At 40.6% G+C, this 108,516-nt stretch overlaps 1 pseudogene; it reads left to right on the plus strand.

The window, feature by feature from the left end:
* Positions 1-7,825: 7,825 nt before the first annotated feature.
* Positions 7,826-92,369, plus strand: LOC136175736 (protein kintoun pseudogene; annotated as a pseudogene).
* The last annotated feature ends 16,147 nt before the right edge of the window (positions 92,370-108,516 follow it).

Raw genomic sequence — 108,516 nt, forward strand, 5'->3', positions numbered from 1 at the left:
TGATAAAAATGGGTCATTTTATCAATTGGGTCCCTCTACTCTAAAGTGGTGGTATTCAAACTTTCTGAGTGGCATAACCCTATCAGTGTAACACACAGTCTGGGGACACAGAATCCCTTAAGCACGAGTGTATGTGTGTCTGTGTGAAACTCACATGCCCTGCTGTATGATCAGATTCCTATAGTGGGTACTGGGGTGATCTGCCCAGAGCCCCTCTTTAGAGCTCATTCCTCCAGCTTCTAAAAGTTCCGAGAAGAAGGCAGATCAGTTGCTGAAGGCTCACAGCTGCATTCCTCTCTGGAAACCACCCTTGGCTGAAGGAAACTTCTCACCCAAGGTCATGCCCTTCCAGGGTGCAGCCGGCAGCCAGTGACTGAGGGGGGTGCAAAAACCCAACTCCTTTGCCTTAATTCAGAACCCCTCTAAGGGTCGCCCAGCTCTGTCCCAGGGCTGCAGCCTCTGTCACATGTGCATTCAAGTCAGCTCCCCCGGGTGTATCACCTGAGAGCACTCCCTAACAAACTTGCACACAGTTTTGTATTTTCATAGTCTGTTTCAGAGACTCAATCAAAGACAATTAAGTGCATCATCAGACAGACTTCCAAGTTAAAACTCAATCAAGCGTGAAGTGAAAGTAAATACAAAAAGCTGTAACATCTATTTACCCACATCAGTTGTCTTGTGCTATGTCTACACACTTTAGAGATAATTTTCAAAGTTTATAATTTAACATATTATTCACATTAATCCCAGCCCAGGGATAGGAATAGAGGTCTGATAGGAAGACTGGAGGAAGATGGAGGAAGAAAAGGGAATCCTTCCCTGATTCTTCCCACCCAGTTCAGATTCTCCTGGCACGGACACTCAAAGCCCCATTTTCTGCTCCTTTGGGACATTCAGCACACTTGTGGAAACTTGTTTAATGACTGTCTTCTCAGAAGACAATGATCCACGAGGTCACATCCTGTGTATGTCTTGTTCATCACTGTATACGTAATACCTAATAGTTTCTGATATTCAGTAGATGCTCAATAAATATTTGTCTATTGGGAGGGAAAAGGTGAGAGAAATAGGGAGAGGTAGAAGAAGAGAAGGGGTGAGGGATGGGGAGAGATTTAATCAGGATCTGTTCGCCCCTCATTCCCAGCGATCTGGATACACACATGATTTCCCAGCTGTTTCAGTCCATAGGTCCTAAGGACTGCCTTGAACTTGGAGGGCCCTTCACTGGGAATATGGAAGGAGTATGTATCTATTAATTCATCCAACAGATCTCATTAGAACCTACTGTGTATCAAGCCACCTGCTCTGCTTTGGGGATCTAAAGGCGAGTGAGCCTAGACAAAGGTGTCTGAGTTTGCGCAGCTTGGAGCCTGGGAGCAGACATTAATCAAACAAAAGCACAGAAATTCACTGACAAATTAGGGTAAGTACCCTAGAAGAAAGAAAAGATATGCCCTAAATATGGCACAATCTGGTGTGCATTTTGGGGGCTGGGGGTGGGGGTGGGGTGAAGATGGCTGGGAAATTTGGTCAGACATGGCTTTGGTCGGAGGAGGCGATGCTTGACCTACAGCTGATCAGTCTGGTTAGCTGGGCCAATGTTTCTCAACCTCGGGAGTATTGACATAGGGGCCAGCTAATTCCTTCTTTCTGGGGGTGGGGGCCGGCTGTCCTGTGCACCTCACAACCTTTAGCAGTAATGACCTCTACTCACTAGATGTTAATAGCACCAGCCCCAACATGTTGGTTGTGATAATCTCCATATTGCCAAATGTCCCCAGGAGGACAAGATCACCTCCAGCTGAGAACCACTGAACAACGGGAATAGTCCAGGTGTTTGGGGAAGGGAGAGGGCAGAAAGGGGAAAGGCAAGTCAGATGGAAGGAGCCACACCTCCAAAGACCCCAGGGTGAGAAAGCATTGTGGCTGGAGGGACTGGTGGATGGGGCCAGACCCTGAAACCTGAGAAAGAAGAAAATGAGTTGTCTACCCCTTGGTAAAGAAAACAGAAAATTGCAGAGAAAGCGAAGGTGGGCGCCTACCAGGCTACTGACAGGATCTCATGACTCTGATCACTGGGATCCAAATATTAAGAAATAAGCCTCTGTAAATCCAGAGCCCTGAGACAACGGTAATTGAGCTAGGTTAGCACATGTAGCCCATGAGCCCAGCTCGCAGAGTTGACGAGGGGATGACTGATGAACCGAGTGGGGCAAGACGACCGTGCCAAGGGCTCCATTTAATAAATCAGCTGACACTCCCCGGCATTTGCATTGCTAATGGAGGTTCCTAAACCCCAGGTGTTGCTGCAGAAACTTGTCCGATGTTGCCTCCCCACCTGTAACTCCCAAGGGAGTTGGCAAGGGGGACAGGGTTCTGGGTGGTGCGATCTGAAACACATTTTAAAATCAGCCTGGAGCTGGTGGACATGTCCAAAAGATCTGGCCGCACATGTGTAGGCATGGTGTCCAACTGAGCACCCCAAAGCTGGGGTCACAGGGTCCCTGAGGCAGAACCGCCCTGGAATGAGGCATCAGATGCCCCTTCTCAGGCTACTGAGCTCCCAGGCATTCCACCATGAATTCATTTGCTAACCAGCAAGGACCTCCAATAAGTGAAAGTTAACCACTTTGGATCTCCGTTTCTTCTAGTCAATGCTGAAAGTTTTCTTTTCTCTGTTTTATTGGGAGTGGAGGGTGAGACATGGGATGCTGAATATCAGGGTCATGTAAGTTATTTTCGCTGTGTATCCCATGCTCCATTAGCCCTAAGACTCCCGTATGCACTCAGAGAGGTGTGTCCAAGATCAGTGTAGCCAGTTTTCCTCTTGCCTCAAACTCAATATAATTTGATATGACATTGTCCGTGATCCTGTTTTCTTTTTAAATTTCAGAATTTTTTTCCTTGTGGATTTTTTTGCATTAATTTTTTTTTTTTAATACTGCATTACGAGATTTCCCTGAATGTCCAGCGGTTAGGGCTTTGTACTTCCAATGCAGGTGTCATGGGTTTGATCCCTGGTCAGGGAACTAAGAGCCCACATGCCCCACACATGCCCTCTTCCCAAATTAAATTAAATTAAATTAAAAATTTAAAAAGAAAAGAGACTAGAAAAGAAAAAGTATTGCATTAGAATATCACTTCTTGATGACTGAAAATTTTAGGGCCCCTTAAATTTTTAAATTTTATTTTATATTTAATTATAGTAAAACACATCTAACATAAAATTAATGATCCTAACTATGTTTTAGTGTGCAGTACAGTGGTATTAAGTACTTTCACTTTGTTGTGGAACCATCACCACCATTCATCTTCCCAAACTGAAACACTATATCCACTAAACAATAACTCCCCATTCCCTCCTCCCCCAGCCCCTGACCACCACCAATATATTTTCCTTCTCTATAAATTTGCAACTCTAGATGCTTCATATAAGTAGAATCTTACAACATTTGCCTTTTGGTGACTAGCTTATTTCACTTAGCATGATGTCCTCAACCTTCATCTATATTGTGGCATGTATAAGAATTTCCATCCTTTTTAAGATTGAATAATATTTCATTGTACGTATATACCACATTTTGCTTATCCATTCATCCATCCATGGATACTTGAGTTTCTTCCATCTTTTGGTTATTGGTAATGTTGCTGTTCAGTCACTAAGCTGTGTCTGCCTCTTTGCAACCCCATGGACTGTAGCACGCCAGGCTTTCCTTGCTTTTCATTCTTTTCAACACCTAGAAGTGGAATTGCTGAATCCTTGATAATTTTATTTTTAGTTTCTTGAGAAAATGTCATATTGTTTTCCATAGTGCCTACACCATTTTACATTTGTATCAACAGCGCACAAAGGTTCCAATTTCTCATCCTTGCCAACAATTTTTTTTTCTTTTCTCTTCTTTTTATTTTGTTTCATTCTGTTCCTTCCCTTTCCCTATCCTTTCTCCTTTCCTTTCCTTTCCTTTTTGTAGTAGCTATCCTAATGATTTGAGGTGGGTGTGAGGTGGTGCATGCAGGCATGCTAAGTCGCTTCAGTCATGTCCAACTCTTTGCGACCCCATGGACTGTAGACCGCCAGGCTTCCCTGTCCATCACCAACCCCAGGAGCTTGCTCAAACTCATGTCCATCTAGTCAGTGATGCCATCGAACCATCTCATTCTTTGTTGTCTCCTTCTCCTCCTGCCTTCAATCTTTCCCAGCATCAGGGTCTTTTCTAAAAAGTCAGTTCTTCTCATCAGGTAGCCAAAGTCCTGGAGCTTCAGCTTCAACATCAGTCCTTCCAATGAATATTCAGGACTGATTTCCTTTAGGATTGACTGCTTTGATCTCCTTGAAGTCCAAGGAACTCTCAAGAGTCTTCTCCAACACCACAGTTCAAAATCATCAATTCTTTGGCTCTCAGCTTTCTTTATAGTCCAATTCTCACATCCATACATGACTACTGGAAAAACCATAGCTTTGACTCTATGGACCAAGGATACCATGTTGCATTTAACGTGTAGCTGTTTTTCTTTGTTTGTATTTCTGCTGCTTTGCCTGAAGAATGTTTTTAAGAGGAAAATTTGGAAGCCTTTAGATAGGATCACTTCTACATTCTGCCACTATCTTTCACCACTCCCTACTGTCTAGGGCCAGCTTCAGACATCTGTAATTACTGCCTGCTCCTCGAGACATGTGAATCTGTGAACCTTTGCTTAGGTGTCAGGTTAATCCTTCCCCCTCCAAGAAGCCTTAATTCAGTGATTAAGTCTTTGGGGTCTGCAGAAATCCTCTGTTAAAACTCAAATACTGTCAGCTATGAAACCTATTCACAGTTAGATATCTTAGAAGAAGTTAACTGATAGGGAGGAAAGCCTTACTGGTTTGTTGTTAGTAAAAACGTGCCAGGAGGTGAGAAGGTGGTGGGGAGATAGGCAGGCACCTCTCTGGGAAGGCCGGCCAGACTTTGACACTGGATTCATACGTCTTACGTCATGGGCTGGACGCTTCCTGAGATAGGCCCAGATTCTTACTGCTCAGTTACTTTACAGCTCCTGTCCGCCACCTCTGGGCTTTGGGAGTCTGTGAGCCTCCTGGAACCCATTATGCTCCTGACTTGGGCCATTCTGCTGGCTCTACCTCGTTCCTTTCCAGAATGTGAGTAACTCAGGTCCTTGGTGGGAACCTGATGGGAAACTGAGGCTGGAAGAAACTCTGCCACTCGTTTACTGAGGAGCTTCTCTGCCCAGAGCAATGCAAAGTGCTACATTGGTGTTTGAAAGTGAAGAACTGACATTTAAACACAGCAGAGGCAGTATTTTCAACCTATTTTTTCACTCAAAAATAGACCACAAGCTGTGAGCAATCAACCTGCTTATTTCCTTCTCCACATTTTTACATGTCTGAATGTGCATATTCAACATTTCATATAGGGATTTCCCTGGTGGTCCAGTGGTTAAGAATATGCCAGTCAATGCAGGGGACACAGGTTCAATCCCTTCTCCAGGAAGATTCCACATGCTGCAGAACAACTAAGCCCATGCGTCACAACTACTGAGCCCCAGCAGCCAGAGTCTGTACCCTGCCACAAGAGGAGCCACCACAGTGAGAGGCCATGCATCACACCTAGAAAGTAGCCCCTTCTCACTGCAACTGGAGAAAATCCGTGTGCAGCAATGAAGATCCAGTGCAGCCAAAAATATTTGAATAAATAAACAAATAATAAATAAAAACCTTCAAAGACCACTCTTATGGACTGCTGACACCGTGGGCACTTTAGTCAACTTTAACAACCACCTGCTTGTTATTTCAGACAAGAATCATAATTTTCTCCCCTTGCCAAATGAGAAGAGTGGAAAGTTTAGCTCAGAGAGTCCAAAAGATGCACAAGCTATGACACAGCAAAAAAAAACAACAAACAAACAAACAAAAAAACCACATGCAAAACTGGCCTTGAAATCGTGGAATGGAATGGTTAAGAGCATGAACCCTGAAAGTGTGCACATTTTGACCACCTTTGCCCATTTTCTCACCCCTGCAAATCCCACCTCTGCAACAACCAATTTGTTCTCTGTTTTCTATGAGTTCATTTATTTGAGATTCCACATATAAGTGAGATTATACAGTATTTGTCTTTCTCTGCCTGACTTGTTTCATTTAGCATAATGCACTCACGAATCATCCCTGTTGACCCATATGTCAAGAGTTCCTTCTTTTTATGGCTGAATAATATTCCATTGTGTATACATACCTCATTTTCTTATCCATTCATTCATCAGTGGACATTTAGGTCGCTTCCATATCTTGACTCTTGTGAATAATGCTTCGATAAACATGAGGAGTGCAGACAACTCTTCAGTGTACAGCATGGTGGCTCCAGCTAACAATGCTATATTGTATATTTGAACTATTAAACTTTTAGTTACACACAAAAGTGTAACTATGTGAAGTGATGGATGTGTTAACCAACCCTATTGTGGCGATCATTTCACAATATATACATATACCAAATGATCACCTTGTATATCTTAAACCAAGTATGTTGTTAAATATCGATTATGTCTCAACAAAGCTGAAAAAAAAGTGTTACCCGGTGTTCAAACCCTGCCTGCCTCCACCTTGGAGTACTTATGTGATGTGGGAGTCTGTTAAATTCTGCATCTCAGTTATCTCCTACATGAGGATAATAATGGTACCTTATTCTGATATTAAAAAGACTAAAGGGGAGGGAGCACATAGTCCCTTGTAGTCTTTATAAATATGTGGGAGATAAAACCTTGGAAACACAGACTCTCTGAGTCTGAATCTCTGGCTCTTTGGACCCAGAGGTGACTGAAAGAAGCACCGTTCCTCTAGCCCCATTTTACAGATAAGAAAACTAAGGCCATGGAGATGGAAGGCTTTTTGGTTCCAGTTTAGGAAATTAAATAAGGAAAAATAAAATTTAAGAGGTCACAGGAAAGCATCTGAAATAAAAACACAGGGACAACACAGCAGAGCCAGACTAAATACAAGCTAGACAGAGCATCCATGAAAATGGGGAGGTTGAGAAGGTTAACAAAACAGTGAACTCAGTTCTGACAGGTAACTGGGAAGAACAAGCCGTGTTGTCACACCCTTCAGAGGCTGGCCGGGCAGCTGCCAACATGCCAACAGCAGTCCCCGTGTTGTGCCCTTCTGAGCACTGCTGTGAGGCTCCACACTCCCAACCCTGCTCAGCCACGTTCGGGGGCTGTTCCCATCAAGCCCCTCGAGAAGATTCACTCTGCGCTCCCTTTATTCCAGCTGGCTCCCTGTTGGCTGCAGATGGCCTCGGCCACACCCTCCTCTGCAGAGCGATGAAGTGTTCAGAAGGCACCGTCTACAAAGCGAGCCTCTTTCCTGAAAGCTGAGGGCTGGGCAATCAGCATATGCTGTAGCACACCCTGGATCCTTCCAGAAACATGGCTCCTCTTCTCTAATCATCCTTGTACAACTTGACTTAGGTTACACACACGCATGTGCATGCTCACACACACACATACACACACGCTTGCACACAGCAAAAGAGGAAGGAACAAGACTTCCTGCCTCCACTACTCATCAAGCGATTCCATCTGAACTGACCAAGTTCACTCAGGGACCTGCAGGATGGCTTAGAGTCAGATGGTGGCAGAATAAGACAGATAAGAAAGCAGAGGGGTGGACTGGGGGGGGGAGGGCTCCAAGGCTTGTTATCTCTGGCCCCTTTGAACATTTTTCCTCTGCTATGAAGCAACGTCTGTCTTATCTAACCCCCACCCCGACTCCAGCTCAAATGAAGTGGGTGGAGCAGGTCCATCCACCCATTCTCCTCCTGCGGAGATGAAGTCACCTCCTGAGTTCTTTCCTCTGTGTCTGAGTATAGCTGGCAGGCGGTTTGATCGCCTGTCTCCCTCTCCTGCAGGTGTCCTCTGCGTGGCCCCAGGTGAGATGCCACAGGCTTATGGGTAAAATGTTCAGCTCCTACCTGTTGGGAGGGGAGCCCAGCTCCAGCTAACCTCGGCAGGTCCCGAACCAGATCGTCCCAGCTGGCCCTCCCTTTGTATTTCTTCATCCTACTCAAGACAGGCAGTTTATTAAATGTGCCATTTGATGAGGTGCAACCTTCATGCTTTGGAGGTGTGTTGCTTTAGATATACTCACATGGCAGAAAAACAGCTTTTTCTGTGAAAGTGTGAGCTACTTGGGGTTCTGGGAAATAATCCTTCACCTTTACAGATGGCTGGAACACACAGTATAGTCAGGACAGCACGGTAGATTGGAAAGAGTGATAATCATTTGAAGGAAAATTGAGGAGATATACCTTGTTTTTCGAGTTTAAAATTTATCTCACATGGGATAAAATGCACCCTTTTTAGGGTATAGTTTTATGAGTTTTGACAAATGTATACATACATGGACCCACCACCTCAATTAAGATCTAGAACAGAGACTTCCCACGTGGTCCAGTGGTTAAGACTTTATCGCCCAATGCAGACGGTGTGAGTTCGATCCCTGGTTGGGAAGCTAAGATCCCACGTCTTGCAGCCAAAAATGCAAAATATAAAATAGGAGCAATATTGTAACAACTACAACAAAAGCTTTAAAAATAGTCCACATTTATATATATATATATATATATATAGAGAGAGAGAGAGAGAGAGAGAGAGAGAGAGAACAGTTCTATAGACCCAGGAAGTTTCCTTGTGCCCTTTTTTGGGGTTGAATTGTGTTCCTGCAAAATTCATATGGTGAACTCCTAACTCTCAGTACCTCAGAATACGGCTTTATTTAGAGACAGAGTCTTCACAGAGGAAATCAAGTCAAAATGAGATCCATTAGAGTGGGCCCTAATCCAACATGACTGGTGTAAAAAGGAGATATTCGGACACACGTGCATGCACACACAGGATACCATGTGAACGCGGAGGTGTCCACCTACAAATCAAGGAGACAGGCCTGGAACAGGTCCTTTCCCCAGAGCCCTCAGCAGGAACCCACGTTGCCAGCAGTATGATTTTGGACTTTGAGAACCATCAGATGATTTTTATCATGTAACCCATCCAGTTTGAAGCACTTTGTCATGGCAACCCTTTGTATGAGTTTGTTATCAGCTAACTAACACAGCCCCCTTACAGTCCACCACCTGCCCCACCTCGGCACCCGGCAGGTACGGATCTGATTTTTGTGTCTATAGATTTGCTTTTTTCAGAAAGCTGTGTAAGTGGCATTATGTATGTAGCCTTTTGAATCTATTTTCATTCACTACAGTGCTTTTAAGATTCATCCACATTACTTTTTTTTTTTAATTCTTTTTATTTGCTGAAGAGGATTCCATTTTATGGATGTACCACAGTTTTATCCATTCACCAGTTGAAGAATATTTAGGTTATTTCAAGGTTTTAGGTATTGTGACTAAATTATCCATTAATATTCACATATAACACTTTTTTTGCATGTGGACCATTTCTCTTGGATAAATACCTAATGGTGGGATTCCTGAGTCACATGATAAGCATAGGTTTACATTTGCATGAAGCTACCAAATTTGTTTTCAAAGTGGCTGTTCTATCTTTGTATTCTTGCCAGCAATATATGAATATTTTAAGTGGTGTTTCATAGCTTCCCCACTGCACTTGGTCTGTTTTTGTTTTTGCCAATTGTATCTATGTATAGATATTTCATTGTGGTTTTACTTCCACTTTCCTAATGACTAAAGATGTTCAACATCTTTTTTGTGGTCATTTGCCATCTATATAATTTTTTTCTGTGAAGTATCTAGTCAAATATTTTCCCCATTTTTAATTGTTTTTTTAAAATATTTGAATTTGAGAGGATAAAAGTCCTTTATCAAATAAATACATGCTTTACAAATATTTCCTTCCAGACTATGACCTGTCTTTTTATTTTCTTAACAGTATTTTTTATAGAGCAGTGATTTTAAGTTTGAATGTAGTCCAATTTATTAAAAAAAATTTAATGGATAATGCTTTTGATATCATATTTAAGAAATCTTTACCCAAGGTCACAAAGTTCAGAATACCAGCTTTTCATGTTGACCGCACAGCTGATTCTCATCTTAGATGGGTCACTCATCCTTTCTCAGCCTTAGTTTATCTCTCTGTGAAATGTGGAGACTGAAATAATATTTTTCAAACTAATAGACAGCAAGGGGAATCCACTTTTAACTGAGATCATACATGGTACCCCAGCATATAAAATAGAAGTATCCTTGGGGTCTTGTCTTCCTGGGGTCTTGTAAGCCATGTTTCCTACCTTTCATTTGTACACAAACTACTCGATGCCCTTATGCAAATGAAGAAGCTGATTTGTAGGTCTGGAATAAAGATGAGGCTCCGCAGTTCTAACAAGCTCCGGGGAATGGCTGATGCTGGTCCAGGGACCTCACTTTGAGTGGCAAAACTCCAGAGTTCTCTCAAGGACAAAATGTGAAGTCTACTTTTCTCAACATAGGACTTTGAATTTCTGCAGTATATTTCTTCCAAGGAGAGAATAATTTTTCCACCTCAATAATTCTCCTTCCCTCCTATGTGCCCCATTATTACCCCCAGTTAGCTGATGGGTACACCAAGGCCAAGGTTTGAGCCAAGTTCTCTGGAATGTGGCAGGATCAGTAGAGAGGAATGCTGCCAGCAGCTGGCGACATGCACCATCATGAACTGTATAGCAGAGTGAGTGTAATACTGAGAACTTGTTCTGTTTTATCAGAAACTCAAGCTGGCTTAAGGAAGAGAGGGACGTTTTTTGACCCATGTAACTAAAATATCTGAGGTTATGCTGGCCGCAGATATAGTTGGAGCTAGAAGTTTCAATGCTATCATACAAATAATGGCTCTGAAAATTTTAGTTCTGTGCACCTCTGAATTGATTTCACTCCCAAGCAGGCTCTTCACATGCCATGATAAGAAGACCACTGGGTGATCTAGGCCCACATTTGGTCAGCTGAGAACCACGAACAGAAAGGCAAGTCCCTGTTCCCAATAGTTTTATCAAAAATTTTACATTTGAACTTCACTGGCTTAGCTCAGGCCTATCTATGTAATAATGACTGTGGCCAATGAGCCTGTGGGATGCTGTGATCTGATGGACCAGGCCTAAACGATGCTTATAGCCTGAGGATGAAGTCAGCCTCACCTGAACCACATAGAGTCCAGAAAGAAATTTCCAAAATAAAGGGTAATATTGCTTGCTTAATGGGCAAACAACAGTGTCTGCTACACTCATTATAAATTCATATATGTGAAAACCTATGTTGTTGGTTTTGATTTTGAAGGGGGAAGAGGAAACAAGAATCTGTAACTCTGGCCACTCAGGAGACCTTCTCATGTGTCTTAGATCCCTCAACTCTTCCTTGGCACTCAATCTGTTTTAAGCTCCTTGGACTCCCTTTCTCCAATTTCACTGCAGCCCCCAACCTCTAACACCCAAGATTTTCTTGCTGTCTTTTCCAGTCTGACAAATGTATTTCAAGGCTAAACATTTGTATTCCTATTATCTCAGAGTTCCTTGGGACTTGAAGTGAGAATTGCAAGAGAGGACAATACTTGATACAAAATAATTGTAATCCAAAGGTGGAATTTCAGGCAGTGGGGGATTCCACCACCACCCCCCCCCCCGCCCCCCAGGACCGAAGGATCTCCTTTTTACTGCCAAATCATCCATCTGATTTTACTGACTTACAAAATTGGCCAAGGTCACAGCCTTCTAGCCCTAAAGCAATCCCCTCTTTCTGGAGGTGGCAGTAGAAACAGGTAGAGTCAGGGCTGGGCTGATTCAAGGCAATGTCAGGGCTCTCTTGGGAGGAACCCTTAAACAGGAGTGCAGGTGGCAACCCCTGCCTATTGACAGTGTGAAAAGCCTGTAAGTTGAGACCTCAGGAGGGGAACATTCTTGATTTCTGTCTGGCAGACAGAAGAGGCTGGTTGGGGCCTGACAGTCTTCAACTTCAGTCACTCAGGTGGTGAGAAACACCCCTTAACTGTCAGTCTGCAGGCAGGTCCACACGGCTCCGCAGCAGCAGGATGATGGCTCTGGCTACAAAAGAGCCAGTTCTGGCCAAAGATGGAACTTTTTGTTTGTGTGTGTGTGTGTGTGTAGGATCGAGTTGATGTCCTGTAATGTCGGGTTAGTCTGATCGGGCATTTTATTGAATGACACAAATTCCAGTTTCAGTAACAGTACCCCAGTGTCAACAGTGGATGTAAATAGATTGTCTTATAAAATGAGAACATACGTGCACAGTGTCCCAACCTCCCCTCCCGCGTATGTGAGCTATGAGACCACACTTGGCACTCGCAGGCACCCCTCCCTCCCTCACCCAGCACACAATGACCCCCTTTATGCACTGCCTGCCGGCTTCCATGGGAAGGGCGCTCAGCGTGTGCAGAGTCTGACTACAGTACCACTGTACCTGGTAATCATTAACCCGAAATGGCATTTATGATGGTGAGAGGTGGTGTGTGCTGCGCTCTCTTCATCCCTCCAGCAAACAGAATGTACTGACTCTAAACAGGTAGGACCAGTTGCTGCTAGGCCCTTGGAGACACTGTGTTCTGCGGTGGAATTAGCCGTGCATAATGGGCCCATTCAAGCTGGCAGCAGGAGCTTTCCTCTCTGGGCTGCATAAATCCAGGAGCTGGGCCTGGACCCCAGGGGCTGGAGGGCAGGTTTAGGTTTCTAAATGGGCTTTGTTCACTCACTGGAAGAGAAAGCTCCAAAGCCAAGCTCGATACCCTGGGAACAGGGCTTTAAGCTTCAAACAGATTCCCTCAGGAGTCAGGGGCTGAATAATCCCTTTGAGCTGCTTCAGATCTGATACAAGGTTCGATCACCTTAGGGCCTTTTCATGTAATGATTGGTCAGGGGAGGGAAAGCTATGCTTGAAGAGCAGCTATGCTTGAAGAGCAGCTGGGGTTGAGGTGAGGAAAAAGACCCAGAGGAGTTTTATCCTGCCAAATCATCCATCCGGTTTTACTGGACCTACAAAATTGTCAGGTTAGTCAACTACCTAACCAGAGGAGTTAGGTAGTTGACTCAAAACACACAGCCAACTTGGCCCAGAACTGGAGGCAACACAGGCACAGACCTCCCAATTCTTGCTTTGACTTCTTTGAGGGAGATTCTGTTCCTACCAAGGCTCCTCAGACAAGAAGCCAGGCGTTACTCGTTCCGTGGGCCCCTGCTACTTATTTTATTTGGGTGGAAGAGAAACAGGGGTATGGCAAACTTAGAGCAGGAAGGTTCCAGTCTGGGTTCTGGGCCCAGTAGTTGTATGATGGTAGGTCCATCCCTTCAAGTCTTTGGACCTTGGTTTCCTCACCTGCAAAGAGAAAGCCATGACAGATGACCTCCAGAGTCACCCTTAGCACTAATGTTCAGTAGAGAACATTCAGCCACGGACAGGGGCACCTGGGGAAGCTCGAGTGATGGGAATGGTCCTGTGGGATGAAATGGCTGAAAGGGAAAAAGAAAACTTAAAGATGACATCAATTTGAAACTTTTATCTTCCTACCACTGATTCACTGGAGTCCTCTTAGAAAATGATAAAGTGCTAATTAGAATCTTAGAGTCCTGGGACTCCACTGGTGGTCCAGTGGATAATACTCCAAGCTCCCAATGCAGGGGGCCCGTGTTCAATCCCTGGTCAGGGAATTAGATCCCAAATTTACCTGCAATGCAGGAGGCGAAAGAGACATGGGTTCGATCCCTAGGTGGGGAAGATCCCCTGGAGTAGGAAATGGCACCCCCCCCACTCTAGTATTCTTGCCTGGAAAATTCCATGCATAGAGGAGCCTGGTGCGCAACAGTCCATGGGGTCGCAAAGAGTCCATCACAACAGAGCACACATGAACACTTCAGCAACTAGAGCTTGCAGGCCGCAACTACAGGTCCCACGTGCTGCAATCCAGATGGAAGATTCCACTTACTGCAACTAAGATCCAGTGCAACCTTATAAATTAAAATAAAAAATTGTGAGTTCTTTTTCTTTCATTCTTTTCCTTGTCAAATGTAGTGTCTTGGCCAAGGTTACAGGGAGAATTGGTAACAGGTCTCCCAGTTCCGGTCGGGAAAGCTTTCGAGTGGCCATGTGACTACTGGGTTCAGTAGCTAGTGACTAGACCATCCCTCAGCAACTGTGGGAACAGCAGGAAACATGATGTCAGTGATGGAGCTCAGACCCTGTGCTATACACATTATCTTCAGTTCAGTTCAGTTCACTCGCTCAGTCGTGTCCAACTCTTTGCGACCCCATGAACTGCAGCACGCCAGGCCTCCCTGTCCATCACCAACTCCCGGAGTTTACTCAAACTCATGTCCATCGAGTCAGTGATGCCATCCAGCCATCTCATCCTCTGTCGTCCCCTTCTCCACCTGCCCCCAGTCTCTCCCAGCATCAGGGTATTTTCCAGTGAGTCAACTCTTCGCATGAGGTGGCCAAAGTACTGGAGTTTCATCTTCAGCATCAGTCCTTCCAATGAACACCCAGGACTGATCTCCTTTAGGATGGACTGGCTGGATCTCCTTGCAGTCCTTTACCTACATCAGTTCATTTCTTTCTTTAAATTAAAAACCTAAAACAAACAAACCTATGTCTCATTTAAATGTTTTCTGTTTTACAATTATTCTCTGTGCTTTTTCAGTCTTTTAACCTTCTTGAGGCTAAGTCCAAGATTTCTCCGGGTAAATGTCATATTGCACTTGAAAATATGTGGGTTATTTTCAAGTATCCTTTGATATTGATTTCTAACATTGTTTCACAGTTATAAGAGAACAGACTTTTTTGTATGATTTCAATCCCTTTAGACCATGAAATTTTTGCACCTTGTTTTACATCCCTGGGTATGTTCCAATATCTCTTGGTTTATAGGCTATGGGGACTTGACTAGAATTTGTACCCTGCTGGTGGGTGAAAATTGTATAAATCTTAATTATGTGGAATTGGTTCATAGTGTTTTTCAGGTCTACTGTATCTTTCTACCTTTCTATTTATTCTATTAATTTTCAAGATTTTGATACTGAAAATCCAACTACAAATCTTAATTTACTGATTTAAAAAATAATTGTCATATATAGTGGAACTATATGTAACTTTGTTCTGTGTTTTCCAAGTCTCCTGTAAATGTGTTATCATACTTTCATAATTTAAAACCTAAAAACTTAAAAAAAAAAAACCTACAATAGGTATACTTGAACCTAATATAACAGTATATGTCAACTATATCTCAATTAAAAAATCCACAACCTATGACAGGTGTGCTCTTACCAGTTTCATATAAAGATATGGAAAGTAAAGCTTAGAGGATGATTTGTCTAAAGTCAGAAGGTTTAAAATTCGAACCCAAGCATTCTGGCTGCTGAATCTGCTTACCTAGTCATGGCACCATGTTGCCTAGATATGGGCTTTTATTCAGAGTTATGGAAATATTCCATAAAGATGGATTTTAAAGTGCTCTCAGCATTCCTGATTGGGAAACCCATTGGTGAATCGGGCACTCTCTTGACGGGCTGCATGCCTTCCTTGGTACACTGGGACAAGGGCCTGGGACAGAGCCCCAATTATTCTCCCCTTAGGCTCTCCAGCTCCTGAAAAAGGGTTTCTTCTCCAGGTACAGTGTTGCCAGGCTTTCTAACACCCTGGACCTGGCCAGTGGGTGATCTCACACAGAGTCAGCTTGCCTAGAAATCTCCATAAAGGAAGAAAACATTGTAATCCTTCTCTTTCACCTGCTACTAAACCCGTCAGTCCCAAGGCCCTGGAAACTCTAGCCCCATAAAGATCCTCTTCCAGTGTCTTCATGTGATGCTTGGGTGGGGAGAAGGGGTTTGACGGAGCAATGGGAGTAATCGGTCGCTTTCAAAATGAACAGAGCCTCTTGACATATTTTTCTCTTATCTTGTCCTGGAGAAATTCATTTCTGATATAATCCTCAAAATGGAAAATGAGCAGTGTGACTTTTTCCCAAATGGACAGGCCAAATCTGGCCCGAAGAGGCTCAACAACTGGCATCCTGTCCCAGACCCCTGAGTGGAGGCAGAGAGAGACCGAGGTACCCAGTGTGTTGCCAGAGGCCTCCTTTGCTCTGGGGTATCATGACATCAGGTCACAGAATATGCCTCCTGATGACATTCAGTTCTAGGAAAAATGCTTTGCTTTATCAAACTAGAGCTGGCTGACCTCAGGAGAGCATGTCCCTGGGACCCCTTGGCCCTTGCAGCAGGCCTGAGCTGGACTCACTTCAGTCTCACAAGCAGCTAAAGATGACTGGGCTTGTGGGGTCAAAGTTCACAAAACACAGCCCACGAGGGTTCTGATTTGTCTTAGACTGTGGGATTCCCCAGTGGCGCAGTGGTAAAGTATCCGCCTGTCAATGCGGGAGACACCAGAGATCTGGGTTCAATCCCTGGGTCCTAGAGTAGGAATGGCAACCTGTTCCAGTATTCTTGCCTGGAAAATCCCATGGACAGAGAAGCTTACTGGGCTACAGTTCACAGGATGGAGTGCATGTGTGATAAGTTGCTTCACTAGAGTGGGTTGCCATGCCCACCTCCAGGGGATCTTCCCAATCCAGTAATTAAACCCGAGTCTCTTATGTCTCTTGCATTGGTGAGCAGGTTTTTTTTTTTTTTTTTTTTTTAATCACTAGTGCCACCTGGGAAAGCCCATAGGGTAAAGTAGGAAATCCGCTCCAGTGTTCTTGCCTATAAAATTCCATGGACAGAGGAGCCTAGCAGGCAGATTCTGTCCTCACCAGGCACCAGAGTCAAATGCCCCTTCTTATTTTTTTCTTGGCCACATCATACAGCATGTGGGCTCCTAGTTCCCCACCCAGGGATTGAACCCACACCCCTTGTGTTGGAAGCACAGAGTTTTAATCTCAGTTCAGGGAAGTCCCTGGACTGCCCCTTCTCCAGGGAAATTCTTCCATTACCCTCAGTCTGGGTTACATCCCCTGTGATTCTCCATTGTAGCTCTTATGATTCCCGGTGCAATTATACATTTACTACAAGTCCCTTCTCCAAAGCTGTCAGCTCCACAGAGGAGAAGAGTGTCTGATGGATCCGTCAGTACTCAGAGATAGTGCCTGTTCAGGTCCAGACCACCGCAATAAAGCAGGTATCACAACAAAGCTAGCCACATGAAAGTTTTGGTTTCCCAGTGCAAATACAAGTTCTGTTCCTACTATATTGCAGTCTATTAACTGTGCAATATAGCCTTATTTCTAAGAAAAGCACTGTACCTACCTTAATTTAAAAATAACTTATTGCCCCAAAAGGCTAACCATTGTCTGAGCTTTCAGTGAATTTTAGTAGTAACATTAAAGATCACTGTTCACAGATCACCATAATAAATATGCTAATAATGAAAAAGTTTTAAATCCTGAGAGAATCACCAAAATGTGACCCAGGGACATGAAGTGAGCAAATGGTGTTGGAAAAATGGTACCGATAGAATGGTTCAGTTCATAGTTGCCATAAACCTTCAATTTGTAATAAAACAGACTATCTGTGAAGTACAGTAAAACAAGGTATGCCTGTTCAGTGCTGGCACTTAGAACACATTCATTAAATATTTGTCGAATGAAGGAGGTAGAGGATATTACATCAAAAATCGATAAGAAAATATTGGAAGTAGAAATGATCTTACATGTTTATTTCAACCCTGGAAAGGGAGGCTAGGGCTGATAAAGTGACTTGTTCAAGGTCACAGGGCTGGGTGATGAGAGCACTAAAACAGAATCCAAGACTCTCTGCTTCAGTTCACTCCTTGAGGGGGTTAATTTTCATGTCTGCTCCTAACGAAAGCTCTTCTGTGGAGTGTTCCTATCCCTCTGCTCCAAATACAACTGTCATCTATTCTCTTCTCTGCATCCCTATGGCCATACTCTAGGCCAACCCACCATCATCTCTTGCCTGGAATTTCAGAAGCTTCCTAAGAAGTCTCTCAATTTCTCCCCTCCCCTCTTCATTCCCTCGACACACAGGAACTTCAGTGATTTTTCTGTTTTTAACGTACGCATCACAACATGTCATTCCTCTGCTTCAATCTCCTCAGTGATGTCCCAAATGTAACCACAGTCACTCCTTATCTAGGTCTCTGAGCCCTGCATCCTCTGGTCCTTGCCTCCCTCTCTTCTCCTCATCACTCTTCCTTTCACCAGCCACATTCTAACCCTGCTGGCCTCTTCTGTTGCTCAAACACTTCAGGTTTGCAGTTTCTTCTGCCTGGAATACTTTCTGCACATCTATTCATCCATCATTTCACAGTCTCACTTCTGACCATCCTGTGTGAAGTAACTTATCCTGCACTTCCACAGCACACTCATCACATTTGCTACGTTTGCAACATAAATCACTCTCTGAAATCATCTTTAAAAAAACGAAACAAAACTGATTTGTTTGCTTGTGTACTATCTGCCAAATCATACCCAACTGTAACCCCCATGAGAGTAAGAACTGTCTTATATCTCTGTATGTCTGGTACATCAATCAACATCCATATATGTTCAGTGAATTTGTTGAATGAATTAGTACTTGGAACCACTTCTATTTAATTGGAGTTACTTTCATGGATTTGTTCCTGAAGGTGGTGACAAAGAATTAGCTCATCCAACACCCTAGAGTGTTTATGGAGTAAAGGAAGACACTCAGATAAGCCAAACATTTCCAAAACAACATCAGACTCGCCAGAAGGGCTGGTAAAAATAGAACTTGTTGGGAGCCATTCAGCACCCAGGACTGAGTCAGGAAGTCGCGGGGCTTCCCAGGTGGCGCTAGTGGTAAAGAACTCACCAGCCAATGCAGAAGTTCGATCCCTGGTTAGAAAGATCCCCTGGAAGAGGGAGGGCATGGCAATCCACTCCAGTATTCGTGCCTGGAGAATCCCATGGACAGAGGAGCCTGGCAGGCTACAGCCCACAGGGTTGCAAAGAATCAGACACAATTGAAGCGACTTAGCACACAAGCACACAGGAAATTTTTGGCTACTGAGAGAAAGTGGGCCAGTTTGGAAAACCACTGGGTAATGGGATCCAGCGCCAAGTACATGTTTTTATCTTTGACCTTGTATCTACGCTTCTGGGAAATAATCCTAACCACAGAAAAACTTTGTGTACAGAGATATTTATCACACCTTGCTTATAAACATGCAAATTTAAAAACAAGAGAAATGTTCCAAAGTAGGATAAATGATTAAGGAAACTATGATACGGTCACTTGATGGACATTAAACTTACAAATATGTTTCTACATGAAAAGTATTTTGACTTTGTCATAATCTGAGTACTCGTGATTGTTGGTTCACAACCTCAGAAGTTTCCTGAATGATATTTGAAACCGGCCCCCATACATGAAGCACAAGGAGAGAAAGAAGAGGGAGGCAGACCACTTTAGATGGGCAGGTGGCAGGTTTAATAAGCAAGGAGACTTAAGTACATGGCTTGGTTTGAGGGGCTGCAATACGAGTAGATCTTCATACCCACCTGCCAGAATCTTAAAAGGTTATACAGAGGACTTGATGGGGTGGAGGGAAGACTGGAAGGAATTATATTAAAAAGCTCAGAGCAATTATGCTAAGCTTGTTAGGTATGAGTGGTTTTCTTTTCTCCATTCTCCATGAAGCGGTCCTATAGTCTCTATAACTTACCAAGCACGCACGCTCAGTTGCGTTTTAGAACGAAGGGCAAAATTGGAGGACTCACGTTTCAACACTTAACTACTAAACTATAATAATTAGAGCAATTTCTTCTACGTGTAAAGATAAACATATGGATAAAAACACAGAAATAGACTTATGTATTTAAGGAAAATTAATTTTTGACAAAGATGCCAAGGTAATTTGTGGGGAAAGAATAGCCTTTTCAGTCAATGGTGCAGAAACTATTGGACATCCATATGCAAAAATGTTGAAATTTTTTTGATCATATACACAAAATTAATTTTGAGTGAATCAGAGACATACATTTCAGTTGAAACAATAAAAGTTTTAGGATAAAATGTAAAAGATCTTGGAGATACTGAGTTACACAAAGATTTCTTAGATGTGATATAAAAAACAAAAACTAATTTTCTATAATCAAATTTAATTTAAAGGTTTTTTCTCTTTGAAAGAGAATGCTAATAAAAATGCAGTCCATAGACTAGAGGAAATATTTGCAAAGAACTGCAAGTGTAAATGTTTGTATAGTCTTTCTTCATAATCACCAAAAATAAGAAACAATTCAAATATCTATTTACTGGCTAATGGATAAACAAATTTTGGTACATGCACACACTTAAATACTACTCAGCAATGTAAATAAACACACTAAAGACAAGTGTGATAAGTCTCAAAAACATTGTGCTAGGAGAAACGTCCTAGATAGGGGGCTTCCCAGGTGGTGCTGGTGGTAAAGAACCCACCTACCAATTCAGGAGACATAGGAGACAGGGCTTTGATCCCTGGATTGGGAAGATCCCCTGCAGGAGGACATTGCAACCCACTCCAGTATTCTTGCCTGGAGAATCCCATGGAGAGAGAAGCCTGGCGGGCTAGAGTCCATAGGGTCACAAACAACTGGACACGACTGAAGCAACTTAGCACGCAAGAGAAACATACCACATACATAAAATTGTAGGACTGTAGGAATCCTTTTATTTGACATGCGGGAAAAGGTGAAAATATAGGGACAAATATCAGAACAGTGGCCACTAAGGATGAGGATGGGGAGATGGTGTTGAATGTGAAGGGGAACAAGGGAACTTTTTGAAGTAATGGCTATTTTATGTATTTTAGATTGTAATGGTGGCTACGTGACTATTTATTACATTTGTTGAAACTCATGGAAATGTGTACTTCAAAAGGGTGAATTTTACAGTGTGTAAATTATATTTCAATACACCTGAGCAAAGGAAAAATAAAGAGAATGGTAAGAGAGGAATTGTAGACACCAAAAAAGAGGTAAGCCTCTCAAGGAGTTTCACTAAAAATGAGAGATGAAATGGCATGTTTGCTGGCAGGTGAAGTCAAGTCAATGTGAAGTGAAGCTTTAAGATTTTATTTTACAGTCATTTTTTGACAATGGAGCGAGAGCACTGAGTTTGTTCATTGACAAGAATAGTCCAACAGTGAGAGAAGAGGATTAAAGGGACAGAGTCCCTGAAGTGTTGAGCCCAGGTGGACGTACTGCTTTCAGAAAGGAGCATGGGCAATATTCTTTACAACGGGAAAGTAAAAGTGAAAGTGTTAGTCACTCGTCGTGTCCGACCCTTTGTGACCCCCATGGACTGTAGCCGGCCAGGCTCCCCTGACCGTGGAATTCTCCAGGCAAGAATACAGGAGTGGGTAGCCATTCCCTTCTCCAGGGGAATCTTCCCTACCCAGGGGTTGAACCTGGGTCTCCTGCACTGCAGGGAGATTCTTTACCCTCTGTGCCACCAGGGAAGCCCTTATAACAGGAGGGAGGGCCCAATATGTGGGTCTCAATGCCAGCAGTTGGTAGATGCTGTGGTGGACATCTGGACATTTTCTGCTGATTGCTTTTGTTTTCTATGTGAGTAGAAACCAAGGTCAACAGCTGAGAGAGCTTTCACTATTAATGACTACCAGCTCACCTAAATCTGGCTATTTCTTGTTATCTTCACTAAACTACAAGCTGCAATGCACCGTGCCTTGTATTTGGCTATCACCAAGTGATACTCCAAGTGCAGCCAACAGATCAGCTAATTGGACCACATAGTGTTAAGCAATTCCATTTTGTGGTTGTTGTTGTTGTTGTTGTTGATTTGTTTTTTATTTGAACTGACCAGAAACTTTGGGGCAAGATATTCCCGGCTGGAGTTCAACTTCAGCTTCAGTTTTATAGCTCTTGTCTGTCTGTCTTTCTTCCCTGCCCTTTATCTGGGCATCATCTGCTCAACTAAATGAAGTACAAACTGTCAACAGAAGTCCAACCCAGAGATCTCTGGCTCTTGAATCCATCCAGCATCCTGTCTCTTTAGATGCCATTTATTACACTAATGCCTTTCTCAGTATCTCAGTATCTAAATTTAACTTGATTTCCCTCTCCTCTAAAAACCTTTTTTCCTCTTTATCCAGTATTCCCACCTCAGTAAGTGCCACAACTGTTGGGATTCTCTTTCTTTCTTCCCTTTATCTCCATCCTCTGTTGCTTCCATCTTTGGGCTATCAGCAAGATCTCTTTGTCCTTTCATCTCTATTTCCTCAATCTCGACCATGACTAACACCTTTTATTTGGACTACTGAAATGACTTCCTTAATTTTCTCTGTTTAAGCCCCTGCATGCATGGAATCTATTATTCATCATGGCATACAAAACTTTATCTGACCTGAATCTTGCCTATCTCTCAAACCTCATTTCACGCACTCTCCACTTGCTTACTCTTGTCTGGTTGCACTGATCTTTCATTTCTCTGAATATCACATGCTCTTCCTGGCTCAGACTATTTTCTCTGCCCCTTTGCCTGGAAGTTCCTCCATCTGCTCCTCAAACGTCTGGCTGTCTCTCACCTTTAAGATCTCTGCATAGTTGCCACCACCTCAGTAATGCCTTCCCTGACTCCTTTATTTCAAAGTCATTCCCTAATTCCTTATAAAAGTCATTGATTTTGTAAGTCTAACCTCTTTTATTTTGCTTCTGTTCCTAAAATCTTTTTTAGTTTATTTCTCCACTAGACTGAATGTACAAATGGACAATAGCCACACTACATATAAAAATAGAACTTTGACTTACAACCTACAGCAAACAGCCCAGTAAACCAACCCCTTTATCTATAATAAACAACCCAGGAAGCCAGCCTGCTTTAAGTCAGACTTGCAGGAAGTCAGATTTCCATCTCCAGTGACAATCTAGAGTTAAAAAATATTTCTGTGACAGTTGGCCCCAAATGCCAAGAGTTGGTTAATAACTATAATTTGTAGGTTCCTTCCAACTTAGGACTAAATCAAAGGAAGTCAAATATGTATCCCTAATCAATTGTATAGGATGATGCCCTGCTTCTAGTTTGGGTGCCTGTAGCTTCCCTATGCTAATAGCCTCCAATCAGGCCATACATGAACTCTTCCTTTCTTTCCACTCTAAAGCTTTCCCACTTCCCTATCAGCCTTTGAGCTTTTTGCCAAAATGCATCTGCCTGCCTGCCTACCTGCCTGCTAAGCTGCTTCAGTCGTGTCCAACTCTGTGTGACACTATGGACCGTAGTCCGCCAGGCTCCTCTATCCATGGGATTCTCCAGGTTAGAATACTGGAGTGGGTTGCCCTGCCCTCCTCCAGGGGATCTTCCCAACCCAGGGATTGAACCTGTGTCTCTTGTATCTCCTGAATTGACAGGCAGGTTTTTACCACTGACACCACCTGAAGTGAAGTGAAAGTCGTTCATTCGTGTCCGACTCTTTGCAACTCCAAGGACTGTAAAATTCATGGAACTCTCCAGGCCAGAATTCTCCTCATTTAGCTGAACTGAAGTGGAGAACCTTTCTCCGGGGGATCTTCCCAACCCAGGATTCGAACCCAGGTCTCCCACATTGCAGGCAGATTCTTTACCAGCTGAGCCACCAGGGCCATCTGCGAAGCCCAAAATGCAGCTGACTCCTTTGCTATGGCAAGCTCAGAATAAATAGCCTTTGGTTTTTTCATTTGATCTATAAAAACAAACGGACTGTGCCTTGCTTATGATTGTATCATCAAAGCAACAATGTCTACTCAATAAATAATTGGTGAATAGGTGAATGAATTAGTAAATGGAAATCTAAAATCATTAGTTGGATAGACAATCTTTCCCCATTCTGGCTTCGAACTTATTCCTTGCCATATCCACTCATCCATTCTCCAAGCTTAATTTCTCAACCAAATCACATATATTCTTCTCTATAACACAATTGAAGTTTTTTCTTCTCCATGAAATCTTTCTTTCTTTTTTTTTTTTATTACTCAAGCCTTTGCTTACTCTCCCTTCCCTGAATTAAAGCAGCACAAACTACCCCATTTGGTTTTTAATTTCTTTTAGTTCAGAAGATGTCTATTCTGAGATTGACGGTTGAATTCTCTGGTACCATTCATGGTGTCTAGCACAAGCCATAATACAAAAAATAATGATAATAGCAGTTTGATCTGTTATTTATTTAATCTGTTAATAATGCTGAGGGTTATATATTGCTACTATCCTCATTTTACATATGAGGAAATTGAGGCACAGAAATTTTTTTGCCTAATCTAATAAATTAGTAAAAGGTAGAGCTGAGGTTTGAATTCAGTTCTGCCTAAATTATGCTGAATATATGTCAGAGTTACATACTATATGAACTACTTTCCATATACTGTACACATACTAGGTCCTCAATAAATGTTTCTGAAATTGATGAAATAACCAAATTGAAAAGTTCCATAAACAAAGTAGAAAAGAGAACAGGACTCTTTAGGATGTCCAAAAGGTTAAATGCAGCAAAGGTCATGGTGACTGGATAAGATGAAGTAGTGACCCGACGTCCTGCATTCTAACCCTAGCCTCCTGCTGTGATTCTAAGACAAGTTCTTTCTTCTCCAGGGTTTTTCTTCACCCATCTCATACTACATTGGCACTTCCACCTCCCTTGAAACTGTTTCCCAAGATGGAACCAAACAGTGACTGTAAGATATTTGGTGATAACACTAACCATTCTTTCCTTGGTGAGCACGTTAAGATCAATTCGACCATCCTTTCTGAGGAATGGTGCTGGATCCTAAGGAGAATGCTGTCAGCAAGCAGGCAAATTGCTCATGCCTTGTAGCAGTTTGTGATAAGGAAACATGGAATTCAATTCAATGAGTTCATAGACCTTCCCCCACCTGCTACATCAAAGTTGGAATGAATCGCTATTTCATATGATACAGATTTATGTGTAATTTTGAATGTAAATTGAGTAGAATAATTGGAAAGATCTTTTTGACTGGCTAGACATGAGGTGTTATAATACTACTATACCTGCAAAATTGTCAAGAATCTCTTTGAGAAGAGATTTGAAAACATTTGCATTTCACAGGTGACTCAGTGGGTAAAAACCCACCTGCAATGTAGGAGATGCAGGAGATGTGGGTTTGATCCCTGAGTCAGGAAGATCTTCCTGGAGGAAGACATGGCAACTCACTCCAATATTCTTGCCTGGAGAATCCCATGACAGAGGAGACTGGCAGCCTATGGTCCACAGGTCACAAAGAGTTGGACATGACTGAAGTCACTGAGCATACATGCATGCAGAAGTAATGCTGGATTTAGCAGATATAAATGTCGTCTTTGTTTAGGGAAGTTTCTTTGAAGGAGTCTGGGTTACATCATACCTCTCCTGGAAGCATGGAAAATTATGATGTGTGATAAGTACAATCAATGGAATGCAAAGCACCTGGTACAAGAAAATTCCCCAGGGACAGCTAACTCTGGACAATGGTCCTCACACTCTTAGCCTTAATGCATCTGCAGCAAGCCTTGCTTTATATGATGTTTTGAAGAAATGGGTGGATGTGTCATCATTGAATCACTGAGAACTATAGCCTCAGCGTGATCTCAACTATGAAAATACAGGTAAATACATTGCATTGTAAATACAGGTAAATACATTGCATTGTAAATACAGGTATCTGCATCAGTTCAGTTCAGTTCAGTTCAATCGCTCAGTTGTGTCTGACTCTTTGCAACCCCATGAACCGCAGCACGTCAGGCCTCCTTGTCCATCACAAACTCCCGGAGTCTACTCAAACTCATGCCCATTGAGTGGGTGATGCCATCCAGCCATCTCATCCTCTGTCATCTCCTTCTCCTCCTGCCCCCAATCCCTCCCAGCATCAGAGTCTTTTCCAATGAGTCAACTCTTCGCATGAGGTGGCCAAAGTATTGGAGTTTCAGCTTCAGCATCAGGTATCTGCATACACATATTAAATTAAGGAAAAAAAATCCCAGAATTCTAGCATACGTAATACATACATATTCTTTTCAGATTCTTTTCCTTTATAGGTTATTACAAGACATTAATATAGCTCCCTGTTCTATACAGTAAATCCTTATTGTTTATCTATTTTATATATAACGGTATGTACCTATTAATCCCATACTGGGTACGTGTAATTTTAGTTTTCCTTCTTCACACGGTTCTGTATTTTATGACTTTTCTATAACGAGTACAAATTACTTTTAACAGTAAAAAATGTGTTTAGTGTATTTAAATGTATTGCAACAGAAGGGGCAATTTCCTTTTAAGAGTAGCCCCTAAGAAATATTCTCTTATTCATAAGGTTTTTAAATTGGTAGATTAAAAGCATATTCTATGAGACACCCAATATATTCATTTCATTTAACATCTGACCAACAACTCCCAGTTTAAGACATATTGAAATACTGATAGTAGGTATTTATAAAAAGGAGTAGAAGTTACCACTTATGATTAGAAATGTCACAGAGTTTTGCAGTGCAGAACAATCTCTCCTGTGTGTCTATCGATTTTTCCTCTTTCTCTGTCTCTCTCTGTCTCTCCTACAGCCCTGAAGGTGGGCGTAAGGAGGAGCCAGCAAGGACCTGAAACTCCTCTGCACACATTTCATAACAGTCCACAAGTGAGAGCAGAAAAAGGAATGATTGCTTACACAAAAGGACCTTACCCAGAAATTGTTAGAAACTGTCAGACCTGGAGGGGGAGTCATGGGGAAGGATTTTTGCTATTAAGCTGACCTGAAGTCCCAAAATTTTATCCCATTGTTATTACATAATAAAAAAACGTGTTATCAATAAAGAATTTTAATCAATGTCTGGTATAATTTCAGGATTAGTCTAAGTGACAGTTACTAATGGTAAAAGGCAGCAAGACTATTAAAATAGTCACTGAAACCTAGATTTTTAAAATAAACTTAGAAACCTTCCATCCCAAATCTTTTATTTACAGATGAATAAGATCAGATTCCCTTGGAATGCAAGGAGATCAAGTCAGTCAATCGTAAAGGAAATCAGTCCTGAATATTCATTGGAAGGACTGATGCTGAAGCTGAAGCTCCAATACTTTGGTCACCTGATGTGAAGAACTGACTCATTGGAAAATATCCTGACTCTGGGAAAGATTAAAGGCAGGAGGAGAAAGGGATGATAGAGGATGAGATGGTTGGATGGCATCACCGACCCAATGGACATGAGTTCGAGCAAGCTCCGGGAGCTGGTGATGGACAGGGAAGCCTAATGTGCTGCAGTCCTTGGGGTCACAAAGAGTCAGACACGACTGAGCGACTGAACTGAACTGACTGAAAGGTCGAAGAAAATGCAGCCAAGTTATATTTGAGGTGAAGTCACGCAACTGATTTTTGCAGAGATGGCTCTGGTACTGAGATTTTGAATATTCCAGTCTTTTAGACATTTAGCACTGCCTTCTATCCTAAAGTTAATATTTCTTATAAAAAGATTGGCATCACAAGTATAATTTTTAATTATTTTTCTGTTGACATTTATTTATAGCCAATAATTGCTGTTTTACTTTAAAAAACATATAGTCTGTGGGGGGGAAGTGATGGAAAACAAATGGCTGTAATATGAATTTCACTTAATATATTCAATTCCCTATGCTTAGATCATAACATCCCCATGGATCAAGGTACTCAATGACATCTAGAAGCAGAACAATCAGTTTATCAAGTTTTGTTTCCACTGATTCATGAATTCAAATTGCACTTGAAATTCAAATTTACAAACTGTTAACCTCATCATCACAAACAGGTTTGTGTTTAGAGTTTGGGAAAAATAGTGACTGTTTTATTTGGCATGAGATTAAGAGAGTTGGGGAGAAGAGATTTGTTGTTTTCTTTGGCAGAATTTAAGAGTGTCCTTTTCCAGAGTTCAGTGGTAATGAATGGAATTATTTGCTATGCTTTAGAGCTTCATCTGAGGGAAATTCTAAGAGTTCTCAATTTTTCTTTTCTGAGCTTAGTACTGATATAACTGTCCATTGGCCAAACTTAGGAAAGAAGTGGAGCAGCAGAGAGAGAGAGAATGTGTGTGTGTTGTAGGAGTAAGGGTAGTGGTTTCAGTTTTGTTGCCTTCTCCTTTCAGCCATGCACCTTTTCTTTGGCATTACCAGGTTTGGAAATTTTTCTTTTCTTTCTTTCTTTTGTTCTTTTTTTGGTGGAGTGGAAACAGAAAAAGTCATTTCCTCTTGGTTTGGCTCTGAAAACAGTGCTGGTAGAGGCTTGGTACAGTTCTTGGAATCCTAGGCTCTAAAATGCCTATTTAACACCTTTGCCATGCTCTTGTGGTTACCGATTAGGTTTAGAAGAGCGAAGCAGGTAAGGAAGTAGAACCTGATGGGAAAAGCCTTGGCTACCTAACTAGTCTCACATGTCTTGGTCAAAGTGCCCATGTTCTCTGGCACCAAGTGGTATGTTGGGTTGCCAATGTTAAGAAAATGCTTTCACCTTTCTGCTTGTTTGGACTCATGGGTATTCCTAGAACATGTTATGATGAGGCAAATAAAAATAGCCACCATTATAACCCATTATAGAAAAAAAACAAAACTTCTTTCTTACCACCCAATGAGGAGTTTATGTGCAGTTTTCCTAGCTCTAGAGTACTTTCCATATTTTTCTTCCTAGCTACTAGGGCACAGAAGTCTAGTCTGTCAGTAATATGCAAAGTTAATCCCCACGGGTGGGGGTTTCCAGGGGGCTAGACCATACTTAAAAATCAAATCCGAGAATTATATTGATAGAGGTCTTGAGAGAGACCCAACAGTTGACTGACTCTAATGGGAAAAAACCAAACTGAGGCTGCTAGAGATAAATGGCCCACTTAAGGTCACATGATTTTTCAAGGCAAAGCAAGACTTCAGCTCGACTTTCCATGCTTCTTGTTTCATGCTATAATCACAATGTATAGATCTGGAGAGAATACTAGTACCATTTCTGTAAAAACTCAGATATTTTGCTGACACTTCAGGGTTGACCATAACCCTATATTGCTCTCCCGACTTGTTTGTTAGTCAATAACCTGGAAGCACTGATGCAGATCAGAGCAACTCAGGTGAACCAGTTTAATCTGAAGACCTTAAAAAAAATCATTCTGTAGAAGTAGAGACAAATCAAATGATTGAGCTTCCACCACAAGTTCTAACACGTCAGGCTTATCTGTGTTTTCTCTGGTTGAAGTGTCCCATCACCAAAGACTGCTTTCTCTTGGTTGGAGAGCTAATCAAAGCCTGTTGAGCAGTGAGCAGTCAGGAAGAGATCACGTGGTCAATATCTCGGGGGCTGGGTTATGCATACCCCGGAAGCCTCTCCCATCAGGCATCTCAAGAGATTATGTGTGGATAACTGCTTTATGGGAAATTGTTAATCTCTTTCAGTTTCCTAATGTGCTGGTGCAAGCGTAGACAGGGAACAGATCTTTCATTGCAGTGTCCCCAGTAGTTGGCACAGCAGGCTTGCAGTAAACTTGTTGAGAGAATGAATAAGCCACTGATTTCACCACACTCTACACATAGAGCAGTCAGGCAAAGAATGATAGAGGTGAGGGGACAGAACACTTTTAAAAAGAAAATAACCTCTTCTGATTCAGAATGTAGGGACACTGAGAAGGGCTACTTACAGAATAAGCAGAGATTCTAGCCCCTTGCTCAGAAATTCAGGTGGGCTATCCTCTAAGTCCCTCCTTAGGTTTCACTGATGATCCCTCTGAGTCTTGGTGTCTTCATCTGAAAAGTGGGACTGACACAGCACCTACCTCCTGGGGTTGCTGTAAGAATTCAGTAGGGGAATCTAATATAAAGCACTCTGACTATCTTGGGTTTATAGTAAATACTACCTAACCATTATTACAATGGACATGGATTTGGGTGGACTCCAGGAGTTGGTGATGGACAGGGAGGCCTGGAGTGCTGCAGTTCATGGGGTTGCAAAGAGTCGGACACAACTGAGCGACTGAACTGAACTGAAACATTATTATATAAACTTTCTGTCCTAACAATCTTGTGTATAAACTAGGAATAGTTCCTACCTCATAGTTTTAATGTACAAAGTCCTGAAAACAGAAGCTAATATTTGAGTGCCTTCTATAGACATTATTTAAGGTACTTTCATTAATTACTAATTCATTATAACAACCCGATGAATCATATGCTGTTATTATCCCCATTCTGCAGATTAGAAAATTGAAGTTCAGGTGAGATAGGCATCTGTTCAAACACAGCCAGAAAATAGTGGAGCTAGGATTGGATCCCAAGTAATTAATTCAAAAATATCAATCATAGAGCTTTGCTGCTTCTCACAAACACAGGTAAAGCATTTAGCAGTGTCTAGCATGTATTACGATACATGCTGACTTATTACATCTCAATAAATACTGCTCAATAAATGCTGATGGATATAGTTGTTTTCTTGTAGTTAGCCGAATGACTTAATGTGCTTATTTACATTTTAATTGTAAAATGGTATGACTATGGCAGCATTGAACTTCCCAGGTGGCGCTACTGGTAAAAGAATCTGCCTGCTAATGCAGGAGACACGAATTCAATCCCTTTCGATCCTTGGGTCAGGAAGATCCCCCGGGGGAAGGAAATGGCACCTCACTCCAGGAGAATCCCACTGACAGAGGAGCCTGGCGGCCTACAGTCCATGGGGTTGCAAAGGGTCAGACATGACTAAGCATCTGAGACACAGGAAATACTATAGCTATTGTCTCTGGGGCTCAGTGGTAAAGAACCCACCTGCAATGCAGGAGACGCAGGGGATGTGGTTCGATCCTTGGGTTGGGATGATCTCCTGAAGGAGGGCGTGACAACCCACTCATGGAAAATCCCATGGACAGAGGAGCCTCTTGGGCTACAGTCCATAGAGTCACAGAGTCGGACACTACTGGCGCGACTGAGCATACATCGTCTCTAGCTTTGGAGAGAAAAGTGCTAGTTTTGCAAAACAAAACAAAACACCCTCGCTCTTGATGATTATGGTAGAATCACATTATGTGTGATATAACCCATAAGAATTCAACTATTCATACTGGCAAAAATATTAAAATACAATGTGTGACGTTGCAGAAGGAAATTTTGCATATAAATTTTTTATTATGTACTGTAAGATGCTGAATGCATTATACATTTATAGGTAAATATTAATTTACAGAATCATAAGTACAAAACCAAGTACATGGAACTTTGGGGGAATTGGAGCATATTCTCAAGGGGAATTTTGAATACTTGTGACTTTCAACTTGCATATTACCTTTGGAAAATGACTTCTGTGCAGGGTGAGGATTCTCTTAATCCACACAAGCCTAGTATCAATCATGAGTAGAAGTGAATGGAGAGTTAGGAGACCAGCAGCAGCTTTTTGCACTAGTAAGAGTGGTCGTTGCTAACATTTAGTTTCCTCTGTGTGCCAGGACCTGTGTTAAGCACTGAACATGGATAAACTCATTCAATGCTCACAAAGATCCTATAAGGTAGATACAAGCGAGATCATCCTTCTTTGACAGATGAGGTACAGAGGTAATGAAAGGTACCATTATGGAAAGCCTATTACAGAGCACACCTTATCTCTAATTTTCATCATAACCTTGCAACGTAGGTAATTATCCTCCTTTTATAGGCAAGAAAATAGAGGCTCATGGGGTTAGGTAAATTGCCCAAGGTCACACAGCTGGTAAGTGACTGAGGGCGGATTGGAGCCCAAAGCTTGTGCTCACTGCACCACGCAGTGCTCCCTGGGGAGGAAGCAGCTCTCTGCAAGATGATGCATCCCCATCTGCTATCAGTTATCCGGGGAGCATAGCGCAGCACTGGCTCTACCAGCAATAGTGATGATAACTTGATCTCCTTCAGTTTGTCTCCTTGCCTGTCTCTCCACTGGTGCCACATGGGATTTTAAGATCATCGTAAAAGTTTGTAGACTGCTTTGACCTCTTTGAAAACAAGACACCAAGTGTACTCCTCATTGACCATGGCTTTGACCCTAGTGCAAGACACTGTTTATTTGCCTGAAGTTTTGGAAGTTAGTACACAATGAGGAGGTGGTTTGTATCTTGCTATTCTTCTAGGTTAGTTTGCTTTCTGCTCAAAAAGCCCTGAGAAAGGGCTTCCCAGGTAGATGAGCTGGTAAAGAATCCACCAGAGATGCAGGAGAGCCTGGTTCAATTCCTGGGAATGGGAAGTTCTCCTAACAAAGGGATAGGCTACCCACTCCAGTATTCTTGGGCTTCCCTGGTGGTTCAGATGGTGAAGAATTGGCCTGCAATGTGGGAGACCTGGGTTCGATCCCTGGGTTGGGAAGATCCCCTGTAGAAGGAAATGGCAGCCGAATCCAGTATCATTGCCTGGAGAATCCCCATGGGCAGAGGAGCCTGACAGTTCCTTTTTTCTTTCTCAATAGCAGTTTCTACCAACTGGTTAAAAAGGCCAGAATGTGTCTATTACCCCCCCCCCCCCACCCAACCCCTCAGTCCTGTTCCTCAACAAAAGTCTTCTGTCTCTAGACCATTCATGTCCTTCCACTTAGTGTCATCCTATGATTCAGGACATCATCATGTCTTACTTGGAGGGTGACTAATTTTTCCTGGTTTGCCTGAGACTTTTCAGGTTTTAGTGGTGCAAGTTCCACCCCCATGGAATCCCTCTGCTACAGGCAAACCAGGACGGTTGATCTCTCCACTAACCCAGTCTTCTCTAGGAGTCTCCTAACAAGTCTCCCATGTCCCTAATTTGCTGGTCTTTAATTCTTCCTCCACCCAGTAACCAGCAGCAATCCCTTGATATCACGTGTTATTGTGTCATCCTCTCTACTTAAAGATCTACCTTCTGAAGAAAATTCAAACTCCTTACCTTGACTTACAAAACACTGCATGATTTGGTCCTTCGCTATTTCTCCAACCTCTCCCTCCTTCACTGTGATGTTGCTGTCATTTCCTCAATTATGCCAAACTCTTCTGCTCCCCAGCTGTTTCCTTTGCCTGGAATGTCCTTTCTCCAACTCTCTGTGTCCACAATTTGTCATTATGTAGATGTGTGATGATTTGATTAATGTCTTCCTCTGAGAATGAAAGATCCTTGACTCCCCAGTTCCTAACTTAATCCTCAGTGCCTAGCACTGAGGCTGACACATAATAAAGTCAAATGGAATATTCACAGAATGAATTAGTGAATGAACCAAAGAACAGATGAATGAACATAGGTTTGTTAACGGGCTGTGGTACTGAGATTCCATGATCAGAAAGGCCAGGATTGCCAGCACAAGATAAGGTTGGAAACAGAGGCCAGAGCATTAAGAGGTTCACAGGTTGTGCCAAGGCGTTGGGACATTGTCCCAAGTACAGTGGAGGAACTTCTGAGGGGTTTTGAGCCAGGAAATGACATAATCCCATACACATTTAGAAAAACTCAGGGTTGGACAGGTGAGTAGGGGACTACTCAACACAAAGCCCTTTAATCCTGGATCAGTTCAGTTCAGTTGCTCAATCGTATCTGACTCTTTGCAACCCTGTGGACTGCAGCACACCAGGCTTCCCTGTCCTTCACCAACTCCCAAAGCTTACTCAAACTCATGTTCATTGAATCAGTGATGCCATCCAACCTTCTCATCCTCTGTCATCCCCTTCTTATCCTGCCTTCAGTCTTTCCAAGCATCAGGGTCTCTTCCATTGAGTCAGTTCTTTTGCATCAGGTGGCCAAAGTATTGGAGTATCAGCTTCAGTATCAGTCCTTCCAATGAATATTCAGGACTGATTTCCTTTAGGATGGGCTAGTTGGATCTCCCTGCATTCCCAGGGACTCTCAAGAGTCTTCTCCAACACCACAGTTCAAAAGCATCAATTCTTCTGCTCTCAGCTTTCTTTATAGTCCAAATCTCACATCCATACATGACTACTGGAAAAACCATAGCCTTGACTAGACAGACCTTTGTTGATAAAGTAATGTCTCTGCTTTTTAATATGCTGTCTAGGTTCGTCATAGCTTTTCTTCCAAGGAGCTAGCGTCTTTTAATTTCATGGCTCAGTCACCATCTGCAGTGATTTGGGAGCCCCCCAAAATAAAGTCTGTCACTGTTTCCATTGCTTCCCCACCCATTTGCCATGAAGTGATAGGACCAGATGCCATGATCTTAGTTTTCTGAATGTTGAGTTTTAAGCCAACTTTTTCACTTTCCTCTTTCACTTTCATCAAGAGGCTCTTTAGTTCTTCTTCACTTTCTGCCATAAGGGTAGTGTCATCTGCATATCTGAGATTACTGATATTTCTCCTGGCAATCTTGATTCCAGATTGATAGCTGCAGAGATTAGGGTGTGTGTTTGCAAGGGGGCTTGTAGAGTCATCTGAGTATTACTGTTTCCTTGCTTAATTTTCTGGAAACAAAGAGCAAATTATGCATCAAAGACTTCTATAGCTCTGGCCCATAACTAATTGTGTTTTTAAAATGTGTGTAATCACAAATCAGAGATTATGTAAAGGGCCTAATTGATGTAGAGATTGTCTTTCTATAGCAAGTTACTGGTGCCATTTTTCTAAGGTTGACTTGCATATGTGTTGCATTGGGCTCACACTAAGGGCAGCAATGGCTTCTGTCCACTCTGAGGACCTTGTAGCCAGAGTTCATTACATCAAAAGGAGGTGGAAAAGCAGTCTCAGGGAAAGGGCTAGTGTTTCCAACCAGAGTAAATATGGAAGAATTGGAGGACTGTCACAGAAATAGCCCTCAATTAAAGACAACGAAGCTAGCTCATGACGCCTGAGTTGGAATCAAATAACTCAGAATTCTAAGAAATCAACTGAAATTGTTTAAAAGCTATGCAATCTTAAAGAGATGATGAGTTTTCCCAAACTTGCTTTCCTTCTCTGTTAAAAGTCTGTGATCTCCTAGGCATAAGTTATTTTCCTCTCCTTTGCTTTATTTTAAAATGTGTGTAGTAAGTTACCACTTTTTTTTTTTTAACCAGGATGCTCATGGCAGGACACCATCCTTCCTCATTTCCATTTTCCATCTCCATCTGCTCATCAACATTTCAGAACCAATATATCTCACAATGGACTTCCCCGATGGCTCAGCAGATAAAGAATCTGCCTGCTATTCAGGAGACGCAGGTAATACAGGTTCAACCCCTTTGTCGGGAAGATCCCCTGGAGGAGAAAATGGCAACCCACTCCAATATTCTTGCCTGGAGAATCCCATGGACAGAGGAGCCTGGCAGGCTACAGTCCATGGGCTTGCAAAGAGTTGGACACTACTGAGCGTGCACATATCTCACACTGAACCTACCTACCACCCTCCCTCTGAAACCTGTCCCTCACTTCGTTAAAGATACTGCCACTGAACCATCATTTTCAACACTCACCTTTGAAAACTGCCCCATGCGTCTAGGTAGTTGCCAAGATTCTTTGAATCCACCTCTACAATGTCTTTCGTCCTCCTGGCTTCTCTCCAGTGCCTTTATCTAAGCCCATTATTTACTTTCAATACTTCATTACGGAAAGTCTCATAGACATACAAAATAAACAGACTGAAAGCCTATGTAACTATCACTCACTTTCCACAGTTACCAACATTATGCCATCTTCCATTTCCTGATCAATTATTATTATTATTTTATAATTATTTTCTAAGTAAAGCAAAATTTACACAGTCCAAATCTTTGCTGTACAATTTTGTCAAATGAAGACATCCATTTAACGCAGGCTTCTATTATGATCCAGAATATTTTTATCTCCCAGTTTCTTTGTCTCTACTCAATATCTCCCCTCTCCCAAAGTTACCACTGTTGTGGCTTATTGTTCTTAGATGAATTTGGCTGTTTTAGAAATGTATATAAATGGAATCATACACTCTGCACTCATTTGTGGCAACTTTTTCCACTGAGGATAATGTCTGTAAGATTCTTCCACTTAGTTTCATTCATCAGTAGCTCATTTTTAAATAGTGATGAGTAGCAGTCCATTAGATGAATAAATGTGTTTATCCATTCTACTATTGTGGATATTTATTTGGGTTGTTCTATTTTAGGCCACTGTGAATAAAACTACTATGAACATTTTTGTACAATATTTTGATGGACCTATGTTTTCATTTCCATTTGATAATCTTAAAAGTAAAATTTCTGAGTCTTCACATTAGTTTTTCTCTGGATGGCTGCAGAATTCTCCTAGCTACCATGCCTGCCACCTGCTGTCAGCCCTCATTTTCTGGCATCAAGCCATATATATACCTTTTCCCAAAGTGGATTTCTCCTTTGTCAAAATCTATTCAGGACGTCTCCCGTTGCCTTCAGAGTGAAGTCAAGCCTGCCTGGTCAGACATTTGAGACCCCTCACAACTCAGTCTTAGATTTCTTTCCCCATGTTTGTTTCCTGTGTCTTCCTGATGCTCTCTGGGAGCTGACAATGTAGGCTCATTGATCTTAGGGTCCTGTAGGGCGGCTGCCTCAACAGCAGCACCTTGCTTAACTCACGGCAGTCCTGGGTGTCAGCGGCCTGGAGCGTGTTTGCTGGATGGAGCTCACACCTCTCACTGCAGACCCTGGAGCATCGTTTCAATGTCGCTGCCACTCTCACTTCAGCTTCATAGAAGGTAGGACATCAAACCAGGTGAAATTTCTCTGGATGCCAAGATTCTGGGAATTTTACCAAACCTGCCATGTACAGAAATTTCACGTGGCTCATGCCACTGATCTACCAACAGTAGGAGGCTGAGTGGGGTAAGGGCAGGAGTTCAGGGATCAGAGTTGGTTGTCTCAGGTTCCAGTCTTCCTTCTAGCATTCACTGTGTATCCTCACGTAGGTTCATCACCTGAGCCCCCATTGCCCCGTGGGGACACTGGGATGAGGGGTGAGAGGTGACCTGGATGATCACTAACATCAAGCTTCAAGTCACTATGTTCGATTTTCAGCAATAAACCAGTTTTGCCGTTTCCTCCTGGTTGGCAGGCCCTTTGCCTTTCTGCGTTCTCTTCCCCATGCATTTAGTGCATCCTAAGTTCAACCCAGCATTACTCCTTGTCCCAAGCTATCAATGCCAGCAGCCAGGGCACAGTTGTAATGTCAGCAATGCCACAGTTCCTGCCAGCAAAACCTCACCCCATGGTGCTAAGGGTTGGTGTTCAGCTACATATTTGCCTGAAGCAGGAATATCTGTTGCTATAAGGGCCCTCCATGGAGTATAGAATAGCCACCTGACACAAATAATTACAAAACTGACAAGAGTCAGACTGGATTTTTCCACAGGGAAATAAAATCTTTATCCTCATCTCAGAGATACCATTCACTTTCTAGCTCTATGACTTAATTTTTCTCTGCCTCTATTCGCTCATCTGTAAAATGAGAATAATAAAATGTCTATCTTGATTTTTCAAAAAATAAATTAAAAATGTAAAACACGTTTGAATTGTGTCAAGCAATAGCAAAATCTCGGTAAATATTAGATAATGTCATTATCATCATTAATGTCATTAACAGCATCTTACAGGGTGCAGATAACTTTGAGAAATGTGGATTCTGCACTACAGTCTTCCAGGCTTAAGGTGCTTACCAAGTTCACTAAGTTATTTCCTTTTCTACCCCTTAAACACAGATTCAAAATGGAAACAGTGTTTCTAAGTGCAAGCAGCCTTTGTTCTCTTTTTTCTTGGAAATGGGATAATTTTAAACTGGCAAGCTCATTTCTTTGAGTCTCCCAGCCCCTAGTCCCATCCATTGGTGTCTTCCATGGCAACAGCGGAGGTGGGCAATGGACTCCTGGTACCATCTTGGGAAGTAAGGGAGGGACCTGACGAAGTCTTGAATGGCAGAACCTACCTCTCATGTCTGTGCCCTTCACCGTAAGTGAAGAAAGAAGGTGGCCACAAACAAAAGCTGGAATTGTTTGAGAAATGGACCCTTTTCAGAAGCTTTCAAAGCTACCCTTTCACAAAGCCTGGCAGGGATACAGTATCGAGCCTGGGTGTCAGCCAAGCATGGCCTTAATTTATTATTGCCAAACTGTTTGTTGTGTCTATTTGCCAAGACTTACTAATTGAACTTTTGTTGGTCTGGCTGCCCTTCCAGAGAACTAGAGCTTTTGTTATCTGCTCCAAGAGTCCTTCCATGGAATGTGCCAAAAACTTGACCTAAGTGATGGCTGATTTCCCTCTTCTGTTCAGGGTGCTTTTTTTTTTTCTTTTTTTCAGGAATGTTGTTGTTGTTGTTGTTGTTGTTGTTTGTTTTTGCTGTGTTATGTATTGTTTGTTCAGTTCCAACCCAAAGTAGGTATTTGGATTGAACTAGAAGGAAGTTCACTGACCCATGGTGAGATCAGAGAGGTTCCCAAAAAGGCCTGCATGGAGACTTCCTTCCTGGATTTTCCCATCATGCACTCTCTCTGAGCGTCTGCCACATAGGGGAGGGAAGTTTTAGACCAGTAGATCTCAAAGTGTGGTCCCAAGAGCAGCATCGGTCACCTCTAGAAATATCAGAATGGACATTCTCAGATCCTACTCCAGAGCTACCAAATTAGGAAACTGTATTTTCACAAGCTTTTGTGATTTTGATGTGCACTAAAGTGTGAAGCCAATGCTAGCATTTTCAGCCTCGACACTGTTGACAATTTGGGCTCAATGATTCTATAAAGGGGCTGTCCAGTGTGTTGTAGGATGTTTAACAGCACTCCTGGCCTCCAACCACTAGATTCCAGCAGCTTCCATCCTCACCCAACAATTGTTGGGACAACCAACAACATCTCCAGTCCTTGCCAAGTGTCCTGGGGTCAAGGAGGTAGTATCACCCCTGGTTGAAATGACAAGCAAACTGCTTGCTGTTTCTCTGCACTGTACTGACAAGCAGCTGCAGCCTTGTCTGGGAGGCTATTAACACACTGCAGTGATGAGCGCCAAAAGATAGAACCACCTAACAGCAGATCTGGTTTTTCAGTTCTGATAAATCTTTCCTTTGAATCCACCCTCAGGCAAGAGCATATGACTCTGACTTTCTGAGCTAGTTCTCTTGCTCAGCTGCTTGGTATATTCAAGACAAAACAAAACAAAAAACCTTCAGAATTTAGGCTCTTCTCATCCTCTTATTTATTTGTTATCCTAAAGCAGAAGAGACAGAGGGACTGGGTTCAGAGGTTCCGTGATATACCTATCATTCAGAGTGACAAGAATGGTACTAATCTTCCTAAATGTCCATCTTACCTTCAAAATAGATTTCCTTGTGCATTTCTGGGCAAGCATTTCCCAATTCTTTCTATAGGGTTTCTATCATTGGATTCTTAATGTTGTTGTATTGGTGACTTGCATTTGAAGGATACCAAAATCAGGGAATTTGCTATAGGCTTTGTTCCCACCACTGTCATTTCAGAGTTTTGATAATGTTTCCACTTGAGGACGCTGGACTTGGCCAAAATCAGCTTGAACTGACTCAGCCAAAACTAAAGTCAACAGCTTATACAAACGCAAACTAAAGTCACAATTTGTCGGCTCCTTGGGTTGAGTTCTATTGAGCACCTGCTATATCCCAACATTGTGCTAGTGTAGATCCTCAGAAGGTGGAGAGAGAAACAGCACCTCTGTCTGGAGGGAGCTCATTGCAGACAAAAGTAGAAGCCACTTCAAACAGAACGCGGAGTTCTTGACGTCAGAGGGACGCACACAGCCTCCTGACAGCCTGCTTCACTATTGACTCCTCAGTGTCTGACACATAGGAGGGGCTTAATAAATATTTGTTGAATGATCTTAGAGAGGAATCATTTTACACAGACTAGGAAGTCTAAAAAGTAAGTCTAGTTGAAGAAAGTGCTACTTAGGTTTTCAAGGAAAAAGTAAGAGTGAGCCACGCAGAGAGGAGAGGGAAGGGTCTTTCAGACAGAATGTAACAGGTTCAAGGACAGTGAATGGAAGTATGAATCAAAGTCTTGAGTGGACTTCACAAAGGTCTGAATGAATTGTCTGAAGAAGTAATTTTCCAGATGTCCATTGCTACATAACAAATTACCCCCAAATTTAGAGGCTTAAGACAATCATTTTGCTTTCACTGTAGTTTTATCAGTAAAGAGTATGGAATGGCTTGGCTGGATGGCAAGTCTCTCGTTCATTTGGCATCAGCTGGGGCATCTGGGGCTGATGGTCCACCTCCAAAATTGCTTCTTCATTGACTTCTTGGTGCCTTGTATTTCTCAGCTTCTCTCCCTCTCCACATGGTATCTCAATTTCCATGGCCATTCCATATGGTCTGGGCTGCTCATGACATGGCCAGTTTAGGATCTTTGGGCTTCTACCATGGCAGTCAGCTTTCCCCAGAGCAAATATTCCAAGAGTGAATATTTCAAAAGGCCCAAGTGAAAGCTGCAAATCTTCTTACAATCTGACTTTGGAGGTTCCAGAACATACCTTCACTGTATTTCAATGAGCAAGCAAGTCACTATAGCCAGCCCAGATTCAAGGGAAGGGGAGAAATAGCCCTTTTCCTTAGTGGGGGAATGGGTTGGCTATAGAAGGAAAGAAATTTTACAGGCACCATCTTGAAGAAAAGCTTCCTCAGTGGGTCTCAGGGGTTGAAGAAATTGGAACTGAGAGAATTGAACCTGAAGGACTGGGAGAAGCAAGTTACAGAGTGATTACCCTGAGCTCTGTGAGAAGCCACAGGAAGGCTGAAGCAGTGGCATGGAGGTAAGACTGTGGAATGATGGATTTCATTTTGGAATCATCCACTTCTGACAGCTATGAAGAACAGGGTGGAGGGGGATGTGATGGGAGGCAGAGAGGTGAGCTATGATCAGAACTCTGGCCTTAAAGAGCAAAAGTGATCTGGGAGTGGAGGGATAAATGCTGGGCATTGGACACAGGTATCATATAGTGAGACTTTGAGGAAACTTCAAGTTCTCTGAGGGCTTCTGACATCCTTCCCCACACAACCAAAAATATCTCCTTTCAAAATGAGAGGAGAAAGGCATCATTTTCCATTCCAGGAACTGCATGGGGGGTAAATGGCAGCTGGCAACTGAGCTTGTCCTGAGAGGCTTAATGGTCACACTTTTTTCAGGTTGGGTAGGAGCTGCCACTGAGGAAAACAAACAGAATTGGTGTGAAAACTATTAGAAAAGGTCCTCAGAACAAAGGCTCCATTTGGCAGCTGTTGCTCAGAGCTGAGTGAAATAAACAAAAGAGTTTGTTGAGCAAACATGAAAGCAGCCTAATTGATGCAATTAAGGTGAAATTAAATAAAGGAAGGTTTTAGCCCAAAGTTCAAGGAAAATTTTTCACAAGGTTGTCACTGGAATAGTCATTTGGGGCTTTTAAATAAAGAAAAGCACAGGATGTGGGAAATTGGCCCATTTGACCCTTAGGAGCAGACCAAACCGAGTGTGCCAATGTGGACTCCACGTGTCAGGCCCAAGATTGGCCCTGGCTGGCCAATCTTGGGATGGGTGAGGTGGGAGGTAGGGGTTAGGTAGGATCAGGGAAGGAGGGGACAGAGGCAGAAACAAAGGAACAATTCAGCAAGACCAGAATTATGCTGGTCATCACATTACTCCGTTTTGTTCACCTCTTGATATTATTATCTAAAGTCATCTTGTTCATCGCACGTTACTTGTTCACTCTCTGTCCTCTCCAACCAAATAAATATACACATTCGCACACACGTATGAACACACACTATGGAATTCTGGGTCTCCTTGGAATGTAGGTTTGGAGATGCCTATCTGGCTGGGTTAAGACCCCCCCCCCCCCACCAAATACTGAAACCCAAAAGCAAACCTCTGTACCTGACACGTGTACCAGAGTACCGCCCTGACACCTCAACACTGTCCCACAGGAAATGTGTACCTGAAACCAACTCAAACTAGTACATTTATTTAACAAACAATTACATAGCCCTTACTGTAGGCCACGTACAATTGCAAGTGTTTTACAAGTATTAATCCAATCCTCATAAAGATCCTATGAGGTAAGGATACTCTTATCTTCATTTCAGAGAGGAGGAACAGCAATAGAAAGGTCAAGGAGCTTGTCTGAGCCAGGATAAGGGGAGCGAAGGTCCCAAATCCCTAGCAGCCATCCTCTATCCCTTCACTAGGCCCCTTTGAGAGAGCTAGATGGCCAAGTACAGATTGTTAAGTATTAAGCTCATCCTTCTACCTAAATGGTGGAAAATAGGAGAGACACCTAGAAAGGCTGAAAGCACAAACTGATCGACAGTGCATTGACAGTGATTAAAAAGTGAACTTCTCAGAGTAAAGGATGAATGCACTGAAAGGAAGCCCCAATCCTTTCTTTACAAGTAAATGGATGAAGTTTTAAAAGTCTGATCAGAGGAAAATTAGGAACTTAAAAAAACTGGTAAAAGGAAAAGACACAACTTCATAAAGTTAAAAAACAATTTTAGAAATAATCCTAGTTCGATTCCTCCATTTCACAAATGATGAAAATTTAATGTTCATTAAAAATGCCCAAGAAGCTTGTCAAAAATGTAAATACTGGATATTATTCCTAAACCCCTACCAGAGATCACAAACTAGTTAATATGTGATTCATGAATTCTGGTATGAAGTTCTGGAATCTCTCTTTTGCTGGCAGATTTAAAGACAGGAGTTGGTCTTTAGATGACTCAGATGCAGGTGGTCTAGGGATCACACTTGAAATACACCTAGAAGTAGACCAACCAAGAGATGAAGGACTTCATTCAAGCCTCGTACCTACTCAGTGGTAGGTCACTGGCACTTTGCACAAGTAGTCTATATAACAAGTTACCTTTTAAACACTTTTTACAGATCCAAAGTCATTTCCGTAGTCTTGGACATCATCTATATTATGTATAATTTGGTTAGCATATCATTATTTAATGCTTTTTCCCTATTTATGATTTAAAAGTAAGCTCAAAACATGATATATTGAACTTCAAGGAAACTTCCCTTATTTTTTGCCACTTAATGATAAACAGTAAAAAGGTGAGATAGAAATCGTTAACACACATCTCAAAGACTTGTTCTCTGATCTATCTCTTCTCTCATAGAATTGGTATGATAGAGAAAACATTTGTTTTCAGAAGTGGGGCAAACAGAAAATAATAGCCCCGAACTCAAGTATTATAATTTGCTTTCAGGACTTAATTGGGCTTTCCTGATAACTCAGTTGGTAAAGAATCTGCCTGCAATGTGGGAGGCCTGGGTTCGATCCCTGGGGTGGGAAGATCCCTTGGAGAAGGGAAAGGCTACCCACTCCAGTATTCTGGCCTGGAGAATTGCATGGATTGTATAGTCCATGGGGTCACAAAGAGTCGAACACAACTGAGCGACTTACACTCACTCAGGACTTAATTAAACCATTTTTAATTTTTGACACATTTACTGAGGTACAATTTATATACCATAAAATGTATTTTCGTAAGTGAATGTTGCAAGGTATTTCTGTAAATTCACAGAATTGTCTACCATGATCCAGTTTAAAATATTTCAATCAGCCAAAAGTTCTCTTATCCTTATTTGCACTCAGTCCTTGCTCCCAACCACAGCTGCAAGTAACCACTGACCCTTGTGTCTCTATAACTTTTCCTTTTGTAGAAATTTCCTATTAATGGACTCATAATATGTAGTCCTTGTATCTGGCTCCTTTCACTTAGCATAATATTTTTGAGATGTATCCATGATGTTACCTGTGTTGTACTTTCTTTCATCACTAGTAGGATTCCATTGTATGACTACAACACAATTTATTTATCAATGCACCAATGTATGAACACTAAATTTTTTTTTTTTTTGCTATTGCCAAAAAATGCTGCTTGATCTCACTTGTATGTGGAATCTAAAAAAGTAGAAAGCATGGAAGCAGAGAGTAGAATAGTGGTTATAAGGGTTGGGAAGTTAGGAGAAATGGGGAGATTTTGGTCAAAGGGTACAAAATTAGCAGCTGTGTTGAATGAATAAGTCTAGAGATCTAATGTACATGATGACTATGGTTAAGAATACTGTTTAAATACTGGAAATTTTATGACAGTAGATTTCAAGTGCTTTCATCTTACACACACACAGAAAGTTTAACTGTGGGGAGATGTTACATAAATTAGGTTGACTGTGGTAAATATTTCACTATGTTCTTGTGTATCAAATTATGTTGTACACCCTAAATACACACACAATTTTTATTAAGAAAAATACTGCTATAAATACCTGTGTGCAAGTCATTGTGTAGACATTTGTTTTCCATTTATCTTGAGCCAATACCTAGGAGGGGAATTTCTGGATAATATAGTAAGTTTATGTTTAATTTTTTGAGAAATTGCTAAACTGCTTTCCAACGCAGCTGCACCGTTTTGTATTGTTGCCGGTGATGCATGGAAGTTTCAGCCGATCCATTTCCTCATCAGCTTCTAATAGTGTTGGTCTTTTAAATTTTTGTCATTCTGGATGTGCTTAGTTGCCCAGTCGTGTCCAACTCTTTGCAACCCCATGGATTGTAGCCTGCCAGGCACCTCTGTCCATGGAGATTCTCCAGGCAAGAATACTGGAGTGGGTTGCCATGCCCTCCTCCAGGAGATCTTCCCAACCCAGGGATCGAACCCAGGTCTCCCTCATTGCAGGAGGATTCTTAACCATCTGAGCTACCAGGGAAGCCCTTGCTCATTCTGGTTTATAAGTAATCATATCTTCTTGTGGTATTGTTTTTCCCTAATGAAATATGATGATCAGCTTTTCCTGTGTTTACTGTAGTCCACATTTCTTCTTCAGTAAAGTATCTCTTTCAAATACATTACCCATTTTTATTTGGGTTGTTTGTCATCTTATTATTGAGTGTAAAAGTTTTGTACATATTCTAGACATATCTGCATTATAAGACACATCATTTGCAAAATTTTATTCCAGTCTGTGGCTTGTCTTTTTACTTTCTTAGTGACACATTTTTGAGGTGTAAAAGTGTTTTTTTGTTTTGATGAAGTTCAATTAGCCAATGTTTTTAGTTGTTACAGATTGTAGTTTTGATGTCACATATAAGAACTATTTGCCTAACCCAAGGCAACAAAGAACTTTTCCTATGTTTTCTTCTGGAAATGTTATCCTTTTAGCTCTAAAGTTTAGGTCTACACTCTATTTTTAATTAAAAGTTTATGTGTAAAGGGAGGCGTAATCTTAGTTCATTTTTTCGCATGGATGTCCAATTATTCCAGCTTCATTTTTGAAAAGACTATACCCGCCCCCTCCCATGGAATTATCTTGGTATCTTTGTTGAAAACCAATGGAACAAAATTATATGAATTTATTTCTAGATTCTCTATTCTGTTCTGGAGCCTCATATGTCTACCCTTGTGCCAATATTGCTCTATCTTGAGTATTTTAGATTTGCATTTAGTCAGTCTTCAAGTCAAGTTATATACATCTCCCAACATGGTCCTTTTTCAAAAGTCTCTTGGCTATTCTATGTTCTTTGTATTTTTATATCAATTTTGAATCCACTTCTCAATGTATTCATACAAGCCTTCAGGGATTTTGTATGATTCTATGCTGAACCTAGAAGTTAATTTCAGAAGACTTACTATTTTAACAATACTGAGCCCTATAATCTACAAAAATGGCTTTTCATTAACTTAGATCTCTAATTTCTGTCAGCAATATTTTGTTGGCTTGAGTATCTTTCACTGCTAATGTTAAATTATTCTGAAGTATTTATTCTGTCTGATGCTATTATGAATTGAATTATTTTCTTAATCTTTTTGTTTTCTTGGAGTGTTCCTTGCTAGTATTTTGATTTAGTATTTTTCTTGAGTCAGTTTTGATAATTTATGTCTTTCTAAGAATTTGTCCATTTCTTCTAAGTTATTGAATTTATTGCCATAAAGTTCTTCATAATCTTCCTTACAACATTTTAATTTCTGTAAGTTCAATAATGGTTATAGTATAGTAGTTTTATTCATGATTTTATTACTTTCTGCTGTCCTTTTTTCTTGATAAACCTATCTTAAAGTTTATTAATTTTGTTAATCTTTACAAATTATTAACTTTTGGTGTGATTAATTTTTTATTGTTTTTATTTTAATTTCCACCCTGATCCTTATTTTCCTTCCATTTATTGTAAATTTTATCTGCTCTCCTTTGTTTCTTGAGATAGAAGCTCAGATGAATGAATTTTAATTTTTTTTCTTTAGAATGTAAGTGTTTAAGGAACTGCTGTAGCTGCATACTACAAACTTTTATATGCTGTGTTTACATTTTCTTTCAGTTCAGGTATTTTTCAATGTCCTTTGTGACTTCTTCTTGTACCATGGGATATTTATGAATGTGTTAATTTTCAGATAGTTGGAAATTTCCAATATTTCCTTCCTGTTGTTAATTTTTAATTTAGTTAAACTGTGGTCCAGAACACATAAATGTCATTATTTCAATTTTTTTATATTTATTGGAACTTTTTAATGATTTAGAATATGGTCTATCCATGTAGAATGTTTCATGGGTGCTTGAAAAGAATGCGTATTCCACTGTTGAGTGGAATGCTCTATAAATGCGTATATGTTAAAGTGAAATCAGTTCAGTTCAGTAGCTTAGTCATGTCCAAATCTTTGTGACCCCATGGAATGCAGCACGCCAGGCTTCCCTGTCCATCACTCAAATTCATGTCCGTTGAGTCAGTGATGCTATCCAAACCATCTCATCCTCTGTCGTCCCCTTTTCTTCCTGCTTTCAATCATTCCCAGCATCAGGATCTTTTCAAATGAGTCAGTTCTTCATATCAGGTGGCCAAAGTATTGGAGGTTCAGCTTCAGCATCAGTCCTTCCAATGAATATTCAGGACTGATTTTCTTTAGGATGGACTGGTTGGAACTCCTTGCAGTCCAAGGGACTCTCAAGAGTCTTCTCCAACACCACAGTTCAAAAGCATCAATTCTTTGACGCTCAGCTTTCTTTATAGTTCAACTCTCACATCCATACATGACTATTGGAAAAACCATAGCTTCGGCTAGATGACCTTTGTCGGCAAAGTAATGAAGTGGAATAAAATAATGAATAAAGCATAATTTTGCCCTCTAAATGCTTATATCTAGCTGAACAGTAGTTCTCAACTTTGGGTAATTTTTTCCCCAAGGGGACGTTTGGCAATGTCTGTAGACATTTTTGGTTGTCACAACCAGTGGGTCTGTGCTACGGGCATCTAGTGGGTAGAGGCTAGGGATTCTGCTAAACACTTTACAGTGTACAGGACAATCTCTATGGCAAAGAATTATGTGGCCCAAAACGTCAGAAGTGCTGAGATTTAGAACCCCTGTTGTAGAGGATATAAATGGTATTTAGCTATAATGAAAAGCTTCAGACAGTAATTTCTGTGCTATGGGAATTACTGCACCATGACTGAAATTAATCCACACTTTAGCAGTTACCACATCTCTGGCATGTTTGTTTGTCTGTCTTTCTCCCTAGGATGTGAGCCTCATGAGTGTGAGATCCACCCAAGTCTTTACGGTGGTTAAAAGCAGAGCATCTGGAATCAGACCGACTTGGATTTCAACCCTATTTCTACCTTCACTAGACATGTGACTTTGGGCTAGTTACTTGACCTCCCCACGCCTCAATTTTCTCTGTTGTGTAATATGAACAATGCGCCTATCTCATAGGATTGTTGTGACAAATAAACTAATCAAGGAAGCCACTTGATATAGTCTTAGCACATGTAGTCATCATTTTATTATTGTTATTGTTATCTGCAGCACCTAGCCCAGTGCCCTGTAAATATGTGCAAACAAATGAATGAGTAATTGAGTCATTTCTCACCTTCTTTACCTCCACAATGGAGCTCTGGCTCTACAAAGTAATCCTGATTGGAATGAGAACTGTCCCTTCTTATTCCTGGACCAAGGCATAGCTTCCATAGAGGAGGTCTCCTGCATCTACAGGAAATGGACAGCAGTCCAAACAGCACAAATAAGTGCAAGACAAATAGAGGCTGACTTCAATTCCACCCTTGAGACTCCTACTAACCTGATATGAAATGATCACGAGGGGAGTCAGCAAGCTTCCTGCCCCAAGGAGCCCCATGATGCTGTTCACCGTGTCCTGCTCTGGACCATCTTCCCCAGTTCTGCTCCAGAGAAGCAGTTCTTTCTTCTTAATGGCTGTCACCTGCCACAACCCTCTCCACCCCATTCCTGAGTCTTGGGCACTTCCTCCACTCTAGGGACCTCTCCCAGACAGTCTCATTACCTATTAGGCAACTTCTTTTGATCAATTTTAAAGGCCTTTGGACCCCTCCCTATGTACCTCACCTCCTGTCCACATCTACTTCTAAGTGACCTGACAAAGACCACATCCATGAATCAGTTTGATAACTCTTAAAAAGGGTGGGTGAGAGCAAAGCTTTGACAACCTGATTTCTCACCATGTTTGCTTTTGAGGGAGGAGTTCACAGTGAACAAAAGGATCACTTCAAGCCTCTAAAGAGCCCCTTGGTATCTGAAGCAGGATTCACAGGTTGCCTGGGAACCACTAACCGACCAGAAAGACACAGCTTAGAAGCAGAAAGGGGTCACATTCATTTGACATAGAGCGCATGGCTACATTTTACTCTCTGGTTCCTAATATGCCTCAGGTTGGCAAGCATCTCGGGGCACAAACAAAACCTGGAGCCATTTTCCTTATTGTAATGTATTATTTGTTCATTGATCGATGCCCTTAATTCTCAAAAAAAAGTAATTATTGGCTTTATGGAGTTTCTTTATATTGTTACATGAACACATCCCCTCCCTGATGACAGTATACAACAGAGATCAGGGCAATGTAAGATCAAAGTGATTTGGACCCAGAAGGAATACAGGTACAAACATCAGAAAGTATTAGGGACAGAGTACTGACCTTATTTTTTAAAAATCATGAAACAGACTTTTCATTTTCTTTTATTATTAGGGACTTATAACAAATATTCCTACTTTGTTGAAATTCAAACATTATAAAGAAAATAGTAAAAGCTAACATTCATGAATGCTGACTGTGTGCTGGATATTTTTCTAAAATCTTTATATTTTAATTCATTCACTCATTTAAGAAATCCTTCTTACCCATGTAATCCTTGGCCATGCATTATTCTAAGTTCTGGGCATAAAGCAACAAATAAAACCCTCAAATATCCATGTCTTCATGGACCTTACACTCCTTGCGGAAGTCAATAAGCAAATAAATATGCAGATTATATAGTACATTAGGACTTCCCTGAAGCTCAGATGGTAAAGAATCTGCCTGTAATGCAGGAGACCTAGGTTCAATCCTTGGATCGGGAAGATCCCCTGGAGAAGGGAATGGCAATCCACTCCAGTATTCTTGCCTGGAGAATTCCACGGACAGAGGAGCCTGGTAGACTACAGCCCATGGAGTTACAAAGAATCGGACACAACTGAGCAACTAACACTATTACTATATAGCACATTACACAGCTGAAATAAAGCTGGGCAAAGGGGTCGAGAGAGTTGGGTATAGGGTGCTGCAATTTTCAAAGAGCCGTTTAGTGAATGTCTCACTGAGAATCTGTCATTTGGCCAAAAGCTTGAAGGAAAGCTCACATTTAATAAGACAGGGTTGCTATTGGGTGTTTTGTTTGATTTTTACTAAACCTTGTACTAACCCCCAAGTCACCAGTAAATCCGTGTGAAACTCTACATTTTGCAAATGACTGAACCATGGTCAGGTACAAGTGAGCTAAGGTTGAAGTCACCCATGTAGTCACTGGTCTCATTCTGTGGTGGATTCAAGTGCTGTTCGATTTTTCATGCTACTTAGGGGAACGAGCGGTGTGTTTCTGAGGGTACACTGGTATCATGGGCATCTGGAGGGGTTTCCCCTGGACTATCCTTCCCAGATGAGTCATAATATGCCTTTCTTTCTTTTTTAAATTGCCCTATTTCCAAGAATTGGAATTTCTTACTGATAGAATTGATCTAATATTCAGACCCTCCATGTGTGAAAAAGGAACACAGGGACCAGGCCTTCCAAGAATTCTGGGGAGTCTCAGGCCCTGAATCCATGACCTGATCATGACTTGACTTCTGCCATTTTGTCCAGCATAAACCTAGGCTGTCGTTTTCTAAGTTCTTCCAGATACCTTCCCCAAGTCTCTCAGCTATCTCCTCTCCAACACCACCTCACTGCCCCACCAAAGCCAAATCAGCTTTGAAAGATATAATATCAGCCATGCATCATGTTAGTTTGATTTTTCAATCTAAGGATCTCCTCTCCCTTAAAGCTAAAGGTGTTTTAGAACATATTTCTAATTCTGCAAATGGAATTTTAATCATCAAGGAGCCAAGAAATAAATGAGAAAAGTACTGGAGACAAGTGGTCCTTGGGAAGCTTTGAAATTCTTTCCATGTGATGGATCACACAAGTATTTTGCCTTCTCTGATTTGCATGATGTGATAGCTTCCCAATGATGATACATAGGAAGGTCACAAGTACCCTGATCCTTTGTGTGTGAGCTGGGCAGAATAGAAGTGCCAAAAGTGCCCTAGTCCATAAAGGGCCTGAATGGTACTTTGCAAAATTCACTTCTTGGTTTTTCCTACAACTCTGTGCATCAGGGTCAAGTTCAGTCCTTCTCCAACTTTCCACCAATAAGAATTCTTTAAATGTTTCCCCATTCTCTGTTATTTAAAAGATTTCCCCTGTCAAACATTTATTTAATAATAGTGATATTACAAACTCCTGGCACAGAGTAAATATCAAGAAATAATCCAATATCATGGCTAACTCTTTTTGTTTCCCCAGCACCTTTATATTTGGGAATTACCCTATCCTATACGATAGGTGATATATATATTTGATATATATATAAATGATAGGTGATATATATTTACAAGTTATATATATATATAGATATAGCTATAGATATAGATATATATTGATATATATTGCAGGGTGTCCCACGGCAGGGTGACCACATGACCCAGGCTGTCCAACTGAGCATTTGCTTACTCTGGCCCAGTATTTGGTTTGGAAGATGTCATTTAACTCAAGGCAAGCCAATCAGAATGATCCCCAGAAACTCTTTGAAATTATTAGGATACAGGTAGTCTTTCTTTCCTGGAGTTACTAGTTGTAAGGATCATGCAAGTCAAAAGCTGCCAGTGGTCATCTTTGCTATCATGTCAGAATCTACCTGAGAATAAAACCAACCAACTACACAGATGAATGAAGAAAGGGAAATGATGACCAAATGCCCCAGTTTTCTCAAGACAGAGGAGTTTCCCAAGATGGAAAACTTTCATTGTCCCCGACTAAACCAGAATGGTCAGTTACCCTGGGATGGAACCCTGATGATATCATTTGAACACTTGGATTTTGATGGGTCTGAAGACAGCTTATCTTTGTACTGCTTAGTCACAAGAACAAATAAATTAACTTCTTTGCTTTAGCAAGTTGAATTAGGTTTCTATCACTTGCAATTTCCTGTTCGCTAAATAAAGAGATATTTCTACTAACCTGTGCTGTTTTATTACAACTTCCAATAGATAACAGCCACAAAAGTTCAACGATTATCATTATTTTTAAATTTATGGAACCCTAAGAATTCAGAGTATCCAAGCTGGGAACCACTGAAGTGATATCACCTTCTTTTATAGATGCTGATTCTGAGTTTTATTCTACTGTTAATTCTTAAAGTTTAAGTTCCATACCCACTTCCCTATGAAAGAAAGAAAGAAAGGAAGGAAAGAAGAAAGAAGTAAGTTTTCCTCAAACAAGTTTGGCAATGGAAGACCGAGGAAGCATTTTTGGAAGAAGGACCTTGGAAATAGAAATGGACTGGTATTTCAAACTTTTCTTCAGAATAGAGATTTATAGACTATTGATCAAACATTTAGCAAATGTAGGTGCAAGGTGCTGTACCTAAGGTAAACAGGCAAATGGAAGCCCAGAGTCCTGAGACATCCAGCTCAAAGCAAATTAGTCACAGAGGGATTTGAGGAATGCAAACTCCACCCCTGGTCATTACCACTATTTTATTGCCCTTCTGTCTTTCTTATTACTGCTGATCACGGCTACTTATCTGGCTATTTTCCTAGGTAGGGCAAATATTTCAACTTATATGAGCCATGATAATCATCACCCACAAGGAGGAAAATAACAGAAGAAAGAACATCTAAGAGAAGTTAGAAAAAAAACAAACAAGTCAACAAAATGGTATGTTAGATTGTAGAGTCGCTGTTGTTGTTCAGTTTGCTAAGTCATGTCCACCTCTCTGCGACCCCATGGACTGCAGCACGCCAGGCTTCCCTGTCCACCATCTCCCTGAGTTTGCTCAAATTCATGTCCATTGAGTTGTTGATGCCATCCAACCATCTCATCCTCTGTTGCCCCCTTCTCCTTTTGTCTTCAATCATCCCCATCATCAGGGTCTTTTCCAAAGAGTCGGCTCTTCGCATCAGGTGGTCAAACTGCTGGAGCTTCAGCTTCAGTATCAGTCCTTCCAATGAATATTCAGGATTGATTTCCTTTAGGATTGACTGCTTTGATCTCCTTGCTGTCCAAAGGACTCTTAAGTCCTCTCCAACTCCATGAGGCAATTCATTTGTTTGCTAGATCAACTGACATTCTTTAGGGGTCAGAAGATTTCCCCTGCACTAATGTCTGTCTCCCCATTTTGTGGATCCCTGATGAGTGCAAAGCAGCATGTTCATCACTGCAGGGAAATCCAAAAGGAATAGAATGTGTTTGCATATCACCTGAGTAGCCCCCTGTTGGCTACCTACCCTTCCCTTTGTCATCTCCTCGCCTCTCTACTCATTTTCTCTGCATTTCCTAAATGAACTGTTCCTTCTGTTTAGTCACCAAGTCATGTCTGACTAGTTTCTAAAACTGAACATTGAATTTCCTAGCTCTTTGATGTTGGATAATTTATTTAAATTTTCAGTGTCTCAATTTCCTCATCAATAAAATGGAGATAATAATTCTCATCTCAAAAGTTTTCTAGGGAGATGTGGGCTCAATCCCTGGGTCAGGAAGATCCCCTGGGGAAGGAAATGGCAACCCACTCCAGTATATCTCATAGACAGATGAGCCGGGCGGGCTACCTGCCATGGGGTCACAAAAGTTGGACACGACTTAGCAACTAAATCACAAAGGTATAAAGTGGTCAGGGCCTTAAGAAAGACTCTTCCTTTGTGGTCTAGGGGCTAAGATTCCATACTTTCAATGCTGGGAACCCAGGTTCAATGCCTGGTCAGGGAACTAGATTCTACCTGCCTCAACTGAAAATCCCAAGTACTGCAACTAAGACCCAGTGCAGCCAAACAAATAATTTTTAAAAAGCACTGATTGAATACATATATATAATAACTTTTTGCTTTTTCTGCCATTTTTGCCCAATTCTCTTCGGACAAGGGATCACTTTTGCTTGAGCAAGTAGAAATAAGAAATCACAGTACAATTTATTTATTTATTTTTTTTAAAATTTATTTATTTTTTTTTTAAATATTATTTTATTAGTTGGAGGCCAATCACTTCACAACATTTCAATGGGTTTTGTCATACATTGACAAGAATCAGCCATATAGTTACACGTATTCCCCATCCCGATCCCCCCTCCCACCTCCCTCTCCACCCGACTCCTCAGGGTCCTCCCAGTGCACCAGGCCCGAGCACTTGACTCATGCATCCCACCTGGGCTGGTGAATATCATCTTGCTACTTCCATAGAATTGGAGACTTGATATTTAGATTCCTCTTGTGCTCTGGTGTATTAATATTCAAAGGGAGAAGAAAACAAAAGATAGGATGCTTGTGCCTTGGGAGAATTTCCTCCAATCAGTAAAGTCCTAACCAATTGAATACCAATTGCTTTCCAGGGATCTCTTCTTCAGAAATATGACGTTAAGTAAGTGATTTAGAGAGAAGAACCCCTCTTGTCTTGGTGTATATGGATCAGCGATGCAGCATTTCTGCTGGGGCATTTCCGTCTCTGGGATCTAACACTGTCTTTTCTGCCTTTTGGTAATCCTAATACCTTAAAGCTAGCTCTGCTCTTCTGTGTACTTGGACGTTTGCTAAGCTAATTTCCCAACACTGAAGAGAGTTATGGAAGTTAAACTGTGTGAAAAGGAATAATAATTTTGTTCTACCTGTTAATATAAAGTTTAGGGTCAGCACTGCCTTTGTAAATTTGCATGGTTTCCTTTGGGAAGCTGCCAAATAGTTTTCCTAGCCACCAGGACTTTACCCTCACATTACCACATCAGTTAGCTTTTTATTCAGTTTAGTTATTTTGGCTGAGGGAATTGTGCCAAAAATTGCTAGTAGGAAGCTAATCTTATTTACTCCAAAGCAGCTAAAGGATTCTCAAAGTGATTTTCTCTGATTTTTTTTTAAATTAAATTGTTTTAAACTTTAAGAAATCTCATTTTTTTCTCCTATTGAAGCAAGAAAAGATACAAGTTACAAAGAGGTTATGTCATTCAGTTATAGTTGATGAGGGGGACAGAACTAAGTCAACTGTAGCTCTCTCCATTTCTCAGTTTTTAAGATCTGAATTTAAGGTAAAAAAAATAATGAGACAAATGAAGAGTTGAGATTGGAAGGTCTGTAAGGTCTATCCTGTTGCAAAGCAGACAGGAGTAAATGTCATTTTCTGAAGCTGCAATATGACACATACAAGCAAGGGAACACGGGGTCCCTTTGGATTATCCTAGATGCAACCTCTATGAGGGAAGGAGATCATCATTGTCTGACACTGGAAAAATAAACCTTAATGTGTTTTTAAATTTTTTTAAAAAATTTATTGAAGTATAGTTGACATACAGTATTAGTTTCGGATGTACAACCTAGAGATTCAGTATTTTTTGCAAATGATACTTCATTATAGGCTATTACGGGCTTCCCTGGTGGCTCAGTGGTAAAGAATCTGCCGGCCAAGCAGGAAATGCCTAGGTCAGAAATATATCCTGGAGGAGGAAATGACAACCCGCTCCCGTGTTCTTGCTTGGGATATCCCATGGACAGAGGAGGCTGGCAGTCTTTATAGTCCACATGGCTGCAAAGAATTAGACATGACTTAGCAACTAAAAACAAAATAAAGGTTATTACCAAATAATGACATTCCCTGTGTTTTAAAGTATATTCATATTGCTTATCCATTTGATACATTAAGATATATATCTGTTAATCCTATATTAATAATTTGTCCCTCTTTCCCTTTCTTTTCCCCTTTGATAACTACAAATTTGTTTTCTATATCTGTGAGTCTGTTTTTGCTTTATGTATACATTCATTTGGTGGTTTTATTTAATTTTTTTGGATTCCACATATAAGTTATACAGTATTTGTCTTTGACCGACTTCATTAAGCATAATACTTTCCAGGTTCACCCACACTGCTGCAAGTGGCAAGATTTCATTCTTTTTTATAGCTGAGCAATAAATAGTCTATTATATATATATATATATATATATATCATATATATCATGTCATATATATCATATCTTCATAATTAAGAAAATACTTATATGTCACATCATCTTAATCATATTATTTGTTGATGAACACTTGAGTTGCTTCTGTGTCTTGGCTATTTGGCTATGTATCTTTTTGAATTAGTGTTTTCATTTTTTCCCATTAATATATACCCAGGAGTAGAATTTCTGGATCATATTGCAGTTCTATTTTTAGTTTTTTGAGGCACTTCCATACTGTTTCCCATAGTGGCTGCCACAATTTGCATTCCCACCAATAGTGTACAAGAGTATCCCTTTCTTCATATCCTCTCCAATCTTTATTTGTACTTTTTATGATGGCCAGTCTGAAATGTATGAGGTGATATATCATTGTTTTGATTTGCATTTCTCTAACAATTAGTGATATGGAGCATCTTTTCACGTGCCTGTTAGCCATCTATATATCTTATTTAGAAAAATGTCTATTTAGGTCTTCTGCCCATATTTTGATTGAGTTACTTTTTGTTGTTGTTATTGAGTTGTCTGAGCTGTTTGTACATTCTAGATATTAATTCCTTGTCTGTAACATCATTTACAAATATTTTCTCCCATTCTGTAGATTGTCTTTTCATATTGTATATGGCAATGTACATATGCATACAATATGTACATAAGCAAAAGTTTTTAAGGTTTTATTTGCTTATTTTTGCTTTGATTTCTTTTGCCTTCAAAGACTGATTCCCCCAAAAAATATTACTACAATTTATGTCAAAGAGTGTTCTGCTTATGTTATCTTCTAGGAGTTTTAAGGATTCAGGCCTTACTTTTAGGTCTTTATCCATTATGAGTTTATTTTTATATATGGTGTGAGTAAATGTTCTAATCTCACATTTTGTTTGCACATAGCTGTCCAGCTTTCCTAGCACAACTTACTGAAGAGACTGTCTTTTCTCCATTGTATATTCTTGCCTCTTTTATCATAGATTAATTGGCCGTAGATGTGAGGATTTAGTTCTAGGCTCTCTATTTTGTTCTGTTGATCTATGTGTCTATTTTTGTGCCAGTACCATGTTATTTTGGAGATGGAAATGGCAACCCACTCCAATATTCTTGCCTGGAGAACCCCATGGACAGAGGAGCCCGGTGGGCTATAGTCCACGGGGTTGTAAGAGTCAGACACGACTTAACGACTAAATCACTACCATCATGTTATTTTGATAACTATAGTCTGAATAACTGTAGTCTGAAGTCTGATAGGGTTATACTTCCAGCTTTATACTTTCTAATCTCTTTTCTTAAGACTACTTTGGCAACTCAAGGTCTTTTGTGGTTGCACATGAATTATTAGGATTATTTGCCTAGGTGTTTTAAACACCAACACCAAGTCCTTTAATATTTATCCATCTTCAGAAGCTAAGTGTGTTGTGTTAGTCACTTGGTTGTGTCCCACCCTTTGCAACCCCATGAACTGTAGTCTGCCAGGCTCCTCTGCCCATGAAATTCTCCAGGTAAGAATACTAGAGTGGGTTGCCATGACCTTCTCCATGGGATCGTCACAACAGGGATAAAACCTGGGTCTCCTGCATTGCAGGCAGATTCTTTACCATCTGAACCACTAAGACAAAATAATAAAGACTGTTGAGCTTCAGAAGTCAACTGGAGTTGTGTGAGATTCCTTAGACCTGCCAATGAAAAGCTGTTCTTAATTTGAATGATTACATAAGGATGCCCAAGGGGCTCTGAGATGCTGCAGTCAATAGCTTCAAGTGTTGTGCAGAAGTTTTCTCACCAGCATGGAGCATTAACGTTATGCCAGTTAAGGTGACTCAATTTCTCTATATCATGGTACCTTCCTTTCTTCCCTTCCAAGAGGAGACTTTCCTTTTCTGTAACTTTATTCATCCCCAATTCTTTCTGTACTAAAAAATTAGTCCAAGAGGTTCTCTTGATATTTGTTTCCATTCCATATCAACACATATTCGTTTTCAAGTCTGAGAGTGCATTGATTTTCCTAAAACTGAGTGTGAAATTAAGCTAATCTTTGGAACCACCACTATTCATAGATGAGTTACAGTGAGAAATCATTATCCCCATTTTGCCTACCAGGTATCATTCTGAGAAATGGGTAAGAATTGCTAAAATGAATTCTCATGGAGAGCCAATATGTGTCCTATAACATGGGCTATAATACAGATAGACCTGGATTTATTATAAGATGTATAGCTTTCAACAAGCAATTGACCATCTTTTAGCCTCAGCTTCCTCATCTGTAAAATGAATATCATAATAACAATAATAATAATACCTGCTTCATAGGATAAATGGGGCTTCCCTAGTGACTCAGGGGTAAAGAATCCACCCTCAATGCAGGAACCCAGGAGACATGGATTCAATCCCTGGTTGGGAAGATCCCCTGAAGGAGGTCATGGCAACCCACTCCAGTATTCTTGCTGGAGAATCCCATGGACAGAGGAGCCTGGCAGGCTACAGTTCATGGGATCGCAAAGAGTTGGACACAACTGAAGCGACTTAGCATGCACACACGCATAGCATAAATGAGATGATAAATGGAGATTATGGATATAAAGCAGTGAGAGAAAGTAGCTATCACACTGTAATGATTCACTCTTCCTGAGGTGGTCAGGTGGGGAAGGAGTAGCATTAATAGCTCCATTTTACAGGGGTGGAGTGCACAGGTTAGAGATAAGTGATTTCCATCAACCAGCCAATTTAGTTCCAGATCAGGAGCAAGAGCTCACATCTCCAGATTCTTTATCCTTTTTTTCTTTGGCTTGGAGCCAAAACTTGAAGGAGGCTTTATCCTCCTGCTAATGACAGCCTCCTCCCAAGTCCCCAAGGGCCCAACTCAACTACTTTTCAGCTCTGAAACCAGATCACATTTCCTATTTCCATTTTCTAAATATCCAACCAGCCAATTTCTATTGTTGTTTTTGCAGGGAATTGGCAAGATCTGATTTTAAACAGTTCAGTTGTGATGGAAAGGACAATAGCCGAAGGACTCAGAAGCCCGGGTTTCCTTTTGAGAGGCAGCATAGCAGAGTGTCTAGAAGCTTGGATTTGGCCTTATGCCATATGTCCTACTTTTTTCCAAGACATCTTATGGTATGGATGTATCCCCAAAGTAATTCTTATTAGCTCCTTTTTTAACGCTTAGAATTGTCCCAATGAGGGCTTTAAAATATGTAGTCACCCTAACTCTAGAGTCAAGACTGTCTAGACTCAAATCCCATACTGACTACATACCATTTTTATAGCAAGTCACTCCATTGTGCTTCAGTTTCCTCTGCTGTAAAAAGGAGATAATGATAATAAAAGGACCTACCCTTGGGATTGTGAGACTTCAATGTGTTAATACCTATAAAATGCTCAGAATAGCGCCTGTCACATACTGTGTGCTATGTCAGGGTGACCTATTATGAATCTCTCACTAGCAAAACTAGCGGACACCCAGCCCCATTTAAAAATGTGTTAAATGAGAATTATGACATCTGGCCTCCTCATTTTACAGAGTTCTTCTGGAGATCAGAGGAAATACTGTAATTAAAACATATTAAGCAATTTATGATTTAAAGCATTATTGTTATTCTGGGAATATGACTAATACAAGAGTCAGTGAAGTATGAAGAAGAAGCACCAAACGTCATCAGAGCTATAGCTCCGTTTTCCTTTTCTTTTTTTCAAATTACTCTGCATTTTAAAATGACTGGACACTTAAAAATTCAGTTCATCTCCATATCTCACTCTCGTACCTCTCTCATCCCCTAGACAATCCTGCCACTGTCTTAATCTTTTTATAGGTATGTATTATTGCAAAATAAATAGTTGTAGTTTTGTGTTTTATGCTAATGGTTATATATATGAATTTATTTCTTAGTATTCAGTAAACACTATTCTTGAGGTTCAGCCATGTTTTCATGTGAATGTGTAATCTTTTGCATACTCTGATTTCTTAATATCCTATGTTGTGTGCCATGTTTTATCAGTGATGGACTCTGTGGCACTGTTAGATGATGGTTAGCATTTTTTAGCAATACCTTATTTTTTAATTAAGGTATACATGTTTTTAGACATAATGCTATTGCACACTTAATAAACTACAGTTCAGTGTAAACATAACTTTTATATGTACTGGGAAACCAAAAAGTTCATGTGATTCACTTTCCTGATATATTCACTTTATTGCAGTGATCTGGAACCAAACCTGCAATATCTCTGAGATGTGCCATGTATAAATACCTTTTTAATTTTAGATATTATGAAAATCTTTATCGTTCCTGTCATTTGTCAAGTAAATTTGTCCATAATGTCCTTCGTTGAAAAGCAATCTTTATTTTTGCTCATGAGGTCTTTTCCTACCCTTAGACCACAAAGATGTTTTGCTTTGTTCCCTGACATTTGATATTTTGTCTTTCACATTTAAGTGCTTTGTTCATCTGAAACCTCTTTAGGTAGGGATCCTGTTTTATTTTTCTCCAAATGGTGAAGTATGTTCCTGTACTCCTTCTGCTAAACAACCTGACCTTTCTTGCATAGAACTTCAGTGCCTTCCTATGCCATATATGATGCTCCATACACACATGTGTCTGACTCTTGCCTCTCCGGATGTCTCATGGATCTATTTGTCCATTTTTTAACAACCCCAAACTGTATTTTATTACTATCACCCTGTGATGCATCTCAATGACTGGTAAGGCAATCATCCTTCCCTTATATTCTTTCCTAAAGTTGACAAAATAAGGCAATCATCCTTCCCTTATATTCTTCCCTAAAGTTGACTTAGTGGATCTCTCTTCCTCCAAAGACATTTTAAAAACCATTTTTTGAGACATCCTTGCCGGTCCAGTGGTAAAGACTCCATGCTTTCAGGGCAGGGACTCAGGTTCAGTCCTGGTTGGGGAACTAAGATCCTGCATGCCGCGCACTGTGCAGTCAAAGCAAATGAACAAAACACCTGTTTTCAACATCCTCTAAAAGCCTAACTGGTATCTGATCACATTAAATGTATGGATTAATCTGGGAATAATTGTTACCATTATAATCTCAAAACATCCACTGAAGAGTGTAAAATATCTCAAATTGCCACATATTCAGGTTAGGTTTTGTGTTTTTCTATAGAATTTAAAATGTTTCTCCATGGAAGTCACAGGTATTCCAGATTCCTTTATAGATACCCTATAACCTTTGTTGCTTTGGAGCTTGTAACAATTTGGTTGAGACTTGGATTCTAATGTTACTCTGTCACTGATTATGCTCTATGAGTTTAGGCAAGCCATTCCACTGCTCCCTGGTGCCAATTTCCTTATTTATTAAAAGATCGAATTGAAGTTGATGGTTCCTATGCTTATCACAGATAACAATAACAATGACCAATCCAGAATAAAATCTCAAAATGTTAAAGTTTGGGGGAAAAAGAATCTCAAAATGTGTCAGCCCTTGCAGAGAGAGGTGAATACATGTACAGTGCTTAGCATGCCTGGTACACAGTAAGTGCTCAATATATGTTAACAGCTACTGTTATCAAGCTTACTTAAAACTGAAGAAGCAGACACTCTTGAGAGGAGAAGTAACTTTCCCAGCTAGTAGGTGGCTGCTTTGGGACATAACACATGCTAAAATCTTCAGGTGAAACTCCTTGCAAGCAATGATATGTCCTATGTTGATCAGCTCCTACAGCCTCCAAAGATTTGCCTTAGCCAGCTCAGAAATGCCTATCAATGTACTGGTTATCTTGCCTGCTGGAGTTCATGCCAGGCTCCCAAACACAAGAGGCCATGAACAACATCCAGGGCTTCATTGTGTGCACATCTGCTAGAGTTACCATCAGATCTGGCTGCATGCATTTGCTCTTGTAGAACATCACTTTTCCTAGAAGCCCAGTGTGTTCCTGGATGCCACTGGCTGATAGTGGAGTCAGATAACAGCCTGGGAAGGCAGCCGACATTCACAGGACAGGAAGTGGGTGCCATCCAGCCAGCTGGGTGAGAATCAATGCCTCTCTCAGATTGCACATGGAGATTAAGGTGAGGATGATGGAAATCTCCAGAAAAGTGATGTTTCTCTCCCCAGGAGTCAGGGCAGGTAGCCTTGAAACCCATGAAGGCCCAGCCTGTAGCCAGATATGAGGAGAGAATGTGAAGAGAATCCCCTGATGAGTTTTTCTGCTTCCAGGTTGTAGCCCATTTGTCAAGACCCTTCCAACTGCAAATGACAGGAACCCAACTCAAACCAGCTTAGTAAGGACTAGCTTAAACTGGGTTGAATAAAAACAGAAATGTTATTAGCTTATGTAACCCCTGGATAGATTTAACAGAGTCAGATCCAGAATGTTAGAATTATTTCATCAGTCTTTCTCTCCCCTCTTCCCCTCCCACCCCTCTTCCCCCCATCTCTCTACCCTACCCCACTCTTCAGGTAAGCTCTTTCTGAAGGAGGGAAATATGGCTACTGGTAGCCCCAAGTTTATGTCTTCCTTAGGATGGAGTCCTTCATTCAGTATCCATATCAGTTCCTGTAAGGATTATGAATCTGTTTGGGTCAGGGGAGCATGGGCAGAAAATAGAAAGCTGTTGTTTAGTCGTTAAGCTGTGTCTGACTCTATATGACCCCATGGACTGCAGCATACCTTCCCCATCCTCCACTGTCTCCTGGAGTTTATTCAAATTCATGTCCATTGAGTCACTGATGCTGTCTAACCACCTCATCCTCTGTCACCGCCTTCTCCTTTTGCCTTCAATATTTCCCAGCATCAAGGTCTTTTCCAAAGAGTTGGCTCTTCGCATCAGGTGGCCAAAATACTGAAGCTTCAGCTTCAACATCAGTCCTTCCAATGAATATTCAGGGTTGATTTCCTTCAGGATTGGTTGGTTTGATCTCCTTGTTGTCCAAGGAACTCTCAAGGCTCTTCTCCAGCACCAGTTTGAAAGCATCAATTCTTCGGTGGTCAGTCTTCTTTATGGTCCAACTCTCACATCTGTACACGACTACGGGAAAAACCATAACTGACTATATTGACCTTTGTCGGCAAAGTGACACCTCTGCTTTTTAATACACTATCTAGAGTTTTCATAGCTTTTCTTCCAAGCAGCAAGGGTCTTTTAATTTCATGGCTGCAGTCACCATCTGCAGTGATTTTGGAGCCCAAGAAAATAAAGTCTGTCACTGTTTCCATTGTTTCCCCATCTATTTGTCATGAAGTGATGGGACTGGATGCCATGATCTTAATTTTTTGAATGTTGAGTTTTAAGCCAACTTTTTCTCTTTTGTCCTCATCAAGAGACTCTTTAGTTCCTTTTTTGCTTTCTGCCATTAGGGTGGTGTCATCTGCATATCTGATATTTCTCCTGGCAATCTTGATTCCAGCTTGTGCTTCATCCAGCCTGACATTTCTCATGATGTGCTCTGCATATAAGTTAAATAAACAGGGTGACAGTACATAGCCTTGATGTACTTCTTTCCTGATTTGGAGCCAGTCTGTTGTTCCATGTCTGGTTCTAATTGTTATTTCTTGAGCTGGAGCATACAGGTTTCTCAGGAGGGAAGTCAGGTGGCTGGTATTCCCATCTTTTAAAGAATTTTCCACATCATTTTGTATCTTTCTCCTTACCTTCTCAAACACCAGGAACAAGAGCTATGAGCCTTGGTAGGATTGAGAGCTGGTGAACTCAGCTGGTATTGGTGACCTCCACTCTTCAGTAACTGTATGCTCTTCTTCTCTCTAGCATTGGTGTCTTTATTTCAGACTGTAAACTTTTGTGTGAATGCTTAAACCAGCAGAAAGCCAAGTTCATTTTTTAAAATTCAACTACTATTTATTAGGGACATACCAGGTGTCGAGCACCTCCTACCTGACTAGTTTGCCAAGAGTAGCCCTTGCCTTCTTCTTGGCAGCCAGGGCTTCCCATAGGCTCAGCCATGCCCTGCATCACTCCAGAAAAATGAGTCACGCAGATAGTGAAGGCGATGGTATATCCTGGGCATTGTGCATCACAACAGCCCTGCTGGCAGCTCTCATTATTCAATTTCTAGTGAATAAGAGATAATTAAAAACCATTGAATACATCAATTTAAAACTTAGACTTTGGTTCCAAATCCAGCTCAGCCAGTTGCCTGTAATGCCATTTAGGGCTTTCAGTTTCTTTTTTCTCACTTAGAAAACAGGAATCTTGGAGCCTCTGAGGATTATTGGGAGGATTAAATAAAATAACTTGTATGCAAGGAGCTCTAAGCACCATAGTTGGCACCCAGAAAGGGCTTGATAAATGTTAGCAATTATGACCCTCACAACTGATATATATTTGACAAAATTAATATGCTGGGGGTCTTTTGTGGTCATAAGTAATTCAAGACAGCAGTATAATCATCTCCTTTGATAGAATGAGCCTGTCTGTTCACGGCTGCATCCGTAGGCTAGCCCAGGGTCAAACACATAAGAGATGGTGGATAATGTTTGTTGAGTGAATTTATCACATCTTCTGTTTTCATAGTTGTTTACACATTTCATCACACCTGGACTTGAATTCAGTTCTAGAGGTAATTGTGACAGAGAGAAAACACGAAGAGCCTAATGCTGATGGAAGTATTGCTAGACTTTGGCCCTGAGCTTTATAAGCATGGTGTCACGTAACATTCAATACAGCCTTTGAGCCCCATATTACAGGTAAGACTGAGGCTCCAAAAGGCTGTTACTTGCTCAAGATCCCCCAGTCGGCAAGTGGCTGAACTAGCTTGCGATGGAATAGGCATAGTATTCACCATTCAGTAAATACTCATTTGATTCTAACTGCATGGCAGCCAGAGCTAAGGACTGGGGTTCAGAGGGCAGAGAACAGACATCTCCTTAGGGTGCAGGCAAACAGTTCATTTTTCTTCACCAAGTTGTTCTGATATAGCTTTGCTACTGCTAAGTCACTTCAGTCGTGTCCGACCCTGTGTGACCCCATAGACGGCAACCCACCAGGCTCCCCCGTCCCTGGGATTCTCCAGGCAAGAACACCGGAGTGGGTTGCCATTTCCTTCTCCAATGTGTGAAAGTGAAAAGTGAAAGTGAAGTCGCTCAGTCGTGTCTGATTCTTAGCGACCCCATGGATTGCAGCCCACCAGGCTCCTCCGTCCATGGGATTTTCTAGGCAAGAGTACTGGAGTGGGGTGCCATTGCCTTCTCCATGATATAGCTTTATATGGAAACACTTTCTGCTCAAACCTGACAATGAAAAAAAAAAAAAGCAGCAGCAGCAGCTCGTGCCTTTTGCACAACATCTGGGGGTCCATGAGTAAAACTAGCATCATGATTATACAGTGGAGGAAACCCCAAACAAGTGAGGCACTTCAGCCCAGACCACTCAGTGTGTTATGACACGATCAAGGCTAAGGCAAGGGGCCCTGACTCTCGGTGCAGAGGAATAGAGGTGAGTAAGAACACAGGCACTGGCATCAGGCTGGCTGGGTTTGAGTTCTGCCTCTACTTAGAAGCTTGAGTGAGTCATTAAAGGCTGAAATTTAGTTTCCTCATATGTAAAGTGGAATAATAAAAGTAAGTAATTCACAGCCTGGATGAATCTTACAAGCATTATGGTAAGTGAAAAAAGCCAGAACAAAAAGCTACATACTATTTTATTCCATTTATATGATATTTTGGAAAACAACAAAAAGCAGATCAGAAAATGCTTGGGGGGTGAGGGGACAGGATTGATCATTAAGGGACATAGACTCACTCTTTGGAGCAATGGAAATATTCTATATTTTAGTTATGGTGTGGCTATTATCCATGTATATATTTGTTGAAATTCATCAAATTATATACCTAAAATGTGACCCCTACTGTATTTAAATTGTAGCTCTATAAAACTGACTTAAGACAGATGACTAGTTCATGGGTTCTTGTATGTGCATGCGTGCTAAGTCACTTCAGTCATGCCCTACTCTTTGCAACACTATGGACCCTGGCTCCTCTGACCATGGGGTTCTCCAGGCATGAATACTGAATTCAGTTGCCATGCTCTCCTCCAGGGGATCTTCCCAACCCAGGGATCAAATCTGCATCTCTATATCTCCTTCACTGGCAGGCATGTTCTTTACCACCAGGGCCACCTGGGAAGCCCTCATGGGTCCTTATTACCATTAAATTAACTAATAAGACACTTGGAACATCACCTAGGAGACAGTCAGCCCAGGTGAGCGTTTGCTCTTCTTGCCAAGTCAGCTCATTCAAGTGTGCACATCTCTGAAAACCAAAAAGGATTCTGCAGAACTCTGGATTAAAAAAAAAAGGAAATTTCTTCATGCATTCCTAAATTTTTATATTTATCATTTAATGGAAGGTGATACAGGAAATGTTAAATTCACTGAAATAATTGCAAATCTTCTAACGTACCATGACAACACCAGCTCATATCAAAGTGAAAAATAGAGACAGGTAATGGGTTAAAATGGCAATTTAGCCTATGGTATCTTCATGATACCATATTCTTTGTGACCCCATGAACTGTAGCCCACCAGGCTCCTCTTCCTCTGTCCATGGAATTCTCCAAGCAAGAATAGTGGAGTGCCTTGCCATTCCTTTGTCCAGGGGATCTTTCCAACCCAGGGATCAAACCCAGGTCTCCTGCATTGCAGGCAGATCCTTTACTGTCTGAGCCGCCAGGGAAGCCCATAATACCTTCTGGCTGTGCATAAATAGATACTTATTTTAAGAGGGTGGAAAAAAACAACTTGAGCCACTCAAATACGCAGGCTATTCTCTCCCTTTTCCTAGAATCAACCTAAAGTTGCTTGATTTCTGACATTTCTGAGATTGTTTTTGTCTCCAAACTCTGATGTTAGCTATTCCAGGTACATAAATCTAACCCAGACACCATAGTGGAATGGGCTTAGACTGTTGCCCTGTTCAGGAACAATTGTTCTACAGCCTCATATGTCTGAGCTTTAGGGACACAAGGTTGAATCCTACCTCTTCCACCAACTGCTGACCTGAGGCAAGATTCTTATGTCCCCAAGCTTTAGTTTTCTCATCAGTCAATTCAAAAGTAAGACTAGATGATATGCTCAACCTTTCACATCCCAACTTCTAGAATTCTACAAACCTTGGGATGAAGAGACAGACATGTTTTGATCAACTTTCAATATCTACCAGGTATAAACATTCTCTGGGCCAGAATTTCTTATGCATAAAATGGGATAATAATATCCACTCAACAGGCTCTTGTTGAGTGAATGAAACTTTATGTGTAAAAGCTCCTTATCGTTTCTGGTTCAAAGATTTAATCTTCTTTCCTCTCTTCTTCTATTCTTTCTTTTTCCCTCCCTCTCTATTAGCGTAATGGGGCTTCCCTGGTAGTTCAACTGGAAAAGAATCCACCTGCAATGTAGGAGACCCAGTTCAATCCCTGGGTTGCGAAGATCCCCTGGAGAAGGGAATGGCTACCCACTCCAGTATTCTGACCTGGAGAATTCCATGGACAGAGGAGCTTGGCAGGCTATAGTCCATGGGGTTGCAAAGAGTCAGACACAACTGAATGATTTTCACACATACTAGCATAACAGATTTCTATAGAATTTTAAGAACTCACATTCTTCCTCCATTTATTTAGGAAGCACATGTGGTCTTAAACCTGTATATTTGTCTGTCACAAGTACTGATGCCTGGTAAAAGTACTGGTTATTCATTAGAAGAAAGTTTAAATAAATTTGTAATTATTACAAGGCAAAATAGCTCAGAATGCTAAAATTGACCTCTTGGTTTTTTAGATCTATCAGTAGATTGAAATTTTCTTCAGTGGGTAAAATTATCATTTACTTCACTCATTCATTGATTCATTCGACAGTCAAATTTTGACCCACTCTATGTGTCAAGCATAGTGCTAGGTTATACAGATACGATATGAATCAGATGTTGTCATTAAGCTCAAAAATCATCCAGGTAACTGGACAGAGGCACAGGGGTTATGAGAAGTCCATTCAGGGTACATTAGAGGTCCAAAGAAGGATGTGGTGGATTCTTCCAGGGGGTGGTCAGGAAGGCTGCACGGAGGAGTGGAGGCTGGACTTGAATCGTAAAAGATGAGGAGGTACTCACCAGATAGAAGCAGTAAAGAAGGGACCTGCATGCAAAAGGAACAGTGTGTGCAAAGACTCAGGTATGTACAGTAGTCCTGCATAATCTGGAAACGCAAGTGGGTCAGGGTGGTAGGAGTGGAGGGTACAGTATGGAGGATCCAGTGAGAGAAGGAGCTGGAAGTCCTAGACATGTTTTCTGTAAGCCAACGTAGATCTGCTCAGAAAGGGAGGACATCAGATGCTGCACAATTGGTGGTGACAACAGCAGAGAGACTCAACTATGGCCCAACTCAACTGCCAACTGCTGACCTTGACAGGTCATGGCTCTGTTGCATGTGATGAATCTGGACGTGGTTTTCCAGCACTCAATTTCAATTGGATTGATTTCTTTCTACGTCAGATCATCGTCATTAGAGACAGCAACAGGTGGAAACCATTTGTTCGAATTCCAACACTGTGGTGGAGTTTTTCTTAGAAATGGGGTCAGATTTTTTACTCTCTGCAAGTTAGTTGCTTGAGTGGAAGGATAGGAGTTACAGATTTAAAAATAGAATTTTTTAAAACAAGACAATGATCCACAATGTTCTAGTGAGACGACGTGTATTGTCAATAAGGAAACCAAAAGTTGTCTAACACTTAAATTGTACGAGCTGCTTTCTGACTTTGTCAACACTCTGCCTTCTCCAAAACATACTCATCCCACTTGACTTGCCTCGCGTCTGAAGGTTCTTCTCATAGAACCTTGGGTACGTCTTAGCATTTGGCTTCTAAGGAGCAAAAATAAAAGGAAGGCAATGAGAAGAAAGTGGTCTCCTTCTCTTACATAGTGAGGCCACTGACAAATATCCACGGCTCCAGGTTGAGATTTAAGTGAGGAATAAAGTCTGGGCTTTGGAGCTGATGAAAGAGCAGTGCTAGACTACCCTAAATGTATAAAACTAAGAGAAGCACCTTAGATGTTTTGACTCCTATTCTTTCATGGAAAGAAGGAGGGAAAAAAAATAAACTTACAGGTAGAGCAATGTACTGAAACAAAGGTAGACAAGGGAAGGAAACGAGCAAAAAGAGCAAAAAATGTCATTTCTTTCAGACCCTACCAGCTCTCTCCCATACTACAAAAATTCTTCCCCCATTAAATGTCTGTATTGCTTTCTTTTTCTTGCCTTTCTCTTTCAGTCCTCCTTATAATCCTTTCTTCCATTATGCCTGCCCTTCATTCCTTTCTCTCTTTCTCTCTTTTCTTTTTTATCTCTTGCTGTTGCTTCTGTACTGTCAGCCTGTTTTTTAAAGTTCAAATTGAAATACCAGAGTTAATCCCTGAGAAGCGGCTCTGTGTTCCCTGCCACCGCGTTGCACAACTTGTGGTGTGGCTCTGTGCCACCATCACCTATGCAGCGAGATTTTACGTGGCCAAGGAACATCTTGTACAATGCCACTTTTTATCAAAACCAAATAGCATAACAATGCATACAGGGCTCCGTTCACATCAACCTCATAAGATTTCACTATGATAAAACAATGAGGCTGAAATAGAAAATCCATCTCTGTTTGAAAAGAAATAGCCCTGGTGCCTCTCCCAGGCCCCCCTCAGAAGCCCCCCGCTGCTCCTTCATTCTCTCTCCTCCCACCCTCTTGTCATCAAGTGCTTCTTTTGGCCTCCAACTGTTCAGGTTTCACCAGTCTGGTGACCTATTAGGATGAGGTTGCACCACACTGGGGTGGGGCTGGAGGGGAGGGAGGGAAAAGGCTTATGCTGAAGGTCCCACTGAAGCTGGGTTTTACTCCCCGACTATCATGGCCCCCATGATCCTGGCTGAGCAGGAAGGTCTTAGGGATGAGTACTTTCACTGTGGAGATTAGAATGAAGAAAGAGAGAGGAACATCTCCAGATGTAAGTAAGTTACAGCTGCTAGTTCAAGAGATGCCTGGCCTTGCTTGTCAGCTTAGAGATGTCCTTAGCCAAAGAACTCAGAGGAGAGGAACAGGCATAAGGAAGATACTGACTGGACAGCCCAACGTCAATGACAGAAGCCGTGTTGTCATGGTGTAGACATGTCACAGGCTTAGGATTAGGGAGGCGTGGTGAAGGGTGCCCTTTCCCCTTCATGACCCCCTACAAAATACTTTCTAACAATAGGGCTAAAAAGGACTGAGACCTCTCTTTGTCTTGACACAATCGCAACCTTAATCAGGATTAAGAGTCATAGGGTCCCCAACAGGAAGGCTTTATGCTCTCTCCCTGAGCATGGAAGCAAGACCGTCAATGCTGGGTAGGTAGGAGAGAGAATGGAAACAGAGGAGACTTGCTGAAGCCAACGAGAAGGATAATTCCTCAGTTGGAAAGTCCTCTCTCTCCCTCTTACAGCACAGACTCAAGATTGAACCTTCCCCCTATCTGGTTTGTGGACATCATTCATTCACTCACTCACTCATTTATGTCAGAAATAGTCATTAGATTTCTACTGTGTATTAGCAGTGTTCTAAGGCTCTGGGGGTAATGAAATTTACACAAGACAAAATCCTTGTTTTCACGCAGAGGAAAAGGCATAAAATAAATATATAAGTAATATAAAAACGTAAATTCAGCTAGTGATAAGTGCTATGAAGTCCTTTTTTTCTAAAACAGGATATGAGAAATCAATGAGCGTGGGAAATAGGTGGCCACTTTAAATTTAGGTGGACAGGTTGGCCTCTCTGAAGAGGTAACATTGAAATGAGACCAACATGGAGAGAAAGAGGCAGGGGAAGAGCATCTCAGACATAGGGAATAGCAGGTGCAAAGGCTCGGAGGTAGGAGGCAGGTTGGAGAAATACAAAGAAGTCTCATTGAGTCTGGAATGAGAGACAGGGATATGGAGGGTGCATCAAGAGGTCACGGAGGCAGGGCCCACCTGCAGCCTACTTCCTGCTGCCTCTCTCCCCCAGCTACCAAGCCAATCCACAGTACCCCACCCCTTACTAAGTGCCTGAGTACATCCAATTCAAGACTATCTGGGGCTGGATTGGAAAGTGATTCCTGCTGCGAGGGGGACCTTTTGAGAGCTCCACATGGCCTCCCCAGGAGAAAACCAGCTCTCTACCTCCCCACTGCAGCACCAAGCACAGAGATTAGTGAACGATTTCTCTGAGTGTCAGCCCTTGGGTGTGAGACTTAAACTCTTAATTCCAAACCATTACAACATGGGTATCCAGTTGCTGCTGATGACTTCAAATGGTTTGCTTGTGAGTGCCAGGCATTTTTTGTCAATGAAGGATTTCTCTCCCGGATTTGGTTTTGTGTGAGTCTCATGTTTGCCAAAACTCCAACTTAATTAAAAACAAGCTAGATGATTGAAAGAGTCATTGAAAGTCTCCATGAAAGGATATATGGGTGCTTGTGAGGAAAAGAATATTAAAGTGTGTGAATCAGAGGGTCAAAAGAGTGAAGCTACCAACAGCACGAACTCTGGGTTTAAATCCTCTCCCTGGCCCTTGCAACTTATCACCTTTGGGCCTCAGTTTCCTCATCTGTAAAATGTGAAGGCTAATAGCACTTTTATTTGTGGATGATTAAAGGCATCAGTAATGTGAAGAGCTTAGAACAGTGCCTAACAAGGTACAAAGAGGCAATGATTGCTTGCTTTTTTGCTATAAGAGCAACATCACTATACTCCCAGATCTGAATTCTCAGTGTCTTGGGTCAGCCAGGTATGGCAGTGGGACACCGAGGCTGACCGTAAGCTCAGGGTCTTATGTCTGTCTGTTAGTTCTGTCTCTTTTTGGAATCATACCACATTCTCAATTCCAAAGCATTCATCTCACAGACAAAGGTCTTTGGTCCCAGAAGGGAATAAATAAATAAAAAAAAGTAAACAGGGCATCATGAATATTGTCTTCCACTGGGAAAAAAAAAACAAAACTCAAGGTCATAGTGGTGAGAGAGAGGTCCTTCTCCTGCCCCTGGTCAGGGAGCCCCTGGGCTTGATACAAGGACCCACTGGACAATCAAAAAATCTAGTCCCTAGAAAGGTGTGTCTAGGTCTGTGCTTTCAAACTTCAAAAAAAATGTTTTTAAAATAATTGAGTTTTTAATATAAGTGAAATCTCACCAGAAACCCCAACACATTAAACCAAAAAAAGTGTTGAAGAGCTGTACCTTCTCAGCTCCTCCTTTCCCTCTGTAACTGTCCCTGAAGCAACTGTTGGAATATTATGTAAAAACAAAACAAAACAAAACAGGCTTAGCTGTCAAGAGCCTCAAAGAAAAGAAGTTTGCATTAACTCCCTCAGTTACTCATCCTCGGGCACTTTTATATTAATTTAATTTTTAAAAATCATTTGTGTACCTAGTTTTTTAGAAGTCAGTCTTAAAAATGGAAAGCAGCAGTTTCCACTCTACTTCTTCTTGCCCTTGAGTTGTTCTCCCCAAAGGCAATGACATTTAACCTTTCTAGCTGTTTCTTTGGAATTTACCTCTTTATCTTGAAATGGCATGCTTATACTGCTGATTCTTGATTTTTCAATCTCAAACATTTATCTTTTGACATTCTATGATGAAAGATAAGCATCCAGCTCTTTACAACACTTTTCTTTAGCTGCTCCCATGTCCCTCCACAGCACACACACTGGCCCTCCCCTATTCATTCACATAGAACTGCACTAGTTTTTCCCTAATCTAATATCAACTATTTACTTGATCACATCTATAAAAATATTGTTCACAGATGAGTCACATACTGTACCATGATTATATTTTTTCTCTTGTATATTTCTTCCTATAGTTACCTATTGACTCATTTTTCCTTTGTGGTTTTGTGTACCTAACATTAATTAATCTCACAAATTCTCATGTAGAATTTAAGACTTCCCTCAATGAAATCAAAATCATCTAAAAGTTTCAATTTTCTTTTGTTGGGACTACATCCCTTACAGAGACCCTTGGCCCCCCTCCCCTCTGGATTAGATGCTTTTTCACTCTGCTGTGCTGCTAGTATTTCAGCCTTTCTTTTATCATCATCCCAAGAATCCTCTGAGTCTTCCCTGTAGCTCAAACGGCAAAGAATCTGATTGCAACACAGGAGACCTGGGCTCAATTCCTGGGTCAGGAAGATCCTCTGGAGAAGGAAATGGCAATCTACTCCAGTATTCTTGCCTGGAGAATCCCATGGACAGAGAAGCCTGGTGGGCTACAGTCTGTGGGATCGCAAAGAGTCGGACACGACTAAATGACTAACACTACTACTACTGCAAGAATCCTCTGAACCTCCCTTCTTGACTGGATCCCTGTATCCCAGATTCTATGTCTTGATTTACTCCCCCTTTTCAGTGAAACACATCCTCCTGTAGCTTCCCAAAGAAATATGCTTGGGAAGTGAATTTTTGAGAACATGCATATCTGAAAATATTTTTGTTATATGCTCACACAATTTATAGTTGGCAGATCAATCATTTTCCTTGCTTTAAATTTGATGGCACTTAGATCCATGTATTTTGCTCTTTGCCCAAAAGTTGAAGAATAGATGTGTATTTAACTCCACATATGAGGCATGATTCTCCACCTCTCTTGTGAAAGGATTCCCGGAGACATAAATATCTGGCTCTGCGTACATGACACGCCATCTGTCGCAAGACAAGGCAAGAGATAATTAACCCTGTCCTTCATCCATTTTCACTTAGCAAACACTTGTGGAAAGGTGCCGGCACTGTGTGCCATGTACTGTGCTCAATGCTGGGACTTGTTTTGGTGTGGGATGATTAATTCATGTGCATTTATTTTGACAGGTTCACATGGAGGCCTCAGGCCATATAGCAACACTAAGACTTTTCTTTCAAGCTATTCTCCTCAACTAGGTCAGCTTCCCTTACTTTAGTCAGCAGACGCCAAACTCAATAGATGAGTCTGCCAAGAGAAGGGCACAGCAATGAACACTGGACTCTTGCAGGTGTCACTGGGCAAACAGCATAGAAGACCTATTGTCTAGAGTTGAGGGGCTCTGAAGGCTCAGGAAAAGCTTACCTCACCTGCTCACACAAAGAATGTACCAGAACTTCTGTGCTATGCTCCAAGGGAAGTCAGTGGAGCTCCCAGAAAACGACCCACTCCCCTCTCGTGAGACCGACTGGAGGGGACCTCAGAGCAGGAAAACAGTACAGAAAATAGTATCACGGCAATAGCAACAATGACAACAACGATAATAATTGTTTTTATTTTGCTAATAAAGCCATAAGGGAAATACTGCTTCCATGTGGCTATTTGGGACACTAACCCTGTGCTAGGCACTCAGTAACATTAAGATAGAGCACTCACTTCTTCTTTGCTTCCCAGAGGTATTTTTCATTATCAGTAAGTAAAACTACGAGAAAGGGATCCAACCAAAATAAGAGCCATTGTGCTTAAAAAATACATTCCCTTTCTGACCCAACAACATTACTCTAGAATTTATCCCTAGGAAATAATAAATGAGATGAAGTATCACTGTTAGAAACTATGATATAATGAAAGATATGAGAAAAGAGAGAATCTTAAAGATATTTACTGAAACACTGCTAGAAAATTAATATTGTTCAAAATAGCCTATGTATTTCCCCAATTAAAAATTGGGGCAGTGCCTTCACTCAGTGAAATACCATTCAGCCATTAAAAATTATGTAAGAGAAACATGTCCCTTGATGTAGAAAGATATTTATGATATATACTATTTATAAATATGTATATGTGCATGAATGCATATGTGTGTGTATATAACTACATGTATTTCGAAAATATTGATAAAGAATATATCAGGAGTTAAGAGCAGTTATCTCTGGGTTGGTGGAGTAAAGGTTGGTTGGGCTTTTTCTTTTTTCTTTTTTTGCTTATCTCTATTTTCCACAATGCTTTGCTCTGCAATTAAAAGAAAATCCACCAAGAGGTATTTTGAGTATCTAGGATAAGAAAGAAAGAAAGGGCTTCAGCAAGTCAAGGGTAAACCTTGAAAGACGCTTTCCCCAGAGGCACAATTTCCTAGCAGCCTCCTCTCTGCATCCGTCGCTCCTGCAGTCTATCGTTTCTGTAGCACAGGCTTGAGCACACCTGGCTGCTGGTGGCCCGGAGGTTAACTGTTGGCTGTGGCCGCAAGGGTCCCAGCCACCCACGTAAGTTGGTGAGTCAGGGCTTGTTCTGTGCTATTGCAAGAAGCATCCAAGCATCAAGCCGGGAGGTCACAGAGAGGTCGTCTCCCATCAGGAGCCATCTGGTAGACAAAGCCTTTCCTTAGGGCAGATTCTGGAAACCCCCCCACAGTCCCAAACTGCATTTCACATGCCTTCCAATTAGCTTATGGCTTAGGTACAGCCGTGTTCACATCTTTGAAACGTGGCACTATCTGCCCAAAATTAACTGCTCATTCTCAGAGCAAGACATTGACCATCAGTCTCAGCTATAGATCACTTACTATACACCAGACACCTTGCTAAACTTTCTATACACGTTGTTTCCCACTCGTTATCGTTCTGCATGCCAGATGTTATTATATCTATTTTCTCAACAGCAGAAATTCAACTCTGTGATTTGTCTGCCCTTCCCATGAAGGAACAGAGCCAGGATTTGAGAAGTCTGTGGACTTCTCCTGCAAAAGGCTGCTTTTCCACCATTCTGGCTTTTGGTTGGGAGCCCCCATTCTGGCAGCAACCATATACTGCCTTGTGGATGACTCTATTGTTTTTAGCCATGTCAGGTACTACGTGTCCCTTCCTTTGGGTCCCACGGAGTGCCCAGCAATGGACTAGAGAATCGTGGATGAGAGAAACTGAAGTTCCGGGCTAGTGAAATCAGGTTTAGGGAAAATGGTAACTTCTAATCTGCCTTGCTCCGTTCTCTGCTCCATCATCTCTCAGCAATCTTGGAGTAGGAGTTGTGTTCCTAAATACCTGTGGTCATATTAAACATTCTTCCAATGCTTGAGGTCATTCTTGGGCAGTGGTGGAGGAGGGCACCAAGATCTCCTCTGGCTGTTTCCTTATCCACCTGTTCTGCCTTATCACCCATGTTTCTCCACCTTGGTCTTCAAGCCCAAGCTGTCTTTTGCTCTTCATCATTCCCACATCTGAGGCTGTGTCCCCACTGTGTCTGCCACCTAGATTGCCTGACACTGAGGAGATAATAAAGAGTTGCTGAGTAAATGAATGCACCATGAGTGGATGAATGAATGCCTCCCCCTTCATCTAGTTAAGTCCTGCCCTTCCTCCAAGGCCGGGTCCAGTCCCACCAGCTCTGTGAATCCGTTCCTCTGTTGCCCTGGGCCTCAGAATGAACTCTTCACTCAAAATACTTGGAACACATGCAATCATGGCGCTGGTGTGACTCAGCGTGTGCTGTCTCATACATATAAGGTGTTTGTGTGTCCTGCTTTGGTGACTATATGGTGTTATTCAATGATTTTGGAGCCAGAGAGACTTGGCTTCAAATTTCAGTTCCACCTGTGTGACCTGGAAAACTTGGCTTAATCTCTCAGTCTCAGTTTCTTAATCTATTAAAAAGGGATAATGCCCACCTTCTAAGTTGTCGTGAAAGGGAACTAAGAAGTGCCCTTTCTCAAAATGCCAATGCCAAAGAGTCAGATGACAAAATAATACAGTATGATCTTACTCTTTTAAAAATAGGCATTTCTTCTTGTAGACTTACTTGCAAGTGTTTTGTGAGAGAATGTATGTGTAAAGTCTGAAAGAACACACACTGAACTACTAACACGTACAATTAATCCCATCATGACCGAATGGTATAATAGTATTTGTTCATACTATGTATTATAGTATAATAGTTATTTATGCAAATATTTATTTCCCTCCCAACAAATAGTAACAATCTGAAAGGCAGAAACTGATTTTACCCATTAGGATGTTAAATTACACAGTGGTAACCACCTCAAAATCTCAGATGCTGAAACAGCAAGGTTATTTTTTTGCTTCTGTTACATGTCCGTTGTGGGCTTGCCTGGCTGTAAACATCAAAATCTCGAAGGGATGGAGGCTGCCAGACCACTGCCATCTTGAACATTACCAGGTAGCACATGAAGGGAAAAGAGAGAGGGACAAAGTGTTTGCTCAGACTTCTTGGCCACTCTGAACTTAAGGAGGCAGAAAGATACAATCTTCCCATGTGTCTGGAAGGAGCTAGCATCCAGAGTATCTGTGGAGTACCCAGCTGATTCACCTGCTGACAACTTCCTGTTTCTAAACCTGGGATGATGCTTGGCACATTGTGGTCACTCAGGTAGTACAGAAGATGATGCAATGCAATAGAATTCAGGTGCTCTTTGAGGCTCTGGAGAAAAATATAAAAATGGATAAGATTTTTATTAAATTGGCCAATTTAATAAAAGATTAGCAAGAGAAAATACACATGCTCAAGCAATTACAGTGGCTACAGTGACCCACGTGCTCTAACCTTATGAAAGTATATTAGTTTTCCATGGCTGCTATAACAACACCTTTAGCAGCTTAAAATAGCACAGATGTGTTAGTTTACAGTTCTGTAGGTCAGACTTCTAACATAGTCCCACTAAACTAAAACCAAAGTGTTGGCAGGATGCATTCCTTTCTGGACGATCTTGAATTCATTTCCTGCTTATTCAGTTTGCTGACAGAATTTAGTTCCTTGGGGTTGTAGGACTGCTGTACCATCTTTTGTTGGCTGTCAGCTGAGGACTCTTTTCAGTTTCTAGAGACTACTACATTCTTTGGTTCCTAGGCCCCTTCCTCCATCTTCAAAGCCAGCAAAGTGGTGGGTCTAGCCCTTCTTGTTTCATGGCTCTACATCCCACTTTCCTGATTTTCTCTTCTACTATTTTTTAAACTTTTTGTCTTATTTTGGAGGATAGTTGATTAGCAATGTTATGATAGTTTCAGATGTACAGCAGAGTGATTCAGTTATACCTGTGTGTGTGCACGCTCAGTTGGTTCAGTCATGTCTAACTCTGTGTGACCCCGTGGACTGTAGCCTGCCAGGCTACTCCTTCAGTGGGATTCTCTAAGTGAGAATACTGGAGTGGGTTTCCGGCCCTCCTCCAGGGGATCTTCCCAATCCAGAGATCAAACCAGCGTCTCCTACATCTCCTGCACCACGGGTGGATTTTTTACCCACCGAGCCACCTGGGTAGCCCCCTAGTTTTACCTATACTATTCTTTTTCAGATTCTTTTCCCATTTAGGTTGTTACATAATATCGAGCAGTGTTCTCTGTGCTCTACAGTAGGTCCTTGTTGGTCATCCATTTTAAATAGAGCAGTATGTACATGTCCAACCCAAACTCCCTAACTATCCCTTACACTCACTCTTTTCTCTCTTCCGCTTTTAAAGACACGGTGATCATAAGGAGATGACCCAGATAACTCAGGACAATCACCACATCACAAAGTCTTTAATCGTAACTGTATCTGCAGAGTCACTTTTGCCACGCAAGGTGTCTTGTTCAGCGGTTCCGAGGAAAAGGGCATGGATGTCTTTGGAGGACTATTTTTCTGCTTCCCATGGGGAGTTTTAAAAACTATACATACATAAATATAAATTGTATATATATGCATATGTACATGTATATATATTTATTTATGATAATATATTTTGTGGTGGTGGATTCCAGGCTGAGGGTCAAGCATACACAAAGAGAACAGTGAGTCTGTGCCTGTTGTGTTCAAGGAACCGAACGTGGGTGCCTGCAGCAAAGGAGTGAGGCCTCGGGAGACACAAGGCAGGACAGGAGGTTGAAGCAGACTTGACTGGCTGACTTGCTGGAAAAGGTGCACGGGGGCTGTGAAATCAGACAGACCTGGGTTTGAGGCTTAACTCTATCACTTAGCTGTTTGATAATGAGCAAAGTGACTTAACCTCTGTGAACCTCAACTCCTAAACTGTGAAAAGAAGCTGCTAACAATAATGCCTACTTCATAGGGTTGTTCAGAGGCTTATTTATGATAACATTTAAGGTGTTTAAAACTTAATGAAGGGTACCATTGTTAATATTACCAGCCATGTCTTTCCTAGCTGTGGTTGGGTCACCTGCCCTGAAGGGTGGGAGAACCAGACAGGTGGGCTGCAGGAGAATTCTTCCCAGCCTCCTCTCCTACCACTAAAGCCAATTCCATGAATTGCATGGATGACTTTCCCACTCACCAGATGCCCATACTGTACCTTAAGAAGACAGCCCGCCTCTACAAAAACTCTCTTTGTATGCTCTGAACTTGCCCTGATACTGTGGTTAACCATGATGGACAAAAAGATGGTACCAAGATCAGACCTCAAGCAAAATCATGTTCCCATGTCCTCTAAGGGGTCTTAGGCACCTCTTCAATGCCCAGATGCTTTTACCAATTCATACTTCTATGATCCAAGGCAGTGAGCTTGATGTGTCCTGATCTTTTTTCCTCAGGCTAAAAATTCTGGGCCCTAAATATAGACGTGGATGTTACAGATAATTGAACTCTGGTCAAATGTTCAGAATCTATCTTCAGAGAAGTGGGGAAGGAATAAATAGGCTTTTGTGTATGTATGTATGTGTACATAAAGAGAGCAAATGTGCTTTGCAGAATTACTGATTTTGATACACTGTGTAATTCTAAGCTAAAAAGCAAGTGAAAGAAGGAAAACACATATAGCAGAAATAACAGTGAGTGCCCAATTCTGAATTTTTTCTGCAAGGCTATAGCTCATATGTGGTTGTGGTGGTGGTTTGCTAAATGAACAGAACAGGGTTTTGAGCCCAAACCACCCCGGATGACGCAGGCGGTAGGTGAGAGCAAAGCCTTTAATCCTTGCCACCCACACCCTCTACCCCGTGGTGAAGGATGACTTTTTTCATCCTAACAATGTAATAGGTAATCATTTTAGAAGATACAGGTTACTAAACAAGAAAAAATTTATGCGCTGACCTACCTCCTAGATAATCACAGTATTTTACAATATCCTTTCCATTTTATTTCCACACAAATACTTTTCAATTTTACCAGAATAGAATGACTTTGCATATGCTATCTTGAGAACATGAATATTTATTAAGCACCTGTATGTCACCTCCTGAACCCTAGTTTCCTGCTCTGTAACTCAAGGGTATTTGTAAACTAGTACTACTAATATAAACATAGTCAATACATGTTAACAATGATCATATCATAAACAAGAATCATAACTATTATTGTCTTGCTTAATCATTACAGAAACTCTGCCAAATCATTACAGAAAAAAACAGAGGCTTGGAGAATTGTCATGTAATCAATGTATATAACTTGGAAGGGGTGAATTTATAAAAACCCAAATTTATTTGATCTACAACCCAAAGTCAGTGCTTCCCTAAAAGAGAAAAAGAAGAGAGAGCAAATATTCCACAGGAGATTTTTTTTAGTCTAGGATAAGACAGTTTGCTTCAGAATCTTCTTTCATCAGCCGCACTAATTCATGGCCAATTTTTTCCACCCAGATAAATTGCTCCAAATCTTCCATTCAGAAAAGGATCTGCAAGAAAATCACAACTAATCAAGACGGCTTTTCCAAACTGTAGTCACCTCCACTTTTGCCTGTTTCTCTTAACCTATAGCTTTGGTCAATTCCTTTTTTATATTAATAACTTGAGAATAAATAAGAGATCTTCCAGCAACCACTCAGTTCCCCCTCAACCTCTTGTAAATACTGTGGAATTAACAACTGAGCGCTTGCACCTCCCAAGCTCCTCATTAGAACACAAAGTTGAGAACAGATTTAGAGGAAATTCAGCTATCATTGTCATCCATCTGCAGTTCATTTGATTTCATCTGTTGGGTTCCCACAGGCCTCCTGGCTAGAAAGACTTGGGTAGGTGTCACCCTTGCTGACCTGCCTCACACACAGATCCAGGTGCATGTGTGCATGAGCACACAAAGACACACACATAAATGCACACACTGAGCCACTGTGAGTCATGTGTCTGAGCCTCCCAAAATCTGGCACCTCACGCTGGGCTGGTCCAGATCATACCAGGTAGAGGTTGGCTTGGCACACAGCTTGGCTGTCTGAGGGATGTAGAGTCAGGTGGAATTAATTAAGCTTAAGAGAGACCCAGTTCCTGGCTCTTAATGTGTTACACCTGCATCCAAATTTGTTGCTCCTCTTACACCAAGACCAAGTCCAAGCAAGACAAGGGGAATGGGGCTGCACCAGGACAAAATTCATGTTTACATGGCCTGTGAGGTTGTGTGAGGAGCTTCTGCCCAGAGAGCTCCATTGCTAACGTGGTTTGTCTACTGATGCCTGGAGTTCTACCATTAGAACTTCATCCCTGTGGTTGAAAGCTTCAGAGTAGCAGAATATCATCTGTTAAAATGCACATACTGGGACTTCCTTGGCAGTCCAGTGGTTAAGACTTCACACTCCCAATGCAGGGGGCACAGGCTCAATCCCTGGTAGGGGAACTAAGATCCCCACATGCCCCACAGCGTGGCCTAAATAAATAAATAAAATAACATGCACATACCTGTGGGGGATAATGTAAGGCTTATTAACCAGTAATGCATTCACATAAATTATTGCATTGGATGACCTCATTATTTAACGTGGCCCTCAGGGCATCAGGACACAGAAGTTTGAATGGGAGGCTTTACCAGGTTAACTGGAATGGGGAGTTAGACAGTAGGAGAGCGCTGGACCCTGGGTAGGAAGGCATGAGAGCAGGGCTGACTTCATAAACTTAATTTCCACTCACTGGTGGGGTGACCGAGCTGCAGGCACTGCTGGGTGACCTGCGGCAGATCCATGGCCTGTCTTGGTGACTAAGCCACATCCTGAAGGTGATTGAGGTGACCTACAGCTCCAGGCAGCTGGGTGAAGAATTAATTAATGACTATGAAAGGGACCTGAAAACACCAGGTTCTTTGACATGCAAGGCATGATTATTAAGTCATTAGGAGGACTGGCTAATTATTATTTCAAAAGTTGGTAGTGGAAGGGGCAACCACCTATTGCACTCCATGGGAAAAACTTTGAGAAGGCTATGGGATGGGAAGATGGAAGGGATAGAGATGTAGCTCTCACCACTTGCTCTCAGCCTATGATGGAAAACTGGTCTTTCTGCATCCAGAGTAACCAGATTGTCCTACCATGTTGGTATGTATCAGGATGTATGAGGACCAGCAATCTGCAATGAGTTTTCTAGACTTCTGGTTTGGTTGTTGGTCTTTTCACCACCATCATCCCTGGCAATTAGTTTTCCCAGGAATTAGGAATACCAAGCACTAACAGGAGGAACTGGTCCTAGCAACTCACACCCACCATCCTTTTTTGGACGGCCCAGGTGGTAGGTGTGACCAAGTACTCCAGAGACCAGACAGGGAGGTGGAGCCCAAGAAAAGTGTGGTTAAACTCAGCCACTAAAGAGATGTAGGATCTTATGCAAGTTATTTCCTTAAACTTCTGTGCTTCACCTTCTTCATGTACAAAATGGAGTCGAAAGCCCCATCTTATTTCCCTTCTCTGAGGACTGATGTTAAGACCAAATGTGACAACAGATACAAAAGTTCTTCATGCAGCAAAAAATGTTAGTAGGATACCATCTTTGTAACTGTTCTTTAATATCAATGTATGAAACCGTACCTATTTATTCCAGAAGTTTTATCAAACTTTACTTGGAGATTGAAGTCTTTAAGTTTGACATGATGAATCAATGAAGAAGAAGATGCCTCAGGGGTATCATGTGAAGTTTTATTTGATCCATTGAATCTCACCCAACTGTCTGCTATAACCACCTAAAATTTTGAGCACTTATCGGTGTTTTCATTAAAGGAATTTCCCTCTTGAAAGTTCATCTTTAAAATGCCTACTTAATAGCCAACATGACAACAAGATGGAGGAGGAGTGGGAGAATCCATATTTATCTACTGATGCATCCATGTTTAGTCCTGTCTGACTCTTTGACATCTTGTGGACTGTACCCCGCCAGGCTCCCCTGTCCGTGGGATTCTCCAGGCAAGAACACTGGAGTGAGTTGCCATGCCCTCCTCCAAGGGACCTTCCCAACCCAGGGATCGGACCTGCATCTCTTAAGTTTCCTGCATTGGCAAGTGAGTTCTTTACCACTAGTACCACCTAGGAAGTCCCTATCTATTGTAGTGAAAGTGAAAGTGAAGTCGCTCAGTCATGTCGACTCTTTGCGACCGCATGGACTGTAGGCTACCAGGCTCCGTTCATGGGATTTTCCAGGCAAGGGTACTGGAGTGGGTTGCAATTTCCTTCTCCAGGGGATCTTCCCGACCCAGGAATCGAACCTGGGTCTCCCGCATTGTGGGCAGGGTATAGATGAATACAAATAGGTTCATCAGATGAGCCAGTTTTCCACCATGACCCTGACTTATGAGACTTGGGGTCTGTAACTTTTAATGAATGGGAGGAAGAGCTCAAGGAAGCAGCAACCATAGAACAGCAAGAATGCTTGGTGCCCAAAAGGTTCAGAGAGGAGAATCCTATAAAGAGAAGGATGAAAACTAGAAACATGTATTGCTAATACTAATAAGACTTCTGTATATGGAGGTGAGGGGTGGGAAGGAGGTTCAAGAAGGAGGGGACATATATACACTTACAGTTGATTCATGTTGTACAGCAGAAACCAATACAAGATTGTAAAGCAATTTTCCTACAAATAAAAATAAACTTTAAAACAAAGCAAAAGACTTCTGTATAACCTTTTAGATTGGAGCCTTTGTGCATATTTTCTCTCCAAATCCTCACAGGAGTCTAGTATATTATTATTAATGTTTCCTTTCTAGAATTATTTCCTTTTTAGAATTTCTTTTTATTATTTCCTTTTAGTAGAAAAAACTAAGATCTAGAAGCTTAAATGCCAGATCCAATATGTGGTGGAGACAGGACTCAGATGCAGGTCCTGAGTCCCTAAGTCTGTGCTTTTCCACCACATCCTCATGCCTGCACTTCACACTTTATCTGGAGAGAATACTCTTTTCTAATTTCAATTTTGCCAGCCCTAAAGATTTTATCTGTCCTCCTCTTAGAGAATGACTGAAACATTGGGAATGTTCTGTAAGTAGCTGTCTCCTTTCTTCTCCTTTCCATTTTAGTAGGTCATGTCCAATCTGTTCAACAGAGGAATAATAATAGTAGTTGACATCCTTGGAACATTACTATATGCTGGGTGTTTTGTCTGTAGTATATCTATTTCTCACCACAATCCTTAAGATAGGTCTCATATCCTCAGTCTATAGAAGCACAGACCAAGGCTTCCAGGGTATAAACAGCTTGCCCAAGGTCAAAAGAGTTTACCAGGTAGCACTCATGTTAAAGAACTCACCTGCTGATGCAGGAGGTATAACAGAGGCATGTTTGTTCCCTGGGTCAGGAAGATCCCCTGAAGAAGAAAATGGAAACCCACTCCAGTATTCTTGCCTGGAAAATCCCAAGGACAGAAGAGCTTGGCAGGCTGCAGCCCATGGGGTCGCAAAGAGTTGGACACGAGCATGCAGCAAACAGGAGGGTCAGGATTCAAGCCCAGTCTGCCAGTCCTTAAAGCCCCTGTAAGAGGCACTGTCATCAGTACACAAAAGCTATCAATTGGTATCTTTTTCTTTTTTTTTTTAACTATTTATTCTCAAATTTCTATGAAAACTAAACCCTTAGAATCCACTTTTACTTATAAATACTTCTATCCGTGTTTTAGTGGGGCCCATGAGCAAGACTTTCTCTGTGTAATACATCTAGAAGCAGTATTTCTGTTTCCTCTAGTGAAGGGCATTTTCATCTTTACTAAGTAAAATGGTATCAACTGAAATAGCTACCCTGAGAGACTGTGGGGAAAAAAAAAAGGAGAGAAATTGCTTGCTCTACTTTCTAGTCAAAAGTTAGCTTTGTGAAAGTTTTTATTTTTTCCAGTCTAGTAGAGTAAAATGGTGTCTCAGTGTGGTTTTCATCTGTATTTTCCTGATGACTGATGAGATTGAGTGACTTTTCATGGATTTTGGCCATCGTGTTGCCTCTTCAGTAAAACCCCTATGCATAGTTTCCAAGTTTACTGTTGGATCATCTATTTTCTTGATTTGTGCGAGCTCTTTCTATATGAGATAATCTGGCTACCAACTCTTTGTGGATTCTATCTATAGTATATTTTTTTTTTCTCATTTTGTGGCTGGCATTTCACTCTATTATGCCCTTCAATGAACATATTTTACTTTTAATATATTAAATTAATAGATTTTAAAGGGTTTTGCTCTTTGTGTCTTATTTAAGACATTCTCTGCTACTCTGAAATTATATAATATTATTTATATATTATCTTTAAAATTTTTTAAATACACACAACAACTTTTTTAATGTTCTCATTAATTTTAGTAATTTATTAGTAAATGCTTTCGGGTTTTCTGGGAGACTAAGATTTTGTTGTTGTTTTTTAGTCACTAAATTGTGGCCAACTCTTTTTAGACTCCATGGATTATAGCCCCCCAGGCTCCTCTGTCCGTGAGTTTCCCAGGCAAGAATATTGTAGTGGGTTGCCATTTCCTTCTCCAGGGGATCTTCGAAATCCAGAGATTGAACCTGTGTCTCTCACATCTCCTGCTTGGCAGGCAGGTTCTTTACTGCTGAGTCACCAGGGAAGCCCAGACAATCATCATTGACTAGTAGTAATATTTGCATTTCTGTCTTTCAATATTTCTATACTTTTTTAAATCTGTTTTTCCTGACCTACCATCTTGTAAGGATGAACAGCAGAAGGTTCATTAGACATGGTGATGATGGGCAGCCTTGTCTTGTGCTTGATTTTACCATTATATAGGATCTAGGTTATAGATTTAATTTGATAAACTTTTTTTTAGGATAACTAATTTGCTTGTAGACTAAATTTAATAAGATATTTTTACTTGACTATGTGTTAAATTTTACCCATTCTTGTTTAGTATCTATTAAAGATATAAGTTCTTTTTAAATCTTTTAATGTGGTGAGTTATATTGTTTTCCTAATGTTAAATCAGCTTTACATTCATGGTATAGAGTCATGTCATTTTTATTCATGTGATTTACTAAAATACTGCCTCCACACTGAGTGAAATTAGTTGTACTTCTCTTTTTCATATTGCATGTACCTGTATTAATGGTTATACCAGCTTCATAAAATCAATTGATGAGTACTACCTCTTAGCCTATCCTCTAAAAGAGTTTGCACAAGAACTAAAATGATGGGTTCCTTGAATATGTTTGATGGAATTTCTTATAAAACCATCTGTATCAAATTTCTTTTTATTTGGGAGTAAAATTTAACACTTGATTTGTTATCATTAATGATTGCAGAGCTGTTCAGATCTGTAATTTCTTCATAAATGGTTTTGTTGATCTGTATTCTTTGGTATTTATAATTTTGGTCCATTCTGTCTACAATTTCAGCTTTGTCTTATCATCATCACAGCTTTTGCTGCATCTCAGTTTGATCCTCTTTTGTTATTTCTAACTTTTTTTTAAGATCTTTTTCCTTATTTTTTTTTTAATCCCTGTTGCCTTTTCTAATTCCTGGATTCTTTGAAGTTTACTACAACCATTTTAGCTATTAATTTCTTTATATTTATCCTGCTTGTAATTTATTGAAATAGAACTCTCTGAATCTAATTGGTTTATCTCTTAAAATACAGAAATTTTTTAATCCTCAATATCTTCTTAATATTGCTTTCTACAAATCTTTCTATTCTCTTGTACTGCAACTCCAGTTAGCTTTTCCCAATGTATCACTAACCCAATTTCCCCTTACATCCTTTTGTGTCTCTATACTTTTTTCATATTTTCCACATCTTGATCTCTGTAGGATATTTACAACTTACTGACCAGAGGTGTATTAATATGTTCTTTGTTACTCAAACTTCATTGACCAGAGACATTTCAATATTCACCTACATAGTAAATTGCCAACCAAAGGCATTAGTTTCTGAAAAAAAAAATCCCTCAGTCAATAATGTGTTAAGACAATTTCTTTAGATCTGTCTTTAATTCTATAAGGATTTTGACTCATTGCTGTTTTCTTACTTTCTAGAAGTTCTATTTTATTGTTATTCAAACCGGCCTGCTCATCATATTCATTCATCGCATTTAAAAATATTTTCATTAATTTTTATAGTTGCTTTACAATGTTGTGTTAGTTTCTGCTGCACAGCCAAGGGAATCAGTTACACATACATATATGTCCTCTCTTTTTTAGATTTCCTTCCCATTTAGGTCACTGTAAGGCATTGATTAGAGTTCACTGCACTATACAGTAGGTTTTCATTAGTTATCTATTTTATATATAGTAGTGTGTTTAAGTCAATCCCAATTTCCCAATTTATCCCACCCCCCTTCCCCTCTTAGTATCCATAAGTTTGTTCTCTATATCTGTGACTTTATTTCTGCTTTGCAAATAAGTTTGTCTCTACCATTCATCAGGCTTTTAATACTTAATTTTTATTCAGCATGAGCCAAGTATGGGCCTATTTCTCATTTACTGTGGCTTGTTTTCTCATGTACATTGGAAGTTTTATTTACACGATATTAAAACATTACCTATGGGTGTCCTTTGTGCTCGGGTTTAAATGGCAATCCACCACAGAAGATTAGTGTTTTCTCCTGCCAGTTACTCGAGAGAATGAACTCAGGAACTACTTTTGATATTTGGTTTGAAGTGCTTTTGTAAACACACAGGTAGTATGAATTTGAATCCAAGTTCATATGATGACTTACTTATGAATAGAAACTCTTGGAGGAAGCAATTTTTCTCTTTACTCAGAGTCATAGCTGAAATACACCTTGCTCCTTGCCAACCTGCTTACTGGGTGGATCTTGTTTTCCTAGATATTGTTTCTCTGAGGGAGCAGCCCTCTTGGGGCCCTGATTTTATATAGGAATCTCTATTCTGACTCCCACTCTGAGCATTCTCGTGTTCTGTCTTCCTCCTCATGTGTTACCAGGATAGTTGTTGAGAACAAATAAAACACTGTAGGTTGTAAGTTGTTGGAGAAACTGCCAGATTTAATGCTTAACTCTCTGGGACTGTATTGCAACTTTGGATTTAGCCTCTGAGGGGTTCTTTTCTCGAAAAATCTGCTAGATTGCTTTAATATTTTTACTTTACCTTGTAGCTAGCATTTCTCATTTTTCCCCTCCTTTCTTTTTCTTTTTCTTTTTTTTTTTTTTTTTTTTGTCAGAAGGATTTTACACTATCCAGTCCTCTATTTCTGTAAATAGAAGTCTCCATAACATATTCCCATCTCCTTCTCAGATGGAGAACCCTCACTTATCCTTAAATTTCTCACTGAGATGTCATCTCTTCTGGGTAACATTCACTCTCTCTTTCTCTCTTCCCCCCTCTGAAAGCAGAATAAATGAGCCCATTGTCTGTGTTCTCAAATACTTGGAACATACATCTAATAAAGATCTCTCACATTTTTTATTATAGTGATTTGCTTATCTGCTTCCTCCTACTGTTCTGCAAGATCCTGGCAGAGTGTTTTAATGATCATTTTACGTTTGGTATTTAACACAATGCTGGACACAAAATAAACACTTGAATGGATATTTATTTGAGTGTGAATAAAGAAATAAATAAAACATCTTTATTTACCAAATGATGTCCAAACTCATTAGCATGTCATTCAGGTACCTCCACAATCTAACTGCAACCCACGCTCCCAGCCTTATTATTCAATTAATGCATTATTAATGAGTGCATCAATTCTCTATTAACTCATTCATTCATACATTTGTTCATTATCCAAGTACTTTTTGAGTGCCTATTATAGGCAAGACTCCATACCCAGAAGTGGGAATATCTTCATGATCTCAGTCTTTGTGGAGTATGTTAGCAAAGGGGAGCAAATATTAACATGTAATTAAGTGATATTTAATTACATTGTGATAAATGGAGAGATAGGAGCCCTACAGGATAATGAAATGTGATGTGCATGTGGGAAGAGCATCCCAGCTAGGAAGGCTGTGAAACAAGAAAGCACCTGGTGAACATACCCACTGCTCCCTCTCACCGACTCTGCAACAGCAGCAAAGGACCGATCCTTGTTCCCTGAACAGCTCCACAGTAATATCTGAGCTCAACTTGTTCCCTCTACCTGCCTGATCTGTCCTTATCACTCATTTATCCCCCTCCACCTCTATCTGTCAACATATCAGGATCCTATTCCTTTCCCAAAGGTTTTGTCCCTGCGGTTTCCCTTGGTCTGGAAATGATTTTACTGCTCCTTGTTCCCACTTGGTATCTCCAATTATGGTGTTTATCTTATAATTCAGTTATCTCTGTATACAAACTACGTGAGGGCAAGCAATATGTCTTATTCAGCCTGATGGGTTTGTGCTTGGTAAAATCTCAACTTGGCCACAGTTTACTTCTGTGGCAAGGTTATAACCAGATTGTGCCAGACCAGAAACCGCAATAACGTCAGAAAAGAACTTCAAACTGGTTTACCAAGAGAAGAGTTTTTTTAAAAACCAACCATGCCAAACCACAAGTTCACAGCATTTTGGACAGGTAGCCAAGACCAAGACCTTTTCAAGCTTCCTTAGCACTATGAACCCACTGATCTGGCATGAAATAAAAAACCCCGAACTATATAACTTGATTTGGTCATGTTGGATAACACCAACTATCCAGGTCTGCAGGCAAAGAGTTAGTGTGAAATGGTTAACTTTTCCCTGCTCCTTCCATAAGGAATAGATCCCAAGTGCTATCTGCCTCAACCACGCTGGGTTGGAGGACAAGGTATCTTGGGTGGGTGTACACTTAGGTAAAATCAAAGCAAAATTTAAAATGAATACCAACACACCATATTTTTAAATATTTAAAATTTGTAAATGATAATCATATATAGTTAATTAAAATATGTTCTATCCTCCTACCTTGACGAATAAACCCTGAGAACAACACAGAAGACGAGGTTCAAGTTTGGAATACTCCAGCACTTTGCAACATGGTTCTCAAGAAAAACCAGTCCCTGATATTTTCCAGGAACCCTCCTCCCCCGATTCCATCCTACACCAAGAGTGGCTTGCATACACATAAACGTAGATATCCTAGCCCACGCATTCAAGCTGCACCATACTTCTCACAAAGTGGTGCCCATTGGCTAACTCTCCCAGGGGCAGAGTTTATCCTCAGGAATAGTCCTTACTAGGGAAGAAGGCTGAGCAATCCCCAGAAGCAAGTTCAAGACCTCTTGGGTCTAGAAGCATCGTCTTGAAGGAAGGATTTGGGCTTCAGGTGAGCTCCTTCCTTTGGTCTCATGGACCAGGTGTTCTAGCCAGACAAGGGCCAGAGTAAAGTCTTCCAAAGGGTAGGGGCTGGATCAGGAACCTCTCTTACTTGCAACTAAGGGTCAGTACCATAGAAAGTGACTATGGTCTAGGTACTAACAGTGGTAACAAAGAGGAAAGCAGTTTCCAACACTTCCAGGTTGGATACACTAGTGAAACCATGGCCAGTGTATCTTAAAATGTCTTCTATATTTACATTAACACCTCAGATGATCTCATTTAGTTTCATGAATTTCAATATCTCATTTATGCAAACCAAAGCTGTTATTGCCATCATATCTACACTATAAGAATTGATACAGGAAGTTTATCAAGTGGAAGGACATTGAAACTAGAAGAAAAGTTGGATCTACTTTAAAGAATGAAGAGAAATGAAAACTAAAACTAAAGCCCAAGAAGTATAAATAGTAAAACAGTATTAGTGATAAAATTAAATCCTAAAAAAAAAATCATTTAACCCAAAATAAGGCAAGACAAGGGAAAAGAGAAAAGAAGAACAAAGGACACATGGCATGAATAGAAATCATAGGATAGGAGATTTAAACATATCAAATTGATAATGATACTAAATGTGACTGGTCTAATCACTTGACTTAAAATGCAGAGTCTTTCAAAATAGATAAGAAGGTAAGACACAACTAAACTATGTCTAAAGAAACATAATTTAAATAAAAAGACACAGGTAAATTAAAAGTAAAATGCCAGAAAGTGGTACATCATGAAGCACCAAGCAAAAGATATCTGGAATGGCTATATTTTCATCAAGCAAAAAAGAACTTGCAATAAGGAATATTTAGTCAGTTCAGTGGTTCAGTCATGTCCAACTCTTTGTGACCTCATGGACTGCAGCACGCCGGGCTTCCCTGTCCATCACCAACTCCCGGAGCCTACTCAAACTCACGTCCATCATGTCAGTGATGCCATCCAACCATCTCATCCTCTGTTGTCCCCTTCTCCTCCCAGCTTCAATCTTTCCCAGCATCAGAGTCTTTTTCAATGAATTGGTTCTTCGCATCAGGTGGCCAAAGTACTGGAATTTCAGCTTCAGCATCAGTCCTTCCAATGAATATTCAGCACTGATTTCCTTTAGGATGAACTGGTTGGCTCTCCCTGCAGTCCAAGAGACTCTCAAGAGTCTTCCCCAACACCACAGTTCAAAAGCGTCAATTCTTCAGCGCTCAGTTTTCTTTATAGTCCAACTCTCACATCCATACATGACGACTGGAAAAACCATAATTTTGACCACATGGAGCTTTGTTGGCAAAGTAACGTCTCTGCTTTTTAATATGCTGTCTAGGTTGGTCATAACTTTTCTTCCAAGGAGCAAGCGTCTTTTAATTTCATGGCTCAGTCACCATCTGCAGTGATTTTGGAACCTCAAAAAATAAGGTCTCTCACTGTTTGCATTGTTTCCTCCATCTATTTGTCATGAAGTGACAGGACCAGATGCCATGATCTTAGTTTTCTGAATGCTGAGTTTTAAGCCAACTTTTTCACTCTCCTCTTTCACTTTCATCACTTTCATCAATTCTTCACTTTCTGCCCTAAGTGTGGTGTCACCTCCCTATCTGAGATTATTGATATTTCTCCCAGTAATCTTGATTCCAGCTTTTGCTTTTCCAGCATTTCTCATGATGTACTCTGTATATAAGTTAAATAAACAGGGTGACAATATACAGCCTTGATGTACTCCTTTCTCAATTTAGAACCAGTCTGTTCTTCCATGTCCAGTTCTAACTGTTGCTTCTTGACCTGCATACAGATTTCTCAGGAGAGAGGTCAGGTGGCTGATATTCCCATCTCTTTAAGAATTTTCCACAGTTTGCTGTGATCCACACAGTCAAAGGCTTTGGCATCAATAAAGCAAAAGTAAATGCTTTTCTGGAACTCTCTTGCTTTTTTGATGATCCAATGGATGTTGACAATTTGATCTTTGGTTCCTCTGCTTTTTCTAAATCCAGTTTGAACATCTGGAAGTTCACAGTTCACATACTGTTGAAGTCTGGCTTGGAGAATTTTGAGCATTACTTTGCTAGCATGTGAGATGATTGCTTAAACAACGATTGTTTGGAGGAAAGGTTATTTGTCAGTGAAGACAATTTTAATGAGTTTCTTGAAGACGTCCTAAGCCCTCCATTCAAAGAGACAATACCCCTGATGCCACCATTAATTGAAGTTCTTCAAGTTACTAATAGTAGGACTGAAATACATGCAAAGTTGCAAGGATGCAGTAACTATGAGCAGCTTCATGAAAAATAAAAAGAGTCAACGAAGGAAGTCCTCTAATAGAAAAAGAAAATCTAGAACATGCTACCACCTCAATAACAGATTCTGATTTATCTGTAGTGGTCACAGTACTAGAAGCAGATAGTTGTGGTTCAGTTGCATGCTTGCAACAAGGGGCTCTTGATGTTTCTCAACAGTGGTTTGCAAAGTCTCAGCAACCTAAGTCAGAAAAGGAACCTGAATTTATAAAAAACAAAAATGCTGTTTATGAAAATGAAAAGAAAAAGATAATTTAAAAAGAACCAGTAATAACTGAAGAAAAAGAATTGGATGGAAAGCACCCATCTTCATTACTGAACAAAACCGCAGTTCACAATACACCTGGTTTTGACCACATAAAGGAACCCAATATGCAAAATGGTAGTGACCAGGAAGCTTCAATAAACCTCTTATCCCTATCCACCAGAAGGCAGATAGAATGAAAACCACAATCACAGAAAACTAACAAAGCTGGTCATATGGACCACAGCCTTGTCTAGCCCAATGAAACTATGAGCCATGCTGTGTAGGGCCACCCAAGTCAGACGGGTCATGGTGGAGAGTTCTGACAAAACCACTGGAGAAGAGAATAGCAAACCTCTTCAGTATTCTTGCCTTGAGAACTCCATGAACAGTATGAAAAGGAATATTACCAGGCACAAATAGGAATTATTTTATAAAATTGATCAAATCATCAGAAAGTGAAAGTCACTCATTTGTGTCTGAGTCTTTGTGACCCCATGGACTATACAGTCCGTGGAATTCTCCAGGCCAGAATACTGGAGTGGGTAACCTTTCCCTTCTCCAAGGGATCTTCCCAACCCAGGGATGGAACCCAGGTCTCCAACACTGCAGGCAGATTATTTACCAGCTGAGCCATGAGGTAAGACCAAGAATACTGGGGTGGGTAGTCTATCCCTTCTCCAGTGGACTTTCCCAACCCAGGAATTGAACTGGGGTCTCCTGCATTGCAGGTGAATTCTTTACTAGCTGAGCTAGCAGGAAAGCCCTAAATCATCAGAGTTCAGTTCAGTCACTCACTCGTGTCTAACTCTTTTCGACCCCATGGACTATAGCAAGTCAAGCTTACTTGTCCATCACCAACTCCCGGAGCTTGCTCAAACTCATGTGCATCGAGTCGGTAATGCCATCCAACCGTCTTAACCTCTGTTGTCCCCTTCTCTTGCTGCCTTCAATCTTTCCCAGCATCAGGGTCTTTTCCAATGAGTCAGTTGTCTTCAAATCAGATGACCAAAGTATTGGAGTTTCAGCTTTAGCATCAGTCTCTCCAGTGAATATTCAGGACTGATTTCCGAGAAGACCTAAATAATGCTATCAAACTAACCTGAACTAACTGGGATTTATAGAACAACAGCAGAATATACTTTCTTTTCTAATATTCATGAAACATTCACTAGACCACATTCCTGGTCAGAAATCTGCTTCATTTATTTTAAAGCATTGATATCATACAGAGGTTGGTTTTGAACAAAATGGAGTTAAATTGAAAATCATAATAAAAATATATGGATAATGCCAAGTTTGGAAATAAAGCATTTGGAAATTTTAAAGTATATTTTAAATAACTCATGGGTCAAATAAGCTATCATAAAGGAAGCTGGAAAATGTTTAGCTAAGTAAAAATGATAACAAAATATATTAAGATCTGTCAGATATAATTAAAGTAATGCTTAAAATGAAATTTTGGTGGCTTAGAAGATAAAGAATCTGCCTGCAAGGCAGGATACCTGGGTTTGATCCCTGGCTGGGGAAGATAACCCTGGAGAAGAGAATGGGCACTCACTCCAGTATTCTTTTCTTTTTTTTTTTTCTTAATATTATTTTATTAGTTGGAGGCCAATCACTTCACAACATTTCAGTGGGTTTTGTCATACATTGACATGAATCAGCCATATAGTTACACGTATTCCCCATCCCGATCCCCCCTCCCACCTCCCTCTCCACCCGACTCCTCAGGGTCCTCCCAGTGCACCAGGCCCGAGCACTTGACTCATGCATCCCACCTAGGCTGGTGGTCTGTTTCACCATAGATAATATACATGCTGTTCTTTCAAAACATCCCACCCTCACGTTCTCCCTCAGAGTTCAAAAGTCTGTTCTGTACTTCTGTGTCTCTTTTTCTGTTTTGCATATAGGGTTATCGCTACCATCTATCTAAATTCCGTATATATGTGTTAGTATACTGTAATGTTCTTTATCTTTCTGACTTACTTCACTCTGTATAATGGGCTCCAGTTTCATCCATCTCATTAGAACTGATTCAAATGAATTCTTTTTAACGGATGAATAATATTCCATGGTGTATATGTACCACAGCTTCCTTATCCATTCATCTACTGATGGGCATCTTCACTCCAGTATTCTTGCCTGGGAAATTCCATGGACAGAGGAGCATGGCGGGCTACAGTCCATGGGGTTCCAAAGAGTTAGACTTGACTGAGTGACTAACACTTTCACTTTCACTAAAATGAAATTTACATTATTAAATGCTTATATTAAAAGGAGAACTATCCAAAGCTATTTGTCTCAGTTTTCAAATTAAGAAGCTAGAGAATAAGAGTATATTAAACCCAAAATAGCAAGAAGGAAGGAAATAATAATGATAAGACAGAAATCAATGAAATGGAAAAATGACAAACAATAGAGAACATCATGAAACCAAAATCTAAGTCTTTGAAAGATTAATAAATTTGGCAAATCTGTACTGATCAAGGCAAAAGAGAAAACGTATAGATTATTAATATCAACAATGCAAGATGCAATAATGCAAGTCTTACAGACATTAAAATTATAACAAGTTCATATAATAACCAACTGTAACAATAAATTTAAACAAATCTAAAGCTACCAAAAGTATCTCAAGAAGAAATTTTAAAATCTTTATAGTCCTGTAACTATCAAATAAAATTACTTTATAATTTAAAATGTACCCACATTTAAAATCCAGGCCCAGATGGCTGCATTGCAATATTCCAACATTTAATTAAGAAAGTGTATCAACCAAAAAGCATGTTTCAGAAGGGTTTTCCTGGTGGCTCAGATGGTAAAGAATTTGCCTGCGATGCAGGAGACCCAGGTTCAGTCCCTGGATAGGGAAGATCCCCCGGAGAAGGAAATGGAAACCCACTCCAGTATTCTTGCCTGAGAAAATCCATGGACAGAGGAACCTGGTGGGCTACAGTCCATGGGGTCACAAAGAGTCAACATGACTGAGTAACTAACACATTGATTCATAAACATGTTTCAGAAAACAGATGAGGAGAAACTACTTCTCAATTCATTTTATGAAGCCAGCATCACCGTAATTTCAAACACAGATATTTCAAAGAGGAAAAGAGAACAAAAGCAACAGATAAGTATTTCTCATGAACATAGATGAAAAATCCTCAACAAAATTCTAGCAGATTGAATTCAGAAATATATAAAAAGGATAGTATATTATGACTATATGTGATTTCTTCCAGAAAAAAAAAAACCAAAACACGATGCTGTAGAAATGTGTCCATTTACATAGAAGTACATTAGCAAAGAGACTGGAGGAAAATATCAGGCCATAAAGAGTATCTCTTAAAGGGGAAAATATGTAAATGTGTACAAACAGAAAAGAATCTCAGTGACTTCCATACGTTTGATGGAACCATCTTATTCAAGACCAGAACAATGACTTTCCATATTAAAAATAACTATTGAAAAGATATTGTTGAGCTCAACAATAAGATGTACTAGAAACACAACAAATGTAAAGTTATGAGTGTGGTTAAAGTCAAAGATGCATTTGGCTCTGGATCCGGAAGCACATAGTAATAATTGAGAGTCTGTTCCTGGGAGGTAAAAGGAGCAAAAATTTCATCTAATAAGTATCACAGTACTGCATAATTCACAGATGATTGATTCCAAGGATACCAAACTTGGGATAAAGAAAGTTGACTGTAGAATTAAATGTGGATAGGAAATCAGTGCTCCTAACCCCTGAGTTGCTCAGGGTCAACTGTAGTTAGAAATATTGAATATAAAAAAATAAATACAGCCATAAAGGAAAGAAATGCAAAAGATAGACTCAACTCTAAGTTAACACAAAGAGAATATCAGTTCATTATAATGTGCTGGGAAGCTCTTCAAAAACACAGCATAAAGAGACAAAGGTCTGAAAAATTAAGAGAGGAGATAAGAGACTTGAAAGGCAGGTTGCCAAGCCTCCAAAGAGGAGAGAGAAAGGGGTGATAGTAGAGAAGCAATATTTGAAAGAATAAGAGCTAAGAATTTTCTATGATTGGAGAAGAAACTGAATCTTCACATTTGAGATGTGAAGTCAAGCAGGATAAATAAAGATAAATCTACCCTTTAGCCAAAATGTGGTAAAATTGTATAATATTAATGATAACTAAAAATATTAAAAGCTACTGAAAGAAAAACAGTCTACAGCAATACTCTCTACTGCAATATAGATTTCCAGAAACAATAGGGTAATTTCTTCACACTAATAAGGAAAAATACCATTAATTTAAAATTTTATAAGCAGTTAACAATTATTTGAGTGAAAGCAAAATTAAGACATTTTTAGACCCAAAGGTACCAAGAGAAACTACCTCACCAACCTCAAGAACTATTTAAAAGATATGTTTCATCAAGAAGTAAAGCAAACCCATAGAAAGAATGGCATTGACAAACACAAAACTTGTAAAATATGCCAATAAATTAAATTAACTAATAACTTTTATTTTATTTTCCCTGGTGGCTCAGATGGTAAAGTGTCTGTCTGCAATGCTGGAGACCCAAGTTCGATCCCGGGCCCGGGAAGATCCCCTGGAGAAAGAAATGGCAACCCACTCCAGTACTCTTGCCTGGAAAATCCCATGGACAGAGGAGCCTGGTAGGCTATAGTCCATGGGGTCACAAAGAGTCGGACACAACTGAGTGACTTTACTTACTTTACTTTATTTTAAAATTGTATTTTGCTTATTTTAGAAGGTAAAAATAAAACTTCACACAACACAAACAAGATGAGGAATATGCAGTGGATAAACTTAAGGCATGCTAAGTTCTGAATCTTGTGTATGAAAAAGTAGACATATAAAGCATTGATTAACTTTGGACTGTCAGAAAAAATTTACAATTGTGTACCTATGGCAAGCTGTAATTCTATTCAACAAAATTTATGCTTCTTGTGAGGTTTCCCTGCTTTCAAAATAATAATACTTTTCTGAATTATTGACATTAGGCTTGGTCATTAGACTTCTTAGGCCATTGCAGTGTATTTGGTAATAATATACATTACTTCCAGAACTTTTCAGAACCACTGAAAGGAACTTTCTGTGGTTCTGTTTCAGAACCATTGTGTACTTCATGACTTTTTTTCCCTCTGCTTTCAAACTGACATTGCCAGATAAATTGCAGGCTAACCTATTAAATTTGATTTTCAGAAAAATAATAAGTTTTAGTATATGTCCCATACAATATTTGTGACATGCTTACACTAAAACATTACTCATTGTTATCTGAAATTCAAATTTAACTGACATAAATATCCTTCCCCAAAATTAACTCAAAGTGTGTCACAGAACTAAATGTAAAACACAAAATTGTAAAACTCCTTGAAGATAACATAGAAGAAAACCTAGACAGACTTGGGTGTGGCAATGACATTTTAAACGCAAGATCAAAGACCTGGTTTGTGAAAGAAATAATTAATAAGTTGGACTTCTTTAAAATTTAAAACTTCTGCCCTGAAAAAAAAAAAAAGCGTCAAGAGATTACAAAGACAAGACACACGTTGGGAGAAAATATTTGCAAAACACATATCTGATAAAGGACTGTTATCCAAAATATATACAGAACTCTTAACAACAAATAACCTGATTTTTTTTTTTTTTATTAGTTGGAGGCCAATTACTTCACAACATTTCAGTGGGTTTTGTCATACATTGACACGAATCAGCCATAGAATTACACGTATTCCCCATCCCGATCCCCCCTCCCACCTCCCTCTCCACCCGACCCCTCTGGGTCCTCCCAGTGCACCAGGCCCGAGCACTCGTCTCATGCATCTCACCTGGGCTAGTGATTTGTTTCACCATAGATAATATACATGCTGTTCTTTTGAAACATCCCACCCTCACCTTCTCCCACAGAGTTCAAAAGTCTGTTCTGTACATCTGTGTCTCTTTTTCTGTTTTGCATATAGGGTTGTCATTACCATCTTTCTAAATTCCATATATATGTGTTAGTATGCTGTAATGAGACACGTGCACCCCAATGTTCATCACAGCACTGTTTATAATAGCCAGGACATGGAAGCAGCCTAGATGCCCATCAGCAGATGAATGGATAAGGAAGCTGTGGTACATATACACCATGGAATATTACTCAGCCGTTAAAAAGAATTCATTTGAATCAGTTCTAAAGAGATGGATGAAACTGGAGGCCATTATACAGAGTGAAGTAAGCCAGAAAGATAAAGAACATTACAGCATACTAACAAATAACCTGATTTTAAAGTGAATCAAAGATCTTAACAAGCATCTCACCAAAGAAGACATACAAATGACGACTAAACATATGAAAAGATGCTCTACATAATATGACATTCAGTTCAGTTCAGTTCAGTTCAGTTGCTCAGTCGTGTCTGACTCTTTGCGACCCCATGAATCACAGCACACCAAGCCTCCCTGTCCATCACCAACTCCCGGAGTTTACTCAAACTCACGTCCATTGAGTTGGTGATGCCATCCAGCCATCTCATCCTCTGTCATCCCCGTCTCCTGCCCCCAATCCTTCCCAGCATCAGGGTCTTTTCCAAAGAGTCAACTCTTCACATGAGGTGGCCAAAGTATTGGAGTTTCAGCTTCAGCATCAATCCTTCCAATGAACACCCAGGACTGATTTCCTTTAGGATGGACTGGTTGGATTTCCTTGCAGTCCAAGGGACTCTCAAGAGTCTTCTCCAACACCACAGTTCAAAAGCATCAATTCTTCAGCGCTCTGCTTTCTCCACAAAGTCTAACTCTCGCATCCATACATGACCACTGGAAAAACCATAGTCTTGACTAGATGGACCTTTATTGGCAAAGTAATGTCTCTGCTTTTTAATATGCTGTCTAGGTTGGTCATAACTTTCCTTTCAAGGAGCAAGCATCTTTTAATTTCATGGCTGCCTGCAATCACCATCTGCAGTGATTTTGGAGCCCCCAAAAATAAAGTCTGACACTGTTTCCACTGTTTCCCCATCTATTTACCATGAAGTGATGGGACCAGATGCCATGATCTTAATTTTCTGAATGTTGAGTTTTAAGCCAACTTTTTCACTCTCCTCCTTCACTTTCATCAAGAGGCTTTTTAGTTCATCTTCACTTTCTGCCATAAGGGTGGTGTCATCTGCATATCTGAGGTTATTGATATTTCTCCTGGCAATCTTGATTCCAGCTAGTGCTTCTTCCAGCCCAGCGTTTCTCATGATGTACTCTGCATATAAGTTGAATAAGCAGGGTGACAATATACAGCCTTGACGTACTCCTTTTCCTATTTGGAACCAGTCTGTGTGTTGTGATTAGGGAAATGCAAATCAAAATGATGAGATACCACTACATATCTATCGGAATGGCCAACATTCAAAACACTGACAACACCAGATGCTGACAAGTCTATGGAGCAACAGGAATTTGTATACATACAGTGATCCACATTATCATACAGCAGAAACTAACAGAACACTGTGAAGCAATTACACTCCAATAAAAAAGTTTTTGAAAAAAAGTTGGCCCAGATTAAAGTGAGTGAGAGGAGTAAATTGGCAAGCAAGAAATTTTTAAGGTCATGAAAATGCTCTGTATGATAATGAATATCATGAACATATGTTATTATACGTTTGTCCAAACCCACAGAATGTACAGCACCAAAAGTGAATCTGAAGGTAAATAACAGACTTTGAGTGATTATGATGCATCAATGTAGGCTCATCAAGTGTAACAAAGGTACCACTCCGGAGGGGGTTGTTGATAACGGGGGAAGCTGTGCATGTGTAGGGTCAGAAAGTATATGGGAAATCTCTGTACTGCCCTCTCAATTTTGCTGTGAACTTAAAACTGCTCTAAAAATATTGTCTTTTTTTTTTAAAAGCAAAGCATGTACTGATTATAAATACATAGATACTTGCAAAGTTATAACCCCAAATGGTTCCTATTCAGCATGTTATTTAAAATGCTTACAAATCAATAAGAAAAATAACCAATGCAATGAAGTATGTTCATGTAAATGAGCTGGCAATTCACAGGTAAGAAAACTTGAATGATAGTAACGATATGAAAATGTGCTCAACCTCATTAACATTCGTGGAATGCAAGTTATGACAAAAATGATATACAGCTTCATATCCCTCACATTCATGAAAATTCAAAATTATGGCAGTGTCTAGTGTTGATGAGAACATGGAACAATGGTAACATTCACGCCTGTTGGAGGGAGGGTAAATTGATACCACTGCTTGAGAAAATACATTTTGGCATCATCTGGGAACACAGAAGATATTTGTGCTCCCCAATACAACATCCTAGAGAAATTTTAACACACAAGTGCAAGAAAACATGTGCAAGAATACTTATTGCAGCATTTACATGGGAGTAAAAACTTGGAAATTGTTTAAATATCTATCAGAAGGATGAATAAACTGTGATACATTTATATAATAGGACATCATTCAGCACTTTAAATGAAGCTGAGAGAGTAGCATATATATATATATATATATATATATAGGTAAAATATCAATTACAGGATGATACAGACAGCATAAAGCCATCTACATAAAATTTTAGACTGTGCAAAATTCACTACTTACAGTTTAGAGATGGATACATAGACAGCAAAAGTATTAAATTCAGCATGAGAATTAAGGAGAGTGGTTATCTTTCAGAAGAGAAAGAAGCTAATAGAATAGGGGATAGGCACCCAGGGGATTGTATTTGTATCTGTCAATGTAATTCTCTATTTCTCAAAAAGAAAAAAGTCTATCTGCTTCTTTATATTTGAAATATTTCACAATGATTTAAAAAATTGAGAAGGAAAAGTAAAATCAAGGAGTTGACAGTGCTTCTCTCTGAGTATATGAATTTATTTTATTGTTGTTTTAGGATTTCTCCTTTTCATTGTTGTTCAAAGAAAGAAATTCTTTTTTTTTTTTCCTGAATATTAAATAATTAGGCTTTTCTGCTACCTGAATATTTTGGATGTGTATATGAATATATATATATATGTGTGTGTGTGTGTATACACATACATATGTGTGTGTGTGTGTGTGTGTGATATAACATGTATATATGTGTGTATGTGTGATACGGCACATATTTCTTAATAGTAACAATGACAACACAATTGGAGACATTTTTTTTCTCCATCAGTTTTCTAGAATGCTTGGTGGAAAAGGATTTTCTGGACCATGCAGATGGTAACCTCACAAAGGTCGTGGCATGTGCAGAATGGCCCCACCCATGGTGGTTTCCAGGGTTTGGATGAGAACCAGTTTCTGGCTATTTCACCATCTCAGGAGAGGTGAGAGGTGTTGCTCTAGAGACACCCAGTCAGCACCGCTTCTACCTGAGAGGCCCTGCCCAGCCCTGAAATCGTTTCTGAAACTAATGAGATCAGCAGCTTTTCACGAAACCATGAGTCATCTCTATCGGTGAAGATTTCCAGGAGTCTGAGGAGTGCCTTGAAGTGCTGGCTTCACCAGATGTGCCAGAATCACCAACCTTCCCCAACACCTAGTGCCACATCCAGTCCTCGGTCATGAGGTCACAACAGCCAAAGAAAATCTCTTGGGTTTCAGGTGAAGACTGTAAAAGTAATGCAATCCCAATAAAAATTCCAGTCAGATTGTTTTTTAGGAACTTTATCTTTTAACACTTACATTAGCTCACAACTAATTAAAACATTACTAGTTTTAAGACACATTAGAAAACCAATAATAGAAACTGTATGGTATTCAACAGAAACATAAATTAATCAGTGGAAGAGAAGAAACTAGTATTACATAAAGACAGATAGAAAGATAGTCTGAAAGATTTATTGAGACACTTGCTTAATAAACAATATTGAGAAACTAGAAAATTGACTATTATAGGAAAAAATAGTGAAGCTAGATTACTAACCCCATTAATAGGTGTAGATTTTAGACAGATTATGCAGATGACACCAACCTTATGGCAGAAAGTGAAGAAGAACTAAAGAGCCTCTTGAAAGTGAAAGAAGAGAGTGAAAAAGTTGGCTTAAAACTCAACATTCAGAAAGCTAAGATCATGGCATCTGGTCCCGTTGCTTCATGGCAAATAGATGGGCAAACAGTGCAAACAGTGGCAGACTATTTTGGGGGGCTCCAAAATCACTGCAGATGGTGACTGCAGCCATGAAATTAAAAGACACTTACTCCTTGGAAGGAAAGTTATGACCAACCTAGACAGCATATTAAAAAGCAGAGACATTACTTTGCCAGCAAATGTCCATCTAGTCAAGGCTATGGTTTTTCCAGTGGTCATGTATGAATGTGAGAGTTGGACTATAAAGAAAGCAGAACGCCGAAGAACTGATGCTTTTGAACTGTGGTGTTGGAGAAGACTCTTGAGAGTCCCTTGGACTGCAAGGAAATCCAACCAGTCAATCCTAAAGGAAATCAGTCCTGAATATTCATTGGAAGGACTGATGCTGAAGCTGAAACTGCATACTTGGCCATCTGATGTGAAGAAACTGACTCATCGGAAAAGACTCTGTTGCTGGGAAAGATTGAAAGCAGGAGAAGGAGACAACAGAGGATGAGATGGTTGGATGGCATCACCGACTCAATGGACATGAGTTTGAGTAAACTCTGGGAGTTGGGGATGGACAGGCAGACCTGATGTGCTGCAGTCCATGGGATCACAAAGAGTAGGACACAACTGAGTGACTGAACTGAACTGAAAAACCTAAATGTGAGCACTAAAACTATAAAATTAACAGAATAAACTGTAGAATATGGAGAGAATTTAAAATGCTATTATACCTATGCTTACCCACTCCAGTATTCTTGGACTTTCCTTGTGGATCTGCTGGTAACGAATCAGCCTGCAACGTGGGAGACCCGAGTTCAATCCCTGGGTTGGGAAGATCCCCTGGAGCAGGGAAAGGCTACCCACTCCGGTATTCTGGCCTGGAGAATTCCATGGACTGTGTAGCCCACGGGGTCACAAAGAGTCCCACACGACTGAGCGACTTTCACTTTCACTTCACTTTCATACCTAATGTAAAAAATAAAAAACTGAATGAGGTATATAATCAAACATAGTTTACATAAAACAGAAATAATACACATAGTGTTAGTCGCTCAGTTGTGTCTGACTCTTTATGATCCATTGACTGTAGCCTCTGTCCTTGGACTTCTCCAGGCAAGGATCCTAAAGTGAGTTGCCATTTCCTTGTTCAAAGGATCTTCCCAACCCAAGGATCGAACCCAGGTGTCCCGCATTGTGGGCAGATTCTTCACCGTTTGAGCCACCAGGGAAGCCCTACTGTATAATCAAACATAATTTACATAAAATTGAAAGGGTACACATACAATATATATTTGAAGAACACATATTTAAAAAAAAACCTAGATGTAAACCACAACAGCAAACACATAGATAGAATAGAATGGTTGTTCATGGAAGTGGATATGAAAACAAAAAAAGACAATAAATACATAAATTAAGTAAAAAAGAAACCCTTGAGGGGCCACTAATAATTATGTCCCATGAACTGAAGAGTATGATTAACTCTGCAACTGAAGATACACTTGCCCTGTAAGTGCTTATACTCTCATAGGGAAAAAGATACTACAAGTGTTAAAGAAATTGTATATGTATTAAGGAATTCACATGCCATCTGGCAAAGAAGAGATACTCATTATACAGATGCTCCTATTTAAGCCAGGCAGACTATAATAAAAGCCATCATATAGGATGTATCACAGCATAATATAGAGTGACTAACATCTATTTTTTTTTACAGACAGAAGATTCTAGGTGTCTTCTTCTGAAGGTATATTAATGGAATTCAGTTTATTCAATAAAAATCTCAGCACAACACATCAGAGATGCATGTGCGGGAATTGATGGAAATGCATTAAGGCATTGCAGTCTTCATCAGCACTTTGTATATTAAGTGGCAGAAATGTGAGTCTATATCTTCTGCAGTATCAATAAACTGTTTATTACTTATATTTGTCTAAGTTTTTAGATTTTATGACTTTATAGAAGAAAAAAGTACCAACCCTTTCCTTTGCTCTCTTTTCTCTCCCATCTCTAGAATTTCTCCCCCATCATCTTTTAATACTTTTCCAACTTTAATTAAATAAGAATAATCCTAAAGATTTACTGGGGTTCCTTGGAAGCTCGGACACTAAAGAATCTGCTGGGAATACAGGAGACTCAGGTTCAATCTCTTGGGTGGGAAGATCCCCTAGAGAAGGGAATGGCTACCCACTTAAGTATTCTTGCCTGGAGAATTCCTTGGACAGAGGAGCCTGGTGGGCTATATTCTGTGGGGTCACAAAGAGTTGGACACAACTGAGTGATTTTCACTTCACTCACTTCATTCACAATCCTAAAGGAAATCAACCCTGAATATTCACTGAAAGGCTGTTGCTGAAGTTGAAGGTCCAATACTTTGGACACATACTGTGAAGAGCCGAATCATTTGAAAAGACCTTGATGATAGGAAAGATTCAAGGCAAAAGGAGAGGGAAGCAGCAAAGGATGAGATGGTTAGACAGCATCATCAACTCAAAGGACATAAATTTGAAAAAGTCTAGGAGATAGAGAAGGACAGGGAAGCTTGGCATGCTGCGGTCCATGGGGTTGCAAAGAGTTAGACATGACTTAGTGACTTTATTTAATTGGTAAGAATGTTAAAATAACAAAAATGCCCCCCAAATAGGGGAATAGCTAAGCCAATGATGTTTCCCATTTGATAGACTATTATAGACTCATGAAAATTATATTAAAATAGAAGAGGAAGAATGAGCACTAAGGAGGGGGTGGTACACTGTGGCTGGAAACGTAGGTCCACAAGCAGATCTCAGTTTCCCCCCATGAGTTGTTCTGGCTGAAATTTCTGGTGATTTGTCTCATCTGCCTTGCAAGCAGTATTTCACAAATTCCACACCTCTATCAATCCTTTAGGAATTCAGAATGGTTTTTGCTGACAGAGGGAGATCATGCAAGAAAAAATATGTATAATAAAATATTTTTTCAAGACTGATTGGATGAGGACATAGAGATTTGTAGAGGCAACATAAGTAATTCTGGCATAGCACTACTTGATTTCATCTATGTTAATTGAGTGTAAGATACTCCATTATTTTATGTATCATTAAGTAAGAAAAACACTGTCAATGTAATTATGACATAATGGAGTCTTTTAAAAAAACAGTACAGCAGTCTGGAAAGCTGGGGTGTATGTCCCAACCCTTCTACTTCTAGCTACACGGCTGTGAACACATGAACTAACCTCTCTAAGCCTCAGTGTCAGCATTTCTAATGAGAAAACAGTAGAGAAGTCTGTGTAGAGATTAAACAAGAAGAAAACACAGTGTTTAGCACGATGTCTAGAACATAATGAAAGAATGGACTGGTTCCAAATTGGGAAAGGAGTACATCAAGGCTGTATATTGTCACCCTGCTTTTTAAACTTATATGCAGAGTACATCACAAGAAATGCTGGGTTAGATGAAGCACAAGCTGGAACCATGATTGCTGGGAGAAATATCAATAACCTCAGATATGCAGATGAAACCACCCTTATGTAAAAAAGCAAAGAGGAACTAAAGAGCCTCTTGTTGTAAGTGAAAGAGGAGAGTGAAAAAGTTGGCTTAAAACTCAGCATTCAGAAAACTAAGATCATGGCATCTGGTCCCACCACTTCATGGCAAATAGATGGGGAAAAATTGGAAATAGTGACAGACTTTACTTTCTTGGGCTCCAAAATCACTACAGATGGTTACTGCAGCCATGAAATTAATGCTTGCTCCTTGGAAGAAAAGCTATGACAAACTTAGACAGCATATTAAAAAGCAGAGACATTACTTTGTCTACAAAGGTCTGTCTAGTCAAAGTTATGGTTTTTCCAGTAGTCATGTATGGATGTGAAAGTTGACTATAAAGAAAGCTGAGCACTGAAGAATTGATGCTTTTAAACTGTGGTGTTGGAGAAGACTCTTGAGAGTCCCTTGGAGATCCAACCAGTCAATCCTAAAGGAAATCAGTACAGAATATTCGTTGGAAGGACTGATGCTGAAGCTGAAACTCCAATACTTTGGCCACTTGATGTGAAGAACTGACTCATTGACCCTGATGCTGGGAAAGATTGAAGGCAGGAGGAGAAGGGGACAACAGAGGATGAGATGATTGGATAGCATCACCAACTCAATGGACATGAATTTGAGCAAGCTCTGGGAGCTGGTGATGGACAGGGAAACCTGGCGTGCTGCAGTTCATGGGGTTGCAAAGAGTAGTACACGATGAGCAACTGAACTGAACTGAACTAGTACATAATGGCCATTGATACTTAAAATACATTGAAAATTTTACGATGAATGAAGTTTGTAAGAATATAGACTGCACTCACAGGGTTAGCATGCTCAGTCATGTCTGATTCTTTGTGACCCCATGGACTATAACCAGTCAGGCTCTTCTGTCCATGGAATTTTTCAGCAAGAATACTGGAGTAGGTTGCATTCTCCAGAGGATCTTCCTGACCCAGGGATTGAACTCGGGTCTCCTGCACTGCGGCAGATTCTTTACCATCTGAGCCATCAGGGAATCCCCAAAAGTTGGTAATAATATAGCATGCACTCATAGTATAATGTAATGAAAAAAACAAGAGCTAACGTTACTACAATCTCAACTATATTTTTTAAAAGTAATGTGTAGGAAAAATACTGCAAAGAAATATATCAAAATTTTCAAGTATGTGTTAACATATATAACACATGTTTGGAAGGTAAAACTATGGATTCTTTTTTCTTTTTGTATTTCCCTGGTTTCCTAACTTCTCTATAAAATTAATTTTAATGGGAAAAAGGTATTTTATTACTTTTATGATTTATTCCTAGATGCTTTTTTCACACTTGGGTACCACCATTGAATGAGGAAACAAATGCACCCTCAATGTGGCTACAAAGCATCAGTCCTGCCACTTCTTATTCTAGCCTGAGGACATTGCTAGTTAAACAAAATCTGTGATTCTCACCCTGGATTCTATTAATACCTGATATTTACAATCCTTATAACAATAGTCCAGCTCTTTCCTTCTAATCAATTGAAATAGCACAAACTGGTAAAGCCTATCTTTTGTCCCATGCATTATTCCTCCCCAGGATATTTATACATTAATTATTAACATATTTGATCACTAGATCAAAACTTCAGGCTCAAGACAAAAGAGAAAAATATCAAGGTGGAATTTTAGGAGGCCAATTTTAGGGAAAGGAGATTTGGAAAGAAGGACCTTTCAACCGCAGCACCTTCATTTTCTTTTACCAAAAGACTACATACTTACCAGCAGAATTTCATGTCCTTAAAACCTCTGGCAGGATTCCAGATTTCCCTAAGCAGTCCTACTATTGAATGTACTACCACTTGTGCTGGTCAGGCACTGTGCTCCAACCTTGGTTTTACCTCTAAGATCTTGTGAACTCACCCCTTTTTATATCCCAGGCACCTGGCTCTTGGCAGATGCTAAATCAATTGGTTGCCCAGTGATCAATTTCTTCTAGCAAAAAGACTTCTTCCCTTCCTAGCAAAGCCGTAAATTTCCCCTCACTCTCAGACTTCATGCCTCACCTCTTCAGACCTCTTCTACCAGGATAGCACAGCCCACTCTGCCTGATGTGTGAACTAGACTAGTCCTCCCAGACGTGACCTGGAGCCAGTTTCCCAGAACATGAGAACAGGTGGTCAGGGCCATGCCATGCCCATGCTGTGGAAAGCCACTGGAAATGACTGGTGAGTGAGTCATATAGCTGTGTCACTGTTTGTTTACAGGGACCAAAGCTACATTTGTTCCAAGCTTGTAGATTCAGAGAAGAAAAAAAATCTCAGGAAAAAACCAGAGGCTCATATTATTCCAAATTACCTGCAAAAGACAGAGTGATAGGCGGCCTGCAGGTGGAGATAAGACAGCTCTTGAAATTCCACTGAAAGACTGCAGGCACCTGTCCCCAGGTATCTTGGGTAGCTGGCAGAGAGATGTTTCCCTATCAGAAGACTGAAGAAGAGATATCATCTTTGATGTGCCCAGAGAGGGGCCTCTTGGACGGCCTTTGGAATTGTTGGGTGGTGTGGCAGAGAAAGCTTATGACTTGGTTTCAGAAAGCCTGCATTCAAGTTCTGCTTTTCTCACCTAATGATCGTATGATCTTGGGTGAGTCTCTTAATTTCCCTGGGTGTCAGTTTTGTTATCTGTAAGCTGGTGGCAGTAATTCCAGGGTGCTGAGAGAATTCAGAGAGTTTACATGAAACTCCTGGCGTATAGGAAGTGCTCAGTGCATGTTTCATTCCTTATCCATTC

The sequence above is a fragment of the Muntiacus reevesi genome, chromosome 9 (genome assembly GCF_963930625.1).
Source record: "Muntiacus reevesi chromosome 9, mMunRee1.1, whole genome shotgun sequence".
Classification (NCBI taxonomy): domain Eukaryota; kingdom Metazoa; phylum Chordata; class Mammalia; order Artiodactyla; family Cervidae; genus Muntiacus; species Muntiacus reevesi.